Here is a 111,981-nt window from a genome sequence, read left to right on the forward strand (position 1 = left end):
CAAAGAACTTATATGCATGACCCATGGACATGAACTAAGGGGGGTGGGATTGCTGGAGGAAAAGGGGGTACTGGGTGGAGGGGAGCAAAAGGAAAGGAAATTGGGACAGCTGTAACAGTATAATCAATAAAATATACTTTAAAAGTAAAATTAAAACACGATCCAAAGAAAAATAAATTTTGATCTCCTGGCTATCAAATATTATATTTTTGTCTTTGTAATTTTTGATTTTCAATGTTTCCACATATTTGTCACTTGTTTTTCTTTTGTGACCTGCTTGTTCTTGTCCATTTTTATATTAGGATGGTGAGCTTATTTTACTTCTTTGTAACAGTTATTTGTGTACTAAATATGTTAACTTTCAGTCTGAAAAATATATTGTGTTTGTGAGAGTCATCCATGTTGTTATGTATATCAGTAGTTCAATTATCCTCAATGCCATTGCACTCATTGGATGAATATGCAATTTAGTTATTCATTCTCTTTTGATGAACACTTGAGTTGTCTCCAGTTTCTGGTAGCAATGAATTTTCTAATTCATGTCTTTTTGCTCACATGTATAAGCATATCTATTGGGTATATACATAGGAGTATAATTATGAGTCAAAGAGTAATGCATATGTTCAGACTTAGTAGATACAAATACTTTTTGCAAAGTGGTGTATTAATTTATAGTCCCATAAGCACACGGTTGTGCTTGAGCAATTTTGTTTCGCTTTGTTTTGTTTTGTTTTGTTTTGTGTCTTCTGGACCTCAGGAACACCAAATGGATTAGCTATTATACTTGGTTCATGATACATTCTTGTCCATGCAAAGCCCTTCTCTGACAGTGAACAATCTGGTTATCATTAATATATTTATTTTTTTGATCAATCCCTCGGCATGTAACTGATCTCCTATTGTTGCTACTACCCCCTTTCAGGAAACCGGTCCTTTTCATTACACTAAGGTTCTAACAGCGTGCACTAGAGAGCCCTCCAATGCATACCTCTCCCACTTTACTTGGGCTCTGACATCTCATCTTGGGGCTATCATGGCTCCCGATCCAACAACACACGCACATGTGCATGCACACACATGCAGTGTTTGAGCTTACTTTAGCTTCACAAAATATGTTAGGACTGTAAATTCTTACTTTATTTTTAATCTTTGCTCTTCTTAGCTATCTTGCCCTTTTAATTTATAACCTTGATAAGTTCCTTTTCTTTGTAATTAGATCTGTATATTTTGTTACTTTCAAAGAACATAATGTTGGCTTTTTAAAAAAGAATTCCTATTTTGTATTTTTCATTAATTTATTCTTATTTAATTTTCTTATTCTTCAAATTTCCTTTGGGTTTATTCTGTTTCATTTTCTAGTTTCTTAAGATAGTCACTTGAGCTTTCTCTTTTTATAGTTAAGTGTTTAAGTGTATAAATTTCCCTTAAAACACTGGTTCTGATGCCCACACACACACATTTTGATAGGTAGAATTTTAATTTTTTTCCAGTTCTAGATATTCTTCATTTTCTGTATAATTTATTTTTCTCAACCTGACTTAGGCCAATCCAATCTGACTTGTTTGAAATTTGGAATAAATGCACTACATTTCAGCATTTTTTGCAATATGGGTCTTTTGATAAATTCCCTCAGCTTCTGTTTGTCTGGAAAACTCTTTATTTCTACTTCATATCTAAAAGATAAATTTGATAGATATATTAGTCTTGGTAATGGCATACTAAGCCTCACTAAGATCCATGAGTCTCAATTACCATTTATGGCAAGTGGAGATTTCTAGAGTGATTATAGAACAATATTACTGTGATGTCCCAAAGCTAATGGGCAGGGCACAGACACCATCCTGGCCAGTCTCTCCAACATAATGGATGTGGAGGATTTGTTGAAGATTGAGTTAGATCCCTTCATTCGTTCAGATCCTACTTCTGTCTGTTCTCTCTACAGCCCATAGAACAGTGCTAAGGAGCCCAAGAGAAGGAATGACTGTACCAGTTGTGCACTGTATCCAATTAATTACCAGCAAAGAAAGGGCCCAACTATGTGAATATAAGTTTCATGAGAGTAGAGAACTTCTATATCTTCTCACCTATGTATCTGCAGTGCCTACAATCATACTTGGCACATAGTAGGTACTCAATACATATTTTTGAAAAAAAAAAAAAAGAATGAATAAACAATTTAAAAAAGTTTGACTCTATCCTAGTTTATTCACTTATGAGATTCTGATACATTTTCTTCAGGGGCAGAAAGAGTAACGAATTTTTAGTTAGTGCCCCAGAAATGGCCACAAGGTGTAGCTTCTGGGGAACTCATCCCTCTTGCGCATTCCATGTAGCACTGGTAGAAATAAATACAGGGATGTTGCTCTATATCTCTACCCAGAATTAATGAAAACCCAGAGAGCTTTTCCTTGTTTCCATGTGTCTAGTCCCTCTATCTGATTAAAACAATCTGGCAACAACAAAAAATTTTTTTTAATATACTTGTGTCCAAGAACCTTAGTTTGGACTTGAAACTAGCATGCATTCTAAATTAAATCTGGCAATTTAAATATTTGAATATTTTGTGTATCTCTTGTATTTTTTTTAGATTTATGAAACAAAGTCTACCTATTGACTGAATGTATACTAGACAATGAATAAATAAGTTATCAACTACAGGGTAGTTAATTGCATTTACTGTGACTAAAAGTTAAAAAGTGTGGGGTTAAAAAAAGTGTCGTGCTTGTTAGTTTTTTTTTCCTTTTTCAACTTAAAAAAAATACAAGTTATCCTAAGAAAGTGACCAAGAAATAATAGAAAATAACCACCTTGCCGCAAAAGATGTTTTGCAGCAATTAGTGGAAGAAAAAGCTGTACACTCTGCAAGACACCCTCCTCTATTGTGTGCGGTAGGGAAGGCTGTTCCTTGACCCTCTCACTCACCTACCTCTGCTGCTTTGTTCAGGGGGCAAGGGCAGAACAGGACTCATTTGGTAAGTTTAGTCTGTTGGAATAGCAAATGGAGAATGCTGTAATGCATTCACCCTTTCCTTTATCCATCCATCAATCGTTCTATTAATCAATCAATTGAAAAGCCTGTTTAAACATCTCTCTACAGTCCATTATCCACAGTGAGTCAAAGAAATGTGGCTCCTATCACTTTGCAGTTTGTAGTTTTAGAGAAAACAACAATGGAGTTGGGCGTAGAGGATAAATAGACAACAGGTAAAACATTGAACAAGTATGTGAAATGAAAAGAATGAATAATATTAACATTGTCAATCAATTAACAGGTATTTATGGTGTGCTAATTACATGCTCTGCACCAGGCTTGGGTGCTCTCTGCAAGGGAAGTGGCTAAAGATCAGGAAGAATTTCTATAAATCATGGTCTTCAGTAATGAGAAACTAAAGAGGTTTACTTTCTATTCTGGATACGGCCTTGTGGAGGCAAGTGTATGGGGGTGGTGGTGTGCATTCTCATTTTGGTACTTGTTGAAAAGAATAGAATGACTTTGATGGGGGGGGTGATGGTTTAGAAAGCTGGGTTTTATAACTTTAAAATCACAACATTGCAGAATTGAAATAGGCCTGAAAAATAATTTTTTCCAATTCTTTCCAGCCTGTTTATTCCATCTAAAACAGTGAGGCCCACTCAAGAGTTAAGTTTGTATAGTGAAGAAATAAGATGATGGTCAAGTGGGCATGAGAAAAGCCAGTCAAGGGACTCAGGTAGAAACACAGGAAGTGGGGCCATTCTTGGGTCTAACTGTGACTCAAAAGAGGTTTCAGGAGCCATTTACAAGGGTCTTATTTCTTATTCAAATGCAATAAGAAGTCCTAGAGGAGAAGAGGGTTGATGTAGTCAAAACCCCCAGTAGAAAAGAGGTCTTTGGTAACAAATAAAATGTTGTTCAGTGAAAAAGAAATTGTACTAATTTAGGCAAATAGTGCCCAAAGCCTATATTATGGATGTCTTAGGCCTCTGATTCATGCATCAGGGAAAAATCAAATTCTTATTACCTGAACTTTATTTAAGGTCTAGGAGTACTAAATCCTAAAACTTCAATGTTTTCTAAAATTGGTATCCTGGTTTAATACATGACTCATTCATTTTGGAAATCTGGGTGAAAGTTTAAATAAATACTTTGAAATAGATTGTGCTAACTGTGGAAGCTAAACAGAATGATCATAATATCATTTAAAAATATCTAAGGAGTGAAGAAGACAAATCTTTGTTGACTATCAACCCCATGGTAGTTATTGTGCTAAGCACTCTACACATTATTTAATTAATCCTTATAATTCTCAAAATAAAGTAACATTATCCCCATATTATAGACATCAGGCTTTAAAAAATCAAGCAACGGGGCCCAAATATCACAGCAACTGAGTCATGGGGAGTGGGTCTGTGGCACCAAACCACCATTTTTGCCTCAACACCAGGCCGTCTCACATAATTTGGGCATCTTTTTTGGGGGGGGTCCTCTTCCCTTGGTATATATTAGCCCAGAGTTGGATAAAATCAGTATTCCTCATCTATGTGTCTCTCCTTGCTCCTTCCCTCCCCTCCCCCAATTTATCTGTCATAGAAGTTATTAATAAAATGGTTGAGTGGATATGTGGTCTTTCCTATTTTTGGATTATAAGCATGATACATTATTCACACAAAGCTGGGAATGTCCAGAAAGTCTTTGTATTCAGGAACCAATTTGGGAACCCCTAGTTATTGGAGATCAGTTCTTTGATGAGCTTTGATGAAGACAGGTGCCAGATCACAAGGTTATTGGAACATTGTCTCACAGTGATTGCTTTTTTATAGAGGCAACAAGAGGCGGCCTGGACTGTGGTCCACTGCCCAGGTGAGTACACACAAATGGGCTCCCCATGACCACAGCCTGTGGGGGACCCCATGTGCAGCTCTCTGAGGGTGAGAGAGTCTTGAGGATTCTCTTAGTTTTGTGCTTTTTGAGAGATGCTCAGGCATTTCAAAAGTCTCTGTCAAAGCAGAACATCACATTTTCATTGAAGACTGATGGTTACAGTAAAGGACGCGAGAACACAGAGGAACTGGTGATTTTCATTTTGAAATCTAAAAAGAGCTAAATGTGTCTTTCTGCTTTGTGTCTGGTCCTTCTAAAAGCTGTTCTGTCCAAATAATACCAATTTAGATGAGGGTAGAGAATGAAGAAAATATTATTTATAAACTACAATATACTAGGCCCTTTACAAATATAATCACATTTACTCTAGGTGGTAGGCATTACTCTTTCTACTTTACTTACATTAAGAAACTGAAGCTCCAAAGAGTAAAGGACACAGAGGTGGTATGTTTTAGGGCCATACAGTCAAGTCTAGATGTAAGTCCAAAATGCTCTATAATGGTTCTCTCCAATATGGTAGTCCTGTTAGCCATTATGACTCTTCTAATTCTAATTCAAATAAAATATAATAACTAAACCAATAGTAATAATATCTAATTGTCTAATACTTCTTATGTGGTAGGTTGTATTCTAAGTTTGTTTCACATATAAACTCATTTAATCCTCACAATAACCCTATGAAATAGATGTCGGTATGAGTGAGAAGACTGAGGCATAGTGAGAAGTTAAGCAATTTTCTAAGGTTATCAGATAAGGAAACATAGAGGCAGGATTGCAACCATAGCCTGGCTTCGGATACTGGGTGTGTAACCATTATTCCATTCAGGAATGTTTTATAGGCTTACTTAGGAGAAAATTTTGAGAGTAAGTTGCTGATTGAAAATGGAGGCACAAAAAAACTACATTATTTTTTTTAAAAAACAGCCTGCAAACCAAACAATATTTCCTTTTTCATGCTATATATGTATATGTAGGCCCTGGCTGGTTTGGCTCAGTGGATTGAGCGTCGGCCTGCGAGCTAAGTGTCGCTGGTTCGATCTTCCAGTCAGGGCACATCAGAGAAGGAAAACTCTGACTCCAAAAAACCTCCGCTGCCTTGAGGCATACCTCTTCAGGGGAAAGGCTAAGGGAGTAAACCCCGACAGAAAATCCGGAGCCGGAGTCCCTAAGGCGGTTTGACGTTGTAGTCAACACCGGCAACTCCTGCGGCGCACCTGAAGCCAAGCTGTATTGACTCTGTCTTTCCCTTGGATCCTTCAGCTGCGAAGAGAGGGGGGGTCTGCTGCATGGGCAACAGCAGACCCTCCATATCACCCTGCCCAGGCTCTGTAGCTTCAGCTTCACTGGAGAGGACACTCCAGCGTCATCGCAAGATGTCGATTCAACACGGGAGGAGACAGATACCGTGTCACTCCCGAGTCGGACTGCACAGCCATTCTCGGCGGTGCAGATAGACTCTTAAGAAGCTACACCATCGTCTCTCGAGACGGACGGCTGCCGACGACGACGACGACGATTAGTCTTGGTTGCTGATTTCTTTCTTTCTTTCAATATTTTGAATATTTGATTCCACTCTCTTCAAACGTGCAGTGTTTCTGCTGAAAAAATCTAATGATAATCTATCAGTCATCATCTTTTCCCTGGCTCCTTTAAGAATTCTTTGTCATTGATTTTTGACAGCTTTACTGTAATGTGCTTTGCAGAAAACTTTTATGGATTGAGATAATTAGGTCTTCTTTTAACTTCTTGGATTCAAAGGTCTGATTCTTTTCATAACCTTGTTTCTGCTGATTATTTATTTAAATGGGCTCTATGTCCCCTTCTCCTCTCTTCTTCCCCTATTATATCAATTAAAAAATTTTTTTCAATTAAACTATACATTCAGACTTCCAGTCAAGATGCCAGCATAAACACTGCTCCCCTCCTTGCAAGACCACATGAAAATTAAAACTAAAATATAGAACAACCATCACTCAGAACCATCAGAAACTGAGTTGAATGGAAGTCTAACAACTATGGAATTAAAGAAACCACATCCATCCAGACTGATAAGAGGGGCAGAGGCACAGAATGGGCTGGTCCCACATCTACATGTGGTGGATAAAAATTTGGGAGAGATATCTGGGAGTGAGGAGCCCCAGTCCCACACCAGGTCCCCAGCTCAGGGTTCCAGTGCCAGGAATATAAGTCCCCATAATTCCAGCTGCAAGAACCAGTGAGGATTGAGTCAGTGGAAGAAACTTCTGGAATCCCAAGCAGTTCCTCTTAAAGAACCCACAGATGGACTTACTCAGACTCACTCCCTCTGAGTTCCAGCACCGGGGTAGCAGATTTAAAGGCACCAGTGGCATACATTGACAAAATGAATTGTCTGGAATCAAGGCAAGAGCTGTGGGGACAGATTTAACCGAGATGGATAGGCAGGCAGAGACCATTATCCATTTTCTGAATCCTCCCCTGACAGAGCCACAGAGCCAGCAGGCTTGTGCCATATCTGAGAGTTCATCAACCTGGCTAACACAGTTTGCCCCACCCTGGAGATCCTCAGAGACTCTATCCCACCCAATTTATGAGCCCACTCAAGCTGCTTTTCCATATGAATTGCTGATCTTGGCTCATGTTTTACTATGAATTGTTGATCTTGGCTCATGCTTTACAACTTCTTAAATCCTTTCAAATAAGTACAGCCAGCCTCAGAGAGCCCTCAGCCCCTGTACCTCTTGCTAAGTGGCCTCAGGCCCAGCATTAGCAGTAGCCAGCCAAGGTTCATAGCTTTGGCTTCACCTTGGCATCTCTAAGCACAGCACAAGTAGCAACCATAACAGATTGCTTTATAGCTCACATAGAACACAAGCAGGACACACTTGGAGGCTGACCTTGGCCTGCACCACCCAGGAAACCTCAGAACCCAGTGAATATCTACTGACCACATTGGAGCATCACTACTCTGCCCCTTCACAGTAGATCCTCCATGGAGGATGGAGGTTAGTGGTCAGTGGGCACAGCCAGTCCTTGCAGCTGACTGGCCTGGTTAAATCCTTCCCATTGACCTGCCTACAGCAACCAAGTCTCAACTACAAGAGGAGGGTGTTTTCAACCCTTCACGAGGAGTGCACCTCAAGTACCTAGCATGGGTGAAATGGGATGCTATACCACTGGGCCCTACAGGATACCCACTACATTAAGCCACACTACCAAGACTGAGAGTCATAGAAGCTCTACCTAATACATAGAAACAAACAAAGGGATGCTGCCAATATGAAGAGACAAAGAAACATGGCCCAAATGAAAGAACATATCAAAACTTCAGACAAAGAACTAAACAAAATGGAAGTAAGCAATCTATCAGATGCAGAGTTCAAAACACTGGTTATAAGGATGCTCAAGGAACTTAGTCAGGACTTCAACATCATAATAAAGATCCAGCCAGAAATGATGAATATACTAATTAAAATAAAGAACAATTTATAGGGAAACAACAGTAGAGTGAACAAGCTGAGAATAAAATCAATGATTTGGAACATAAGGAAGAAAAAAACAACCAATCAGAACAACAAAAAGAAAAAAGAATCCAATAAAATGAGGATAATATATGCAGCCTGTGGGACAACTTCAAGAGGTCCAACATTTGCATCATAGGGGTATCAGAAGGAGAAGAGAAAGAACAAGAAATGGGAATCTATTTGAAAAAATAATGAAGGAAAACTTCCCTAATTTGGTGAAGGAAATAGACGTGCAAGTCCAGGAAGCATAGAGTCCCAAATAAGATGAACCAAAAGAGGCCCACATAAAGACACATCATAATTAAAATGCTAAAGATGAAAGATAAAATTTTATTTTTTATTTTAAAAAATTTTACTTATTTAGTTTTGGAGAGAGAGGAAGGGAGGGAGAAAGAGAGTAAGAGAAACATCAATCTGTGAAAGATACATGGATCAGTTCTGACCCACAACGCAGGCATGCACCCTAGTCATCAAACTGGCAACCTTTCAGTTTGCAGGCCACCACTGAAACCACTGAGCCACACCAACCAGGGCAAGAGAGAATTTTAAAAGCAGCAAGAGAAAAGCAGTTATTTATCTACAGGGGAACTCCTATAAGACTGTCAGCTGATTTCTCAAAAGAAAGTTTGGAAGCTAGAAGAGATTGGCAAGAAATATTTAAATCATGATGAGCAGGGACCTACAGCCAAGATTGCTCTACCCAGCAAAGATATAATTTAGAATCGAAGGGCAGTTAAAGTGCTTCCCAAACAAGAAAAAGACTAAAGGAGTCACCACCAAATCATTATTATGTAAAATGTTAAAGGGATGTTAAAGGGACTTTTTTTTAAGAAAAAGAAGATCAAAACTATAAACAATAAAATGGCTATAATTACATATCCATCAATAATTGAATCTAAAAAACAAAATAAGCAAACAAGAACAGAAACAGAATCATGGATCCTGAGAGTATTCTGATGGTTGCCAGATGGGAGAGGGTGTGGAGGGATGGGTGAAGAGGTGAAGGGATTAAGAAATACAAAAAGGTAGTTACAGAATAGCCATGGGGTTGTAAAGTAGCCAAAGAACCTACGCATCACCCATGGACATAAACAATGGTGGGATTGCCTGAGGGAGTGGGGGGTGCTGGGGGCTGGGGAGCAAAGGGGGGAGTTTTGGAACAACTGTAATAGCATAATCAATAAAATATAATTTTAAAAAGTTTACATTCAATATTATTTTGTATTAGTGTTTTGTACAGCATAGTGGTTAGACAATCATACACTTTACAAAGTTCTCTTCAAATATTTCCAGTACCCGTCTGGCACCTTACATAGTTATAATATTAGTGATTATTTCCCTATGCTATACTTTATATTCTTGTGACTGTTTTGTAACTACCAATTTGTACTTTATAATCCCTTCATCTTTTTCACCCCATCCCCTGACACTCCCCACTCTGGCAACCATCAGTCTGTTCTCTGTGTCTATGAGTCTGTTTCTGTTTTGTCTGTTCATTTATTTTGTTCTTTAGATTCTACATGTAAGTGAAATCTTATGGTGTTTGTCTTTCTCTGACTGACTTATTTCACTTAATATAATACCCTCTAGGTCCATTCATGCTGTCGCAAATGGTAAGATTTCAATCTTTTTATGACCATTATATACATATGTACCGCAACTTTTAAAAAATAATTTATTGATTGATTTGAGAGAGAGATAGGAAGGGAGAGAGAGAAATTGATTTGTTGTTCTGTAACAGAACCCATAGGCTGCCCTAATTGAATCAGAATCACAGGCTGTTCAGTTATGAGGGCCTGATTGCCTGCCCCCAAAAGCATAACTCTTAATACCAGAGTTTGGTAAACAGAAGAAGTGTTTATTTAAAGGTTATACAGATTTAGATTAATGGCAGATTTTTGCTGTTAAGTCTTATTTTATTTAAAACACCACAAACATAGTTCTGCCCCCCCCCCCCCCCGCCAAACCAGGCTAGTTTTAGAAAAGTCAAAGGTATAGTTTCCCTACTTCCCAGACACAGTTTAGTTTTACCAGCAGCTCCCACTCATTCGAGCCTGATTGAGGAGGTTTTGCCTGTGTTGTGGTGCTCTCTAGCTCTTAATTCAGAATCATGTGAAGTTCCCAGCCTCCTTGCAAGCTACATGGTTCTCCCTGCAAAGGTGCCCACTGCCTTATTTTTAAATTCCTGACTGTGGCCTGTGATGCAGTGGGCTGGGTGACTAATTGTGGCCACTTGTAAAATTTTATGTAGGCCCTGTAAGCTTTTAGTCACCATTTTACTCAAAGCCCCTCCCATCTCCTTGGGAACACTACTCTGTAACAGTTCCAGTTATTTATGCATTCATTGGTTCATTCTTGTATGTGCCCTGACTGGGAATTGAACTGGCAACCTTGGTATATCCAGACAACTCTCTAACCACCTGAGTACATGGCCAGGGCCTTATACCACAACTTTTTAAATCCACTTTACCGTGGATGGGCACTTGGGTATCTTCCATATCTTGGCTATTGTAAATAAGACCACAATGAATATAAGGGTGCTGAAACCAGGGAGCCGGGGTACCCGAATCCGGTCTCCAGTTGGGGGCCCACGAGGCTCGGACTTGGCTCCTGAACCTGTCACCAGTAAACTCATGTCAGTGGCTAGAACTCGTGCTTGGCTTGCAAATTCTTTTTTTACTCCTATTCCTGGAGTCCCCTGGGCATTGCATCTTGGCACTCAACATCAGTCACAAGAATATCAGGTGAGTTCAAGCCTTTTTCTCTTATTGGGGATTTTGTTCGTTTGCATCATGGCTTCTAAGCCCATGTCTCTCCAAATCTGATCGCTCAGTCAGAAGAATCCTCCACTTTCTCTGAACAAACAATCCTCGGGAACACTTGAGAAGACTCTATACCACTCTTCTCTGGTCTGCCGTGGCGATGCAGGGACTCCTGCCTCGTCTCTCAATCCACTTGTGGTTTAGGACTTGCTCTCATTCTCACCCTCCTATTCTTTTTAAATTATACCATAATGGGAGCTGGACAGTTTCTCCCACCAAAAAATACTCCCCTCAGTTGTCTTGCTCAAAATTTAAAAACACTTCAATTAGAGCAAGAGATAAAGCTCAAATAACTGATTTTTTATTCTACAGTGGCTTGGCCCCAGTATCCACTTGAGAATCAAGATCAGTGGCCAGAAAATGGCACTTTCGATTTCTACATTCTTATGGACCTTGACAATTTCTTGCAGTGTAGTGGCAAGTAAGAGGAACTTTCTTATCTTTGGGCTTTCTGAACTCTTAGAGTCAAATTCTCCCTCTGTCAGAATCTCATATCCTTCCAACTCCTCCTCCTTAAGGAGAAAGGACCAGCACGTAACCCCATCCCCTCAGCACCTTCCTCTGATCCATCTTCCACAACTGCTTTTGCATCTCTCTCTCTGATTTAGCTCAGAATGAACAAAGACTGGGCTCCTTTTCTGAAGATCCAACCGAATTAATTAAGGAGTGTAGGTATCTCACACAGACATATGATCTCACTTATCAGCATATTAGTGTCATACTCACTTCAACTACCACCTCGAAGGAAAAAGGTCGTGTATTTGGGCTGCTGCCACGGCATCTTAAATATACTAATTTTATTCCCACCTCAGTAGAAGGAAACCTGTACTTAAACTCTCATTTTATAAGCCAGTCTGCCCTTGATATCAGACAAAAACTCAGAAAACTGGAGGATGGCCCATGGGCCTCACAGGGGTTCCTAATTAAGGCAGCCTTCCAGGTTTTCAACAATAGAGAGAATGTTACAGGAATTAAAACAAAGGAAAAGGAGGAGGAAAAAGAGGGCACCAGCTACTTATTGTTGGCTACTGCCCTCCAGGGAAAGGCCCCTAAGTGTCTCGGGAAAGGGCCCTAAGGGTCGCGGGAAAGGCCCCTAAGGGTTGCAGCAAAGATGGAAAAAATCCTTTGGGGACTCCCCCAGGTCCCCGCTTTAGGTGCGGCAAGGAAGGCAACTGGGCAAAGTTCTGTTCTAATCGTCAGCCTCCACTCGGTCCTTATCCTCTCTGCCACAAGACAAGACATTGGAAGGTTGACTGTCCATCGGCCTCTAACCGAGGGATGAGACTCCCCTCCCCAACAGTGAACCCAGTGTCACAGAACCCCTGGGCTGCTCCAATTGAAAACAAACCCACGGGCTCTTTAGTTAGGGGCCCGATTGCCCGCCGCCAAAATTATAACTCTCAATATCAGAGTTTGGTGAAAAGAAAAAGAATTGTTTATTTAACAGTTATATAGATTTAGTTATTTGTGGATTTCTGTTGTTAAGTCTTATGCTCTTTAAAACACCCACAAACACATATCCTTGCCTCCCCACCTTCCAGACCAGGCTAGTTTTAGGAAAGTTAGAGAAACCGTTTCCCTACTTTCCAAACACAGTTCAGCTTTACCAGCAGCTGCCAATCATTCAATCCTGATTGGGGAGGTCCTTTCTGTGCTGTGGTGCCCTCCAGCTCTCACTGCAGAACCGCCTGGATTCTCAGCCTCCTTGCAAACTGCCTTCTTCCTGCAAACTGCGTGGATCTTCTCTCCTTCTCAAAACTGCATGGCTAGAGCCTCTTAAAGCAGCTTGGAGACCCCTTCTCCAAGCCACATGGAGAAGGCCCCTTCACCAAGCCATGTGGAGGGAGCACACGAGAGAGCAAGAGCGAGTGCGCGAGCGCGCAGAGAGAGAGTCAGAGCGCCAGAGCCAGAGCGTGAGTGAGAACCCGAGTCAGAGAGCGAGAGCCAGAGAGAGTCCGAGCTAAAATGTCTGCAGCTGCTTATATATCCCTGACTGCGTCATCTGATGCAGTGGGCGTTGCAAACAGTTCTGACCATTCACAGAATCTTACGTAGGCTCTGTGTGCTTTCCATACCGTCCCCTGGTTCAAGACTCCTCCCATCTGCCTGAGGCTTTGGATGAATTAAAGTCATTTGCATAAGAAAGACAGTAGCCACCAGCCTCAGGCATGTGGAAGCATTTGAAAAGCTGCTTACTTCTCCCCATTCCCCAGCAGCAAACTCTGGGGATTTTTGGACTCCCCTGTTTCTGTAACACCAGGACCAGGATTCACCACCCTAGACCTGCTTGATCAAGCCACGGAGGACTGATGGGACCCAGGTTCAGGAGCCCCGACCTTCACCATCACTGCCACTAAACCCAGTGAAACCACACGAGTGGCAGGTAAGCCCATCTCCTTTATCCTTGATATGGGAGCCATATTTTTAGTTCTGCCAGAATTTCCGGGGCCTTTAACTCCTTCCTCCATCTCTGTTGTTGAAATTGACAGAAGGCTAAGCAAACCGTAGGAGACCCCTTCCCTATTTTGCCACACTGGACATCACATTTTTACACATTCTATCCTCATCTTGTCCTCATGCCCAGTTCCTCTTTAAGGCTGAGATATCCTAACCAAACTCAAGACATCTCTCTACCCCTGGTAGCTTCTCGCAACTCTGTCCCCTTGGTGGCTTTGAAGGATCTCTCCCCCAGATGGCTTTCTTGCAGCACCTCCATTCTCTAGCACTTCAATTTGCATCCTAATTATTCTTTTCCTTGCTCAGATTTGCTTCATTCATAAGTTTCCTTGTCTTTATTTCATAATATACTCCCTAGGTCAAATATTTAGCAACTTAATCGGGCTTAAGTTTTAAAGGACTTATTATGTTGCATAAAGTCCGAGTAAGTTGTAGATGGTCTGTGGAAGTTGAAGAAGGATTGTGTAGGGGGAAGGAAGGAAAAAGAGAAGGAATTAAGAAAGTGAAGGGAAAGGAAGGAGAAAGAAGGAATTAAGAAGGTGAAGGATTGTGAAGGAGAAGAGTATTAAGGAATAAAGGAAAGAGATATATGCCACATTCGTGCATGGCATCAGAAGGAAGGACATTGGAGTGGGTAACTCAAGGAGGGAGATGGAAGTGGAATAGAAATAACAAGGAAAAGTAGGCATATAAGTCTTTGAAACATTGTAAATTTTAGACCTAGGAGCTGCAGTCCCAGAAACAAGCCATGCCAAGCTTGCCATCTCCCCTGCCTCTTCTGTAGCTTCTGTGAAAGTTGTCAAGGTCACTGAATAATAAGAACAGCCCTCTTTTGAGCACACTGAAGGAATGCAGAATAATTTTTTCTCTCTTTCCAATCACCAAGAATAATTTTTTTTCTCTTTCTCTAGCTCAGAGCAAAGAGAGGGGGGTGTTCTACACTCTCAGCTCTCTCCCAGGGAATAACTGCCATTGTTTAAATGCTTAACTCTCCCCAGTATGGACAGGCCCATATCTAGTTCTTCTCACTACCCCCACAGCAGCAAAGCTAGTAGGAATCACCCCTTGGGTGCATCTCTCCCATCTCAAACTCACAGAACAGGTCGACATCTCTGAATCAACCAGGCCCATGGAGAAAGATGAGCCTGAGAAGTCTTCCCAGCTCACCCCAACTCTGGAGGACAAGGACCCCTCCCCATGCCTTCTCTATCCTATATCCCTATGGGAGATCTAAAGGTGAAAATCACTTGAACTGGGTGAGACAAACAGCCCTATGAACCTAAATCAAGCTCTTTTTCTTCTTCCAAATCTTTGCTCCAATCTTTGTGAAATCATCACTGACCTGTGGCTCCAGGGGGACTTACAGGTTTTTACTTCCGAACAGATCTATTTTTATTCCTTTATACTTGTTCTACTTCTTGCAGACATTTTACTCTAAATATGCCCCATCATTATAATTCTTTTTATCTTCTTATTAGCAAAACAGTAGAAGCAGCAACAGCTGAAACCACTCAGACTCTTCTTCTCCTTTGATGGTACCAACCAATATCTGACAAGACAACTGCTTCACTAGAGAGAGAGGTTACCATGCCCACATAATACTACGCCCTGTCTCAGCTTGAAGCAGTTAGGCTGAAATCGACAACCTTCTTCCCCAATATCTCTCTCTCTTTCACTTTACCCCCACGTTGTTTTTCCAATTTTAATAAAATAAGAAGATGGAAATGATAGGTAACAGAACTAACAACCCAGAACTGAAAAACAGGAAGGTGCAGAAAAGAGCAGAATAACCCAAAAACAAAGGCAGGACCCTTGCCATTGAAGCAGAGGAAGATGTGTCTCAACCGCTGATGCAGTAATCCTGAGCTTTGTCTGATAAGGCACCAGACATTCTGAACAACACAAGTAAACTATGATAGTGTAGGAATGGGGTAGCTCTTGAAAGTCTGTGTGTATCATCTCCACTAGCTGGGAAAAGGAAAACCTTGAGACTGTTTCTTCATCCCAATGCCTGGAAGGAAAAGGGTATTACAGTACCCAAAGAGAAACCCCCTAGCCAATAAGGGAACAACACACTAAAATATAGAAAGTAACCAATAAGAACTTATACAACATACACTTACCCCTAGTGCAGTTTGTTGCTTTTAAAACCAGTATCTGAATCCCTTTCTGATGGGAATTGGTCCTAATCTGACTAATCCTTCCTCTCACTGGAGAGTCTTCCCAATAAATCAATTGCTTTGCTATAAACTCCCTGCCCTCTCCTGATTTCCTGGCGACTCCAGACTCACAATAGCCTTGCAATATAGCATGTGTGTCCTCCATATTTCATATCAGGAGGCCTATGTCAATTTGCCCTATACCTGTTAATGGTAACTTTGATCATTTGGTTAAGGTGACATCTGTCAGGTTACCTCCACAGTAAGAGTACTATTTTTCTCTTAGTAACTAATAAAGTAAATGCTTTTTTAGCTTTACTAGTTTGAATGAGTTTCTGCCCTTTGCAAATTATTTTTGTATCAGTTAACTAAAAACTTTATTCAAACTGGCTTAAGAAAGAGGGTAATTTATGACCCTAACTAACTGAAGACACCATTCAAATGGACTTAAGCAGGAGGGGAATTTAGTCCAAGAGTAGGTCTGACTTCATGTTCAGCTGGATCCAAGGGCTTGGTGTAATCAGGAGCTTGTCTTATTCAACAATATTTATATAAGTTAAGAGAAACTAGATTTTTGTCAGACAGAAGCAATAGATATCTGCTACGTTGATTCAGACAATGGCAAAGAGGAAGTAGGAAGTACAGAAAGAGATCCACTCCCTGTCTGAAATTCCCTTGGAGACCCTTGCCCAAACGGTAGAGCAACCCAGGACCTGCATTATTAGCATATTTTGTCCCCTGGCCATGTTACAGAAACAGGGGTGTTCCAAAAATCCCCAGAGTTTGCAGCTGGGGGATGGGGAGAAGGAAGCAGCTCTTAGAATGCCTCCACATGCCTGAGGCTGGTGGCTAGTGTCTTTTTTATGCAAAATGGCTTTAATGCATCCAAAGCCTCAGGTAGATGGGAGGAGTCTTGACCCAGGGGACAGTATGGAGAAAGCACACAGAGCCTATGTAAGGTTCTGTGAATGATCCGAACTGTTTGCAACGCCCACTGCGTCAGAGGACACAGTCAGGGATACATAAGCAGCTGCGGATATTTTAGTTCTCTCTCACTCGCGCGCTCGCTCTCGCTCTCTCGCTCTGTCGTGTGCTCCCTCCACGTGGCTTGGTGAAGGGGCCTTCTCCATGTGGCTTGGAGAAGGGGTCTCCAGGCTGCTTTAAGAGACTCTCGCCATGCGGTTTTGAGGAGAGGGGATCCATGCGGTTTGCAGGAAGAAGGCAGTTTGCAAGGAGGCTGAGAATCCAGGTGGTTCTGCAGTGAGAGCTGGAGGACATCACAGCACAGAAAGGACCTCCCCAATCAGATTGAGTGATTGGCAGCTTCTGGTAAAGCTGAACTGTGTTTGGAAAGTAGGGAAATGGTTTCTCTAACTTTCCTAAAACTAGCCTGGTTTGGAAGGGGGGGAGGCAAGGATATGTGTTTGTGGGTGTTTTAAAGAGCATAAGACTTAACAACAGAAATCCGCAAATTAACTAAATCTATATAACTGTTAAATAAACAATCCTTTTTCTTTTCACTAAACTCTGGTATTGAGAGTTATAATTTTGGCGGCGGGCAATCGGGCCCCTAACTAAAGAGCCCGTGGGTTTGTTTTCAATTGGAGAAGCCCAGGGGTTCTGTAACAAGATCTTGGAGGCCAATTCAACCCCACCCAATGCTTCTCACGAGTTCTGCTGTCCCATATACACAGAAAACAGAGACACTTGGTGTATCTGCATTGCTGATGAAGAAGGAAGCAGACCATTTTAAGGTCAACACAGATGATCCAATTGTGCTTGTGATATTGCAACAGATCAATGACTCTCTTTAAGTCTTCATATTCTTCATGAAAACAAACTGAATGGCCAATTGGGACTGCAGGAAATAAATTGCCATTATGGAGGAGGACACACTTCAAGCTCCACTTTGAGCTATTGATAAACAGTTGCCATTCAGTTGCATTATAGATTGGAATTCCCAATTTCTCCATTAAACCATGTATGTTATGGCAATACACAAACCCACTGTCACTTTGAAAGTACTACAGAAATGTACTTTCTCTTGATCGAAAGTAAGATGCCTTCACTCCCTTTTCAAGCAAGTTTTTTCTCATGCAGTCTTGATGCTAGGAGTTGTGAAGCCTTTTAGATAGTCCCAAATCTCGTGCCAAGTCATTTAACTCATGCTGATCAAATCTCTTACGAACTGAGCCATCTTCAATTTCAAAATCTACATTGTTGCTGTCACTTAGTTCTTCACCATACTCCTGTTTTTTGAAAGAGGGTAGTTCCAATGAAAACTAGCACTGGGATTTCAGCTGAATGAGGCACTGGGCATAGAGCTGATGGTAGATTAGGATACTCTGTTTTACATTTATTTTTCTTGTTATATCCTGACGTTTTCACTATACAAAAGTAACAGTCACTTGAATGATATCTGGGTTCTCGCCAAGCTATAAGTATACCAAATGGAAATTTATCACGTATTCCCTTCGTCCACATCCATAAACTCTCGACACATTGTTTGCACACCTTGTGAGGGGCCCAAGACTTATCTTGATCACCAAATTTTACTTTAAAATATGCAAAATAGGCTTGCCTGACAAATGCGCTGATGTTTGTCCTTTGACTGGGAATGGTGAAACCGCCACAGTTATAACAAAATGAATCAGGGTTGTTTAGGTACTTACAATGAGAAATAGCAGAGGCAGACATGATCTGAAGGAAAGGAAATAAGTACGCATGTAAATTAAAAAAATAAATTTGGCTAACTACTTGTATACAGAATAGAACTCGGACTGCACTCCAGAATACGATTCACTATATAGAGCAGCACACAGCCTCTCACCACACTGTCTCATGTGTAACTGAATAGCCTAGACAAGTATGAACCTGTTGCTGGTCTCCAAGGTCATTCCCCACCCCTCTCTACTCGAGGGAGGTTTGCTCTCAGCCAATAGGAGAGCACTAGTGTTTCCCTCAGTCCAGGCTCGATCCAGCCTAGAGTGGTCACATTAAGATAAGCTGTACAGAAAAAAAACTTGATGTGATAGAAGAAAACTAACTGCAGTTTTGAAATCAGCATGCCCATTTAAGTCTAAACAGTTGAATAATCAAACTCAACAGGAATTACGTTAAAAATTGTTCCTCAGTGTAATATATGGACAAGCATTTTAACAGTTTTGATAATAATAATATTATTATTATTTATCCTCACCTGAGGACATTTTTTCATTGCTTTTTAGAGAGAGAAGGGGTAAAGGAGATAGAGAAACATCAGTGCAAGAGAGAAACATCAATTGATTGCCTCCAGTATGCACCCAGACAGGCGACCAAACATGCAACCTAGGTATGCACCCTGACCTGGAGTCAAACCTGCAACCATTTGGTTAAAGAATGATGCTCCAAACAACTGAACCACACCAGCCAGGGCAGTTTTGATAATATTATGAATAAAGTAGGAGTGGAGATCTAAAGAAAGATTATACCTACCTATAGTCTGTCCTCCATGGAAACATATTTCACAGTTACCTTTTTCTGTTATTCAATATAAAGGATAAAAATTATCTTGCTGTGCTGCTTTATTATGGAGCTTGCTTTTAAAGTCACCCTTATTGAGATATAATTTATGTACCACAAAATGCACACATGTTAACCACACAGTTGAATGATCTTTGACAAATTTATACACCTATGTAACTAACACCATACTCATGATATGAAATATTTTTATCACCCCTTCTCAAAAAAAAATTCTCCCATGGCCTTTTACAGTCAATTCCCTTTCATGGCCCCAGACAATGATTGATCTGCTCACCATAGATTAACTTCACCTGTTTTAGAATTTCTGTAAGTGAAATAACACAGTATGTATTCTTCTGTGTCTAGTTTGTTTTGATAGTCTATTTTATTTCTTATAGAAACTATTTTTGTTCATATGTGTGTCATAGTTTATACATCATATTTTAGGTAACTGGAAAATAATAAAACAAGTAGGACACAACAATAGTTCATAAATTCCAGTTATTATTAGCTATTTCAGATGTAGTTAAACTTTAAACGATCTGAGTTTTTAATATATCTTTTCTCATTTCTGAAAAAGCATAAAAACCCTCAAAATAACTTTTCATTTTTGAAATGTGTTTTACAATTCATTGTGTCCCTTTGGAGAAGTTTAGTTTCTAAAGCTGACCCAAGGAGGAACCTTGTTTATACTCTGACACCAGCTTGAATCCTTTTTCTGTCATGTACACACACATCCCCATGTCCTTTTCTGAAAAAGTCCAGTCCCTTTGTGTCTTATAGAGCTCACTTAACAAGCTCATCCCAGGTTAGAATGAAAAGGACCACTGAAATGTTATGTCCTGCAGGTGTAGGAAAAGAGTGTTGAGAAGCCTGTTACACCAGATGTCCCCTCAGCTCAAAGGGTAGAGAATCAGTTTCCACGGGGTCCAAATCTCCTGCCACCTGATCATAGATTCCTTTTGGATCCTCATATTTGTCCTCAGGCCAACGGAGGTCACAGGGGCCCTGAGAAACAAAGGTGGAGTTAGAACTGTAAAGAGATGTCCTGTGGGTAATCATTGCAGCTCCCCATACATACACATACTCAACTTCTCAGAGAAAAAAAAATGTTTTACCTTCTAGTTATGGGGGAAATCCCAACATATCATTAACCCCCATATACTCATCACTTAGCTTCAATAATACCAAATTTCGGTCAATCTTGATTTATCTATATCTTTATATTCTTATTCTCTATCCCTACTAACTGGAATGTTTATTTATTTATTTGTTTGTTTGTTTATTTATTTTATTTTTAGAGAGAGAGGAAAGGAGAAAGAGAGTAAGAGAAACATCACTGTGTGGTTGCCCCTCACTCGCGCCCCCAACTGGGGACCTGATGTGCAACCTAGTAATGTGCCATGACTGGAAATTGAACCAGCGACACTTGGCTCGCAGTCTGACACTCAATCCACTGAGCCACAGCAGTCAGGGCCCTAACTGGAATGTTTTTAAGCAAGCCCAAGATATCTCATGATTTCCTGTTAGGAAAATAATTTAAATGTCAGATATATGAAACTTTTAAAAGCCTATGATAGGAACTTCCAGCCAAGATGGAGGCATAGGCAAACATGCTATATCTCCCTCCACAACTAAGAAGGAATACAACTACCTCAAAACTAGAAACAACCAGAAGTTCCAGAAAATCAGACTGCATGGAAGTTCAACAAACAAAGATATAAAGAAGAAATACTCATCGATACAGGTAGGAGGGGCACATCTGGAGCGGGAAGGATGCGATGTGGTGGTGGCAGCAGCGGCGGCGGCGGCAGGCCGGCAGAAAGCACAGTTACACATTTTAAAAAGTCAGGAGGGATACTTGGGGAGCGTTCCCAGCTTCTCACCAGACCACACAGCTCACAGTCCCAGTACTGGGGAAAATCAAGCCTCATTGCTTTTGACTGTGCAACCCAGTGGGGGTTGGGGCAGAGGTAGAAACTGCCAGTCTCTAGCGGAGTCTGCTTGTTTAAAGGGCCCCCACAGTCCTAGAACATGTGCAGACCCATCCACTCTGGGAACGACAGCAGGACAACAGCTAGAGAGGAACCAGTCCCATACAAAAGTGGGAGAAGTGCCTGCAAAAGGAGCGAGTGCTGAGCAAGCAGCATTATTCCCTCTCAGACTCCTTCCCAGTATACAGCGCCACAATGTGGTGAAACAGGTCGCCCTGTACTGACAAATTCCTAAGGCTCCACCCCTTACAATGTAACAGGAGCAATAGCTCTACCTAAGACACAGAAGCAAACACACACAGGAGATTTCCAGCCAAGATGCAGGCCATGCTCCATCTCCCTCTGCAACTAAGAAGGAATACAACTACCATAAAACCAGAAATAACCAGAAGTTCCAGAAGATAAATGGAAGTCCAACATATGAAGTTATAATGAAGTGGTGCTCATCCGGATGGGTAGGAGGGGTGAAGCCAGGGCAGAGAGGTCAAGCCATGCTGGCGGCAGCTGCAGCAGCAACAGCGGCAGGACAGTGGTAAGCACAGACACCCGTATATAAGGGGAGGGAGAAGAGCCTGCGGAGCACCCCCATCTGCAGACCAGACCCATCAGCTTGCGAGTGCAAAGCCGGGGAAGGCAGACCCCCATTGCCTTGGACTATGAGGCCCAGAGGGGTTGGGGACAGAGGAGAAGGCTCCTGGTCTCTCAGCGGAGAGTGAATGGCAGGAATCCACCTTGGACCCCACCCCCACAGAAAACACCAAAGCGTGGTAAGAACGGTCACCCAGTTATGACGAGTGTACGGGGCTCCACCCCCTATAGCATAGGAGGTGTGACAACCCCGCCCAGGAAACAAAGGTAAACACAAAACTGTCAGGATGGCACAGATCATGATAGAGATCCTGGTGAGGCAGCTGACCAGACAGCAAATTTCTAATCTAATGAGGCACAGTTCAGAGCTTTGGTTATAAAAATGCTTACAGACATAACACCAGATCTGAAACAAGACAGGGAAGGAATGAAGGCTAGTCCTGCTGAAATGAACAAAAACACATACAAAACTAGTGGTCAGAGAAAGAAAACCAGGGATTAAATTAACAAATCGGAACATAGAGAAGGAACAAACAGTCAACCAGTGCAGAAAGAAGAAACAAAAGGTGAGGAAAATGAGGAGAGGCTCAGAAACCTATGGGACAACTAAAAGCGGGTCAACATCCAAATCATAGGGTTGCCAGAAGGTGAAGAAGAACTAGAACTTGAAAAATTATGTAAAAAAATAATGAAGAACTTCCCTAACTTGGGGAAGGAAATAGACTTACAGGTCCAGAAAGCACAGAGAGTTCCAAAAAAACTGGACCCAGGGAGAACCACACCAAGACACATTATAGTCAAAATGTCAAAAATTAAGGATAAAGAGAGAATCTTAAAAGCAGCAAGTGAGAGGAAGAGAATTATGTACAAAGGGATCCCAATAAGACTATCAGCTGATTTCTCTAAAGAAACTCTGCAGGCAAGAAGGGACTGGCAAGAAATATTCAAAGTAATGAAAAGCAAAAACCTACCACCATGATTACTGTATCCAGCGAAGCTGTCATTTAGAATAGAAGGGCAGAGAAAGTGCTTCCAGGACAAAGTAAAATTGAAGGAGTTCATCAGATCCGAACCACGCTATATGAAATGTTAAAGGGACTTGTTTAGGAGAAAGAGGATCAAAGCTATGAACATTAAAATGAAAACTGTATCACAACAACCAACAACAGAAGCTAGGGAAGCTCAGGAACAAGACAAGGATGTCCACTCTCTCCACTCCTATTCAACATAGTCTTGGAAGTCCTAGTCACAGCAATCAGACAAGAAAGAGAAATAAAAGGCATCCAAATTGGAAAAGAGGAAGTAAAACTGTCATTATTTGCAGATGACATGATAGCGTACATAGAAAACCCTATAGAATCCACAAAAAAACTACTCAACCTAATGAGTGAATTCGGCAAAATAGCAGGGTACAAAGTCAATATTCAGAAATCGAAGGCATTTCTGTACACCAACAATAAAATCTCAGAGATAGAAACTGAAAGAAAAATCCCATTTACCATAGCAACAAGAAAAATAAAGTACCTTGGAATAAACTTAACCAAGGAGGTAAAAGACCTGTACTCAGAAAACTACATAACACTGAAGAAAGAAATTAAAGAAGATACAAATAAATGGAAGCATATACCATGCTCATGGATGGGAAGCATCAACATCATTAAAATGTCCATACTACCCAAAGCAATTTATAGATTCAATGCAATCCCTATTAAAGTACCAATGACATTCTTCACAGACCTAGAACAAATACTTCAAAAATTTATATGGAACCAAAAAAGAGCCCGAATAGCCACAGCAATTTTGAGGAAGAAGAACACAGTAGGAGGAATTACAATACCTGATATCAAACTATACTACAAGGCCACGGTAATCAAAACAGTCTGGTACTGGCATAAGAACAGACATATAGATCAATGGAACAGAATAGAGAGCCCAGAAATAAACCCAGGTCTATATGGTCAACTAATATTTGATAAAGGGGGAAGAAACATCAAATGGAGTGAAAAGAGCCTCTTCAACAAATGGTGTTGGGAGAACTGGACAGGGACATGCAAAAAAATAAAACTAGACCACCAAATTACAACATACACCAGAATAAACTCAAAATGGATCAAAGACTTAAATGTAAGCCGTGATACCATAAAAGTCCTAGAGGAAAACATAGGCAGGAAAGTTTCAGATATCCCACGTAGCAACATTTTCACTGATATATCTCCTAAAGCAAGGGAAATAAAGGAAAGAATAAACAAATGGGACTACATCAAACTAAAAAGTTTCTGCTCAGCAAAAGAAAACATCAGCAAGATGAAAAGGGAACCAACCATATGGGAAAACATATTTGCCAATGAAATTTCAGACAAGGGATTGATCTCCAAAATATATAAAGAACTCATACGACTCAACACCAAGAAGACAGACAACCCAATTAAAAAATGGGCAAAGGACCTGAACAAACACTTCTCCAAAGAGGACACACAGAGGGTCCATAGACATATGAAAGAATGCTCAACATCACTAGCCATCAGAGAGATGCAAATAAAAACCAAAATGAGATACCACCTCACACCAGTCAGAATGGCCATCATCAGCAAATCAACAAACAACTTGTGCTGGAGAGGATGCGGAGAAATGGGAACCCTGGTGCATTACTGGTGGAAATGCAGACTGGTACAGCCACTATAGAAAAGAGTTTGGAATTTCCTCAAAAAACTAAAAACGAAACTGCCTTTAGAACCAGCAATTCCATTGCTAGGATTATATCCGAAAAATCCTGAAACATCAATCCAAAAGAACCTATGCACCCCTATGTTCATAGCAGCACTATTTACAATAGCCAAGTGCTGGAAACAACCTAAGTGCCCGTCTGTAGATGAGTGGATCAAAAAACTGTGGTGCATTGACACAATGGAGTACTATGTAGCAGAAAGAAAGAAGGAACTTCTACCATTTGCAACAACATGGATGGAACTAGAGAGAATTATGCTTAGCGAAATAAGCCAGGCAACAGAAGAAAAATACCTTATGCTGTCACCTATTACAGGAAACTAATGAGCAACACAAACAATAACAAGGGGGGAGGCAGGAGGGAGAGAAGTGGGTAAGAAGGGGAAGAGTCTAGTCAAAGAACATGTATAAATGACCCACGGACATGGGCAACTGAGTGGGGACTGAATGTGGGGGAAGGGAGGGGCAGGGTGCAGGAAAGCAAGAGGGGGAAAAAAGTGGGACAACTGTAATGGAAAAACAAACAAAAAAATTTTTAGTGGGGGAAAAATGAAAATATGAAGAATGAAAATGCCAGTTCAGTGAATATTAGGACAAGAATTTTCCTTCATGTTGTATATTTTTCTCCCTATCTGATCCCTCCAGAGTTTAGCATTCTACAGAAGTAAGTACTAATAAGACCAGTTGTTAATAGGGGTTCTTTTTTTTTTTGACCAAGTCTTTGACTGGAATGTCAAGCCTAAAGGAGACATGCTTGGGCTCAGGTTGTTACCAAAAAGCCCTGAGGAACTGGGAATGACTTTCGAAGGTAATAAAAGCCCACGAGATAAAAGGCCTGGTACCATGGTTGGTTGTGCGGTCCACAGCAATCTTTTAAGGGAAGGAACGAAGGTTGTTTTCCTGAAAGATGGCTAGAAGGGACCTTAAGGCACAATGAAAAACCAGAAAGACTTGGAAAAGACAGGTGTGTACAGGCAAGGCTGAATGCCAGGTATGTGGCTCAGCTTCTGTGCCCTGAAGGGCAAACTGAAGGTCACCCTAAATGTTCATTGCGTAAGTTCCAGCAAAGCAGAACTAAAGATCATAAGTGATAATTTGCTGCTCTTGTTGTGGTTATGCAAATTAACAGGATAAATTAAAAATGGACTTAATGCAGTCCCTTTAATGACAAGAAGGGTAATCTTAGGGAGAAAAATCATTATTCAAGGAAAATCACAATGATCAGTGATAGACTATAAAGTAGTGCAGCTAACCATCTTTAAAGTCTCTTTTCATTTAAAATATGTTTTCACTTGAAAGTTAAACTATGTCTGTGGTATCATCAAAGATATTTAAGTAACAGGCAAGAAGAATGTCAAATGCCTTGCAACTGTATGTCTTTCCGATAAAACAGTCCTACAGATTTAGAGACTTGTATGTGGGTTATGTTACATAAATTAACATGTGTTTTCTGTTTTCAAAGGGCATAAGCCTATGATCTCATTACCTGAATGACTGTCTGTATGCATAGGCCTCACTTAATCCTGTCTGCAGCGCTGCCTCCTGAGACTCAACGGTTTGGCTGAACTAAGTGGCTGGGTTGGTGAAGAATGAGGAGAACACAACAAGGATGCCAGCCTGTTAAACCAAGCACGCCATTGTCCGGGGACAGCCAACTGACCTGGAGTCTGCACGATCCTTCCCCATGTGGGAAGGCAACCCTCCCCTCCACATCCCCACTCTTATTAAGGATGTCTGGACCCAAGGGTAGATAGGATGACGACCATGTCCAGTTTGAAGCAGCTAGAGGAGCTTGAGACCTTTGCCCATTGTCCTTTATAAGATTATAAAGGGTCTTAATATCTGAGAGGGAGGGATTATTATTTTTTATTGTTAAAATAATTAATCATTTATTTATTAAAAAAGAAGAAGAAGAAGAATTATGAAAGGGTGAAGCGGGAGAGCTTATATGTATGAACCATGGACACGGACTTGAGGGGGGATTGCTGGGGGAGAGGGGTGCTGGGTGGAGGGGAGTAAAGGGGAAAAATTGGAACTATTGTAACAATATAATCAATAAAATATACTTAAAAAAAAAAAAAAAAAGAAGAAGCCCGGCCTTGTTATAGTTCGAGGCTGATGCCGCTTTGGTCTCAGCCCGCCTGTTTGCAGCTGGCCAAATAAATCGTTTAAACTCAAAAAAAAAAAAAAGAAGAAGAAGAAGCTAGGGAAGCAAAACAAAGGCAAACTAAGTAGGCAACGAGAGTGGGACAAGAATTATAGGTATGGGGAACTTTAGTGGGGGAGGTCTGCTGGGACGGGGAAGAGAAGAAAGGGAGGGAGATGGCACAGGAATTAAGAAGCATAGTAGGAGGCAGTGGAGTAGACAGGAAGATGTTGAGAAGAACTATATGCACAACCATTGGGCATGAACTAAGTGGGGGGAACAACGGAAGGGACGGGGATCACTGTGTGGAGGGGAAAAAAGGGAAAAGAAATTGGGACAACTGTAATAGCATAATCAATAAAGCATATTTTAAAAAGAAGCCCATGATAACGGTTATGGGAATTGTGGAATGTAAGTCATGATTCTGTCAGTCCTATGAATTGCCAAAATATTTCCTTATCAAAATAGAAAAGGAAAAAGTCCATGTAGGGTGGTCCTTCCTAGAGATGTGCTTTACCCTAAGATTGGGAGAAAATGATTATTTCACCTCAGCAAACTTTACAGCAGATTTGCCATGGGCCTAATATGGCCTGCCAACTGTTTTTGTACTGTCCAAAAGATGAGGATGGTTTTATATATTTTTTATTGCTAGGGAAGTATCAAAAGAAGAATAGGACTTCTGGCCAAGATGGAGGTGTAGGTAGACACGCTGCATCTCCTCCACAGCTAAGAAGGAATACAACTACCTCAAAATTGGAGACAACCAGAAGTTTCAGAAAATAGAGCTGCATGGAAGTCCAACAAACAAAGATATAAAAAAGAAATATTCATCCAGACAGCAAGGAGGGGTGGAGCCACGAAAGTGAGGAAGCAATATGGAGTTGGCAGTGGTGGTGACAGCAGCTGTGGCTGGCCAGGGGAAAGTACAGTCACACACTTAAAAAGGTAGGGAGGTTTCATTTGAAAGTTAAACTAGGTCTGTGACATCATCAAAGATGCTTAATTTACAGGCAAGAAGAATGTCAAATGCCTTGCAGCTGGATGTCTTTCCAATAAGAGAGTCTTGTAGATATAGAGACTGGTTTGTGGGTTATGCTGCATAAATTAACATGTGTGTTCCATTTTCATAGAGCATAAGCCTATGATCTCATTCCCTAAGTGACTGTCCATACATATAAGCCTCACTTAGTCTTGTCTGCATTGCTGCCTCCTGAGACTCAACGGTTTGGCTGAACTAAGTGGCTGGGTTGGTGGAGCATGGGCTGGTCTGTGGGCTTCACTTTAAAACTCGTTTCTCTTTTCTATCCTAAAGGCTTATACAGAAAGGGCCCAGAGGTCTGAGAGGGGGGAAACCTAAAATATTCCCCTCAGCCCAAACTAAGTATAGTGGACAAAAGGGTTTTGGACAGGTGTGACATGCCTTGCACACCTTCCTCCAAAGAGTCTTTGTTTTTCCCCTTTCCCTCTAATATGGTACATTGAAGAATTAATCTCTGCCTTTTAACATTGAGTGGTTATGGATTGAATGATGCCTTTTAATCCTGTTGCCAAATCTATTGCCCCCAGAATACAACAAGGATGCCAGCCTGTTAAACCAAGCATGCCATGGTCCAGGGACAGCCAACTGACCTGGAGTCTGCAACATCCTTTCCCATGTGGGGAGACTACCCTCCCCTTCACACCCTCTTATTAGGGATTTCTGGACCCATGGGTAGGTAGGATGACGGCCATGTCCAGCTTGAAGCAGCTAGGGGAGCATGAGACCTTCGACCATTGTCCTTTATAAGATTATAAAGGGTCTTAAGTCTGAGAGGGGGGAGTTGTTATTTTTAATTGTTATAAAAAATTAATTATTTATTTATTTTTAAAAAGAAGAATATAGGAAAGGATGAAGCCAAAGAACTTGTTTGCATGACGCATGGACATGAACTAAGGGGGTGGGATTGCTGGTGGAAGGAGGGTACTGGGCGGAGGGGAGCAAAGGGAAAAAAATTGGAACTATTGTAACAACATAATCAATAAAATTTAGCAAAAAATAAGATAAAAAGGTAGGGAGGGACACCTGGGGAACTATCCCAGTCCCAGACCAGACCACGCAGCTCATGGTTCCAGCAGCAGAGGAAATAAAGCCACATTGCTTCTTACTGTGAAAACCAGTGGGGGTTGGGGTGGAGGAAGAAACTGCTGGTCTCTCAGCAGAGTCTGCTTGTTTAAGGGCCCCTACTCTCCTAGAACATCCAAAAATTCACCCACTCTGGGAACCACAATGAGGGCAACAGCTAGAGGGACACCAATCCTATACGGGAAGCATGTGAAGTGCCTGGAAAGGGGGCAAGTGCTGAGCAAGTGGCATTGTTCCCTCTCAGATGCCTCCCCCACATACAGCACCACAATGTGGTGAAATGGGTTGCCCCATACTGACGAGTACCTAAGGCTCTGCCCCTTGCAACATAACAGGTGTGATAGCTACCTAAGACACAGAGGCAAACACAGGAGCCTGTCAAGTTGAGGAGACAAAGTATGGCCCAAAAGAGGGAATAGATCAAGATTCCAGTGGGAGAACTAAGCAATGAGGAGATAGCTAACCTAACAGATGCGGAGATAGCCAACATAACAGACACAGAGTTCAAAACACTGGTAATAAAGATGCTCACAGACCTGACAGTTATGCTTGAGTATGGCAAATGCAGAAGGGAAGAAGTGAAATGAAGGAAAATCCACACAAAACCAATGGTGAAGGGAAAGAAACTGTGGTTCAGATCAATTCTGTACAGTCAACCAGTACATAATGAAGAAACAAGAATTGAAAAAAACGAGGAGAGGCTCAGGAACCTCTGGGACAACTTTAAACACGTCAACATCTGAATCATAGAAGTGCTAGAAGGAGAAGAGGAACAGCAAGAAATTGAAAACTTATGTGAAAAAATAACAAAGGAAAAGTTCTCAAATTTGGTGAAGGAAATAGACATACAAATCCAGGAAGCACAGAAAGACCCAAACAAGCTAGACCCAAAGAGGACCACACCAAGACACATCATCATGAAAATGCCAAAGATTAAGGGTAAAGAGAGAATCTTAAAAGCAGCAAGAGAAAAGAAGAGAGTTACCTACGAAGAGGTTCCTGTAAGATTTTCAGCTGATTTCTCAATAGAAACTTTGCAGGCAAGAAGAAGTGGCAAGAACTATTCAAAGTTATGAAAGGCAAGGACCTACAACCAAGATTACTCTATCCAGCAAAGCTATCATTTAGAATCTTAAAGGGACTTAAGAAAAAGCGGATCAAAACTAAGAACATTAAAATGACAACAAACCCACAACTATCAACAACAGAATCTTAAAATATTAAAACAGAACAAACTAAGCAAATAACCAGAATAGGAACAGAATCATAGGTATGGGGAGCATTTGGAGGGTTATCAGCTGGGAGACAGAAGGGGAAGAAATGGGGAAATGGTGCAGGTATTAGAAGCATAATTGGTAGATACCAAATAGGGGGGAGTTAAGAATAATATAGGAAAGGGTAAAGCCAAAGAACTTACATGCACAACTCATGAACATGAACTAAGGGGTGTGGGATTGCTGCAGAGAAGGGGGGTACTGGGTGGAGGGGAGCAAAGGGAAAAGAAATTGGGACAACTGTAAAAGCATAATCAATAAAATATACGAAAATAAAAAATTATTAAAAAGAAGAATATTTGTGATATATGAAATTCAAATTTCAGTGTCCAAAAAAAAAAAAGTGTTTAGTTGGAACTTAGCCACAGTCATCCATCCATGTATTGTCTGTAGCTGCTTTCACACTACAATAACAGAGTTTAGTAGTTTTGAGCTCGGTATATCCTGCAAAGCCCAAGATATCTAGTATCTGGTCCTTTACAGAAAAAAGTGTGCAGAATGTATCTGTGCCTGAGAGTGTACATGTGGTTCAGCACCATGAACAACATTTTATGTTCCCTAAGTCCACCCTGGTAGGGAGAACAGTGCCCCATCCAGGACAATGTTACAGGTGGAAATCTTTGGCCCAGAGGTGCCAGCATTAGCAAAGGCTACATCAAAAGTCAGGTATTCTGCCCTCCACCTCCCTTATTGTGGGGCAGTTGGTGGGGGTTAGTTGATCAAAGTGCCTGTCATTTTTGCCTGTCCTGCTCTCTGTTCCTTTCCCACTCTCAATCCAGTGGACAGAGTGGGGCTGGCTCCTATTCCCTGATGCCCTGAGTGAGCACGGATCCAGACCTGTCTAATTAGCAGATGCCATCCCCTGCCTCAGCAGTTCAGTGATGAGTATGTGACTCAGGCTGGATCAGCAAATGTCAGCATTGGGGCTTTGGAGCTATTGGAAAAGAGGCATTCCCTTTCTTTGAATGTTTCCAACTAATAGGATACAAATCTGGATTTTCTGGGGACATCTTTAAGGAGGAAATTCTTGATCCAATTGTGTAGGCCTGAAGACAATTCTACACCTTGACTTTTCAACTGAATGAGCCAGAATATTTTTTCTCTGTAGTGTAGATAGCTAACTATCCAATAAAATGCACACCTTTTTTCTTCCACAGTAATATAACTGTAGTAAGGCATATAGCTACCAAACTAGATTACATTTCTCAGCCTCCTTTGTAGTTAGATGTGGCCATGTGCCCATATTCTCATCAGGGAAATGAGTAGAGTGTGTAATTTCTGCTCATGAAGCATAAAACAGGATTGTGCATCCATTACTCTCTTTTTACCTCTTCCATTGGTTGAAACAACAGTGAAATGGCCCATCCATGCAAACCCGAATGGTGTACTAGGGGTTAGCAGAGGACCGCAATGGAAAGAACTTGTATTCTGTAATAACCACCTATAGCAGGGCCACTCACTTCTGACTATTATAAAAGGAAAAATAGGCTGTCTTCTTTAGACCTTAGAGCAGCTAGCTTACCCTAACTAATAATACAGCAATAAGATGTGAGCTTCTAGCACTAGCCAGGAAAGAATTCTGCAGGTACAAATCTCCTTACCAACTGTACTTCATTGTAGAGGGGTCTCCAGGCCCCAGGTGGGGTGTACAGTCTTTCCACCTCGTCATATAGATGCCCAGAAAAGGCCATATTCTCCTCTTCAAGACCTGTGAAACCTGGAGTTCAAGTGGAAAGAAGGAATGATCAGGTCACTTAGTCCAGATATCAAGGGTATCTATGAGTGGGGCAGTTCTGATGTGGTCCAAACTCACCTCTGTGATAAGATACCTCCTCCAGTGTTGGCAGCAGCTGGGGGCTGAAATCTTTCATGGAGTGGTAATATGGTTCCACATCTGTTGTACTAATCTGTCAATACCACACACACACACACACACACACACACACACACACACACACGACAGATAAAGTCTTTTTCATCCTTTGACTCCCTGGAAAGGTCAATGATTAACCTGAAGCTAATAAAATTTTAGTCATTGTCAGCTCCTTGTCAGTGAGGCTACCTGGAGCATCCCAACTCACCATGGAGCTTCTATTGTCCAGGTCTCCAGTCCACTGGCTCTCTTCATATTCATTCCTGATTCGGTCCTCCTTTGACCTTTCAGGATGGAGGTATGGAGGGCAGTTAGGTGTTGACCCTCAGACACCCATCACCCAAAACTTCATCCCTCAGAGCCTTTCTTACAGAAAAATATACCCACTTACCCTGCCTCTGACTTCTCTGAGATGCCTGAGGGAAGTGGGAAAAAGGGGGTCAGAAACTTCCATAAGGCCACCTGGCCCTGGGAGACATTCAATATGCAGTGGTCCCAGGGCTCCCTGTCACCCTTGGACCTCAATCCCAGCAGGGCAAGGCTCCTCACCCTCAGCAAGACGCCTCAGTCTCTGCTGCCAGAGGAATCCCCCAACACAGGAGGCATTAGAAAGCAGCAGAAGACCCCCAACAGCAAACAGCACAGGCATCATGGGCAGCTCTGAGGAGTCTGAGAACAGAAGGTACCCCTCTCAGTGAGCTCAAAACAACTGGCTCTAGGCCCAAAGCAGGGTTCTCTGAGAAAGACCGTCCCTGACCAGGCAAAGCCCCTCTTCATAGGTCAGGGGAACAGATATGGGATTTTATGTCCACTCCTTGCTACCCCAAAGCAGGTGGCGCCTTTCTCAAGTCAAGCGGCTGGTAGAGGGTCTTACCTTTGCCTGAGCCCATGTAGGAACTCAGGCAGGAACTTCAGCTCCTTAGCAGGGTATTCAAGACCTCCTGTGATCTGGCCTCTTCCAATGTCTCCAGCCTTGCCCACCAACCATAAACCCCAGTATTAGGCCTTCCAGACACATACACTAACCACACTGTTTCCAGAATCACTGAGGCAAACATACACGCCTAAGCCTTGAAATAATTAAGTGTCTGTCATTGAATGCCCTTTCTTCTCAACTTTCATTTACCCTTCTAACTCCATCTCAAATGACTTCCTCTTCACACAAACTTACATCCCAGACAATAGCAGACTCCTCAGCTATAATCCCTGAGAACGAGACTAAGTCCCTCTAAGTAGATGTCTGTTCAGCATTCATTCCCCATCTTCTGCTAAGAATACTCATTTTCCTTCGATGTAATAGCCACTTCCCTGCTCTCAGCCTGTATGGCTCTGCAGGAGTCATGGAGAACACAGGGGTCCAGGCTGGCCAAAAAAAGCATCTTTTCATAGTGATTGGTTTAGAGACCAGCATTCGACCTGAGGTGGATTTTTTTTTTTTTTTTTTGAGGTGGATTTTTGTTAGAACATTTACAACACTCCTCTTCAGGCTGCTAAGAAGCAGAATGAAAGCTGGAGGAGTGTGTGAAACTTCTTTGCACCCTTGATGAAAGAACCTGAGAAGAAAGCCATCACAGATGAAGGCAAAGTTGAAAGAGGCAGAGAAGTAGATCCTTGGTGAAAAATTTAAGTGCATGAATCCAGGCATACTTGGAATTTTTAATTTCATGAGCCAAGCAATTCCTTTGATGCATGCCATGAACAGCCACATCTCTGTCATTTGCAACTTTCTTAGGCTCTAAAGAAGATTGTTTGCAAAATGGTCATAATTTTCTCCCTATATCCATATTCCTGAGTAGTCCCCTTCCACCTTGACTTGAAGTTGAGCCACATCACTTGCTTTAGCCACAGAGACAATAGCAAATGTGACAGAATCAGAAACTTGAAAGATGCTTATAAATTGGAACTTGCCCTCTCTTGCTGTTCTTGGGACTCCTGTGACCACCTCCATGTGAACAAGCCAAGGAGAAACATGTGGTCCAGTTATCTCCATTGTCCCAACCAAGAGCTATATTGTCAGATATGTGAAGAAGAGGCCATCCTGGACCAACCAGTCCCAGCTGAGCTACCAGCTGATTGTAGCCCAGACCAGAACTGTCCAGTCACTCATAAAGTCATGAGAAATAACACTTGTTGCTGTAAGGGCTGATGCTTAGAATGGTTTGTTATACAGTGAAAGCCAACTGATACAAGCTCTGCATTGGGCATGAAATCAGCTAAATCTTTCAGAATTAAACTGAATTAGGAAGAGAGAAAATTTATCATATCCAGGCAAGAGGAAGAACTAAGGAAATGGGTTAGAACCTACAAGAACAGAGCTAAGTCTTAAGGGACTCTGTCCATGAGGCCAAGGAGGCAGGGTTAGAGACCAGAAAGTTCTAGTCTCAGGTGAGTGAGGGGTTTGAAGGGAATTGAGAACTTGCCTGCAGGCTGCTCTGTGGGCAGCTGGTAGTCAGGTTTTTCAGAAGACTGGTCTAGACCTGGGGGGTGGGGGGGGTGGATAGAGAAATTGTGAATTAACACCAAAAATCTGGAATAAGACTTAAATATTTCTCAGTCTCCTATTAAGCTTTTCATCTCATTTTGAGACTTATGAAAACTGGTTTATGGCTCCTTAGAAATATTTCAAGAAGAGCTGGAAATTGCTGATAAGAATGGCAATACTATTAATAGTCATTCTAATGTCTATAATAATAATTACTTGTTGATGAGTGCTTTATGGTGTGTAAGTTTCTTTTAATCTGAATTGTCAATTTTTCAGGTTAACTAACAAAGTGCTTGCTCTCAGGATCCCTTGATAGAGGTATAAGTTAAAGATGAGGAAGTGACCTTACTTCCATGGGTGAAAGGCTACTTTGTCGGAAAAGGGAAAAGAGAAAGACGGTGCTTTCATGGGGCAAAATAAATGAAAGTGGCAGGGAGAATTTCTTAAAAATTAGCATTTACATAGCACTTACTTTGTCTAAACACTTTAGATATATTAATTCATTTAATCCTCACAACGGTCTGAGACAGACCTTACTTTCAGAAACTAAGGCCCACCTTATTTTTAGAAACTGTGGCTCAAAGAGGTTTAACTGAGGTTCAGAGAGGTAAAGTAACTTGCCTAAGGTCTCATAAGTAGGATTTAGCAGAGCTGGTACTTGAACCCAGGCTTGTCTGAACAAGGCTCTAAGTGATTAGCCACTACACTACTGATTGGCCTGTCAGAAGCAAAATGTTGTCATTAGTCATATTCAAAGAACTTGTCCATTTCACCAAAGTTGCTGAACTTATTGGCCTAAATGTGTTCATAATACTTCCTTATTATCCCCTTAATGCAATGTCCCTTCTTTCATTCCTGGTATTGGTTGTTAACTTGTGTCTCCACTTTTATGCCTTGATTAAATTTATAAATGTTTTCGACCTTTTAAAAGAAGCAGCTTTTGGTTTCCTTAATTTTTTTATCTATTGTTTTTCTATTTTTGAGTTCACCAATTTCTGTTCTTACCTTTATTATTTCCTTTATTCTGTTTATTTTGTGTTTAATTTGCTCTTCTTTTTCTAGTTTCCTAAGATGGAAACTTACAGTATCAGTTTGAGGTATTTTAAGAAAAAAATATAAGCCCTGACTGGTGTGGCTCATTTGATTGGGCATCATTCTATTACATAGGATGGATAGTAAACCGAGGCAGGAGGAGGAGGGAGACATATCTCACCCACTATCTCAGCAGTCCTGAGCCTGGTGCAATAATATTGCCAGGTGTTCCAACATCACAAGAAACACCATGTTAACAAGGGAGGAGGGCAGTTTTTTAGTTCCACATATTGTCTCCTCTATCTCGGAAAGAAAATCTCTGAAACTGTGCTTTCATCCCAAGGCCTGAGAGGCAGGAAAGGGCCCACAGTGCCCAAAGGAAGAAGCCCATAAACACCTTTGGGTATTCACACATCCCACCAAAAGCTGGCACCACCTTTACCTGTCAGTCAATATGTAACCTCTTCATCTCCATCTCACCAACTATGTAAGTCCTCAGAACAAAGGACCTGGGGCTCTTGCCACCCTTGTCCTTGCCACCTTGCTCTTGCCTTTCTACCCCACTTTGGCAAGGCCCATTCTCTTCCATGAGAACATACCATCAATAAACCCTGCTTGCATGCTAATAGATTTGCTAATCTGTAAATCTTTACTGCATTGGCAAGAACTGAGTTTCTCTTGTAACATAAATGGTGCTGTGACTCGGATCCTGACTCGAATCTCACCCCTTTGTCTCCAGCTATTTGGAATGCAGTGAGTATGGTCTCTCACCTTTGGGATAAAAGAGATGCTGCTCTGTGGGGGTGGGGCATTCAAACGTGCTAGGCCTGTGTTTGGAGGTAAAGCAATGAAATCTGAAATGACTGTTCTGGTCCCACCCAGGCTCGGAAGACAAAAGAGGCACTTCCTCCATCATGGGTGTTCCTATGTGAGTGGGGGCCTCATGTAAGTGTCTGGGGTTAATCCCTAAGACTTGCAGAGGCCTCATATGAACTCCCATCCCTGTAGTGTAATTTTGCTCATCCCATGACATGCAAAATAAGGGCTGGTCACCCAGCATTCTGAACCCCACTGGCTGTTTTAGACAAGGGAGTGACCAAGACACGTAAGAGAGTTATGGAGCCCTACTTATAAACAGAACACTTTGACCCACCACATGGATTCCTTGGCCTTTTCTGCCTCTAAATCTGGCCAAAAGAAAGCTTAAATCATTGGTTTGTTGTAAGGTTACAGCATCTCTACACCCCAGGTGACTTATAGCAACTCAATTTGCAGCCACATACCACTTACAGGAGCTGCAAGAAGGGACAATGTTACCTTTGCCAGGTAAGTGTCTTGTTCTCTCCCTCTTGAAAAATTGCTGCATTCCATGGGCACGAGTCAAGCATTTAAAAGTCACTAAAGCACTTGCCACAAAGAAAGACACTCATGAGAGGATAATCTCAGATGTGGACCAGGGCAGAACTCTAGGTTTCCTACCAGCTGCAAACAGAAGTCCACAAAATGAGAGGCACATTGTTAAGGTGATTACACACCATCCTTGCAGCACATTCCCCACTTGGGTTTAGTTCTCAAGAAGAGGAAGCAAGATTTTAACTTATACTGGAAAGTTCTGGCTTCTCCAGGTCCAGCTCCCCTAACTAGGCCTCACTCATAAGTCTTTTTCCCCTACTCTGACCACTGGGTTTACAACTCTACTACTCCCATGTCTATCTGTTTTACAAAGTAGTTGCCGTGTTTGTTTTCCAGCCCAGCGGCCATCTAACCCCCTAAGACTACTCTTTTTGATCACTATTGCCTAGCAGGAGGTGATGCTATTCCTTACCTGCCCAACCCAAGCCTTACATTCGACTTCAGTTTCAAATTGGGCTTGGTCCCCACTGTGCCTATGTTAACTGGGAACAAGGGTACAAAGAGAAAATTTCATCCCTTTCCAGACTGTAAAACTCAGAAAGAAAAATGAAGAAATAAGTGATTGGAACACTGTAAATTCTAGACCAGGGGAACTACTAATTCCTGGGAACAACAGGTTAATTAACTCAGTACTGAAACTCATTACTGATTGCAGAAACAGCAAGGTGCCTGCCTCTCCAACACAGAGGAAAAAGAAGTGACACTTTAAAACTCAGACTGTTTTTCAGCTGCTGTCTGAGGCCTGAGCCTGATATCTCTGTCATTTTTTCCCCTGCGTCCCCAAGAGCAAAACAGACTGCTTCATCGCTGGCTAACAGGATATAGGTGCCACTGTTTAACTCCTCAACTCCCCACTAAGCCTTTTTAGCTCCCAGAAGGATGCAGAAACTATTAAGACTCTATCAACCCCTTAGAAAAAGGTCAGCGGTCACCCCAACACTCAGGGTTTTTGGGATGCTGAAAAACCACAGCTTATGGTGGTTTTCCATTTTCTAGATGGGAAATCAAGAGTCTGTTCCTGCTGGTACCTCCTTATGATGTGTTCTTTCTAACTGGTCACAGTCTGATCCTCAAAACTTAAAGAAAGACTGACAGAGATTTTTTGTAACACAGTTTGGCCCCAATATTAACTAGGGGACAGGGAGGTTTGGCCACTACATGGGATTCTAAACTATAATACAATTCTACAACAGCCTCTTTTTTAAGTCTTAGAAAGTGCTCAGAGATTCCTTATACCCAAGCATTTTTCTATTTGAGGAGCCATAGTGATTTATGCAAAAAATATAAACTTAGTCCTATGAATGTTCCCCCTATTGATTCATCTTTCAATTCCCAGATGTTCATGGAACCAATACCAGTTCCAGAGACCACAGATAAGGCCCTTTCTCAGCCTTCTTCACTACCCTCATACCCAGGGTTCTCACCACAACCACTGTCCCTACTTTTCCTGCTCCTAAAACTGCTCCAATTACAAAGATCTTGCTACTAATAGAAATGACAGGAGAATTCAGCCCCAAGTTAATGCACAGACCTTTCTCCCTTGTTGAACTTAGGCAAATCAAAGCTGACCTTGGGAACTATTCAATCTAGACAAATATATAGACACTTTCCAGCATCTTACTTTGGCATATGAACTGACCTGGAAAGATATAATGGTAGTTCTAGAACAAACTTTATCAGACATTAAACAGAAAGAAGTAATTAAGGAGGCCAGAAAGTGTGCTAACAATTTACATCTGTCTGACAACAAGTATCCTATAGGAGAAACAGTGGTTCCACCTATGGACCCTGAATGGGATTATAATAGCTATTTGCAAAAGTGGGAATGAAACCATTTCTTACTTTATATTAAAGCTGGACTCAAAGCAGGCTACCAAAAGGCCATTAATTACTCCAAGGTGTCTGCTGTTAATCAAGACCCAGATGAAAACCCTATCACTTTCCTAGAAAGGCTGAGGGAAGCTCTCATCAAGCATACTAACCTAGATTTAGTTTTATGAGGGACAAGCGATATTAAAGGATAAATATTGTTAAAGACTTTATTTATTTATTTTTAGAGAGAGGGGAAAGGAGGAAGAAAGAGAGGGAGAGAAACATCAGTGTGTGGCTGCCTCTTGCACACACCCAACTGAGGACACGGCCCACAACCCAGGCCTGTGCCCTGGCTGGGAATTAACTGGCAATCCCTTGGCGCACAGGCCAGTGCTCAATCCACTGAGTCATGCTGGATAGAGCTAAAGGATAAATTTTTCACTCATTTGGCTTGACATTGGAAGAAAATTACGAAAACTTCTCTGAGAGAAGGGGCCTTGGGCAAAGGAGTGTCCTAATTGAAATAAGCCTCCTCCAGGGCCCTGCTACAAGTTCATGACTACAGGCCATTGCTCAGCCCTCTGTCCCTGGGGCCCTACAACTGCCTTGAAGATGGTAACTTAGGACTGAAACTGCCCGCCCCAGTCAGCCCACCTCAAGAGGTCACCATCACTGGTCTGGAGCCTAGCGCACACATGGATGTGGCAGGTAGGACAATAACCTTTTTACCAGACACATGGACCACCTACTCTGTCCTTATCACCTTCTCCAGATCCCTCTCCTCCCAATCCTTCACTGTCCTGGGTGTAGCAGGAAAGCCCAGCACTAAGAATCTCACTTACTTTGGGCTGCCTCTGGGATGGATATTATTTTATTCCCTCCTTTCTTGTAGTACCTGAATGCCCAACTTCCCTTCTTGGGAGGGATCTTCTCCAATTGTTAGGAACCGAAATAATTATAGGAGGGAATCCTGCCTTAAGACTACCTCTCCAAATGTTAGTTACACAAATTGAAGACCACATAAATACTCTCAACCCTCATGGGAGAGACAAATTTACCCAGTTGTCTGAGACATCAGAGTTTCTGGTCAGTCTAAAAATGCTTCGTCAGTCTTCATTAGCCTTAAAGATCCCTCACATTTTCCCCGCCAGAAGCAGTACTCCCTAAGACCTGAGGCAGGGGCTGGGCTTCAGCCTATAATTTCTAAATTCCTTTCTCATGGTCTATTTAAACCCACAGGTTCCCTTTGTAACACTCCTATATTAGCAGTCAGGAAAAAGGACAACTCCTATAGATTAGTTCAAGATTTAAGAATCATTAATAAAGCAATGGTTCCGCTGCACCCTGTGGTCCCCAACCCCTACTCTGCGGATGCTGCGTGGTTTATTGTATTAGATGTAAAGGATGCATTGTTTTGCATCCCGCTGAACATAAAGTCCCTATTTCTTTTTGCCTTTGAATGGGCATTCCCTGAGGGGCGGTCCCAAAACTACCTTGGACTGTCCTATCCCAGGGATTCAGAGACAGCCCCCACTTATTTGGTCAGGCTCTGGCTTAGAACTTGACTGATTTACAACTAGAGAATGGGGCATTACTTCAGTACGTCGATGATCAACTTATTTGTTCCCTGAACCAGAAACAATGTGTTTTACATATTTCTCAGACATTAAATTTCTTGGCTACATGAGGATATAAGGTTTTCAAGTCTAAGGCTCAGCTAGTCAAACAGGACATACTCCTGTGAGCCAGTGACGGATCTCAAACTCCTCTTCAAGAAAAAAAAACCAAACAGTTACAGATAAGTAACATCATACTAATATAATTATACTAATATAATTGTCTTTCCCAAATTTCTAACACTCTTTCTACCAGCCTGTCAATATGCTCAGCCTCCTCCTGAGAAAGGGAATTTTCTCTCCCGGTTGAATGTAACCCTTATCAGATAAAATCCCAAGTCCTCCACTCCACTAATATTCTTCTCAAATTTATCACCTCTAGGATACAACAATCACTATCGACACCTGGGACCTCAGGCTCTGAACATTTATCATGGGCTGATAGAACACTTCACTCCACCTCCTCTGACCAATAATTAGCAAACAGATGAAATCCAAAGAAAGCTCAACAACCCTTTTACAGCAGGAAGCAGCCAGAGCACTCATTGCCCCAAAACTCCCAAAGATTTGGGTTCCAAATGCTTGAAGGGGGAATGTTAGGTAGGATAGATAGTAAACCAAGGCAGGGAGGAAGAGGGAGACATGTCTCATCCACTATCTCAGCAGTCCTGAGCCTGGTCCAATAATATTGCCTGGTGTTCCAACATCACAAGAAACACCATGCTAACACAGGAGGAGGGCAGTCCTTGAAATTCTATGTATTGTCTCCACTATCCGGGAAAGAAATTCTCTGAAACTGTGCTTTCATCCCAAGGCTTGAGAGGTGGGAAAAGGCCCATAGTGCTCAAAGGAAGAAGCCCATAAACACCTTTGGGTATTCACACCCCACCAAAAGCTGGCACCACCTTTATCTGTCAATCAATATGTAACTTCTTCACTCCCATTCCTCCAACTATATAGTCCTCAGAACAAAGGACCTGGGGCTCTTGCCACCCCTGCCCTTGTCACCCTTACTCTTGACTTTCTCCCGCATCTTGGTAAGGCCCATTCTCTTCCATGAGAACACATCATCAATAAACCCTGCTTGCATGCTAATAAATTTGCTGATCTGTAATTCTTTACTGCATTGGCAAGAAGAACCGAGTTTCTCCTGTAGCAGTTCTACAAAGCAAAAGGTCACTGGTTTGATTCTGGTCAGAGCACATGACTGAGTCGTGGGTTCAGTCCCCAGTTGGTATGCATATGAGAGATAACCGATAAGTGTTTCTCTCTCACATCATTGTTTTTCTCCCTCTCTGTCTACCTCCTTTCCCCTCTCTCTAAAATAAATAAATAAAATCTTTTAAAAATTTTAATATGAGCACTTAATGTTAAAATTTTCTGCTAAGCGCTGCGTTAGCTGCACCCCATAATTTTCATATGCTTTCGTTTTCATTCAATTCAAACTCTTTTTTAATTTCCCTGTATCACTAATTGCATTCAGACAGTATGATTCAGTGAATAAAACCTAATCTCTGGAGATCATCTGCCTGGGTTTCAGTCTCATCTCTACCTCCTTCCAGCTGTGTGACCTTTGACAACATGCTTAATCTTTCAGTTTCTTCATGTGTAAAATGGGAATAATAGTACTGACTTCATGTGTAAAATGGGAATAATAGTACTGACTTCACTATACCACCCTTTAAGTCCTCTGAGGAACCCTGAAACCTATGTAAGACTGTCCCTTCCCACCTGGAGTGGTGATAGAGATCTGGGATCCTTTGTCAGCTAGTCCACTGTCCCCCAGGGCATTGCTGGCCAGCAGCCAGATCCTATATCGTGTAGAAGGCTGCAGCCCAGTCAGTGTGAAGGTGGTGGCCTGGGGTGGTAGGACATCCATGTAGAGGAATCCTGGGGTCTCCAGAGCCTCATACCTGCATGAGTGGGAGGTCAGTTACTCAAGGGGGTGCCCCAGTCCTATTGGCTGCCACCCTTTCCTGCCTTACCTGAGACCCACCTGATTTGGAACCTCTGTGGCAAGCCCCCATCAAAGCCAGACTTCCACTCCAGCCCCACAGAATATGGATTCATGCTCACAACCTTTAATCCAGATGGAGGATCAGGGCGGCCTTTAAGGAAAAAGATGGGAAAAGTAGTCAGAGGCCACAAAAGGATTCTGGAAGATTCCTTCCAGATTCTTCCTAGGAATGATTTTAAACATATTATTGGTTCTCATTATTCATGGTGGTTATGTTCTATAAAGTTATTGTGAATACTGAATTAGCAAATATCAAACCATTGCTTCTAGAGGGAATTCAGGGTCAGGTTCCTACAAGCCTCTAATCACAACATTTTTATTAAACAACCACCACATGATCTTGTTTTATGAGCTTTTCTGTTGAAAGACACCTTATTTAATATATCTTGTTGATTTGTTAACATTGAACTCATAGCCAACAGCTGCCAGTATGGGGCCAACTAGAAATGTGGGGCTTAAATGAAGGAGCACCCTCCCAAAACCCCACAGTCCCCTCCCACCATACTGATGCTGACGAGTTGAATGTTGGTCTGATCTGAGCCAAGGGGGTTTGTTGCTGTACATGTGAAGAAGGCATAATCCTGGGCTGCAGAAACATTGGCAATTGTCAAGAGACTGCTATGGACTCCACCCTGATGGTATGTGTGCTCTGTGTACCTGAAAAGGAGGTGTGGCAGGAATTCAGGGAGGGTGACTGGGGCTGGGGGAACAGAGATAGAGCTGGAGTGCTATCTGGCTGGGCCTGGGCTCACCTGGGATCCTGGAGATCCAGAGGGACCCCGTTTTTAGTCCAAGTGAAGGCAATGTTGGGGACACCTCGGGCACGACAGTGGAGTGTGGCAGAACTGGTGCTGTCTCCAGTTGCAGCCACCTTAGTTAAGCGAGTGGGGTGTTCTACCTGGGGGGCAACTAGGAGGGGTTGGAGGTCAACATGAGATATTTGGAAGAACACGAGAGTTGTAGGTTTAGTGGCAAGACTTGAAGTCAAGGGTATGAGTGTCACTCACATCTGACAACAAGACGGACCAGCCCTCGAGCTGGAGGTGCCACCCCATTGTCCACGATGCACTGGTAAGCACCTGCCTGAGCCAGCTTGGCATGGTGAATTCGAAGACGCCCTGTGGATCCCTTTGACAGCTTCTCCATGTCATCTAAGCTCCAGTCCTCCTCCTCTTCTCCCTGAATGCCCAAGACTCAGGGAGATGGCCCCCAGTCTTGCTCCACTTTCATTATCCCCCAAACTGGTCCCTTATGTAGTATCATTCTCCTAGCCACAATCACCCTTTACAGAGCTAGAAAAAAAAAGTCTTCCTGTCATCTATCCATCCATCCATGCACCCATCCATCCATTTACACAATTGCTCATTCATGAAGCCATTTATCCACATAGCTGTTCATCTATTTAACCACCCACCTATTAATCTATTTATCTACCCATTCATCTACCTCTCCTTTCACCCATTCATTCATTCACCCATTCATTCATCCAACCATTTGTCTTATATCTATTCATCTATTTGCCCTTTCATCTCTCCACCCATTTGCCCCATCCATTCACTAATACATACACACACTCAGAAGTACATGCATCTGTTCATCAATTCACCCATCTTTCCAACTCTCCATCCATTCATACATCATCCTTCCACAGACATCTTTACACTGATGGAGTACCTATCCATCCATTTACTTTCTAATCTAATTCATTTATCTACTTATTTCTTTCATTCAGTCATCCCTCTAGCTATCCATTTATCTATTTATCCATTCATTCACTTGTCCATTTGCTTATCTATTATTCCATCTACTCATTCATCTATCCACCTATTCATCCACCCATTTACTTTTCAATCTATATATCCATCCATCTGCCCACCCACTCACTTTGTTATCTATCTGCTCATCCATCCATTTACCTACCACTCAACAGTTAGTTCCTGGAGAATGCCCTGACAAGTATATAGTTATACAGGTCATATAGATGTGACCCTTCTTCCTAAGGAGTTGACAGGTAAGAAATCACATTGCCTAGCCCCACTTCCACTTACCAAAGGTTGGATCCTTACCAGTCTCTCCCAGTTGAACATCCCTGGAAGGATGGGCTTGGCATCAACAGTGCAGACTATGTCTACAGAACCCCCAATATTCACCTCAGTGGGGTCCTGGAGAGCCCGGATGGTAGGAGCATCTGGAGGAGGAGACAGGGTCTTGGGGAAGGCACTTGGACCCAGACAAGCCATGGTAGGAGAGGTCCCAAGTGGGCGAGGTATCTTAGAGATAGATGTTCAGGGAGGTTATGGGTATGACAGCCTGCTCTTTACATGGAACATGTGGAGCACTTGGAGTAGTTTTCAGGGTTAGTAAGGTTGCCCCCACCCTCTACTGTGCCTCTGTGGTGACAAGAGTAGTTTGAGTGGACTTCCAAAATTGCATGGAGGTGGGGCTTCCATAATGGACTTCATCGGAGTAACTTCCCATGCCATGTAGGTGGGTCCCCTGTCTGGGAATATTCCACATAGGAGCCCTCTAGTGGGCAGTAGAGCCAAAGTGGGCAGGGTTTCATTACAGTTGGGGCTCCCAGAGGGAGAGACTTCCAGGATGGGTGAATATCCCTGGGTGGACAGAGCTTCCACAATAAGGAGACTTCACAGCAGACAAGGTTCTTGGGTGGATGTGAGTTCCATGATAGGTGGGGCTCCCAGAGCTGCCTAGTTTCCTAGGATGGTGAGAGGAGCTCACAGTGTACATCCAGCTGCACTAAAGCTTCAGCAGTGCCCTCTGAGTTCTGGCAGTGTAGCTGATAGAGGCCATCGTCAGCTCGGGTCACATTCCATAACTGCAGAGCTCCATCAGATAGGATGCGATGCCGGGGTCCGCCAGCTGGGGGAAATCAAGGTGAGGAGCTTACCAGTCAACCCATTCCAAAGACCTGCACCCCTCTCCAGCCCTTTCCTGCACCTGGACTGAGGCGGTAGCCGCGGAAGGTCCAGTTGAAGGCCTCCGGGGCCGGGTTGGCAGACACCGACACGGGCAGCAGTGCTTCGCCCTGCTCCACAGCTGTCACCACAAGAGCCTGCTCCCCCAGGAACTCTGGAGGGTCTGCGAAGGGGGCGCCATCCGGAGTCAAGATTATTGTTGAGGTTGGGGACGGGGACGAATTTGAGATCAGGTACAGGTATACAGGGTGAAAGTAGGGGTTGCAACTAGATTCAAGGTTGTGGACAAGGTAACAAGTAAAGAATTGAGCTTGGGGGTTAGGTTCAAGATAATGATTAGGATCCAGTTTAGGAAAGGGGTAGAGGCCAGAGTCAGGTTAAGGATGGAGAGAGTGTTCAGAATGGGACTCATGATCAGGGGTTAGGACAGAGGACAAAAGCACAACGGGGTTTGGGCAGGATAGGAGTTGATTGTTAAGGATAGGGCTGGATCAGGATAAAGTTCAGGAAAGTTTTAAGGTTTAGGATGGAGGTCAAAGACAGTGCCAAGGTGAAGACCCGAGTGCTATAGGGTCAGGAGGGAATCAAGAGGGGTTCCGGGCCAGAGCACATACACAGCACGTTGAGTCGGTAGAAGGTGCTCACGGTTTCCCGTAGCTCGGTGCTGTGGGCGCGACAGGTCACATGGTGACCATGGTCAGCGGATGACATTCTCAGAAGGACGCTTCTGGCGGCGGCAGAGCCTTTGAATGGGGCGCTCCGGGGCTGTAAGGTTACACCTTCCAGCCTGTGGACAGGGCAGGGGATGGTGGGGTCATGTCAGGGTTGGCTCTGGGCTTTAGGAGCAGAGTCAGACGTGGGCTGGAAACTGTGCAGGACAGTAGGCAGGGCGGGGGCGGGACATGGAAGGTAAGGGGGCGTGGCCAGAACATGGGACGGGCGGGGCTACTCGCACTCTCACTTCTCCCCTTCCTTGTCCAAGGACAAATTGACCCGAGGGTTGCTGCTAACGCTGACGCACGTCAAGTTTAAGGCATCCCCGGGGCGCAGCGCTGACGCGTTGGCCAGGATCGTCAAGTTAGTTGGGGGAACTTCGAGAACATGTCGGAGGAGCGAGGTTCAAAGATGAAGAGGAGGCCCTTGCCTTGACCCAGGCCCAACCCAGCCCCTCGTCCCCTTTACCCGCCCTTCGCGAGTCATGGTTCTGTGGCATCCACTGTTTTCCCCACCAGCTCTGGCTCAGTTACCCACCGCGGCCAAGCCCTCCCACCCACTCGGATTATTACAGCCCTCACACTGCACCACAAGCTGCGTGGACGCGCTGAGTTGGCCCGCCTTGCATGCGAACTTGGCGTGGTTGTCAGACGGACCCGTGACCAGCACCAGTTCACGGGAGAAGGTGCTCCCCGACTTCTCCAGACTTCCCAGCTGCACTCGCCGCGGCTCCTGGGGCAGCCGCTGTTCAGTCACCGTGCGTGAGTCCTGAGGGCCGAGACTGACTAGAAGACGGTGGGTAGCCTTGCCTCCCCCCACCCTCCATTGGGTTGGCAGCCACCAGCCCAAGATAAACCCTCTGTGTGACGAGGAAACGGCGCCTTCTTCCGCGGGCACCCTGCTAGGGCAGAGGAAGAGACTGGACTTGATGATCCCCAACCCGGAATCTCTCACGCCTAACCTGGACCCCCTCGACCCTGCTGTTCTGCTGTCTGGTCCCTCCACCAGTTCCACGCCTGACCTCTGCTCTGCGGAGGCCTGTGATTGTTGGTGCCCTCTGCTGATCCTCAAGCCCATTTCTCAAAATTCAGTCCAGCTGCATTTAGCAAATACCAAATTCCAGGAAACTCCCTGGAATTTCCAAGCATTTCCCAGAATTCCTTCATTTTTTCCTAAACTTAGTTCTTTTTATTAAAATTCCCACTTTCCCCAAATAATTCCTTTGATCAGTCCCTTAATTCCATTGTCTTTTCACTGATTTCTGAATCCTTTCCTAAAATTCTTTTATTTGTCTTCTACTAGAATCCCTTGTGAGGCCCAAAGTCTTGGCATTTCCCCAGAATTCCATCCAATTACATGGACTTCCATTTCATCTCTATAATTCCTAGTTTTTCTCCCAGAATTTCCACAAGCTCCTTACCTTCTCAAAGAAGTTCTGTCAGAATTTCTTTTAATTTTACCAGAGTTTTATTTACTTACCCGCAACTCCTAAGAAGTCAATTTAATACTAATTAATGAATTTTCAATGTTCTGTGGAATTACTAGTCTTTCCCCAAATTTCTAGCTTTTACCCATCATTATCTTTTGTCCTGGAATTCTTAGTCTTTCTCTAAAATTTCTGCCATTTCACCTGAATTGTGATATTTCATCAGAATTTCCTTTAATGAAATTAATTGCTTTTTCTCTAGAATTCCCAATCCCAATCCAGAATTTCTTCATTTAAGCTAGGATCCTCACTGATTTCCCGGGATTTTCCTAGTATTCCATTTAATTCTTATGGCATTTGTGTCTTTTCTAATTCCCTGCCAAAACTTGAAATCTTTAATTTTCTTTTCTTTTTTCTTTTTTTCTTTTTAATTCAGGTTTTTCCACGACTTCCCAAGACAGGGCTTCATCCTTTTCCCACATTCCCATGAACCCACAGCCCTTGCTTGGCACTGACCTTGTACCAGGTGAGGGAGGGGTCTGGGTTGCCTCCAATAGCCAAACACACCAACCTCACCCGGGTCCCAGCCCGGAGGGGCTGTCCTTCTGGGGGCCCCTCGATCCAAAGCTTCTGGGCAGGATCTGTGGCGAGAGACAGGAAGAGTGGTTTTTCTCTCTGGGTTGAGGACTGAGGGTGGGATATCTGAGTCAGGGGGTACCCTCCAGGGTGAGGATGGGGGCTCACATTTCACATTCAAGGTGAGTGACTTTTTGAAGGTCTCCTTGGTAAAGGCCTCACTAAAGGCCTCACAGGTGAGGGTCAGACCATTGTCCTCCCGTCGCACCAGGAAGGTCAGGTTGGACATGGAGATGTGGCCACCATGAAGGCCCTGGCAAGGAAGAGCTTCAGACTGGGGACTAGGGCACCCTCATCCATGCACCAGAGGCCTGAGTCCACTTCATACCCAAGCAGGGATACATGAAGCATCTCCTCCCCCTCCTCTGTCAGACCCAGGAGGTCTGGACCCAGTCCATGGTCCCCAAGAGCCAAGGCATTCTCTCTCAGATCCAATAGCCATGCCCTCAGCTCCCTCCTCCCTCAGACCCAGGAGTCTGGGCCCCTGCCTCACATCCATGACAGTCTCCTCTGTGGGCAGCAACTGTCGCCAGCCTAGCCACCACCGCAGCAGGACCTGTGGGCGACTGGACTTCGTGATGCAGGAGAGCGTCACATTCTTGTTCTCAGACTGGGATGCAGATCCCAGGATAGTAATGGCACTGGGGGGAACTGAGGGATGATGGGCAGAGAAGAGACACTAAGCTGGGGTGAATGCCTCACAGACCAGCCCAGACAGACAGAGAACAGATGATGAGGTCTTTGGAATTAGATAGGCATGGTTTGGGGGCACTAACAGATGGTTCTCTGGTGCATGGACTGACAGATGGGCAGCTGGCACCAGGACTCACAGATAACCTGTAGTGTGACCCCACGTTCCTGGCTTCCTTTAGATATGCTGTTGTGGGCCTCACAGCTGAGCCTCGCCCCATGGTCTTCAGGCCGCACGGTCATTACTAGCATGCTTCTAGCCACTGCTTGAGCATGCTCCGTGCCCCATGCTGTGGGCATGGGCTGGCCATTCTGGAAACAAGAACAGGCCTGGGTCAGCTCAGGGCCGGCTCTCGGGCCCCACTCATATCCCCACCCTCATGCATGCTTCTGTCTTTACCTTCAGCCACTGCAGTGTGGCTGGTGGATTCCCTCCTCGAGCCATGCACAGCAGCTCCAAGCTCTGCCCTGCCCGCACGTGCCCCTCGTCCACGCCTGGCCACTCGATCACAGGGGGTCCTGGGGGGACTGGAGAGCAGCAGTCACTCAGTGGGCCTGGGGAGCCCATCCATTCTTTTCATGCTCTGAACCCTCATGTTTCTCTTTGAGAGCCAGAATCATTCATAATCCCTGTGCTTCCCCAGGACCCCCAATTCCTGTTCCCTGTTCCCAGTGAGCACAGCTGACTCAGTTCCCCACTTACACAGAACATTCATGGTGATTGAGACCTTGATAGGGGTGTCCAAAGCTGGGCTAGACCCCTCACAGACCAGTAACTGCCCATTATCCGAGCTCTGGGGTGTCACTCTGGATGGGAAGTTGGAATTCTAGAGTCAGAGTCATTATCAGAAATTTGGGGAGTTAGGGTGAAGAGATCCCCACACCTGGTCTAAGACTCCATGCTGATTTCCTCTAAGATCTTGAGTTCTATGGAAGAGATTTTGGGGGTTTAGGAATGAGAATTGTGGTCCCAGAGGCCTATACAGAACCAAAATCTTCATACTTGATACTGTGAAACTGGGGTTCCCATGAAGAAGTTTTGGAGTATCAGGGTAAAGACACTGTCAGGGTGAAGTCAGAGTCCTTGATATTCATACCTAACCCAAGTTTCATGCTTGAATCCCTGGGACATGGGGTTTTCATGAAGAAATTTGGGGGTCAAGCTAACGTTAGGGCATCCCAACTCCCATACCTTGCTGTGGCCTCTGTGGTGAAGAGTTTCTCCTGGGATCCCTCATTCACATTAGCAGTAATGTCAGAAATTATTTGTCCACCTTGGGATAACAAGAGGGCAGAAAGGATGCCAGGTTCTCCCCAAGGTGGATCCTGGGGATCATGGCCTAGAAGTCATCAGGGTGGACATATTGCCCCCTTTCTCCTGGTTCTGGAGGAAAATTACTAGTTCCTTTCATTTCCTCCATACATTCAGGCTTCTCTGTATCAGAGTACTCAGGGCTGGTTCCTGAGCTTCTCCCCTCCCCTCCCATCCTTGCTGGGTATATCACCCACACCCATTACTCAGTTTCTCATTTTTGCACTAACAATGACACTGCATCTCTGTCTGGAGCCTCAGCCCTGAGTCTCAGATCAGTACTCCTATGATCTCCTTGCTGTCTTTCCCTGGATGTTCCCTCCCATCCACCAGATCCCATGCTGGCCTCAGCATCTCCCCAAGCCTGTGTCCCCACAGCAGGACTGTCATATTTTCTGAGGCCCCTAGAAGGGCATGCAGCAGGAATACCCCCTTCCCAACTCCAGGGTCCTCACACTGCCCCCAGCAGTTCACCCACACTCACTCTGAAGGAAAGTGATGTCAGGTGCTGGCTTTGCATCCCCAGACACACAGCTGACCACATACTCCTGCCCAGCTACCCAGGTGACTGTGCTCCCTGCCTCGGGGGTCATCTGAAGCATCTTGGGGGGCACTGGTGAGAAAGGGTCTGGAGTAAGTCATCACCACTGACCAGGATATAAGAATTTGGGCTCTGAGTCTCATTGCTTATGAAATGAGTTCTGCATCCCAGATCTGTGGAAGGAGAGGCTAGTAGCTTGGACTCCTGGGTTCTGGGGTAGGAGAGGGCTAGAAGTCCAGACCCATACCTAGAATGGAGAGGACCACTCTGGGAGACACGAGCTCAGGCCCTGTCTCTGAGCGTCCGACCTGGCACTCATACTCTGCATCGTCACTCAGGTCACATGCTTCAATATGTAGGTGGAATTCACCTGCAGGCAGGACCCAAAGGTCAGGGCCATGGTCAGCTTCTGCTGATGGCTCATGGTCTCAAGCTCTGACCCCTTACCTCTAGTAGAGTCCCCTTCCAGGTGGTACCGTGGGAAACCAGGGATCCTAGGATCAGGGCCTAGGAGTAGTCCATCTTTGGCCCATTGCACAGCACTGCCAGGAGCACTGACCCCACACCGCAGCTCAGCAGCAGCCCCCTCCACCACCGTCGTGTTTTCAGGCAGAGCCCAGAAAGCTCTGGAGGTTGAAGCAGGAATCTGCAACTGGGCCAGGCCTGGGGACACGGGGAAGTCAGCAGGAGAGGACAAAGGGTCTGTCTGGAGAACGTGAGTGGGAAATGAGGGCCTCTTAACATTAGGTCACAAGGCTAGGATACCACTCACCAGTGGTCAGCAGCCCCATGAGGAGCAGGGGAGCTGAGATGGGGATCCTCAGAGCCATTCCGCGTCCTCTGCCTCCGGCTCCTGCAGTGCCCGCTGCTTGCCTCCTGTGCCTGCCTCTGGCTTTCTCTGGGTCCTTCTCCTTATGTCTCCGTCTCTTGCTTTTCTTTTTGTCTCTCTTTTGCCATCTGTCTCCTTCTCTTTTTCTAACTTTCTCTCTTCCCATGAGTCTGTCTTTCCCTCTCTTCCTCTCTCTTTTTCCCCTTCTGTCTTTCTATTTCTCTCCCTGTCCTAAGTCCCTTCCACTCTCCCCCCTCCTGTCTTTCTATCTCCTTCTCTCTAAGGCACAAGCTCTTTCTCTCTGAGTTTCTCACTCCCCGTAAGTCTCTATTTGTCTTTATTCTCTCCTGCCACCCCAACCTCTGCTTTCCTCTCACCACTCACAGCCCCTCAGGGTCCAACAGGCCCCCTGAGCCAAGGAAAGTGATGAGGCAGATGAGGTCAGTGGCAGAGTTGAATCTTGTTCTGGGACCCAGCCTGATCTTGTCCTTTCACTGCTACCTCCCCAGGCCCCCTCTAGTGTCTTCAGCTCCAGGCCTTTGCCCAGTAAGCTCCTCCCGGCCCAGCTGGAGCATAAAATCCCCCATCAGCACATGCCAGGCATATTTCTCGGTGCCTCCCCAGCCCCCATGACCCCAAGGGCCTGAGTTGGGCCAGGCATGAGGGCATTCAGGTCAGACCCAGGAGGGCCCAGCTGAGCATGGGGAGGAGAGAGCTGGGCCTGTCATGGGGCTAGGATTCCCCAGCTCTTCCCTGCCCTGGAATATAAGCTTCATGGCAAGTCCTTTCCTGCCATGAATAGGCATTACTCCCTAAATGACATCAGGGATGTCTGATGGGGAGTGTGCAAGAATGTGTTTGAGTGACTGGGAGATATCTGTGTGCACATGTGTGAGAAGTGCATGTGAGTGAGCATGAGTGTGAATGTGGAGAAGGTGAGAGTGAATTGTTGTCTGTAAAAGCATGTGTAGATGTATGAGTATGTAAGTTTGCAGGGGGCATGGCAATCAGAGTGGAAGGGAGTTGTTAGGGATAAAGAAGCCAGTGACTCTCAAACCCGTAGGAGATACAGTATTCCCTCACTTATCGCGGGTATTACGTTCTAGACGCACCCGCGAGAGGTGAAAATCCACGAAGTAGGAATCTTACATTTATTTTAGTATTTATATATATTTTAAGTCTTTATAAACCCTTCTCACACACATACAAACCATTCCCAGTCCCTTATTAACTTTTCCCACTCCCTTATTAACCTTTTCCACACTATTATAAGCACTACTTATGTTCTTAAACATATTCTACACTCTTAAACCTATGTAACTTTATAGGTAACCTACATACCTATAAAGTACCACAAAATCCCACAATATAGAGAAAAATCCACAATAAATAAATAAATATAATATTTTTAAAAATCCTGTGATACCGTGAGGCCACGATAAGTGAACTGCGATATAGAGAGGGACTACTGTAATTAACAGATGAATCATGGAAAAGGGGTGAGGCAATGACACTCCACAGCTCCTCACACATATCTCTGAGATGAAAAGGAGGAAGATTTTCATCACCAAACACAGAGAAATGGGAAGACATAGCTAGATATCGTCGTCGGCAGCCGTCCGTCTCGAGAGACGATGGTGTAGCTTCTTCAGAGTCTATCTGCACCGCCAAGAATGGCTGTGCAGTCCGACTCGGGAGTGACATGGTATCTGTCTCCTCCCGTGTTGAATCGACATCTTGCGATGACGCTGAAGCTACAGAGCCTGGGCAGGGTAATATGGAGGGTCTGCTGTTGCCCATGCAGCAGACCCCCCCTCTCTTCGCAGCTGAAGGGTCCAAGGGAAAGACGGAGTCGATACAGCTTGGGTTCAGGTGCGCCGCAGGAGTTGCCGGTGTTGACTACAACGTCAAACCGCCTTAGGGACTCCGGCTCCGGATTTTCTGTCGGGGTTTACTCCCTTAGCCTTTCCCCTGAAGAGGTATGCCGCAAGGCAGCGGAGGTTTTTTGGAGTCAGAGTTTTCCTTCTCTGATGTACCCTGACTGGAAGATCGAACCAGCGACACTTAGCTCGCAGGCCGACGCTCAATCCACTGAGCTAAACCAGCCAGGGCAAACATAGCTAGATAACTTTGCAAATAAGTTGGAGATAGACCTATAACTAGATTATCCTTAATCACACCCTGAGTTAAGTAGTTAATACTGTTCGGCTGAGAACCCAGATTAACCAGTAATGAAGAAAAGGGGGAGAAGGAGAGGGGAGAGGGAGCTAATTGCATTAGGGAAGGGGAGCTAATCACAGTATAAAACCAGTTTTCTTTGTCTACGTCACACGCACATACTCCCGGCTGGCAGTGCACCCGACTCTGCAGACTCGTGAATAAACGCCTCGCTTTGCTGCTCAAGTCCTGTGTCCTGGTTTTTTATTGTGAGCATTTCTCACAGAGTGAAAGATAAAGTCTAAGACCATCAGCACTAAATGTGGATGTAGCATTGAGCCCAGCTAGAAACTCTTTGGTGAGAGCCTTGTTGAGTTCCTGTTCACATAGCTTCCCCTCCCTCTCCCTAATTCTTCTGTAGTTGTCTCCCTCCCTCTATCCATTTTGATTTATCTTTCTATTTTTTCTCCATCTCTTTGAGTCTCTCCTCTGTCTCAGTGTCCTTCTCTCTTCCTCTCTTTTTTCAGTAGGTGGTTACATCTCAGTCAACCATTAACTATGTCATTGTCTGTCTGTCTCATATATATATGTGTGTGTGTGTGTACAGTACTTCTATGTGTCTCTGCTTTTTCATCTTTTTGTCTCTGTTCTCATCTTTCCACGCCACCTGTTACAGAGTGAAAGGGGGTTCTTTCACGTGGCACCTTGGTGTAAAACCCAACAATTAATGTTGAGGAAAACAGGTCTTTATTTACAATATTCCAACCTGGGGAGGACAGTGAACACTTCAGGTCAGAGCCCTGTTCTCCCACAGGACCCAGCACTTCCCTTGCTCCCCAAAAGGCTATAAGCCAAAAAACATGCTCAGAAGTTCCCATCCCTTAATTGTCAGCTGTCTCCTTCAGGATCTGGGGTACAATGTCATCAGCCTCCGTATAACAGTCCAGGAAAACATGTGCCATGTTGCACTGGATCACGCATGGTTCTCTCTTTGCCCTTTCCAAGCCACATGGAGTTCTCCTCTGCCTTCCTTGTAAACCGCATGGACCTCCTTTCCTCCTCTCAAAGCTGCATGGAGATCTCCTTTTCTCAAAACCTCATGGAGAACCCCTTCTCAAAACCACATGGAGAACCTAGGTAAAAATTTCTGCCGCCTATTTTTAAACCCCTGACTGCATCCTCTGTTGCAGTGGGTGTGGTAACCAGTTCTGACCATTCACAGAACCTTGCGCAGGCTCTGTATGCTCTTTCCATACCATTCCATGGTCAAAACCCCTCCCATCTTCTTGGGTCTTTGGAAGAACTAAAACCATTTGCATTACTGAGACACTAAGCTTCTAGCCATAGTCATGCAAAGGCATCTTAAAAGCTGTTCCCTTTTCCCCATCCGCCAACCCTCAGGTTCTGGGGATTTTTGGAGACCCCCACTCTGTAACACACCCATCCATCCCATACTGTCTCACATACACCAGGAGTTCAATAAGTATTTGTTCTCAGCCACCCTTTGACTACACCCCTTTCTTTTATTTGTTTCTCTCAATTGTTACATCTTTGAATTTTATAACCATATGCTGGTTGGCCTGCCCTGCCCACCCCAGTGTGCTCATACACACTCACATAGGATAAGCCTCTTCTGCTTGCTTATCTCCTTCAGGAATTGGAACTGCTTGTTCTCCCTGCCATGGCCCTCCCTGTCTGGTCCTCCTCTAAGAACAAAATGAGGCATCTGGCCTGACCCCCTAAAACTCCACCTTGAATATTTCCTCTAGTCTTTATTCTTCCCTCCTGTGAGAAATGCTCACAATAAAAAACCGGGACACAGGACTTGAGCAGCAAAGCGAGACGTTTATTCACGAGTCTGCAGAGTTGGGCATACCGCCAGCCAGGAGCATGTGCGTGCGACGTAGACAAAGGAAACTGGTTTTATACTAACATGATTAGCTCCCCTTCCCTAATGCGACTAGCTCGTCCTCCCCTCACCTTCTCCCCCATTTTTCCATTACTGGTTAATCTATGTTCACAATCTAACACGATTAGCTACTTAATTAAGGGTGTGATTAACTAAGGGTAATCTAGGTATAGGTCTATCTCCAACTTATTTGCAAAGTTACCTAGCTACATATTCCCATTTCTCTGTGTTTGGTGATGACAATCTTCCTCCTTTTCACCCCAGGGGTATGTGTGAGGAGCTGCGGACTGTCATTTCCTCACCCCTTTTCCATGATTCATCTGTTAATTATCTCTTACTGGATTGAGAGTCATGGCTTCTTTATCCCTTACAATTTCCCTGTCTCTTTTGGAAAATTGACTACTCAAACCTCTAATTTGTCCCTTCAAAACTCATGAGGACTTCTCGACTCTCTCTGCCTCATAACAAGGATATTCTTCAGCCTCCAGATGGAGGAGATTGTTCTGTTGGTAAATTACTGGCATCTGTTCAGTTAGTGCAGTCTCAATTAATCTCTGAACTAAACCTCTGATGCAGGGAATAATACAGCAGCCTAAAGCAGTAAAGCAAGGATGCCTGCTACTACAATGAGGGAGGGGAGACAAGAGCTGATGTGATCATTCCTTCCCAATTGCCAAACAAGTTTTCTAACCATCCTGTTATAGAATTGTCAATGCCTGAGTTTTCTGCTAGTTCATTTGCTAGGGTGTTTGGTCCCTGTAGAGCCTTAGCGATAGTCCCATCAGGAGCTGTATTATTGGGGATAAAAGTGCAACACTATCCATGAGTATTACACATACACCTCCTTTTTCTGCTAGCATCATATCCAGTGCCATCCTATTCTTCCAGGTCATTTGACTGGTGGCATCTAACTGTTGAGCTATTTCTTCTATAACATCCCTCATATAATTAATAAATCTCTGCTGATTATAATAAATATAGTGTACCTAATTAACATTCTTATTAACTGCTGACCACCAGAAGAGGACTGACTCAAATCCTGCTGCTATTTGATTCCTAGCCTTAAACTCATCTGGAACTCCTTTAGGGGCCCCAATGGCATCGATATAGATGTGAGGATTGAATGATCCACCAGGGTATATTGAACCCTTTTTTCGTCACTATTTTAGAGTCAAAATCCTTTCCATCTCCTCGGAACCTTGGAAGAACCAAAGTCATTTGTATAACTAAGATACTAGCCACCAGTCATAGCTATACAGAGGCATCTTAAAGCTTTCCTCTCCCCCCGCCCCCAACCCAAATGCAGGCTCTGGGGAATTTTGGGGGACCTCCTTTTGTAATAATTCCCCCCTCTCAGACTTAAGACTCTTTATAATCTTATAAAGGACAATGGGGGAAGGTCTCATGCTCCCCTAGCTGCTTCAAGCTGGACATGGCCGTTGTCCTACCTACCCTTGAGTCTAGAAATCCCTAATAGAGTGGTAGTGAGGAGAGGAGGGTGGCCTTCCCACATGGAGAAGGATTTTGTAAAGTCCAGGTCGATTGGCTGTCCCTGGGCAGTGGCATGCTCAGTTTCTAAGGGCTGGCACTGCTGAACAAACTAGCATCTTTGTCATATTCTGGGGGCAATAGATTTGGCAACAGGGTTAAAAGGCATAATTAAAATTATAGCCACTAAATGACAACAGGCAGGGGTTAATGTTTAATGTCTCACATTATGGAAAAAAATGGCTTCTTTGGCAGAAGGTGTGCAAGACATGTCACACCTGTTCAAAGCCCTTTAGTCCACTAAACTTAGTTTTGGCTGAGGAGAATATTTTAGGATTTCCCCCTTCTCAGACTTCTGGGCCCTTTCTGTCTAAGCTATAAGACAGAAAAAGAGAAAACGCTTTTAACGTGAAGCCCACAGACTGCCCCACACTTTACCAACCCAACCACTTAAGTCAGACAAACCATTGAGTCTCAGGAGGCAGTGATGCAGATGAGCTTCTTAAGTGAGGCCTATACATACAGTCAATTACTCAGGTAATGAGATTATAGGCTTATGCCCTATGCAAAAAGAAAGAAAAATATACACGTTAATTCACACAACATAACCCACAAACCAGCCTCTGAATCTGTAAGACTGTAGAGACATCCAGCCCCAGGGCCTTTGCTGGAATGATATTTAACAGTGGCAATTTGACAGGTCCTCCTTGCATGTAGATGGAAAATTTTGGTGATGTTACAAACCTAGTTTTAACTTCTAAATGAAAATAAAGTTTTAAAGACAGCTGCACTAGTTTATAGTCTACCACTGAGCATTGTGATTTTCCTCAAATCATGATTTTTCTCCTTAAGATTACCCTGCTTGTCATTAAAGGGACTTAAGTAAGTCCAGTTTTAATTTAGCCTGTTCATTTGCATAAACACAGCAAGAGCAGCAATTGATCACATATAATCTTTTAAGTCTGCTTTGCTGGAACTCACAGGAGGAACCTTCAGGTTGACCTTCAGTCTGCCCTCTGGGCACAGAAGCTGAGCCACACACCTGACATCTGGCCTTGCCTGTAAAGCCCATGCTTTTTACAAGTCTTTCAAGTTTTCCATTGTGCCTTAAGGTTCCTCATAGCCATCTTTCACAAAAGCAACCTTCTTTCCTCACCTAGAAAAATTACCACGAACCGCACAATGAACCAGCATATCAGGCTTTTTCCTTCTTGGCTTTTATTAGCCTTGAGAGTCAATTCCTGTTCCTCAGCACTTTCTGTTAACAACCAGAGCCTAGGTATGCCTTCTTCAGGCATGACATCCCAGTCAAAGCCTTGGCTGATAAAACCACCATTAGCAACTGGTCTTATTAGTTTTATGCAAAGGAAACTTATGTCATTTCTTGCTTCCATAGAATGCCTAATACTGGAGGGTTCAGGTAGGGAAAAAAATATAAAAGGCATGAAGGAAAATCCCTGTCCTTCAAAATTGCATTTCTATGCATTATATATTTCATTACTAAAACCATACAATTTCTTTTAAAAACTTTTATAAACTTCTAACAAACTTTTTTCATTTTTATGCCTTACACTTTCCCTGGTTCCCTTCCTTTCATGTTAAGTTTTAACTTTCCCTGGGAAACCTCAAATTTTCCTTTCAGAGCATAAACAGAGCAATAATTCAAAACACAGATAGCTAGGCCCTTTCTCTCCAGTATGTCCACTGGCCTCCTAGAGAGATGTGCCCTTGGCAGAGATGTGTTCACTTGCGCAGGCTGGAATGCTCATCAGCCCTGAATGACCTTTCCTGGGCCCTGGGTTTCAAAAGAAATTTTCACTGATTGGTTTACAGATGACCTTTCTTAGGTCTCATTGGTCAAAAACAGATACAGAGAATTCTGCAACAAAACAGACCAAAATACGCTTTTATAAAATCAGAACACAGGCAGCTGAGGTTTCTTTTTCCCAGGTTTAAAATTTCCATAACTGTTTCCTTTTTATCCTTACGACTTTCCACAGACCTTCTGCAACATTCACAAACTTTCTAAATACGCTTTACTTCTTTAGGTTTAACCATAACATGCTTCCAATCCTTGTCCTTTTCCACACTGTGAAGAACTATACTCAAACTCAGTATCTGGCAGCTAAAAGTTCCTAGATTTGCAGAGATATCCTGCAGCTTTTTGAAGTTCCTGCTTCTCCTCCTCTCTTCTAATGTACACTTTCTGAGCTTCCCTGAGGAGTTTTTCAATTGTTCTCTCTGGCCCATTTATCTACCTTCTGCTTTTTCTTACAAAAATCTGGCCAGCTTCTGTTACAACGGTGACTTTTAAGAGTCCCTGCCCAACAGCATTCTCTGGATTTAGAACAGAATACTTTCTCATCTGGTCCCTGAACTTCTGTAGAAATGCTGATGGAGTTTCATCTCTTTCTTGCTGTATCTCAAATGCCTTGGAGACATTCTGTGCTTGGGGAACGGACTCCTTGATTCCCCTGATGACAAGACTCTTAAGGTCTCTCATCTTAGCCCCATCCTCCAGCCTGTTATCCCATTCAGGGTCTATACTGGGAAACTTCTGTTTGGCCGGGACAATTCCCTGATCGGGAGGATGTTCCCTTTCCCATATCCTCATAGCAGCCCATCTGATCACTCCCTTCTCTTCCCCACTGAAGATGTCTAGTATAGACATTAATTCCGTCCACATGTATATGCTGGGTCCAGGGAACTGATCTAATTGTTCTGCCAATTCAAAGGGGTCCTCTACTAAGTGCTTCATATCGTGCTTGAAGTTTCTAACTTCAGTGATTGTTGAAGGAGTATTTGACATATCCAATTTATCCTGGGCCCATGGAGACCTCCCTGAGGGGAAACATTGGCTGCTCTGAGGGAATGGGAAAGTTCTTCAGGTCTTGCTTACATTCTTCTAATTCTTTTCTTAATCTAGAGTAAGTTCACACCAGCACCATGGGTGTTGCGGGCACGGCTACCAGTTGGGCACCAGTTAGGTGTCCTTGGCCTGATCCGTCTGTACTGTCTGTCTGTGGGTCCTGTGCCCAGTTGGCTGCTGGTTGGCCAGGGCCGTAAGGCGGCGAGAGACAGGACAGAGGGTCCCAGTCTTTATCCTCTTTTTCTTTTACAGGGAAGAGACCCGTAGACCTTCTGGTAGGTTGTAACTAGCAGAGAGCATGTTCCTTCTCTTCCTTAGAAGCTGATGCCTGATCACTCATGTATAAGATCAGGGCTTGACAAACCCAAGTTTCATCAGACCCAAATTGGGGCCAGAAAACAGATTGTCCCTTATTGGGTTCCTTTGGCCAAAGGAGATAGCAATATTTCACCATTTCCTGTTTTTCCTTATTCTAGGTCTGGGGATCTTCTCCCTAATGCTCTAACATTTTCCCTAATTCTTTAGTTTCCCTAAGCTTAGAATTTTTATTTCCCATCCTCAGTTGATTCCTGTGGCTGTGGCTGAATCTGGTTCTGTCCTCAACCCCCCTTACAGGAGACTTCTTGAACACAAACCCATGAGCTCAACCCCCGTTTTGGAAGTTTCTTGCTCACACCCTGTATACTCAACCCCCCATACTGGAAGTTTCTTGTATACAGACCCCAAACACCCAATCCCCCTTACTGGAGATTTCTTGTATACAGAAATGCCATGAGCTCAACCCCCCATATTGGAGGTTTCTTGCCTATGGTCCATGAACTCAACTCCCCTTATTGGAGGTTTCTTGTCCACACCTTGTGTACTCAACGCCCCATACTGGAGATTTCTTGCACACAAACCTGTGAGCTCAACCCCTGCCATATTGGAAGTTTCTTGCTCACAGCCCTCAGCCACACACACACATTCAATCTCCAAGGATGCCCATTCACCAAAGCAGTAATTAATCCAATTTTCTTACTTCGGCCTGTGCACGAGGTTGCCTGGTTACTGTGGTGTAACCCCTGCGTCGGTTCTACTGCTGTCCCAACAAGAAGTCTTGGATCTGTTTCCAGACACTATGAGGGGGGTGGGCCTTGGGTTGAGCGGGCCTCCCAAAAGTGGGTAGGACACATCTCCCTGCCTCAGCTCAGAGCCCCTTCTTGCACAAAGGCAGAGGATCCCAAACGAGCCCCCAAATTGTGAGAAATGCTCATACACACACAAAAAAAAATATGAGACATAGGACTTGAGCAGCAAAGCGAGGCATTTACTGATGAGTCTGCAGAGTTGGGCATACCGCCAGCCAGGAGCATGTGCGCGCGAAGTAGACAAAGGAAACTGGTTTTATACTAACATGATTAGCTCCCCCTCCCTAATGCAACTAGCTCCCCCTCCCTTCTCCTTCTCCCCAATTTCTCCATTACTGGTTAATCTGGGTTCACAATCGAACATAATTACTTAACTCAGGGTGTGGTTAACTAAGGGTAATCTAGTTATAGGTCTATTTCCAACTTATTTGCAAAGTTATCTAGCTACATCATCCCATTTCTCTGTGTTTGGTGATGACAATCTTCCTCTTTTTCAATGCAGAGGTATGTGTGAGGAGCTGCGGAATGTCATTTTCTCGCTCCTTTTCCATGATTCACCTGTTAATTATCTCTTACTGGTTTGAGACGCCCCTGGCTGGTTTGGCTCAGTGGATTGAGCGTCGGCCTGCGAGCTAAGTGTCGCTGGTTCGATCTTCCAGTCAGGGCACATCAGAGAAGGAAAACTCTGACTCCAAAAAATCTCCGCTGCCTTGCGGCATACCTCTTCAGGGGAAAGGCTAAGGGAGTAAACCCCGACAGAAAATCCGGAGCCGGAGTCCCTAAGGCGGTTTGACGTTGTAGTCAACACCGGCAACTCCTGCGGCGCACCTGAAGCCAAGCTGTATTGACTCCGTCTTTCCCTTGGACCCTTCAGCTGCGAAGAGAGGGGGGGAGGGGAGGTCTGCTGCATGGGCAACAGCAGACCCTCCATATTACCCTGCCCAGGCTCTGTAGCTTCAGCTTCACTGGAGAGGACACTCTAGCGTCATCGCAAGATGTCGATTCAACACGGGAGGAGACAGATACCGTGTCACTCCCGAGTCGGACTGCACAACCATTCTCGGCGGTGCAGATAGACTCTTAAGAAGCTACACCATCGTCTCTCGAGACGGACGGCTGCCGACGACGACGACGACGACTGGTTTGAGAGTTATGGCTTCTTTATACCTTACACTCCCATTATTGACTCCTTGCACTCCTCCCACATTTTCTCTTCCAAGTTCCTCCCACACCATTTGGGAAGTGGGCTGGATACAGAGCTGGAGGTTCTGTTGTAGAGGCTCTCACCAGATGGTGTTCATCTGGGCCAGGGTGTAGAGCTGTCAGTTGCTGCAGTCTTTAATTAGCACAAACCTTCCATCCTCCGCTTTGACTGTTTTCCTTCTCTGGATGCTCCTGGGACTCCAGGCTCTCCATCTTTCCATGCCTGTGGCCCCAGAGAGCCAGGAAAGGAAAGGAAAGTGATATTAAGTGTGAGAAAAACAGCCTTCCTACCTGACTTCCTCCCCAAGCCTGGGACATGCTGACCCCAAGCTCATCCTATTTCAAAATCCAGGTGCTGGATCCCCAAAAGAGAAGCCAGGAGTTCAGGCCCCCAGACCCAGAAGTCTGGGCCCATAGGACCTACTCCTCTCAAACGCAGGAGTCCAGGCCTGCAACCCCTTCTCCCCAAATTCCCAAGAGTTCAGGTTCCCATTTCCTTCTCCTCCCCCTGCCCTGCCGCTCGGAACTTAGGGCAGATGTTCACCGTCTGTTGATTTTCAAATCCTCCTCAGCCTGTGTGGGGGTTAGGACAGAGATTGGTGCTTAAATCCACTGACTCTTAAGACTTAACATCAGATTTTATGGCCCCCTGACATCCTCTCCCAATTGCACTCTGCTGCAGGCAGAGGACCTAGTTGAGTCCTCAGCTCATCAGAAACTCAGAGCTTCTCAGTCAACAGAGATCTAAACCCCTAGAATCCTGAAAGTCCAAGTCCCTGCCACACAAGAATCTGAGCTCAGGAACAACAGAAAACCTGAGTGAGGACCCCAGTCCCAGCAGGCTCAGGAATGTCAGACCCAAGGTCTCAAGTCTACAGTCACCTCTCAGCTGGCTTGGGGTCCCACCCACCTGCCTGGGCAGCTGTGCTGCGCCTGGCCTGGCGGGCAGGCAGCGTGGGAATGCCCCAGCTAGGCCACATGCAGCTGTCAGGACAATCTGCGAGGTTCCCAGACTCTCTGTCTGCCCCGCTCAGGCTCCGCAGCCTCTCAGTTGTCACCCGGCAACCATAGACAAGGGGAGCGAGAGACTGAGCCCTTACTGTGTGGTCTAAGGAAAGGAGGGGCTAGGGGCTTGGATTCCTGGATTTCAGGACTTCATATGGTTTGGAGCGGTAACTAGGCATGCAAAGGGATTTTTTTTTAAGTGTATTTTATTGATCATGTTGTTACAATAGTTCTAATTTTTCCCCTTTTGCTCCCCTCTGCCCAGTACCCTCCTTCCCCCAGCAATTTCACCCCCCTTAGTTCATGTCCATGGATCATGCATATAAGTTCTTTGGTTTCACCTTTTCCTATATTCTTCTCTTTTTTTTAATTTAATTAATTATTTTTTTATAACAATAAAAACTAACAATTCCCCCCTTTCAGACTTAAGACCCTTTACATCTTATGAAGGACAATGGTTGAAGGTCTCGTGCTCCTCTAGCTGCTTCTAGCAGGACATGGTCGTCGTCCTACCTACCCTTGGGTCCAGAAATCCCTAATAAGAGTGGGGGTGTGGAGGGGAGGGTGGCCTTCCCACATGGGAAGGGATCTTGCAGACTCCAGGTCAGCTGGCTGTCCCCGGACCACGGCGTGCTTGGTTTAACAGGCTGGCATCCTTGTATTCCAGCCACTTAGTTCAGCCACACAGAGGGATATTTTGAGGAGGGGTTTTGGGGGGGGGGAGAGAAGAACTCTCCTCTTCTGGGGGTCCAAGCTGCCCTGCAGGCATCCTGGCGCTCCCTTCCTAACCCTCAGGCTCCGAGGAGCCCTAGATCCCTCCTCCTCTGGGTGCGGAAACCAGCAAGGCCTCAGGGATTCCCATTTATAGCTAGGTTTCCACTCAGCATGGTCCCTCCAGGACTTGGGCTGAGCAAGTTTCTTCCACTCCCTTCTCCTTAGCCCGGTGACCCTGCAACCCAGGCAGGATGCAGGTGTCCCACTCAGCTGAGACCTCCTCCTTCCATCCAGGTGTTCCGGCTCCCAGATCTCAATTGGGCTGGGGCGCCAGCCCAAGGGAAGAACCCCTCCCAAGGCGAGAACCCCGCCCCGCTTTCCCGCATTCGTTCTGGTCTCGACCGTGGGACTTTCTTAATGGAAAGGGGGCGGTCCGCAGGGGCGTTAGGCGCTCCGGGGCCGGGGCGAATGGGAGTTCCCGAGTCTCTCCGAGACATCGCGCGGACCTCGCCAGAGCTTCAGAGTGTCAGGGCCAGCGGCTGAGCAGACTTGGGAAATTCCAGGCCAAGGACAGGAGGCCACCTAGCCTGGGGTGAAGAGTCGGACTCAAAGGGGACTCCAGGCCCGAGTGGTGAAAGGTGTGCTTTCGAGGAAGCAGTTGATAGGGAAGCCAGTGCGTCGGCAAGTCAGCTGGATCTTGGGGTCACACATTCAGGATGCTGGTTTCTGCCCTCCTCCTCCTATTCTTCTGCTTCAGAGCACGTACAGGTACCGCAAAGGGCGGGGTAGGCGGTAAATATCCGGGAGGATTGTTTGTCAGTTGCTGCTTTACTGAGGTGAATGGGGCTGAGGGCTTCTCCTGGGTCTGAGGGAGGAGAAGTCTGGGAGCCTGGGCTTTTGGGACTGGGGGAAGTGGGGTTTGGGGACTGAAGTCATGGGTCCTGAATGAGGGAGCTCTTGAAGTGCTAAGCTGAACCCTGTTCCCACCTCCCATTCTCCTAGGCCTGTCACCGCACTTCCTGCAACAGCCGGAGGACCTGGTGGTACTACTAGGGGATGAGGCCAGGCTGCCCTGTGCCCTGGGCACATACTCAGGGCTGGTCCAGTGGACTAAGGATGGGCTGGCTCTGGGGGGTGAAAGGGACCTGCCAGGTGAGACTGTTCTCTCCACTCAGGGAGGGCTGGCTCCAGCTCCAGGGTGGAGATGTTGGGCTTAGGCTGTAACTGAAGCATCTATTTTGATACTGTCAGGTTTGGGAAATTAATGGGATCAGGTAAACATTTGGGTGTCCTGAATTTTTAGTTTATACTTTGGAAGTGACCCATAGGGTTTGGAGTTTTTGTTTTTATTGCAAAATATTACATAAATTCAGAAAAACACATAAAATATAAATGGAAGATTTGCCAAATAACTATAAAGTAGACCACCATGGAACCACCACCCACATCCAGAAGCCCTTCTTATTCCTTTCCCCTGTCATAGCCCATTCCCTCTTTACCCCAGGGGTAGCATCTAATCTGAGTTTTATGGCGATTGTTTTCTGGCTTTTTTTTTTTCTTCTGAATTTATCATCCCCAAGTTTGAAGTGACTCTGGGTTGGGAGAGGGTTAGTGTTTCCCTGACCCAGCACCCACCTTTGAGATAGGGCTAGGAACTCAGAACCATGGTGTGACTGCCTCTTCCTTGATTCCAGGGTGGTCTAGGTACTGGATATCAGGAAATGCAGCCAGTGGCCAGCACAACCTTCACATTAGGCCTGTGGAGCTGGAGGATCAAGCATTGTACGAATGTCAAGCAACACAAGCAGGCCTCCGTTCTCGACCAGCCCAATTGCACGTGCTGGGTGAGGATCCAGCCCACTCATCTTCCCAGGGGCTCCCAGAGGGCCAGCTAGTCCTATCTGGGATTATCAGAGTCCAGGGAACACAAAGGATTGGTCAGTTAGACCTGGGAAGATCAGGGTCTCTGGGCCCAGAATCCAGTTCTGACCCTAGATTCACCCACAGTGCCCCCAGAAGCCCCTCATGTGATGGGTGGCCCCTCTGTGTCTCTGGTCGTTGGGGTTCCTGCAAACCTGATCTGTCGGAGCCATGGGGATGCCCGCCCCACCCCTGAGCTGCTGTGGTTTCGAGATGGGGTCCAGCTGGATGGGGCCACCTTCAACCAGGTCAGATGCAAGTCCCTGTGCCAGCCCTTGCCCACTCAGGGAAATGTGGGGGTTCACTCAGACCACGGGGTCACCCAGAGGAGAAAAAGGCATGAGAGGGCAGCGATTAAAGGGTTGGGACCCTTGGTTTATAATTAAGGGTGAGGACTCCAGGTCCAGACTACCTGGCTTAGTCACTCATTAGTTGATTGATCATGAATAGGTAATTTAACCTCTTCTCTCCCTCAGTTTCCTTATTTGTACAATGAGAATAATATCAATATGCATCTCATAGGGTAATTGTGAGTATTAAGTAAAGCAGTACTTCTAACTGCCTAGCAGAGAGCCTGACACATAGTAAGCACTATATAAGGGGTAGATGAAATTATTATTATTATTATTATTATTATTATTATTATTATTATTATTATTATTCATAATCTCCAGACTCTACTGAAAGAAGGAACCACTGGGTCAGTGGAGAGCATCCTATCTTTGACCCCTTCCAGCCATGATGATGGAGCCACCTTGGTCTGCCGGGCCCGGAGCCAGGCCCTGCCTGAGGGAAAGGACACAACCATCACACTAAGCCTGCAGTGTAAGTGCACTTGGGCACTGGGCCCTGAGCCTGAGTCCTTGGTGGAAGAGGTGGCTGGTACCTGGACTCCAGGGTGCAAGGAAAAAGGGAGCTGTGGACCTGTGGTTGCTGAGGGAACACGGAACTGAAGGCCTGCCTGGACTCCCAGCTCTGAGGAAAAAGGGAACTGAGGATCCACACTCCTGGGGTGGAGAGGTGTTTGAGGTCCTTGGCTACAGCTGATTACTGACCCACTTCCACAGACCCCCCAGTGGTGACTCTGTCTGCAGAACCACAGACTGTACAGGAGGGAGAGAAGGTCACGTTCCTATGCCAGGCCAGGGCCCAGCCTCCTGTCACCGGTTATCGGTGAGGAAAATTACCTCAGGCTCGGGCTTGGGAGGGGCTGGGGCTGGGACATGAGTAGGTGTGCCTGGGGAGCAGAGACAACACTAACAGCCCACCACATCCACAGGTGGGCAAAGGGGGGCTCCCCAGTGCTGGGGGCCCAAGGGCCAATGTTGGAGGTGGTGGCAGATGCCTCATTCTTAACTGTGCCAGTGTCCTGTGAAGTCAGCAATGCCGTGGGTAGTGCCAACCGCAGCACCGCACTGGATGTGCAATGTGAGCCTCGGCAGGGCCGCGGACGTGGGCAAAGTAGGACCTGCTGAAATGGGCTGGGGGCTAGGGTGGGGAGTGGTTGGGATGGGCTGTGGAAGGAGGTTGAGAGGGCATAGGATATAGGTGGAGTCAATGCCTACATTGACTTTGGCTGTGTCGGGTCAACGCCAAAGTGGGGTAGAGGCGGGGCGAAGGCCGGGTCAGAGCATGTGAGCGGGGTTGTGGACTGGGGACCCATACTTGGGTCCTTCAGTGGCTGATCCTGGGTCAGAAGTTGCAGCGCTCCCTGGTCTTGTGACCCTTTCTTTCCTCCAGTTGGGCCAATTCTGCAGGCAAAGCCAGAGCCCGTGTCTGTAGACCTGGGAGAAGACGCTTCATTTAGCTGTTTCTGGGGCGGGAACCCACTCCCACAGGTAACCTGGACCCGCCGTGGTGGTGCACAGGTAAGATCGTATCTGTGGCTAATGATGGTGGCAAGCAGTGGACAGGGCTTCCTCCCAAGTTTCTGCCCCTGACGCCCCTTCATATCCCAGGTACTGGGCTCCGGGACCATGTTGCGTCTTCAGTCAGTGGGGCCAGAGGATGCAGGCGAATATGTGTGCAGGGCTGAACCTGGGCTCTCTGGCCTAGGGGGAGGCGTTGCGGAGGCTAGGCTGACTGTGAACGGTGAGAAACCAGTGCTTCCTAGGGGACTGGGCAGGTCTTGGGACAGGGATGGGCAGAGAGGGCTAAGTCTAATGGAGTAAGTGTGGCCTTGAAAGGGAAAGCTTTATAGAGGCGGGCCCTGGGAGTACTAATGGGATCTAGTGAAAGCGAGCCTCAGAGGGGTTTGGAGTTTGTTGAGGGGCCTGGCCTAGTTGGTTGGGGTTAGTGAGGAATGCCTGATCCGGCTTTGGGTGGGAGGGCGGGGCCTCTCCTCTGATTAGTCTACAATCTCCAAACCAGCTCCCCCTGTAGTGACCGCCCTGCACTCCGTGCCCGCCTTCCTGAGGGGTCCTGCCCGCCTCCAGTGTCTAGTCTTCGCCTCCCCTGCCCCAGAAGCCGTGGTAAGGAAACATCCTTGTTCTCATGACCCACCAAGCCGTGACCCCTGACCTCTCAGCCAGACTCCCAAAGCTGTGCAACTATCTCTGATTTTCCCGAAACCCTGCAACATCTCTTCCTCCCCAGCCTTTTCTGATCTCCTTCTTTTGTACCCCAAGGTCTGGTCTTGGGATGAAGGCTTCCTGGAGAAGGGGTCACGGGGTCGATTCCTGGTGGAGACATTTCCAGCCCTGGAGGGTCGAGTTGGACAGGGTCCAGGCCTGATCTCTGTACTACACATTTTGGGAACCCAGGAGTCTGACTTTAGCCGGGGCTTCAACTGCAGTGCCCGTAACCGGTTGGGTGAGGGAAGTACCTGGGTCAGCCTGAGCCGTAGAGGTGAGACCCAGAGTCTGAAAAGCTCCCAAAATTTGAGGACCCTGGACTCCTAAAATGCCACAATCTGCAAACAAGGGCCCTTTAAATGCAGAGAACCCCCAAACCTGAGGAGCCTCAAAACTGAGTCCCTCAAATCCTGAGAGCCCCCAAAAGTAGTTCCCTCAAATACAGAATCCTAAACTGAGACACCCCTCATATTCAGGTGCCCCAAAGAAGGGAATCTCCAAAGTTAAAGCACCTCAAATTCTAAGTTCCCTAAAGCTAAAGAGTTTACTGGGGAGCCCCAATTTCATGACCCCTTAATCCCAGGGACCCAAGCATGGGTACTACAAACCTTGGGTACCCCCAAACTGGGTGACTTTTTAAACCCAGAGACCCCAATCCAAGCCCTGAGTCCCTATTCCCTAGTTCCTCCTCTGTCTTCTGCTCAGCCTTCTCAGACCATTCCCTCTTCTCCTTACAGACTTGCTGCCTACTGTGCAGATTGTGGCTGGAGTGGCTTCCTTAGCCATAACTCTCCTTATGGTCATCAACGGGGTGGCCCTCTGCTGCTGGTACCAAGGCAAGGGTCAGTACCCAAGCCCTACCCCAGCAGCCCCCCCAACACACACAAACACACCCTTGCCCTGCTCTCTGACAGGCCTGGTCTTGGGAGCTGGCCCCAGTGCTGCCTCTCTAGCCCCCATTGGGGCTTGGCTCACCTTCAGGCTGTGTTTCCTCCCTAAAGCCCTAACTCCTCTTCCTCAAGGTCACACTCCTTGCCCTCCCAAACGAGGGCTCTCATTGGTTCCTAGCCTCCTAACCTCATCCCCCAAGTCCTCTCTCTTCTTACTCATTGGTCTCCACAAACTGACCCAGGTGCCTCACTTACCTCTGCCTCCTGCCCTCCACCCCCTCACTGTCCTTGGCCTTAGCCTCTTTCTCCAAGCAAAAGAACCTGGTGCGAATCCCAGGCAGCAGCCATGGTTCCAGTTCACAGGGCCCTGAGGAAGACGGGACAGGCAGCAGTGATGACCAGGTGGGAAGCTAGGGTCTCCAGGCCTAACTGTGCCTCTAGACCCAAATAGTAACCCAGTCCCAATCAGGCCTCTAAACTTAAATTGGGCCCTAGTCCCAATATCGATCCTGGACCCAAATGTCCCCCAAATCTAAATATACCCCTGACCAAATTATTCCCTAGACCTAATATGTCCCCAGGGCCTTTTGTTTTCCTGAGTCTAGACCCAAGCTCCCTCTTGCCTAGCCTCCACTACCCAGTTGAGGGTCCTTGGGGTCAGGCAATGGGGCAGGAGGATTCTTTGACTACCCCCACCTCACTAAGCACCCTACCCCAGGGCCCCATCATGCACACAGATCACACTGACCTGGTTCTGGATGAAGAGGAGGCTCTGGAAACCAAGGTGAGTGTTGAAAGGGGAGTGGCTCCCTTCTCTGTGTCTCCATCTCTCTCCCTGCTTCTGTCCTCTCCTTTTTATTCTGTTGCCCAAAGAGCAGGGACCTAGCTCCCTCTGCCCTCTTCCTCCTGCCTCCTGCACTGTCTCACCCACCTTCACAGCTTCAGTGTGCATATTGCTGACTCTGCCCCAGATCAGGGTTCACTCTGCCTGTGCTTTCCCCATCACAGTCATGTTTCAGGCCTCCTGGTTGCCTCCCTCAGGCCCCTTCCACTTAGGTCCCATACTGGCCTTACATCTCTCCAGACCTGCCCCACCTTTAGGGTCCCTTCTCTCTCTCTGTCCTAGCACACACTATTCTATTCTCCTGGCTTGAAACATTCCTACCTTCCTTCCCAATACCTACCTAGTTATCTCCTTCAATTTCTCTAATCTTAGCTCAGATATTTCTTGTTCTAGAAAACCCATGCTTCCCTTCTCACAGCCCTTATCATTCTGTCTGTGTTTTACCTGTCAAAGCCAGGACCACTCTAATCTGAGCTTCTCCATCACAGCCTGATCACTGTGCTGAAGTTTCCCCCATCAAAGCCCCGATAATCTTGCCCCATCAAGCCACATCATCACAGTCCCAGCCACTATCTGTACTTCCCCCAGTACAGCTTTGACCCCTCTGGGCTTGGTCTGGTAATCTGTCATTTCCCTGGTACGTCCATGAGGACATGTCCAGGCCTATCCAGCAGCAGCACAGGGCATGACACAATATCAAAGCTGTGGGGCTGTTGGACAGATACATGAACAAATATCTTGGTCTTGTCTCTCTCTTTTGCTCCCTCTCTAGCTCCTTCCAAACCACCACCCCTCAGCAGGTCTATACCCTGGTCTCTGCCTTTTTCTGCCCATCTCCTTCTGTCCCTTTGTCTCTTGTTAATGTTTTTCTGTCTTTGTCTTCCTACATATCTGCCTACATATCTGTCTCTTTGTCTCTGCTTGCTCCTGTTTCTGTCTTTTGCCTCTCACTAGGTCTGGCTTGATCTCCATCAGTGGCCCTCATCCCCCTATACCCTCACATACTCACAAATCCCATTTGTCCCCTCAGGAGCCAACCAAAAGTTACTACAAGGTCCAAGGAGTTGGTGTGAGTCTGAGCCTTGGTAAAGCCCCCAGAGGAGGCCTCTTCCTGACACCACCCTCCCCCCTTGGACCTCTGGGTACACCTTTCTATGACTTCGGTTCGCACCTGGACATGCCTTCCTCCTGCAAACTTTATAGAGCCCAGGCAGGGTGTCTCATCACACCCCATTCTCGAGCTTTTACCAGTTACATCAAACCCATATCCATTGGGTCCCCAGATATGGCCCCTGGGACTCCCTCTTTCCCATATGCTGCCTTCCCCACACCTAGCCACTCCCGTCTTCAGACTCATGTGTGACATCTCTCCAATTGAAGTGTTGGGATGTTCAACTTGCCATAATGGATTGTCCTGATTTCTGAAGAACCAGAACAAGTTAGTGACCTTACTCCTCCAAAACTAAACATTGAAGGGAGGGATAGATCTTTACTATTACCTACAACATTGAGGAACAGTTTGTTCAGCTAAAGGAGATGCCCCAAGTGGGAGCAAGATGGCCACTATGTCAACCTATTCTTCTGTATAAAAGAGATTCAAGATGCCAAATGGTCCCTTTACAGAGGAAGAGAGATGGGGTATGATGGGAGTTAGAGGAAGATATGGAAGTTGTTTCTGGATACTGAAAGAAGATACTTGCATAAGAAGAAAGGTAACTTAGGGAAGATTAAGACAGAGGCCAGATCAGGCCCTGTCTCGTCTTTCCCTGAGGTGCACTTGCTTGGTCAGTGGAAGTGAAGCCAAGATGGCAGTTCACTCCTCGGTAACCCAAGATAGCCACCATCTTGGTTCCTTCCACCTTCCTTAAAGGCCTTGGAAGAACTGGGTCCAAGGAGTAAGGACAGGGTGAGATCTGTCATAGGAGGGGGTGGACATTACCCTCCGCCAAGAAGGGGATCCATCATATCTTTCCCAAGGCCCTTCCTCTACCTTAGCCTATGAAGTAGCTGTAGGAGCAAAACCAGGAGCCACCCCAAGCCCCTTGCTTACCCATTTAGCACTCCAGGTTATTTTAATATACATCTACACATACATGCACAGATGCACACACATTACAGGGCTACGCTGGTGGGCATAGGGAAGACAGGATTCTATGCTGTCATTTGAAGAGACAAAGCAGTAAGACCTGAAGGGGAGGCTTGGTGGGAGAGGCTAGGAGTGAGGAAATAGAAATTCCCTGGTCCTTAGAGCAAAAATGGAGGTCCAGACCCTTGTCCTGAGGTGCCAGGTACCTGATTTGGGTCATCTTTTAAAAAGGTGCCTGGGAGGGGCGGAGGTGGAAGAGGGCATAAGGGGGATAAATGGTAATGGAAAAAATAAAATAAAAATGAAATAATATAAAAAGAGGGGAGAGCCTGGGATCCCTGGAGGGTAGTTCAGTGGTTAGAGCATTGTCCTGATACTCCAAGGGGTGGGTTTGATCCCCAGTCAGGGCACATACAAGAATCAACCAATGAATGCATGAGTAAGTGGAACAACAAATTGATGTTTCTCTCCCTCTCTCTCTAAAATCAATAAATAAAAAAAAATTTAAAAAGAAAAGGGAGAGGGATCGGGACTTTGTGTCATAGATCCTTGAGCTAGGCATTAAAGTTCCAGACACTTGAGACCCTTGGGAAGCAGAGCAGGAGGCCTGGGACTCTTAGATCCTAGGGGGAAAGGGCTGGGATCTTTGTCTCTCTGCTCCTGAGAGCAGTCTGGGCCCAGACTCCTGGATCTGAGGAAGAAGAGGACTGGGTCGCAATTGCTGTTCTTGATTGGGGAAATTTTGGAGGCCTGTATTCCTGGCATCTCAAAAGGAGAATTTATTTGGGGCGGGGGAAGTGGGGGCGGGGGAAGTGGGGGCGGGTTGTTCTCCAATGCTGACAGTCCCTGGAAGAGAAGGAAGCAGATTTGTGAGTTGTCTGGGTCAGAGGGAAGCCACAAAATCCACAGCCGCGGAGCCCATGACCTACGCTCCTGGCTAGGCCCTTGAATGGGGTGGGACACTGGACTCTTAAGGGAGCGGTGGCTTGACACAGGTTTCTACATGGGTGTTTCGGAGCTGCTACACTCTGCGCAGAGCTGCCACGCTATTGTCCTGGCCAGGAAGGCGGGGCTGGCGTGGGGCGGGGCTGGCGGCGCTGGCGCAGCCTGAGGGCGGTGGGAGGAGGAGGAGGAGGAGGCGGCGGTGGTGGCTGCGCTGAGAGCTCCTGTCACCGCTGGGGCCGGGCAGGGCAGGGCAGGGCGGGAGTGCTGCGGACGTGAGGGCGCGAGAGCCCAGACATGGGGCACGTCAGCCCCGACACTCGAGGTCTGGGCCGCCGCCGGGATCCGCCGCTGCTGCTGCTGTTGCTGCCACTATTGCTGCTGCTGCTGCTGCTGCGCGCGCAGCTCGCTGTCGGGAGCCTGGCGGGTGCGAACCACGGCGTGGCCGAGGTGAGGCCCGGTTGGGTCCTGGTGGATGGGGGAAGGGGCGGGACCCGGCCCTGACGCGGACAGGTCCAGTGCTGAAAGCGCAGTCTTTCCAGCCAGGTGGCTGGCCCCCGTGCGCCCCTAAGGGAACTAGGCATTGCCAACCCAGGAGTCCAGGCCCCAGTTCCCCATCAGGTGTTGTCCCAGCCTCCTCCGACCCCCAGCATAGGAACTGGCTCCTGGTCCCATAAATCAGCACCCTCAGACCCTCTCGGCCTAAGTGACTCAGCCCCAACTCCTTCCCACCTGAACGTAGGATCCACAAAGCAGTAAGACACTTAGATCCAAGAATCGGGGTCCCTTTGCATCCTCCATATGAGGGCCCCGCAGCCTCCCATGACCCAGAAGTCTAGGCTTCCAGCCACCGCTCCCCCGACCCAGGAGGTAGCTCTCCAGCCCTCAAGGGCCTTGGTTGGTGTCCAGACCTGCAGGGCCCTGAAGCCAGACCTTGTCTGTCGTCTTTGCACCCAAGAATGGGAGCCAGAGCTAGAGATGGGGGTGGGGGGCAGAACGCTTGTGTTCTGACCTCCTCCCCAGCGGTTCAGGTTTAACCCCTAACGGCCCCAGTGCGGCTGCGCCAGGGTGGAGCTTGTCTCCGCCACAAGGCCTCGAAAATCCTGGGGGACCCGAGTCGCCATAGCAACAGAAGAGCTGGGGTGCCCGGCGCAGTAGGAGCTGTATCTCAGGAAACCGTACCTCTACGGAGGCGGGTGTGCTGAACTTGGTGGAGGGGGTTGGTTCTGGGGTTTAAACATCTGGGTCCTAGGGAGCACAGCACCGAGGGACCTGTGTGCCAGCGTCTCCCGGGCCCTCACTGACCCCTTCGCCCACATACGCAGGCCCCGGGGTCCGCTCAGGTGGCCGGACTGTGCGGGCGCCTAACCCTTCATCGGGACCTGCGCACTGGCCGCTGGGAACCAGACGCGCAGCGCTCCCGAAACTGTCTCCGGGACCCGCAGCGCGTGCTCGAGTACTGCAGACAGGTGGGCCGGACTTACGGAGAGGGTCTTGAAAGAGAGTCAAAGATGTGGCGGAGTCGCTCTAGGAAAGCTAGATGTTCGAAAGGCCGGGAGCCCAGGAATCTAAGAAGGCTAGGAAGCTAGGGGGCGTGGCCAGAGGCGAAGATAGGATAGGTCGGGACCTGTTTTTTCCAGGTTAGGGAAGGGCAGAACCATGCACAAAGACCTGCTAAGGAACGTATCCACCCAGTGAAATGGTGGGCTCCTTAAACAGTAGATGTATGTAGCCAAAGGGGGGTGGGGGTGGGCTTTGACAATAAAGACCCGAGGGACCAGTAAGATAGGAAAAGCAGCTGAGCCCAATGAAAGAGTGGAAAGCTAGGAGGCGTGGCTATGAAAGGAAGAGAAGAGAAGGGACACTTACTGAGAGGCCAAACAGGGAAAGAGCCGAGGCTTAAAAGTTGTTAGAACCTACGGAGAGATGAACCTTGGGGAAGGGGGCCAAGGTGACCAGAACAGAGGTGGGCTTAGCAGAATTGAGTTTACGGGCAACGGAGGGACCTTGGTAAAGGAACTGGCCGAAGGGGAGGAGCCTAAGGATGGCGGGGCTTTTAAGGGAGTTACTAGGGGGCGTGGCCAGTGGTAATACTGGACTTAGATATTTAAGGCTGGTTCTGTGGAGAAGCAGAGCCTGGGGGGGAGAATCTCTTGTGAACACTGGAGCCTTGAAAAGGAACAGACAGTAGAGAAGCGCGACTGGTAGGGGCAGGACAGTGTGTTGATCGCTCCACTCGGTGCCCCCAGATGTATCCGGAACTGCAGATTGCACGTGTGGAACAGGCGACGGAGGCCATTCCTATGGAGCGCTGGTGCGGCGGTGCCCAGGGTGGCCACTGTGCCCACCCTCACCACCAGGTTGTGCCTTTCCGCTGCCTGCGTGAGTCACAGGCTGGGGGAGGGAAATGAGGGTGGAGGTCTCTGGCCGATTCTGGGCCCTGGCCTCAAGGCTCACATTAGGGAGTTGGATGCCTGGGTCCTGAGTGGCGCAGAGAAACTTCTGAAGATTAAAAAATCTGGATTCTGAGGAGGGTGAAGCCAGTGACTGTGGGAGGGTCTCACTCTGGTGCCCCCATTCCCCAGCGGTCGAATTCGTGAGTGAGGCCCTGCTGGTACCAGAAGGCTGCCAGTTCTTACACCAGGAGCGCATGGATCAGTGTGAGAGTTCAACCCGGAGGCATCAGGAAGCACTGGAGGTCAGGACCCTGGCTCATCCATTCTCAGCCCCCAGAACCCAGGAGTCCAGTCCCCTAACACCCACCTCCTTCAAAACCCAAGACCCTAGGCCTCGCTTCCTTCTTCCAACCAGGACAGAACCAGGAACTCAGGCTCCCAGCCCCATCAGCCTCCAAGACTCAGGCATCTAGGCCTCTCTTTAACCCTCTTCCACCCCACAATCCTGGCACCTGGACCTATTCTTCTTACAGGCCTGCAGCTCCCAGGGTCTCATCTTGCATGGCTCAGGCATGCTTTTGCCCTGTGGCATGGATCGGTTCCGAGGCGTGGAGTATGTGTGCTGCCCCCCTCCAGTGACCCCCAACCCGTCTGGGACAGAAGTTGGGTGAGTGGGAGGAAATTTTCTGTGCCCATCCCAAGGCTTCTGAGGCAGGAAATGGAAGCCAGGGGCCTGGGCCCATGTTCTTATTGCCTTGGACCTTCTAATCCCTCAGTGACCCCTCCACCCGGTCCTGGCCCCCGGTGGGCAGAGTAGAGGGGGATGAGGATGAGAAAGAGGCGGAATCCTTCCTACAGCCGGTAGACGATTACTTTGTGGAGCCCCTACAGGCTGAAGAAGAAGACGAGGAAAGAGCCCTGCCTTCAAGTTCTCATCCCCCTGCAGTGGTCAGCAAAGGTGAGGCCATTTCTGAATCCCTAGTCTCTTCCACCCTGGAGGGAAGATGATTTGGGGGCCATAGTGTAGGAACAGCTTTGGGAGGGACCTATGGGGGAGAGGTCTGACTGAGGGGAATGGAAGGGGCGAGAGCAGTTTTGGATAAAGTAGAGGTGAAAGGTCTGGCCTGTGAAGAATGAAAAGGTTGATTTAGGGGTACCTGAAATTGGAGGAGTCATTTGGTAGGTCCTAAGGATTATTTTGGGTTGGAGGATGGTGTAATGGATTCCTAAGCTTTTCAAGAACAGGCCCAGTTCAGAACTACATTTCCCATAAATGTTAGGCACCAGCTATGGCTCAGGTGGACACATGGTGGTTTCCAGTGCACTCTAGAAGATGTAGTTCTCTGGGTAGAAAAGGTGACTTGGAGACGGGCTTCAGGCTGACCCCCTGGTTCCTGGCATGGCAGTGAATCCCACCCCAAGGCCCACAGATGGTGTGGATGTGTACTTTGGTATGCCTGGAGAAATCAGTGAGCACGAGGGTTTCCTGCGGGCCAAGATGGACCTGGAGGAGCGAAGGATGCGCCAGATTAATGAGGTGATGATACTGGGGTCCCAGGATCCCCCACAACATAGAGCTCCCCTAACACCAGGAAATTTCACAGGGATAAGTGGGACTACCTCCAAAGGCTCCCCAAGCCCCTATCAACCTCTAGCCCTCAATGGCACCATGCCTAACGGATTTCTAAACCATAAAATCCCATTGAGATACCACCAGATTCTAAGGAAATTCTGGTGCATGTACTCTTCCACCTGAAATTTCTTCTGAGTATTGTCTTTTGGGAACCCAAGAACAAGTGGGACTTAAGGAATCTGAAGCATCTGAAGTCTTGAAGAAGGTTTGGGGAGCTCACTGGGTGAAGCAGGGTGGATTCTAGAATCCTGAAATTCCCCCCACCCCCAGGTGATGCGTGAATGGGCCATGGCAGACAACCAGTCCAAGAATTTGCCTAAAGCTGACAGACAGGCCCTGAATGAGGTAGGACAACCTCCAGCCAGTCCTAGTCACTCATTCCTGTCCACTACTTGGGGCACTACAGTCTCAGCCTAGCTCAGGCCTCGTCCCAGCCTCATCCAATTCCACCCCTTCCTACTTATATCAGACTTTCTTGGCCTCACCCCTACACTCAGCTCTGCCCCTTCTGGCCTAAGTCAGACCTGCCATTGTTGTCCTCAGACTGGCCATGTTCTGTGCTTCCTTAACTTGATTCTTACCTCTGAGAACTGGCTCTGGAGTCCTCTCCTGCAGACACAACCAGGTCCTTCTCACCCTCTCTCTGATGCATTCCTGTCCCTGTTAGGCGATGCCCCTGACTTTAGTTCTACCCCTCTAATCCCACTTTTACTCAATCCCAGGCTTCTGTTTCTCTATCCCATCTCTCTCAACCTCACTTTAGTTCAGCCCTACCCCCTGTAATCCCCAATCAGGTCAGCCCATTTCCTGACTTTTGCTTCCCCCTCATCCCCACCCTGCCTTAGTCTCATTTGGTCACAGTCTATCTCTAGTTTGCCCTTCCCAAGCCTAGAGCTCTGCCTTTACTACAATACTTGCTACCTTTCACCTTAACACAGGCCACCTCTGTTCCTAGATTGTTCCTGCACTGTACAATGTACACTGCCAGCTTGGCTCCTAGTAGTCCTAGTCCTGTCCTGTATCCCCACCCCTTCCAATCAGTATCCTGTGATCCAGTCTCATCCCTGAGTTGACTGCTCAGACCTAGACCCATTGCACCCGCCCTGTTTGGCCCCACAGCCCTGCCTTACCAGATGCCATTGACCCAGGCTTTCACCCATCTTCACATCTCCTGATCTTGTGCCCACCCCGTTGATAGCACTTCCAGTCCATTCTGCAGACCCTGGAAGAACAGGTGTCTGGTGAGCGACAGCGCCTGGTGGAGACCCATGCCATCCGAGTCATCGCCCTTATCAATGACCAGCGCCGCGCTGCTTTGGAAAGTTTCCTGGCAGCACTGCAGGGAAATCCGCCTCAGGTGTGGGAGCTGTGGGGGTAGAGGGCAGGGGATGGAAAGGGCTGAGGCAGGCCTAGGCAGCCTTCATTCCTTCCACAGCCAGAGCGCGTCCTGCTGGCTCTGCGGCGCTACTTCCGTGCAGAGCAGAAGGAGCAAAGGCACACACTACGACACTACCAGCATGTGGCTGCCGTGGAGCCCAAGAAGGCCCAGCAGATGAGCTTCCAGGTGTTCAGATTCTTTTGGCTCTCAAATACCTTCTACTATCTCTCAGATCCCAGTCTCTTGGACCCCATGCCTCAGACTCTTTTCTTGTCCCTCAGATCCTCTTTCTGTCTCTTGGACCTCCTTCCTCTTCCTAGAACTCTTTTGTGCCTTGGGACCATTTTGAGTCCTTTGGATTCCTACTTCCTGACCCTGGAACACTGCCCACCCCCCATCCTGTGTCTTTGATACCCTTCTTGTTTCTTGGATTTCTACTTGCTCTCTCAGAACCCCCCTCCTGTGCCTAAAACACTGTTGTTGTGCTTCATTTTTTTCTTTCCCTAACCCCACTTGTTTCCCCTGGAATCTCTGTTCTGTGCCTTCAGATCCTAACTCTGTTTCTTGGATGTTCTCTTCCTATTCTTGAGCTCCAAGTCTTGCCCTTGAACCACGTCATTTCTATATAACCCTCCAATCCTACTTCCTTTTCTGGAACCCCTTCAAACCTCACTTTCTATTCACCAGATCTTATTATCTGCTTCTCCTCCCCACTTGCCTTTATTTCCTATTTTCTATACCACATTCCTTGTATCCTATATTTATCATGTCTCCTGTTGCACTTTTCCTAATAGCTACTCCTTTCCCTCCTGCCTTACATCCTTTCCCCAGCCTCTCACTTCCTATCCCTGTACATCTTTTCCTTTTCTTTTATTCTGCTTCTTCTCCTCCAATTTCCTTCCTCCTCTAGCGCAATTCCTGGCTCTTCTACCTTCTTTCCTGTCAACAGTATGTGCTACTTTTCCTTGAACCCTATTGCCCTTCCTTCACCCTCCTTCACTCTGCATCAGTTTCCCTATCTCTATCTGGCCTACATTTCCCAGATCCTTCACACTCACTCCCCTACAGGTGCAGACCCACCTTCAAGTAATCGAGGAAAGGATGAATCAGAGCCTGGGGCTGCTTGAGCAGAACCCCCGCCTGGCTCAAGAGCTGCGGCCCCAAATTGGTGAGTACATATGCCCCTGTTTCCCATTCCAGATCTCTAAGAGCAGATCCTGACTCCCAGTCTTTGACCCTTCCCCCACTTTATTTATCCATTCCTGTGTAACAAACACCAGAATTTACTGGCTTAAATCAATCATCTTCTTTGCTCATGATTCTGGCCTGGATTCTGCTGGGTGCTTCTGCTGATTTTGCCAGTAGTCAGGCATGCAGCTAGCAGATAAGAGAGGGGCTGGGATTTTGGCACAACTGGGCCTCACTACCTCTTGTGGGCTCAGGCATCTCTTCTCCAGGGAGTCCTTCTATGTCATTTCTCCAGCAGGGTGCCTGGACTTCCTACACTGTGGTTCAGGCTCCCCAAAAATGAAAGTGGAAGCTACTAAGTCTTCTTAAGACACGGGCCCACATTCTGTTGGCTAAAGCAAGTCACAAACCCAGTTCAGATCCAAAGGGAGGAGCCTACACAAGGGCATGAATACCAGATGGTGTGACTTATCATAGCCCCAGGTCTACTGTGACTTCCTCTGCATGTCCCACACCAAACCCTGATTCTCCTGCTCTTCAAGGAAGCCATTCTCTTGCAACTTCAACCTCTATCCTCCCTGCCAGGGGTGCCTCTAGCCAGCTCCCCTCTTTCCCAGGTTACGCTTATGGCTACCCCCAATTACTTTACTACTAAGATGCTATCCATTCATCCAGTTTGTGTGTGTGTGTGTGTGTAGTCCTTATGCTCATGACCTCCATCGCCTTTCTGCATGTTTCCCTCAGAGGAACTCCTCCACTCTGAACATCTGAGTCCCAGTGAATTGGAAGTCCCTGCCCCTGGGAGCAGCATTGAGGACAAGGGAGGGCTGCAGCCTCTGGATTCCAAGGACGGTGAGTTAACCCAAATACAGATAATCTCAGATTTTGGAAGACAGACCCCCAACCTAATTTCTAATCCCCCAAAGTCTGGGGGTGTCTCAGCTACCACAGTGAATGGGAGAAGATGAAGAGGAATGTCTAAGGTTGTTGAGGCCTCTGTAGCATCCTTGATCCTCCTGCCTTGGACCCTGGGAGGGTATTTCTCCACCTTTTCTTTAGTGAAGCTCTCCTCTCTTCACTGTTCCCCCTGCCTTCTCTGGCTGCCAACAGACACCCCCATGGCCCTTCCAAAAGGTGAGTATCTCTCAGAGTAGACCCCTGCCACCAAATCCCATTGAGTCCCTGAACCCAAAATTAAAAAGGGTCGATATACTGGAAACCCCAAACCTACTGGAGTAGAGTCCGGTGCCCCTCTGACGCCCTCCTCAGGTTGGGGCAGCACCACTCTGGACTCTCAGGAATGAGCAAGGACTTGGGGGGTAGGGTCCACAGGACAAGATGCTGCACCCCCAGGGAAAGAGAAGCTGTCTCCCCTGGAACAGTATGAGCGGAAGGTAAGTTAGTTGGCCCTGTGGGCTTCTGAAGGAGGCCTGGGGATGGGGCCTGGTCTCAAAGGTCTGAAGGAGGAGGGTGCTATGGGGTTGGATTCCTTCGTTAAGGGAAGAGGTAACTGAGGACATGGACTTCAGGATTGTGGGGAAGATGAGGGCTGGGAGATGCCCTCTTTGGCACTAGGGGAGGTGGCGGCAGGGGCCCAGATGCCTTGATTCCTGACTCCTCCTGCTCCCCCAGGTGAATATGTCTGTTCCAAGGGGTTTTCCTTCCCATTCATCGGAGATTCAGAGAGATGAGCTGGTAAGAGGAGGAATATTTGGGGTACCTAGGGGAAGAGGTCAGAGGTCAGTGCCTAGGCTGTGACTTCCAGAGCCACACTGGGCCCTGGTGAGCCTCAAAGATGACCCCTGCCTCATCTCTATCTGTAGGCACCAGCCGGAACAGGGATGTCCCGAGAGGCTGTGTCCGGTTTGCTGATCATGGGAGCAGGTGGGGGCTCCCTGATCGTTCTCTCCGTGCTGCTCTTGCGCAGGAAGAAGCCCTACGGGGCTATCAGCCATGGAGTGGTGGAGGTGAGAGATGTAAAGATGCAGTAAGGGGAGGGATTCCAGAGCCTGGGTGTGGAGGAGCTGTAAGATCTGTGGTCAGGTCCCTGTGCTCCACTATTCCTCCCCTGCTCCTATTGCAGGTGGACCCCATGCTGACCCTGGAGGAGCAGCAGCTGCGTGAACTGCAGCGTCATGGCTATGAGAACCCTACTTATCGCTTCCTGGAAGAACGACCCTGAACCAGCCCCCTTCACCCATTTGGCTGAATTCAGACCTTTCCTCTTCCTGGAACCCGAGAGCCCCAAGTCCCAGACTGGGGAAGGGGTCTTGAAAAAGTTCGTTTCACAGCCTCGTGAGGGGGCTGGAAATTCTTATTTCCCCTTTCCAGTTCCAAATCCCATCCCTAAGATATCCCCAGCTGCCTCCCTGCTTGGGATCTCCTCACCTTAATTTATTTTGTAAGTTAATTTATTGTTCGTTAATGTAACTACCAGCTTGGTCCCTGGAATTCACCCTCCCACGTGTTGCCCACTAACATCCCAATAAAGTCCTCTTTCCCACCAGGCCATCCTGCATCTCTCCTGGGGAATCAGTGAGTAATCATAGCTCCGCTGTTGTGCATCCCCACCCAGGGATCTTTAAATCTGGGCGAGGCCTGGGGAGAGGGGCTCAGAGTCCTAGGATAGGTTCTTTGTGCCCACCCTGGAGCTTTCCTTGATGCTGAATAGAATACCTGCTGGGTTCCAGGGTAAACCCAGGAAGCTGGGCTCTGGCAAGTTTCCCCTGTCTCCTACTCTGTCATACATAATCACACACACAGCATCCACCGCCAACCTATGAGCCTGATGGGGACCTGGGAATCTTTTTTTTAAATAACTATTTTATTTTATTGATTTCAATTTAATTTAATTTAAATCTTCCCCAAGGATACATTTATTGGTTTTAGAGAGAGAGAGAGAGAGACATTGATGTGAGAGAGGAACACCGATTGGTTGCCTTCCACATGAGCCCCTGACCAGGGACTGAATCCACAACCTAAGTATGTGCCCTGACTGGGAATTGAAACTGTGGCCTTTCAATGCAAGGGATGAGAGTCCAACTGAGGGCCCAAGGAATCTTAAACCACTCTTACCATTTCCAAGTCTTCACAACTTCTTGGGGAGACTGTAGGAACCCCCCCCCTAGGGTGTGGGAATTCCAGTCATGTGTCCTAGAGAGGGTTATATGGTATTTGCAAGTGTCTGTTGGAATTTATACCCTCACATGTCCCATTTTGTGACATGTTGTAGTTATCTCTCTACTTATGTTGTTACCTGTCACAAGAGGGTTGCTATGAGAATTAAAAGGGTTAGTATTTGTGGGGACATTAGAACTGTGCCTGCCACTTTGCAAGTATTGTTCAATAAATTTTAAAATGATATGGCAACAAACACTCATATGGAACTCACCCTGTGCCAGGTGTTGCTCTAAGGGCTTTATATTTATTGGCATACTTCATCACTACTTCTACCCATGAAGTAGGTACTAATACTATCCTCCTTCATAGATAAGAAAACGGAGGCAAGGAGAAGTTACATCACTTTTCTAAGGTCACCATCTAGGAAAGGCCAGAGAAACTGGCTTCCAGCGCCCATACTCTTGGCCATTTTGCTAACCTACTGTCCCATAATTTGTGGCTGTCCCATATGGTATTCAGTATGTGCACCGCAAAATTCCAGTTGATACCGTTCAGCCTCTCATGGACAACAAACCAAGCACACATGTGCCAGTGCCTCCACCTTAAGTCGTGAGGCTTACAATAACCACCACTTACTTTTTTATGGTTCTTCAATCTGGCCTGGGCCCAGCTGGGCAGCTCTGTTATCTTGCTTTGGCCACTCATGTGGCTGCAGTCAGTTGTGCATTTTACCACAACTTACCAGCAGATGGCAGTAATATGCCATGTTCTAACAACATAACTCTTCTGACACGTCTTAGGTAGGGAGCACCTGTTTCTAATAATCCCAAAGGACCTATGAGCTCACTCACAGTGGCTCTTCATTATATAAATAGTATATATATAAATGTAAATGCAAGTCCAGGATATGAAATATAGACCTGGTAGGTATTGGAAGGAAGATAACTACATGATGCAAATTGGATACAATGCCACAGCTTCGTTCAAGAACCCAGTTTGCCGCCCTGGCTGCTGTGGCCCAGTGGATTGAGTGTCGGCCTGCGAGCCCAGTGTCGCTGGTTCTATTCCCAGTCAGGGCACATGACTAGGTTGCACGTCAGGTCCCCAGTTGGGGGCACGAGTGAGAGGCAACCACAGAGTGATGTTTCTTTCCCTCTCTTTCTCCTTTCCCCTCTCTCTAAAAATAAACAAACAAATAAATTATTAGGGAAAAAAAAAAGAAATCTTAAAAAAAAAAAAGAACCCAGATGGCAATATCATTTTGATACTGGTCATACCTTCGGTTATCCTTACACAACTCTAACAGAAATCTATAACTAGCACCACAAGCAGGGGAAAAAGCTGTCTTTGTGGTTAGACAGCCAGGGGTGAGCAACAGGAAAACAGGGTAAGGAGCTCCAATTAGGTGAGATAGGAAATGAAAGGCCATTTTGCTTAATGTGCTCAGTGCCTGATTCCTTAATTGTGTTGACGTTTTAATGGCAATTCTTAGGATAATTAAAAATACTGTTATTATAGAAATATCAGCAGGAAAAGTAATTTCTCTATTGCTCATTTGATGCTTTTGTGCCCCTAAACCACCCTTCTTTTCCCATTGAAAACGATTTGATAATTCTGTTTTTAATAATGCAAAATTTCTTAGAGACATTTTATCATGTTAGTGGTATGTATTCATACATGTGAGGATATACATGTATATATCAACAGAATCTGAGATGCCATCAGCAATAGGAAATATATCATTATTTTATGTACCACAAAAGAAAAAAATGCAGAAATTAAACTATACCACATGATTGATTGTAAGATGAATTCCAATTAAGTTCTTAGAATCAATGAAATGAAACATATTCTTAGGAATTCTTCTTGGGTGAGCTACCACTTTGAGTACTCAGCAGAGCACTTGTATGCTGGTACAGGGCAGCCCCTGATAACCCCACCTCCCGATATTCGTGCCTTTGCATAGTGCCCTTCATCCCACTAATTCTAGGCTTGGCCATGTGACTGACTTTGACCAATAGGATGTCAGCATACATGATGCAAGCAGGCACTTGGGGTTCTCTTGGAACACTCCCTTTTGGAGCTACCAAATAAAGAGAGCCACACACACACCCCTCCTGCAGAGAACACATGAAGAGAGATGTTTGGCCTACTCCCAGGGGTTCTAGCCATCTCAGCTGAGCTATCAGACATGCAAAGGAAGTTGTCCAGCACAATCAGGCCTCTACCTGACTGCAGCCACATGAGTGACCAAAACAAGATAACAGAACTGCCCAGCTGAGCCCAGCCCAGATTGAAGAATCATGAAAAAGTAAGTGGTGCTTATTTTAAGCCACATGTTTTGAGGTAGCGACACTGGCACATGTGTGCTTGGTTTGTTGTCCATGAGAAGCTCTGACTCCGAGCAGTAGGGGGCTATGGTGGGTTCAAAGGCTTCCTAAGGAGTGAGGTCAGCAACATGGCAGGGTGAGAGAACCTCCAGGTCTCTCCCCTTGAAGTTACAGGTTGGACAGCTATAATTCAATAAAGGATTCCCTGCTGAACACATAAACACATCTGAGGGATCCATGCATTGAAGCATCTGAAGGTGAGCATATGGAGTGAACAAGGGAGATAGGATGGAGGAAGGACAGAGACGGGAGCTGAAAACACAGTCCAGCACTGGCCATAGCCAAGCAGATGAGATAGCAGTGAAGGGCTAGGGTGCAACCTCCACTGGGAAAACTGAAGGGGCAGAGAGCAATAAGGCCTGAGTGGTCGGCATACATTGAGGCTGGGCCTAGTCAGGCACAGAGAAGTGGTGAAAAAGGGTGTCCATGTTCCACAACCTGCCATCACTGGACAACAGAAACTACAAACATGGGAACCCACCCATCCTCTGTGGCCTGCAAGGCAGTAAATTCTCACTCAGCAGATTGTAAAAAGTCAGAGACAACTTTCCAGCCTAAGTGGCTAAGCCCACTGGAAAAATCAGAGCCACAGACACATGAACTACTTCCACCTGCTTACCCTCCCCTACCCATCACAAAGGAGCCTGGTAGAAACAGCTGGGCGACCTCATACAGAGTGGCTCTGAGAAGTGGCTTCTGACTATAGGAAAGCAGCTCCAGGAACACACAGACCAGGGGATCCATAGCCGGCCACATTCTCCCACAGGTATGGTGCCCTGAGACCTAGGTGATGCGGTTGTGAAGGGGATGCCCACCTCCTTGGGGAATATGAACATTTTTCATGGCGGAGGCCACATCACCCCACAGATATACCAGGAGCAGCAGTAGCACAAGTTAAGAGAAAATAAAACTTTGTGCTTCAGCACCACCTACTGGAAAACAAAAGAAGAATTTTACTTATTAACCTAAATAGTTGAGGGAAATACTTAAAGATTTCCTTCTTTTCTTTTCTTTTCTTTCTTTCTTTCTCTCTTTTTTTGAGGGTTATTTATTTTCTTACATAAAATGAGTCCAGAGGTTGGAAGGCCAGGGCTGCTACGGTATCTTGGAATCCAAACTCCCTTTATTTTCTTGCTTTTTAAAAAATTCTTATTTTTTAATAAATTTTTATTTTTCAATTACAGTTGACATACAATATTATATTAGTTTCAAGTGTAAAACCCAGTGATTATACATTCTATAACTTACTAAGTGATCATCCCAATAAATCTCATACCTATCTGACACCATACATCATTATTATATTATTGACTGTATTTCCTATGCTGTACTTTACATCTCATGACTATTTGGTAACTACCAATTTGTACTTTATAATCCCTTCACCTTTTTTACCCATACTCCAAACCCCCTTCCCTCTGGCAACCATCAAAATGTTCTCTGTATGTATGTCTGTTTCTGTCCTGTTTGTCTATTTGTTTTTAGATTCAACGTTGATAGATATTTTTATTGCCATATTATTATTCATATTTTTAATCTTTATTTTCTTCTTCTAAAAGAATACCCTTTAACATTTCATGTAAAATTGGTTGGTGGTGGTGAACTCCTTCAGCTTTTTCTTGTCTGGGAAGCTCTTTATCTGTCCTTTACTTTTATGTGATAGTTTTGATGGTAAAGTAATCTTGGTTGTAGGTCTTTGCTTTTCATCACTTTGAATATTTCTTGCCAATCCCTTCTAGCCTGAAAACCTTCTTTTGAGATGTTATGGAGCATTTACGAGCAAAGAGGACACGAGGCAATTTAGAAACAAATTTATGGTGTTTATTTACCTGACCAGGGACGGTTCTTCCCACTTTCAGAAGCAGAAGATGGGAGAGCCGCCCTGCCTTACAGACTAAAAGGTTTTTAAAGGCAAAAAACTATACTCATTCCTTGGGGCAGCCAGATAACAACGGCAGGCAAAAGAAGAAAAAAAGCTACACAGGCGTGAGAAACTACATGTACATATACTTTCTAATTTAGAAGGAGCTTCAGCTGATAAACACTTGGCGTGCCTGGGGTTGAGATAATAGCCAGGGTCAGCTAGCAAAGGGGCCTCAAGGTTGCTAAGATACGTGAGCAAAAAAAATAACCTGCCACTGGAATAAAACGCAAAAATGGCAAAGAGTAAAAAATGACCCATCACATGAGAAATCAGCTGGAAGTCTTATGAGAGCTTCCTTGTCTATCGCTTGCTGCCTTTAAGATTCTCTTTGTCTTTAACCTTTGGCATTTTAATTATGATGCATCTTGGTGCGGACCTTTTTGGGTTAATCTTGTTTGGGATTCTCTGTGCTTCCTGGACTTGTATGTCCATTTCCTCCACCAGGTTAGGGAAGTTTTCCATCATCATCATCATCATTAACTATTATTATTATTTTATCCTGAGGACATTTTTTTAATTGTTTTTAGAGAGAAAGGAGTGGGGAAGGAGAAACATCAATGTGAGAGAAAAATAACGATTGGTTGCCTCCCGCATGCATCCAGACCAGGGGGATTGAACCTGAATCTAGGTATGTGCCCTGACGATGAATTGAACCCACAACCTTTTAATCCACGGGATGATGCTGCAACCAACTGAGCCACACCAGCCAGCACCCATCATTATTTTTTTACATAGGTTCTCAATATCTTGCTTTCTATTTTCTCTTTCTGACACTCCCATGATGTGAATGTCGGTATACTTGAACTTGTTTTATACTATCCTTTTTTGTTGGTTTGTTTTTTTCTGATTGGGTGTTTTCTGCTTTCTTATTTCCCAAGTGTCTGATTTGATCCTCTGCTTCATCTACTCCACTGCTGATTCCCTGTGTTACATTCTTCATTTCAATTAATACGTTCTTCATTTTTACTCTTTTTTAATGTTTTCTAGTTCCATTTTTATGTTTCATATCTCTTTGTTGAAGTTTTCATGAAGTTCATCTACTCTTCCCCTAAGTTCATTGAGCATCTTTATATCTAGCATTTTGAACTCTGCATCTGGTAGATTCCTTGTCTCTATTTTGTTCAGTTCTTTTCTGGACTTTTGTTCATTTCTTTCATTTGTGATACATTTCTTTGTCTCCTCATTTTTGTAGCCTCCCTGTGTTTGTTTCTATGTTTTAGGTAGAGCTGCTATGTCTCCTGGGCTTCATAAAGTGGCCTTATGTAGTAGGTGTCCTGTTGGGTCCTGTTCACCTGAATTGGGCACTCTAGGTGCATCCCTATATGGGTTCTGTTCATGCTTCTGTTGTAGTTGAGCCTTGATTGTTCGTGGCATGTCAATAAGAGGGATTTACCCCAGACCAATTGGCTTCAAAGATTGGCTGCAATGATTGTTGGAGAATCAGTTGTGCAGGGGCCCAACCCACAGATCAGGACTTAGTCCACGCCTTGAGTGTGTTGCTTGTGGAAGTGGTTGGGTGGTGCTTCAATATGGTCTGAAGATGTCCATTGACTATGTTCCAGGGATGTGGAGGCCAAGATCAACCACTGCCTGTGTTCTTCCCAGTGCCACTCAGCATAGCTACAGAGCAATCTGCAAATTATTGCTCTTTGTGCTGGGCTAGGAGGTCCCAGGGGCTACTTATTTGAGATATTTTAGGAAAGTCTGAAGATTAGCCAAGACAGGACATTCATGTGGAAAACCCACTAGAAACAGCTTGGGTAGGCTTAAAATTTGGGTGGGGATGGATTTCAGGGAATCACTGGGGTGGGGCGGGGGGGGGGCAAACAGTGATATCCAGGTTGATGGAGACTCAGATATTTGCTGGCTCTGTTGAGGGAGGGCTCAGTAAAGGAAAAACGGTCTCTGCCAGCCTTATGTCTGGGAGAAAGCTGCCCCTCCAGCTCTCATCCTGATGCCAAACAATTTAGTTCCTTCCCATATGTCCCTGGTTCCTTTCCAGCTACTGCCCCAGTGCTGGAGCGCAGAGCAAGTGAACCCAAGTAAGTTCTTGGGCGGGCCCTTTAAAAGGTGCTTCCTGGGACTCCAGAAGCCCTCCGCCTCACTCAGGCACAACTTCCATTGGTTTTTATAACCAGAAGTTATGGGGACTTCTCTTTATGGTACTGGAACCCTGGGCTAGTGGGCCTGATGTTGGGCTTGGGACCTCTTGCTCCTGAGGAGGACCTCCATAGCCAAGATATCCTTAATCACCCACTGTGGGTGTGGGACCAGCCTGTTTCAAGTCTCTACCCATCCTAGCAGTCTTGAAATGGCTTTTTCTTTATATCCTTAGTTATAGTGTTACAGAGCCCCTGGGCTGCTCCAGTTGAAAACAAACCCACGGGCTCTTTAGTCAGGGGTCTGATTGCCCGCCGCCAGAATTACAACTCTTAATACTTCAGTTGAGTGAAAAGAAAATTGTTTATTTAGCAGTTACACATATCCTTGCCTCCCTCCTACCAAACCTAGCCAGATTTTAGGAAGGTCAGAAACACTGTTTCCCTACTTCCCAAACACAGTTCAGCTTTACCAGCAGCTGCCAATCACTCAATCTGATTGGGGAGGTCCTTTCTGTGCTGTGGTGCCCTTCAGCTCTCAATACAAAACCGCCGGGATTCTCAGCCTCCTTGCAAACTGCCTTCTTCCTGTAAACCACGTGGATCTCCTCTCCTTCTCCAGAGCACCTCTGCGAACACTCACCAGCGAGGGAGACAGCCCCAGAGCATGCCCCCAAGCATTCGCAGCTGCCTATATATCCCTGACTGTGTCCTCTGACGGCAGTGGGTGTTACCAACAGTTCTGACCATTCACAGAACCCCACGCAGGCTCTGTGTGCTTTCCATACCATCACCTGGTTCAAGACTCCTCCCATCCACCTGAGGCCTTGAAAGCATCCAAGCAATTTTGCATAATGAAAGACACCAGCCATCAGCCTCAGGCATATGGAGGCATTCTGAAAGCTGCTTCCTTCTCCCCATCCCCCAACCGCAAACTCCGGGGATTTTTGGACTCCCCTGTTTCTGTAACAACAGGACTTCTGTTCAGCTAGATTTCAGGTGGTTCCGAATAATGGTTGTTCTCTAAGTTAGTTGTAATTTTGAGGTGGTTGTGGGGAAATGTGAATACTGTATTTACCTATGGCACCATCTTAACTGGAAGCCCCCAAAAGAAGGTTTCATTCCCACAAATGGCCAGGCAGAGAAATAATCAATCAAACACAATGAATAACCAAGGTAACAAGGGAGTAAGAAATAAAAATTTAAATTTCTAGAAAATATAAGCACAGACAACAGTATGATGGTTTCCAGAGGGAATGGGGGGTGGGGGAGGTATAAGAGGGTAAAGGAGATATAAATGGTGACAGAAGGAGACTTGACTTGGGGTGGTGAACACACAATTCAATATACAGATCATGTATGAGTATTATAGAATGGCACACCTGAAACCTATATAACTTTATTAACCAATGTCACCCCAATAAATTCAATAAGTAAAAAAAAAAAAAAAATCAAAATTAAAAAACCTCCAAAAATAAAGACATGGAAGACTGTGATTTAAATGACAGAGAATTCAAGACTGCAGTTATGAAAAAACTCAAAATACAAGAAAACTCAAAAAAGCAATTCAATGAGCTCAGAAATAAAATCAAATAACAAAAAAGGTACTTAAGCAAAGATATCGAAACTATAAAAAAGAACCAAACAGAAATTCTAAAGATTAATAATTCAATGAATGAAGGGGAAAATAAACTGGTAAGCTTAGGAAATAAAGCAGACCCGATGGAGGCAAGAGTTGGTGATAGGGAAGATAGAAATTCAACTGTGACTCAGTTGGAAGACAGAATTTATAGTAAAAATAAAAGAAATAAAAGAACTGTATGAAAGCTATCTGACTCCATTAGAAATAGCAATATAAGAATAATGAGGGCAATCCAAAATAGCATTGGAGTAGGTGGAAGTTATACTTACCTCCTCCCAAGTCCAAACTGGAATTACAACTAAATTGTAAGAATAATCAAACTGAATAAACAACTGAAGACTAAATGAAGAGAAGTCTTATAATCAAGAATTTACAGAAGCCACATCAAGACTGGTAGGAAGGACAGAGATGTGAGAAAAGCTGGCCCTGCACACACATGCGGCAGTTGAAAGTCTGGAGGGATATCTCAACTGCAAAGGATTCCTCTAAGGAGCTGGACACAAGAGCTCACATAGCATCTGGCTGTGAAAATCATTGGGGATTCTGTCTGCCAGGGAAAGACAAGAGTCTGCCAGAAACTCAGACACCCTCCTAAAGGGTCAGCACACATCTTGTTTGCAGCACTCCAGCAGAGAGAGGGTGGCTCAGAGGAATCTGGAGTCACACGAAGACAAATTGGGTTGTGTGGCTTTGGGAAGAGCCAAAGGAACAGTTCCCAAGCCTGACTCCCTCTCCCACACTGTCCACAGATGCCATCATTTCTGGGTCAAGCATTTTCTTCCATAGTACATCAGCCTGGAGGAATGCAGTAGCCCACCGTCCTGATTCTTTGTTGCCTTGCCCTGCCGAGCTCACATTCTGTGAGGAGTCAGCTACCTAGGCCTATGGTGTAGAAGTCCAGGCTGACTCAGGAAGTGTCAGAGACTGAGTTTTGTGGCTCTCGTATGGTAGCCATTTTCCTCTCTTGCATGCCTAGACCCCCACGGGAGAGCCACCAGTCCCAACCTTTTGACTCCAGGTAGTGCTGCCCAGCCAAGTTTCTGCTCTGCAGAATTGTCAGCCAGCTGTGGACAGCCTGGGACCACACTACAGACTCTTTTGGAAGGGTCTTGAGGAGGTCCAGGCAAACTCAGGAAGGGACAGAGTTGTGTGACTCTAATGCAAGGACCATTCTTCACTTACCTGCCCAACCTGTGCTATCATTTTATTTTGCAAAGCCCTCCCTTCACATAGTCAAATCTTAGTCTCCTTGGGCCTGATGAACTCTGCTGGCCTCATGCTGATTACTCTCTGACACCTCACCCTACCACAAAAGTCCATAGTCACCCAGCAGGTGGAAGCTGACCTTGGTATATTCTGAGACTTTTGTTGAGTGGCCTCAGACCCAGCACTGGTGCCAAGTTTGAATCTGTATCAATCTAATGAACACCATTACTCTCTACTTGGTGACTCACAGAGATCCTACCTCATGTAACTTGCGTACCGCCAGAGGCTCTTTTAGTGATTGAGCCTAACAGAGAGCCAGCAGGCAGAGGCAGATGTCAGGGTGCCTTGGGTCTTTTGCTGACCTGGGCTTGGTGCTGGTGGAAGCCGGTCTTGGTGTACAGCTTGGACCCTACCACACACACCTCTCTGCTTGACACATCAGAAGCAGCCACAAAATGTGGATCACTTTGAAGATCCAAGTAGGTAAGCCCATGGCTGGTCACCTGCACATGAGATCATCCCAAGAGGCCCCCAAACCAACATAGCTGGTGGAGGGATTCAGAACAGATCAGAGCATGACCCAATAGTTTCATAAGTGATACACCCAAAGATCTTGGCAGGCATTAGACCCTCCTGGATCAAATTCCACTTCATGGAATCAGCCCCTGCACAGCCCCTGGACTGTGGTTGGGATCAGTCCTTATAATTAGCCAACCCAGGTTTCAGTCCAAACCACAAATGGGCCAACAGCAATCAAGACTTAACTACAACTACAGGGTTTATATAACCCACACAAAGGACATTCCTGGAACACCTAGTTCAGATGACTAGAGAGATTGTGCCATTGAGCCCCACAAGACACCTATTGCATAAGGTCATAATACCAAGACTGGGAGGCATAGTATATCTATCTAATACACAGAAACAAAGAGAAACATCCAAAATGAGGGGGACAGAGAAACATTCTCCAAATGGAAGAACAAGAGAAATCTCCAGAAAAAGAACTAAATGAAATGGAGGCAAGCAATCTACCAGATGCTGAGTTAAGAAAAAGTGGTTATAAGGATGCTCAAGGAACTTAGGAGAAGAATGGATGAACTTAATGAGAACTTAAACAAAGAGAAAAAAAGAATTTTTAAAAAATGAAGATAGTTACACCTGGGACATCAGGTGTAACAACATCCACATCATAGTGGTACCATAAGAAGAGAAAGAACAAGGAATTGAAAACCTTTTTGAAGATATGACAAAACTTCACTTACCTGGAGAAGTAAAAAGACACATGAGTCCAGGAAGTACAGAGAGTCCCAATCACGATAAACCTAAAGAGGACCACACCAAGACACATCATAATTAAATGGCAAAGGTTAAAGACAAAGAGAGGATATTGAAAGCATCAAGAGAAAGACAGTTACCTACAAGGGAGTTCCCATAAGATTGTTAGCTGATTTCTCAACAGAAACATTTCAGGCCAGAATATATGGGCATAAAATAGTCAAAGTGATGAAAAGCAAGACCAACAACCAAGACTACTTTGCCCAGCAAGGCTATCATTTTAAATTGGAAGAGAAATAAAGAGTTTCCTGGGCAAAAAAAAAAAAAAAAAATTAAAGGAGTTCATTACATTCAAACCAGTATTATAAGAAATGTTAAAAGGGACTTACAGAAGAAGGAAGAGGAAGAGAAGGGAGGGGCACGTACCTATCAATAATCCCTTTCTATGTAAATGAATTAAATGTTCCAATAAAAAAAACATAGGATAGCTGATTGGATAAGAAAATAAGACCCATATATATGCTGTTTATAAGAGAGACCCACCTCAAAATGAGAGATACATGCAGACTGAAAGTAATGGGATGGAAAAAGATATTTTATGCAAATGGAAGGGAAAGAAAACTAATGTAGTGATGCTTATATTAGACAACTTAGACTTTAAAACAAAGGCTATAATAAGATACAAAGAGGAACATTACATAATAATAAAGGATCACTAACAAAAGGATATAACCCTTGTAAACACTTATGCACTCAAAACAGGAACACCTGAATATATAAAGCAAATCTTGAGGAACATAAAGGGAGAGACTGACAGTAATATAGTCATAGAAGGGGATTACAATACCCCATTGACATCAATGAATAGATCTTCCAAAAAAAAAAAAAAAATCAACAGGAAAGGGGAGCCTTAAATGACACACTAAACCATATGTTTTTATCCCTGGCTGGTGTGGTGCAATAGATTGAGTGCTGGCCTCTGAACCAAAGGGTCGCCAATTTGATTCCCAGTCAGGGCACATGCCTGGGTTGCAGGCCAGGTCCCCAGCTGGGGGTGTGTGAGAGGCAACCACACATTGATGTTTCTCTTCCTCCCTTTCTCCCTCCTTTCCCCTCTCTCTAAAAATAAATAAACAAAATCTTTAAAATAAATAAATAAATAAGTAAATAAGTAAGTAAAAATAAAGTCTGTTAAAAAATAAAATAAACCATATGCATTTAATTGATATTTTCAGAGCCTGTCATTCCAAATCAGTAGACTATACATTTTCTCAAGTATACATTCTTTTTAAGTACACATGAAACATTTTCTAGGATAGACCATATATTAAAAGACAAAACAAGGCCTTGGCTGGTGTGGCTCAATGGACTGAGCACCGCCTGCGAACCAAAGTGTCGCTGGTTCAGTTAGCAGTCAGGGCACATGCCTGGGTTGCAGGCCAGGTCTCAGTTGGGGGCATGCGAGAGACAACCACACATTGATGTTTCTCTCTCTTTCTCCCTCCTTTTCCCTCTCTCTAAAAATAAATAAATAAAATCTTTAAAAAAAAAAAAAAAAGAAGACAAAACAAGCCCTGACCAGTGTTTCTCAGTTGGTTGGGTGTCACCTCACAAGGTGAAGGGTCAGCAGTTTGATTCCTGGTCAGGGCACACATCTGGGTTGCAGGTTCAGTCCCTGGTCAGGGGCGTACAAGAGGCAACCAATTGATGTTTCTCATATCAATTTTTCTCTCCCTCTATTTCTCCCTCAGTTCCCCTCTCTCTAAATAAATTTTAATTAATTAATTAATTAATTAATTAATTAGAGAAAACAAGTTTGAATAAATTTAAGAAGATTGAAATCATACCACAATGGTATAAAACTAGAAATCAATTACAAGGAAAACATGGAGGTTGAATAAAATGTTACTAAACAATGAATAGGTTAACAATGAGATCAAGGAAGAAATCAAAAGATATCTTGATATAAATGAAAATGAAAATGAAAACAAAACAACCCAAAATCTATGGGACACAGTGAAAGCAGTCCTAATACAGAGATTTATAGCACTAAAGGCCTACCTCAGGGAACAAGAATAATCTCAAATAAAAAATCTACCCTTATACCTAAAGTAATTAGAAAATAAATAAATAACAGACAGACAAAGCCCAAAGTGAGCAGAAGAAAGGAAATAATAAAAGTCAGAGCAGAAGTAAATGAAATAGAGTCTAAAAGATTTACAAACAATCAATGAAACCAAGAGCTGGTTCTCTGAAAAGATATAAAGGTTGATAAGCCATTAACCAGACTCATTAAGAAAAAAAAAAAAGGAAAAACCCAAATAAATAAAGTCAGAAATAAGAGAAAAGAAGTAACAACTGGCACCACAGAAATAAAAAAAAATATAAGAAAATATTACAAGCAACTATAAGCCTATGAATTTGACAATCTGAGGAAATAGATAAATTTATAGCAACATACAATCTTCCAAAACTGAATCAAGAAGAAACAGAAAATCAGAACAGACTGATTACAAGTAATGAAATTGAAGCAGTAATCAAAAAGTTCCCAACAAATGAAAATCCTGAATCGGATGCCTTTACAGGGAGATAACAAACCTGTACTCAGAAAATTATGACACTGAAGAAAGAATTTGAAGAAGATACAAATAAACAGAAGCAAATACCTGGCTCATTAAAATGGCCATACTACCCAAAGCTATCTATAGATCCAATGCCAATTCCTATCAAAATACCAATGGTATATTTTACAGAACTAGGACAAACAGCCCCAAAATGTATACGAACCACAAAAAGCCCTGAATAGCCATAGCAATCTTGAGAAAGAAGAACAAAGTTGGAGGGATCATGCTATCTGCTATCAAACTATATTACAAGCCTATATTAATCAAAACAGCATGGTACTGGCTAAAAAACAGACATATAGATCAATGGAATAGAATAGAGAGCCCAGAAATAAAACCTTGCCTATATGGTCAGTTAATATTTGACAAAAGAGACAAGAACATACAATGGGATAAAGACAGTCTAGTCAATAAATAAATGGTGTTGAGAAAATTAGACAGACACATTAAAAAAAATAAAACTAGAACACTTTCTTACACCATAAACACGAATAAAGTAAAAATGGATTAGAGACTTCAATGTAAGACTCAAAAAAATAAAACTCCTAGAAGAAAACTTGGGCTGTAAACTCTTTGATATTTCTCTTAGCAATATTTTTTTCTGATATATCTTCTCTAGTAAGGGAAACAAAATACAAAATAAACAAGTGGGACTGCATCAAACTCAAAAGTTTTCAGCAAAGGAAACTAAAAACAGAATGAAAAGACAACCTATAGAATGGGAGAACATATTCACCAATGATACAATGATAAGGAGTTAATATCCAAAATTTATGAAGAACTCATACAACTCAACACCAAAAAAACACAAAGAATTCAATCAAAAAATGAACAGAGACCTAAATAGACCATTCTCCAAAGGGGACATACTGATGATCAATAGACATATGAAAAGATGCTCAATATCACTAAACATCAGAGAAATGCAAATTAAACCACAATGAAATACAACCCCCTCACACCTGTCAGAATGGCTATCATTAATAAATCAACAAACAAGTGTTGGTGAGATGTGCAATGTTGGAGAGGCAGATTGGCACACCCACCATAGAAAACAGTATGGAAGGTCCTCAAAAAATTAAAAACAGAATTACTTATGACCCAGCAATTCCACTTTTTGGTACATACCTGAAGAAACCAAAAACTCTAATTCAAAAGACTATACATACTCCTATGTTCATTGTCGTGTTATTTACAATAGCCAAGATATGAACGACAACCAAGAGCCCATCAATATTCCAGTGAATTTAAAAGTTGTGGTACATTTACACAATGGAATATTAACTTGACCATAAAAAATAATGACATAGTTTGTGACAGCATGGATGGACCATATTTTGGGGCACAGAACTAGTCTCGACAAATTCAAAAAGATTGAAATCATAAATTTCTGACCACGTGGTTTGAAACTGAAAATAAACTGCAAAAGTTACACTGGAAAAACCACAAATACGTAGAGATTAAACAACATGCTACTGAACCACCAATGAGTCAAAGAAGAAATAAAAGAAAAGATCAAAAGATACATAAAGAGAAATGAGAATGACATTACTACATATCAAAGTCTTTGGGATGCAGCAACAGCATTACAGGTCTACCTCAATAAACTAGAAGAATTGTAAATAAATAACCTAACATTTCACCTTAAAGAACTAGAAAAAGAATAAACAAAGCTCAAAGTCAGTAGAAGGAAGAAAATAATAAAAATCGAAGAATCAAAATAAAGAACAAAGAGACAATACAAAAAATTAATCCAACAAAGAGTTGGTTCTTTGAAAAGATTAATAAAATTGACATTTGTCTGGCTAGACTAAGGAAAAAAGAGAAAAGATTCAAATAAAGAAAATTAGAAGTGAAAGAGAAGTTACAAAGAACACAAAAATACAAAGGACCATATAAGAATAGTATAAAAGGCTATACTCCATTAAATTAGATTATGTAGAGGAAATGGACAAGTGCTTAGAAATATATAACCTTCCTAGATTGAATCATGAACAACTGGAAAATCTAAATAGACCAATCGACAGTAAGGAAATTGAAACAGTCATCAAAAATCTCCCAAAAAGTAGACGTCCAGGACCAGATGGCTTCATTAATGAACCTACCAAACATTCAAAAAAGATTTAATACCTAACCTTCTCAAACTTTCAAAAAGTGGAAGAAGAGGCAATACTTCTGAACTCATTTTATGAGGTCAGCATTACCCTAATACCAAAACCTGGCAAGGACAAAATACACAAAAAAGAAAAGTACAGATCAATAATATCTCTAATGAATACAGATGCAAAAACAAAATACTAGCAAACCAAATATGACAATACATTAAAGTCAAGTGGGGTTCATTCCAGGGGTTCAAGAAATGGTTCGATACATGCAAAATCAAGGTGATATATCATATTAACAAAATAAAAAATAAAATCATATGATCATATCAATAGATATAGAAAAACCATTTGACAAAATATGACTCTATTCATATTTAAAACATTCAAGAAAACGGGCATAGACGGAAAGTACGTCAACACAATAAAGGCCATACATGACAAACCCTCAGCTAATATTTTAATGGTGCAAGCTGGGCTTCGGCTGCTTGGTGTCTTTAATCCACATTACCAACACTTTGTATTAAAAGAAACATGTTTTTATTAACAGGGTTCCAACCTTGTCAGGGGGCAGGGGGAGGGTGCTGAGAGCATTCCTGCTCTGAGCCTTTCTCTCCCAAGAGACCCAGCACTTCCCTTGCTCCCCAAAAGACTACAAGCCGAAACCATGCCCAGAAGTCCCCCATTTCCTTATCAGTTCTTCAACCAGTCACGCAAACAGATCTCCATCCTATCTGGCATGTGCCCTTGTGGGTTTCAGAGTTGCCATCTTCTTGCAGCTGCTCTCAGCCTCCATGTAGCAGTTTCAGAACCAAGTGCTGTGCTCCATCTCAGCGTGGGACTCTGGCTACAGGAGCAGGCATCCTCTGTGGAGTTTAAGTCCCTGGTGGGCTCGGCATCTCCTAGTCCCACAAGCGCTCCCATCCATGGGGGGAGCAAGGCCAGAGGCCTAGAACATCCAAAATGCCAAAGCCCAGAGAGAAAGAGCTTGCACCACGCTCCAAAGCAAGAGAATGACTTCTTCATACCAAGTGCATGAGAGAGAGAGATTTTCTGTGCCTTTTCTTTAAAAGAAAGCCTTCCGGAAATCCGATGTGCACGAGAAGCCAATGGGAGTGTCCAGCTTTTCCCATGGTGCATTAGTGTCCGCCTTTTTGTCAGCTCTTCAGTGTCTTTGACCATCTCTCGGCTGCTGGCTTTAGTGAGGGCAGGAGTTTCACAACCACACAGGCAAACATGCATTCGTTTACCCAGGGTTGGGCTTCCAGCCCCCACAACTCACGCAGGCCCTGTATGAGCTTCCCCCAACCCCCACTATGTCACAAGTCACTCTGCAGGTGCAGCGCACATTCTCACAGCCATATTTACAGTTTGCCCTGGGTGGCAGCCTTCTTCCACAGCTCCTCCCTTCAGGAAGGCGTGGGCTGTTTTATCTGCCTTTGTTAAGCAATATACCTTAAATGCTGTGCCTTCTGCTCTGTGGGCACCCTTCCCACCCACCCTGACTTTTTGCAGGATTGAGGAGTTTCCTCTATTTTCCAGGGATCCATGCTCTGACCTACCCTGTTACAATATCATACTCAATGGTGAAAGCATTTCCCTAGGATCAGGAACAAGACAAGGATGCCCACTCTCACCACTGTTATTTAACATAATACTGGAAGTCTTAGCCAGAGCAATTAGACAAGAGAAATAAATGAAAGGCATCTGTCAGAACATGGAGGTAGTGGGAATGCCCACCTAAACTTTTGACATATGCAAATAAACCATATGCAAATTAACCTGGTCCTAGCCCCTTCCCTAGGAAATGAAAATGGACTTTGCTTGTTCCCAGAAGAAATGCTAATGAACCTAGCCAGATATGTTGACTGGCCTGGTGGGGGAAAAGCAGGGAGATGTAGATGACCTGCTGAATGTGTTGATGGGTAAACACACCCTAACTGAAATGTGTGTTTGGCTAAGTGTGGAGACAGTGCCTGCAGAGGCTCAGGCAAGTGATTTCTACAGGCTCCCATGGGTGATCAGGATTCTTCACTCTGCCTTCCACCTTCTCTATTCTCTCTTCCCTTGTTCCTATGGGTCCTTGAGTTGGCCTGGGATAAACCCATTGTTTATTCTTAGGGTGATTACTGGGAGCAAGGCTACCTGACAGCACCCAAATTGGGAATTAAAAAGTCAAATCATCCCTTTTAGCAGATGACATGATTCTATATACAAAAAACCCTAAAGACTCCACCAAAAATCTATTAGAAACAAGAAACAAATGTAGTAAAGTTGTAGGATACAAAATCAGTGTACAAAAACCTGTTGTGTTCCTATATACTAACAATGAAATATCAAAAAAAAAAAAAGAAATGAAGAAAACCCATTCTCAACTGCAGTAAAGAATACCTAGAAATAAACTTAACAAAGAAAGTAAAAGTACCTATACAGGGAACACTAAAAGGCATTGTTTTTTAAAGATTTTATTTATTTTAGAGAGAGGGGAAGGGAAGGAGAAAGAGAGGGCGATAAACATCAATGTGTGGTTACCTCTCACACACCCCCAACTGAGGACCTGGCCTGCAACCCAGGCATGTGCCCTGACTGACAATCAAACCAGCAATCCCTTGGTTCACAGGCTGGCACTCAATCTAGTGAACCACACCAGTCAGGGCTAAAAGACATTGTTTTAAGAAACTGAAGAAACAAAGAAATAAAAAAGAATTCTGTGTTCATTGACTGGAAGAATCAACATAGTTAAAATGGCCATATTACCTAAAGCAATATACTTACAGCTTTAATGGCTTTCATGCTATCTCCATTAAAATCCCAATGGCAGTGTGGCTTAGTTGATTGGAGTATCATCTTGTAAACTGAAAGATTACCAGTTCGATTCCTGGTCAGGGCCCATGCCTGGGTTATGGGGTTGGTCTCCTAGTCCCCTTGCTAGGGGGCATGCTGGAGACAACCAATCAATGTTTCTCTCTCACATCAATGTTTCTCTCCCTCTCTCCCTTCCCTCCCTTCCCCTCTCTCTAAATCAACGAGGCATGTCCTTGGGTGAGGATAAATAAATAAATAAATAAAAATAAAATAAAATCCCAAAGGTATTTTTCAAGGAAATAGGAAAAGAAGTTATCAAATTTGTATGGAACAGCAAAAGACCCCAAATAAACAAAGTAATCCTGGGAAAAAAGAACAAAACCAGAGGTATCACACTTCCTAACTTCAAATTATATCATAAAGCTAAAATAATAAAAACAGTACAACATTGGCAGAAAAACAGACACACAGGCCAGTGGCACAGAGTTCAGAGCCAGAAATAAATCTTCATGAATATCAGCAATTAATTTTTGACAAAGGAGCCAAAACATACAATGAAGAAAGCCTCTTCAATGAACAGTGTTGGGAAAATTGGAAAGCCACATGCAGAAGAATGAAACTAGACTATTTGACACCTTACATAGAAATTAACCCAAAGTGGATTGAAGACCTAAGTATAAGACCTGCAACAGCAAAATACATAGAAGAAAACATAGGTACTAAACTTATGGACCTTGATCTCAGAGAGGATTTTCTGAACTTGACTCCAAAAGCCAGGGAAATAAAAGCAAAAATAAATGAATGGGACTACATCAAACCAAAAAGCTTCTGCACAGCAAAAGAAACTGTTAACAAAATAAGAAGGCAACTAACCAATACAGCATAGGGAATATAGTCAATAATATCATAGTAACTATGTATGGTGCCAGACGGGTACTAATATTGGGGGCGTCAACTTGGAAATTATATGGTTATCTAACCACTGTGCTGTACACCGGAAACTAATATAAAATAATATTGAATGTCAACTATAACTGAAAAATAAAATTAAAAAATAAAAATAAAAAAACAAAACAAAACAAAAAGGCAACCAACTGAATGGGAGATATTTGCAAACAATATACCCAATAAGGGGCTAATACCCAAAATATATAAAGAACTCAAGCAACTTAACAACAAAAGACAAACAATCCTATTTAAAAATGGGCAGAGGAACCTGAATAGACACATTTCCCAAAAAGACAAATGGTCAGCAGATATATGAAAACATGCGCAACTTCACTAGCTACAAGGGAAGTGTAAATCGAAACCACAATGAGATGCCATCTTGCACCTGTTAGAATAACTATTACTAATAAGACAAGAAATAACAAGTGCTGGAGAGGATGTGAAGAAATAACAACCCTCGGACACTGCTGGTGGGAATGTAAATTGATACACCTACTATGGAAAACAGTATGGGCATTCCTGAAAAAATTAAAAATATAGTTACTATATGACCCAGCAATCTCCCTTCTGGGTATCTACAAAAAATACTGAAAACATTTATTCATTAAGATATATGTACCCCTATATCCCTATGGTCATTGCAGCATTATTTATAGTAGCTAAGACATGGAAACAACCTAAGAAGTATCCTCTAATGAATGATCGGATAGAGGTGTGGTACACTTTTGTAACGGAACATGACCTAACCATAAAAAAACATGAAATACTGCCATTTGTGACAACATGATGGATCTTGAATATCATGCTAAGTCAGATGGAAAAAAAAAGAACTGCAGGTTTTCACTCATATGAGATATAAATCAGAAAGCAACTAATGAACAAATGAAACAAACTCGTAGACACAGACAATATGAAAGTTACCAGAGGTTAAGGAGGTTGCAGGATGAAGAGAGTCAAGGGGTTCAAATATACATGTGATGGAAGATTAGACTTTGGGTGGTAACACAATGCAATTTACAGATAATTATAGGATTGTACATTTGAAACTTGTATGCTGTTATTAACCAATGTTACTCCAACAAATTTTTTTAAAAGGTTTTCTGGGGTGGGCGTCTTTGGGTGATGAGATTGGGCTAGAGGCCAGAGCGAGACTGTGGGGCAAGTGTAAGAGGACATTGTGGAGCTTTTCATAAGTATGGGTTTCTCCAGAAGTAGATGCCGCAGCATGGATTCAAGGTTATTTGGGAGAGGCAAACATTGGTAGGAGACGCAGGAAGTAACACAGAAAAGGGAAAGCAGCCAAGAAAGTGTATGTTAAGCCAGAACCTCTGGGGGGAAACTGGAGCTTATTTATGTTGCAAAACTTTGAGAGACCATGTACAACGCACACTTCTGAGTTATGCCCACAGAGAGGTGAGGGACCCGGAATATTTACAATATATACCATCTCCTATCAGTCACTGTTTGAGGGCTGTTAAGAGTAGGAAGTTGCATGAACTTCCTAGCATTAAAGGCTTGCCATGCTCTATCAGGGGAAAAGCGGGTACCAGAGGTCTGAGAATGCCCACGGGCAAAGCTTCATGCGCTGGCACTGGCAATCAAACCATCATGTATTGATAGGGAGAGCATGACGTGATATGGACTTAGCACCCACTGTATCTGCTACACACCCCCACCTTCATCTAAACATGACCCCTCAGCCAGGCAGCACAGCCACTCCCAACACCAATGCCTCCAGAGATCAGACGACAACAGTTCTAGTCCAAAGTGAGTTTAATAGGGAGTTTCACTGGACATACAGAGGTCTGGTTGACATTTGAATTAGAAAGCAGTAGAACCTAGGGGGCTAGAATCTGGGAGAGTCCTTCCCGAATCTCAGGGTTAAGGACCTGAAGAGGTTGGGGGTTCACCTTAACAGCCCTACTAGGATGATACTGGGAGCTGTTTTGGGATGCCCCAAGTACCATGCAGGAGAATTATATCTCAGGTTCCACATATAAAGAGCTAAGTTAGGGGAGGGAGATCCCAAAAGATCCCAGTGGGGAAAAGGTTAGGGTCCAGGGTGTTTCACAGAAACAATCAAGGGGCCTAGATTTCACAGAAATCATCAAGGGGGCTCCTTGTAGGTGGAAGAGGGATAGCACACCACCCCAAATGTTGGGGACTGTTTACCACCCTGCCCCCAGCAGCCACTTTGGGGTTTTAATGTAAGACCCCCAATGGCAGGAATTCCACACACATTATCATGGATTTGCAACATTAGCATACGCTGGCTGTCCCACAGGACGTTGGGGACTGGAAAATCAGTCCAGGTTCTGGGTTTGACTCCTAAGAGAACAGACCTGGGGGTGCCACGCGGCTCCTCTTCAATAGCTGCCGGAGCTGTGAACAAAACAAGGCAGATGTTTTGGAGGCTGCAAGAAGTGGGGAAGGCACAGCTGGTGAAGTTGGTGGTTAAGGAACAAAAGCTGTGTGGGGTCAGTTGGCTTTGAAGATCAGAAATTCAGTCAAGATTTGGGGTTAGGGGTGAAGGTCTGGGTTCACACATTGAGAAAAGGCTCAGGAGCCAGAACTGGGGATAAAGAGAAAACTGTTGCTGGTTGGGTGTCCTCGCCTCGGGTTCGCATTGAGAACTGGGAGTTCAAAGGTAGAGACACGGGGTCAAGAGTCCCACTTTAAGATCAGGACTCAGGGTTAGGCGCAAGGAACTGGAGGCCATACTTGGGGATTAAAGGTCGCACCTTGAGGTCAGAATTCAGGATTCGAAGTACAGGTCACACTTTGAGGTCAAGGTTGAAGTAGAGGTCAGGAGGAGTTATTACAGGGTAAGGGATCAAATACTGAGGTAGGAGGTCACATTTTTAAGTCAGGGTTGGATAGGGGTCAAGGTCACCTTGTGAGATTTCAAGTAACCCTCTAAGGTCAGAAATGTGTAGGGACAGGGATTCACTCTGTTAGGTCAGAGGCCTCTCTGCAGTCAGGGTGGGCTCAGTGCTCACCCCCTCAGGGCCCGACCCAGGCCGCAGCAGGTGGACAGGCTGCTCATTCTCGAGGTTGCGCAGTGTTGGATCCGCCCCAGCTGCCAGCAGGTGCCTCACTATGGCCTCCTGGGACGGTCCAGGTGGCAGGGCAGCTGCCATGTGGAGAGCTGTGTTCCCATGGGCCTGGAGACAGAGGGGAGGACCAATAATTCAGATTCAGTTGGCAGGAGCCTCAACATTACACTTCATATTCTGTCACATCCATGGTGCCCTTTTCTTCCTCCACAACATTTCACATATCCCCTGTCAATGTCCTACACATCCCATCAATCTATGTCCACATCCTGTACAGTTCCCATCCAGGTCCCATCCAATGGTCCCCTCGCAGTCACAGCCCACAGGACTCTCAACATCCCACTGCCCTCTATGCCATCTCTCTCACAATCTGCACATTCTAGCCTAGGCCCCACCTTCATGTTGACAAAGGCCCGAAGGTCTCCCTGTGGCAGCTCCAGCAGCAGCTGAACTAGGGTGGGGTTGGCGGCCTGCACAGCCAAATGCAGAACTGTCTTGTTGCTCTTGATCTCCTGTGGGGAGCGGAACAGCAGAGGTCAGGCCAGCCCTCACACTCAGGCTCCCTCCCATGGAGCCCAGGAGCCTTTAGAAACCCTGCCTCTCCTTTGTTAGGAGTGCCTTATACGGTTGTATGGGTTGTACGCTATACAAAAATGTTTATGGGGGTGCCTTTTGTAACATACAGATCACAGAACTTTACATTTATTAATATAATTTTCCAACCCAAATATCTGAGGAAAAGACTCCTTTCCTAATCTTCCAAAGGTGTTCTCTGGGCTAGCAGCTGGCCTGGCCATCCCACATTCTATTAAGCACAGTAATGTGTACTCACACCCCATATGGAGTGTACTTTATTTATAAGGATGGAAGTTGAGAAACATTAATCAGTGGACTAAACTAAGCCTATATCCATTTCCATATTAAGCCATTCTCTTCACATTTTGGAACAACTAAAGGCATTTCCCACAATGAAACTTTTAATATGTGCCTTTGAAGAGTTTGTAGTAACCAATATTAAAAATGTTATGTGTTCATATAGGGCAAAACAACCTAGTTGGCTCACCAAAGTACGAACAGAAGACAGAGATGGAGGGGGAGGCTCTAAATTAGAAGTAACTCGAAGACATATCATTGCAATATGTGGACTTTATTTGGATCTTCCAGGATTGTTGTTTTTGTTTTTTTTTTAATGAAAAAAATAAATGTATGTCACTTGAGAGCCAAACAGAATTTGAACACAGCTGGGATATTTGACATTAGAAAATTGTTAATTATTTTTAAGGTGGATATGGAGGTTAAACGTTCTTACCTTTTAAAGACACACAAGCATTTTTGGATAAAATTATATGCTTGGATTTGCTTTAAAATAATTTAGCTAAGGGTAGGAATAAATAGGGCAGAACAGGCTACAAGTTGCTGACTAGTGATGTTTGGTACATGGACTTCATTATACTATTTTTTTTCTTTTTCATTTTTATTTATTGATTTCAGAGAGAGAGAGAGAGAGAAAGAGAGAGAGACAGAGAGAGACAGAGAGAGAGAGACAGAGAGATGGAAGCATCCATTTGTTGTTTCATTTTATTTATGCATTCATGGTTGATTCTTGTATGTGCCCTCACTGGGAATCGAACCCACAACCTTGGTGTGTCTGGACAACACTCCAACCAACTAAGCTACCCAGCCAGGTCCATTATATTATTTTCTGTACTTTATCTGTGTTAAAATTCTTTAACTAAAAAAAAAAAAAAAAAAAAAAAAGATATGTGGATTTTTAATTCTCTCAGCTAGCTTGTAAAAGAGGGGAAAGAGGATAATACTGAATAATTGTTAAGAGCTTAATTCTGTATCAGACTAAGTGGGTTCTAATCCCTTCTCTGACACCCAGAAGTTATGAGATTTTTGACACCCTGTGCCTTGGTTTCCTTATCAGTAAAATAGAGAAATAATAGCACATGCATCATAGGGTGTTTGTGAGAACTCAATAAGTTAGTCTATGAAACTCAGCGCTTAATGTATAATAAGTGCTTGATAAATATAAACTAAGATCAGTAATATTATTTCCAGTTGACACTGGGGCACAAATAAGTGAAATAATGTGCTCTAGGACACATAACTGGGAGGATACCAAGTCAGTGTTTGTTTGGAACCCCTGGACATCCAGGTGCCCCCATCCCAAAAGCTCTCCTAGGGACTGGCTGCCCATAGCCCATCTCACCTGACTGGTGTGATCAGCACCCATGTGCAGCAACATTTGGACGCAAGACAGCCTGTCTCGGGCCTGAGTACTTAGCACCCGCGGACAATGGTCAGGTGGGAACATAGCAACATTGAAGGCCAGGATGGCCGTGTGGAGAGGGGTGAGGCCTGTGGAATGAAGACAGTGAGGGCTCTGCATCTGGATCACCCATCCTGCCCAGCCCTACCTGCCAAACCGGCTCTGTCCACAACCCACTTACCCTCGAAGTCTCTGGCTTCTAGGTCAACCCGAACCCCTGAGTTAATCACAGCCTGGGAGAAAGAGAAGGCAGAGTGCTCTATTAGGGTCTTCCCAGGCATCTCAGCCCTGGAAGCCAGAATCTGGGCAATCAGTGTACCCCACCTGCCACAGCCATACCGAGAGGACTCCTGGGAGCCCATAGGCAGCAGCCACATGCAAGAGAGAACGTCCCTGATGGTCAGTAGCATTGGGCTCTGCTCCCAGGTTCAGTAGATCCTCCACAATTAGAGGCTGGTTGGCAGCAGCAGCCACCAGGAGAGGAGTCTGCAGACGACAGGAAAAGTCAGTCTGGTCTCCCAGTTCTCTCCCCTCTGAAAATCAGGAATCCAGGCCCCCAGACCCTCTGCCCTCAGATTTAGGAGTCTAGGCCCCTGGCTCTCACCTTGCCCTTATGCTCACGAATGTCCAGATGTCTGTACATTTGGAACATCTCAGCTGCAGCGTATGCTGCCCAGCGCAGCCCCTGAGCTGCCAACAGGTGCAGGAGCCTAAGGACAGGTGGGAGGCAACAGTGAGTACAGCCCCCAATTGGGTTAGGAGCCCATAGACTCCATTTCCCTATACTCACGTGTCTCCCTCCTCATCCTGGGCCATCAGCTGCTGTGGCCCCAAGGCCAGCATATGAGCACGGGCTGTGTCCAGGGATGGTCCGGTGACCACAGGGGACAACTGTGAGGGTCCTGAGGGGAATCCAGAACCTTTCCAAGATCCCAACTGTGGCACGGTAGGCTCTGCATAAAGCCGGGTATCCAGGGATTCCTGAAGGGTGCAGGTGGTGGGGAGAGTAAGTTAGCTGAGGATTCCCTCTTCCCAACACAACCCACCACACACACCAGTTACACATATATAGCACCAGTTAAGAGTGGCTGCATGTCCCATCTGTGCCAAGTGAACTTGGACCTTTGGGACTTAATTTTGCCCATATAAAGAACAGGACCTTAACCCAGCCCAACATCTCAGAATGTTGCATGAAAGCAACTGGGTATTTTGAGGGCACTCCATCATTCTGTTCCCACTCTGTGCCTCACCTCCGTTCCCAAGGGAAATGGATATGGCTGCCCTGGGTCCAATGATGGGCAGAAGTCAGAAGTCAGGAAACCTTCAGCAGCAGAAACAGGGTAAGAGTAGGAGCCGTCTGTGCAGGCAGCATGTGTACTAGGACTCCAATCTGGAAAGCTTGTGGTGGGGGCTAGGCTGCCAAGTCCAGAACCCACAGTCTCCTGGTGTGCCGGGAAGTGGGTATGGCCTGTGTGTGAGAGGAGGCCTGGTTACCAGAGTTAGGTAAGTCGCAGCCGAGGCTGGAGGACCTGTGTGAGGGCCCACAGTCTCTCAAGGTACTAAAAGCTAGTACTTCTGAGGCCTTGAATCCTGGGACACCAAGGAACGGAAGGTTGGACTTCTGGGACCTGAATCCTAGTATGCTGATGGCTTGAGGGCCTAGACTCCCAGAGCACCAAAAGGCTGGGAGCCAGGGGCCCTGGGACACCAAAGGACAGTGTGTATAGCCTATTGGACTGCAGAGAACCTCTGGAAAATAAAACTTCCACTAGGTCCCAGCAAGAATCAGGGCCTGACTCTCAAGTTTCCCGAAGTTCTACGAGTTGGGATGTGAGTCCCTGAGAGAAGCTGGGCTGTGAGTTGAAGGAACCAAATAAGTTTCCAGACTTACCAACCTCACCCTCGTTCACAGATGGGGTCAGAGGCTGGGCCAGAGGAGGTGGGAACTGGCCCTGTAGAGATGTAAGCAAAAAGGAACACGGTTGAATTTATCTGTAGATTCTGTGGCTTCCATTCCCCATCTACAGGGCATCTAAGTCAGGACTACATCTCCCATCAGCCCTGAGGACCCAGCAAGCCAGCTAGTCAGTCCCTGCCCAACAGAACACAGCCTCTTCAGAGCCATAGTGACAGGTCTTCACGGGCCTCACCGGCGCCCCACCGGGGTCGGGCTGTTGCTGGCGGCGCCTCTGCTCCTCCAGGAGCTTTTTCACGGTCTGTGATGGGCAGTGGCTGCGCTCATTCCGGCTCACTAGGAGGCGGGAGAGGGGATAGAGGAGGGAGAGAAGTAATCAGCACCCAAGTTGAGGGGGCAGGGCGGGCGGGTAGGATTTGGGCGCCCTCCTCGCCCTCCCTCGCGGAAACATTGGCACACTGATGCCATCTGAGAACTCCAAAGCCATTCGGGTTCCGGTGTGGCGCTCGCCCACCTCCGCGCTTTTCTTCCTTTTGCTCCGCACTTTCCCCTCTGACCCAACTTTCCACCAGCATCATGGAAACTGAGGACGGGGGAGAAGGGTGCCCCTCTGCGCGCCCCCGCTCCGCCCCTACTTCCGTGAAAAATCCCACCTCCACATCTCCCGGTCCTGAGGCTTCGGGGGTTGTTTACCATCACATCCTGGACACGCACATCCAGGCTCCCCACATCTCTCTGCCCAAGCTGCCCTGAAGCACCCCCAGCCCCTCTCCCAGAGGTATCAGAGTCAATAATCCTCTGGAGTTCAAGAGATCCAGAGGTTCAGCCGCCATCCCCACCTTCAGACCTAGGAGTGCACGCCCCATCCCGCAAGAGTCGGAACGTCAGCTTCCTCGCCCCTACGACCTGGGAGTCCCAATTCCCAGAGGCCTTGTCCTCACTACCCAGTAGGTCCGCACCCTCAGCCCTCCCCCTTCCGAGTTCCGGCCGAGGAAGGGTTATGGGTAGGAGGGACGCTCGGAAACACCCCAGAGGCTACGCGCTGACGTCACAGTGCTCCCGCAAAGGAATCTTCCATTTCCCTCTTCCTTTCTCAGTCCCGCCCCAGGGGTCTGGCTTGGAGGTGGGGCATGCGGCGAAGCGTGGCTCTCGCGGAATCCCCACACAGGGGGAATTCCTGCTTAGCCCCGGGGCCTGGGGTGGGTGGCAACCCAGGAGGCTCCGGGGTGGGGGCGCAGAGTAACTGCTAGCGAGGACCCCACGGCCAGGCGCGAGACCTTCCCACTGAGACCTGTGGCTAATTTTAAACGACCACGCCCCCAAGGACTCAATCCTGCAGGGTTTCTGGGGGAAAGAATCCCGGCCGCCAGCCCGCTCCTCCCACAGGACCGGGGGTCTGGGCTGCCCGCCCTTTCGCCCCCTGGACCCAAGACTCCGGATCCCAGTCCCTTTACCCCCAGGACCAAGGAGTCGAGAATTGCAGCCGCTCCTCCATTATAACCCCAGAATTCTGGCCCTGTCTCCGTCCCAAACACTGGGTACCTCAGTCTCAGAACCGGGAACCTGACACTCCAGCTCCGTCCCTCAGGACTTCAAGAACCCCACTCCCAGACCCCCACTCTTCTGGGGCCGAGTGGGCCTCAACTCCTGCTCCTCCATTACCTCGGGGATTCCGTTGCGCTGTCTGCGGGCCCCCAGGGCCCCGGCCTCGGCGCTGCGCCAGCCTCGCTGTTAACCCGCGGAGCCACCGCTGGGTCCCCGATCTCCGGCCCGGTCAATCGCGACGTTTTAAACTGGGGTCTGGCCCCGCCCATCGTGGGTAGGGCCCCGCCCACAGGCCGGAGTACCCGCGTTGCGCTCCAGCAAACTCAGGCTCAGAATGGGCTGGGTTGACTTTGAGAGCCCGACTCCAGAGTGTACAGAGAGAGAGCTTGGGGGCTCCCCAGCTTTGGTCTGAGGGAAAAGGGCCTGAGTTACTGGATTCCTGAAGGAAGAGGAGGGCACTGGTGGCCTGGACATGCGGGTCTCTGTCCTCCACTCCTGGGCCCTGGGCTGTTGCTGGGGGTGGGGGCAATGTGACTCGGTTGTAGGAGGAGGAACCTGATGTCTGGACTTCCTGGTCTTCGGAGAAGAAAGGCCTGTAGGTAACTGATAAAGGTGGACTCAAAAGTCTCCTTTTCCCGCACATCACATTCTCCTTTTTCAGAGGTCAGTTCTCATTTATTCATTCATCATTTAAAATGATGTATTACTGCAAGGAAAGCACTTTGCTGTGTGCTGTGGTATAGCTGTGAACTAAGCAGGCAGGAATTCCCACCCTCAAGCTGACTGATATTCCAGGGAGAGGCTATTCTCAGTTTCCATCTTGGCTACTATCCACAGCACTGACAGTGTTAATCATATTTCTCCCCTGCTTCCAAGAACCCATGCTCTCCTGGTGGTTCTCCTCCCTCACTTGCTGCTCCTTCTCAGTTTCCCTGGCTGTTTCCTCCTCTTCGCTCATTCTCAGGGGGAAAGGGTGTGGTTCATCATCTGTACTAACTTCCTTGGTAATCTCATCCAGTCTCATGGCTTTAAATACCATCCATAAGCCATCAAACCCCAAATTTACATCTCCAGACCAGACTTAACCCCTGAACTCAAAAAGGCAGCTGTTGCCATTCAACTTTTCACAGGGAGATCTAACAGGCATTTCCAACTCAGTGTGCCCAAACCTCAAGCACTTCCCTTCCTCCATCTGGTCAAAGGATGCTCCATCTTTTCAGTTGCTTAGGCCAGACGCTTTGGTCACCCTG

The 111,981-nt window shown here is 45.5% G+C and overlaps 4 protein-coding genes across 7 annotated transcripts; 2 read left to right on the forward strand and 2 right to left on the reverse strand.

The window, feature by feature from the left end:
* Positions 1-20,081: 20,081 nt before the first annotated feature.
* Positions 20,082-51,683, reverse strand: NPHS1 (NPHS1 adhesion molecule, nephrin). Its single transcript, XM_090259882.1, has 29 exons — positions 51,427-51,683; positions 51,102-51,317; positions 50,902-51,024; positions 50,598-50,726; positions 49,994-50,075; positions 49,505-49,608; positions 49,202-49,329; positions 48,942-49,113; positions 48,605-48,762; positions 48,220-48,364; positions 47,992-48,116; positions 46,631-46,817; positions 46,297-46,426; positions 45,950-46,122; positions 45,358-45,498; positions 45,139-45,279; positions 44,466-44,587; positions 43,407-43,578; positions 43,152-43,308; positions 42,905-43,056; positions 42,379-42,490; positions 42,114-42,295; positions 34,448-34,504; positions 32,577-32,696; positions 32,419-32,443; positions 32,236-32,311; positions 31,968-32,061; positions 31,756-31,871; positions 20,082-20,314 (listed from the first exon to the last, which is right to left on the reverse strand). Exons 1-29 carry the CDS (start codon positions 51,647-51,649, stop codon positions 20,183-20,185), a joined length of 3,894 nt encoding a protein of 1,297 aa, XP_090116008.1. The 5' UTR covers positions 51,650-51,683; the 3' UTR covers positions 20,082-20,182.
* A 12,740-nt stretch (positions 51,684-64,423) lies between these two features.
* Positions 64,424-71,587, forward strand: KIRREL2 (kirre like nephrin family adhesion molecule 2). The gene is made up of 16 exons (XM_090259070.1): positions 64,424-64,480; positions 64,713-64,740; positions 64,958-65,107; positions 65,650-65,799; positions 65,963-66,123; positions 66,550-66,700; positions 66,943-67,048; positions 67,155-67,303; positions 67,616-67,743; positions 67,834-67,966; positions 68,246-68,346; positions 68,503-68,722; positions 69,186-69,290; positions 69,637-69,740; positions 70,057-70,122; positions 71,213-71,587. The coding sequence occupies exons 1-16, from the start codon at positions 64,424-64,426 to the stop codon at positions 71,543-71,545; spliced, it is 2,142 nt and encodes a 713-aa protein (XP_090115196.1). The 3' UTR covers positions 71,546-71,587.
* A 1,841-nt stretch (positions 71,588-73,428) lies between these two features.
* APLP1 (amyloid beta precursor like protein 1) lies at positions 73,429-82,314 on the forward strand. 4 transcript variants are annotated; one of them, XM_090259576.1, is made up of 17 exons: positions 73,430-73,660; positions 74,536-74,679; positions 75,460-75,592; positions 75,796-75,908; positions 76,140-76,273; positions 76,383-76,564; positions 77,013-77,143; positions 77,510-77,584; positions 78,438-78,596; positions 78,675-78,803; positions 79,686-79,785; positions 80,550-80,657; positions 80,865-80,939; positions 81,129-81,199; positions 81,438-81,500; positions 81,629-81,772; positions 81,889-82,314. In XM_090259576.1, the coding sequence occupies exons 1-17, from the start codon at positions 73,508-73,510 to the stop codon at positions 81,985-81,987; spliced, it is 2,013 nt and encodes a 670-aa protein (XP_090115702.1). In that variant the 5' UTR covers positions 73,430-73,507; the 3' UTR covers positions 81,988-82,314. The 4 variants fall into 4 exon arrangements, with proteins under 4 accessions (XP_090115705.1, XP_090115702.1, XP_090115703.1 ...); XM_090259577.1 differs by having other exon boundaries at positions 80,916-80,939; XM_090259578.1 differs by lacking the exon at positions 80,865-80,939.
* A 21,381-nt stretch (positions 82,315-103,695) lies between these two features.
* NFKBID (NFKB inhibitor delta) lies at positions 103,696-110,960 on the reverse strand (the record flags this gene model as incomplete). Its single annotated transcript, XM_090259071.1, has 12 exons — positions 103,696-104,322; positions 104,940-105,104; positions 105,392-105,508; positions 107,212-107,360; positions 107,453-107,504; positions 107,611-107,757; positions 107,876-107,981; positions 108,062-108,252; positions 108,522-108,739; positions 109,163-109,223; positions 109,422-109,522; positions 110,849-110,960. Coding segments are annotated over 12 exons (1,473 nt in total), but the record flags the coding sequence as incomplete, so codon positions are not given.
* Between the last annotated feature and the right edge of the window lie 1,021 nt (positions 110,961-111,981).

This window comes from Furipterus horrens, unplaced genomic scaffold (assembly GCF_987537825.1).
Source record: "Furipterus horrens unplaced genomic scaffold, mFurHor1.1.pri manual_scaffold_13, whole genome shotgun sequence".
Lineage (NCBI taxonomy): Eukaryota > Metazoa > Chordata > Mammalia > Chiroptera > Furipteridae > Furipterus > Furipterus horrens.

What these genes read in the sequence shown, in the direction of transcription:
- NPHS1 (XM_090259882.1), bottom strand. Translation starts at nt 51,649, where the DNA reads ATGGGAAGAGAGAAAGTTAGAAAAAGAGAAGGAGACAGATGGCAAAAG. An exon ending in ACTCACCTTGAATGTGAAAT is followed by an intron (nt 48,117 to 48,219) that starts GTGAGCCCCCAT and finishes CTCTCGCCACAG; the next exon opens with ATCCTGCCCAGAAGCTTTGG. An exon ending in TTGGACAAGGAAGGGGAGAA is followed by an intron (nt 46,123 to 46,296) that starts GTGAGAGTGCGA and finishes CCCTGTCCACAG; the next exon opens with GCTGGAAGGTGTAACCTTAC.
- KIRREL2 (XM_090259070.1), top strand. Translation starts at nt 64,424, where the DNA reads ATGGGAGTTCCCGAGTCTCTCCGAGACATCGCGCGGACCTCGCCAGAG. An exon ending in ATGGGGCCACCTTCAACCAG is followed by an intron (nt 66,124 to 66,549) that starts GTCAGATGCAAG and finishes CATAATCTCCAG; the next exon opens with ACTCTACTGAAAGAAGGAAC. An exon ending in GGTCAGCCTGAGCCGTAGAG is followed by an intron (nt 68,723 to 69,185) that starts GTGAGACCCAGA and finishes TTCTCCTTACAG; the next exon opens with ACTTGCTGCCTACTGTGCAG.
- APLP1 (XM_090259576.1), top strand. Translation starts at nt 73,508, where the DNA reads ATGGGGCACGTCAGCCCCGACACTCGAGGTCTGGGCCGCCGCCGGGAT. An exon ending in CCCAGCAGATGAGCTTCCAG is followed by an intron (nt 78,804 to 79,685) that starts GTGTTCAGATTC and finishes ACTCCCCTACAG; the next exon opens with GTGCAGACCCACCTTCAAGT. An exon ending in GCCTCTGGATTCCAAGGACG is followed by an intron (nt 80,658 to 80,864) that starts GTGAGTTAACCC and finishes CCTTTTCTTTAG; the next exon opens with TGAAGCTCTCCTCTCTTCAC.